The sequence below is a fragment of the Mauremys mutica genome, chromosome 12 (assembly GCF_020497125.1).
Source record: "Mauremys mutica isolate MM-2020 ecotype Southern chromosome 12, ASM2049712v1, whole genome shotgun sequence".
Lineage (NCBI taxonomy): Eukaryota > Metazoa > Chordata > Testudines > Geoemydidae > Mauremys > Mauremys mutica.
Genome location: NC_059083.1, coordinates 50,688,114 through 50,831,826, shown reverse-complemented (window position 1 = coordinate 50,831,826; position 143,713 = coordinate 50,688,114). Strand labels below are relative to the sequence as shown.

Genomic DNA, 143,713 nt, shown 5'->3' with positions numbered 1-143,713 from the left:
CTCGACGGCTCTTGCATGGCCGGAGCCGACGGTGCCGATATTGTCGGTGCTGCGGCAGGTATCGGGGCCGGGCGGTCCGACTTAGCATAGCACTTGGGCTGCGGAGCAGGCGGCTCGGACGCAGCAGGAGTCTTGTGCCACTTCATCCTCGGGGAGGGGGATCCGTGCCGAGCGGACGTCGGTGCCGGCAACGGCCGGTGCCGAGAGGCCTTGGCGGTACTGGCGATCCGGTGCCGAAGGAGCGCTTCTTGAAGACTGACCAGCACTCGGTGCCGAGGGCGGAGGAGTAACAGCTGCCTCTCTCAGGAGCTGCTTGAGATGAAAGTCTCGCTCCCCTTTTGTTCTTGGCTTAAAGGCCTTACAAATGCGGCACTTATCTATTAGGTGAGATTCCCCGAGGCACTTAGGAGAGGATCTCTTGCCAGCATCGGCTTGTGGCCGGCTGAGCACTTGTAACACGGTGAACCAGGCATAGTACCCGGCACTGGGTGCAGGGAAGGCGATAATCCCCGAACCCCTGTGAACTATACACTAACTATATTACAAACAAATAAAGTTAACTACAACTATATAAATATGAACTATATACAAAAGAATTAACGAGAGAAACTACGAGTAGCTAGGGAAGTGGAGGTCAGCTAAGCCGCGCTCCACTGTTCCAATGACTGACACGGGTGGTAAGAAGGAACTGAGGGGCGGATGGGTCGGCAGGGGTATATATCCGGCGCCATAGCGGCGCCACTCCAGGGGGCGCCCAGCCGACCCACCGAGTGTTGCTAGGGTAAAAATCTTCCGACGAACGTGCACGCCGCGCGCACACACCTAATTGGAATCGATCTGAGCAAGCACTCAAAGAAGAACCGTGGGTTCGCCCTAGCTAAAGATCCAGCTGATGAGGAGGCCTTCTGTCTCTAGGTGGATTACAGCGAACTTCTGGTGTTGTTGCACCCGAAAGTACCATGGGCTCAGGATCCTCAGCACGAACAGGTGAGGAGGTGGTATCAGCTCGTGCTGCGAAAAGGGGTATCTCAGCTGCCGGCAGTAATGGAGGAGAACAGACAGGAACAGGTGATTCGTGATTCGGTGTCTCACCAGAAGAGGTGAAGTCAGACCACTCAACTGCAGATGTGTCCTGAGGACTGGCATGACCTGGCAACAGCTGATCTACATGTCGCCACCAGGTAAGATTCTCTGCAGAATCTGTGTAGGAAATAGGTCTTGTTTAGGTGATGATTGTGGCAGGGACCCATTTAGCTCTGGAAGTATAATTCCGAGCCAAATCTGGCTGTCCCGGGCTAAAGATTTGGTCTTTTGCTCTGGGTACCCGTCTGATGACTTGATATTGCTGCTGATGTTGCACAATTTGTCGGGGTTCAGAAGGTTTCAGCAGATCAAAGCAAGTGCGCAGCTGTCGTCCCATCATTAGAAAGGCCGGGGATGCCTGGGTCATAGCATGAGGTGTGTTTCTGTAGGAAAGTAAGAAGGTATCCAGATGCTTTTGAAGGGAGTGTTGTCCCCTTGCTGATTTCAAAGCGTGTTTCATTGTCTGCACAAATCTTTCAGCTAATCCGTTGGTGGATGGATGATATGGTGCTGACGTGATGTGGTGTATCCCATTTGCCTTCATAACATTTTGAAACTCCTGAGAGACGAACTGCGGTCCGTTGTCGCTCACAAGCTGTTCTGGCAGACCAAAACGACTAAAGAGTCCTCGTAGTTTTTGGATAGTACTCTCTGTAGTAGTGGACTGCATTATAGAAACTTCTGGCCATTTAGAATGGGCATCTACTGCCACCAAGAACATGCTTCCCTCAAGGGGGCCAGCGAAGTCAATGTGAATACGTTGCCACGGGTTTTCAGGCCAGTCCCATGGGTGTAGGGGTGCCCACTGGGATGCATTCCTCACACCCTAACATGACATACAAGCTTTTGCCTTCTCTTCAATAGCACTGTCCAATCCAGGCCACCAAAAATAGCTTCATGCAATTTCCTTCATGCGCACTATTCCACAGTGACCGGAATGTAGCTATTCTAACATCTGTGATCTCAGTGGTGGTGGAATAATGACACCACCATAACAAACAACCAAATTGGGCCGATAACTCCGTCCTCCTGGACATGTAGGTAACAAGGTAGGGTGAGACTGGAGAGGTTTGTCGAGATTTTCCATGCATCACCAGGTCCATAACTTGGGACAATACTGGGTCAACGCGAGTTGCCTTCTTTATCTGAGTAGCAGTGATGTGTGTATTCTCTACCTGTTCAAAGTAGAAGATTTCCTTTTGGGCACTATCTTGATGTTTGACCGGCAAAGGCAACTTTGAGAGGCCATCTGCATTGCCGTGCAGAGTGGATTTCCGATATTTGATTTCATATGTGTGTGCTGAAAGTAACAATGCCCAACGTTGCATACGACTAGCAGCTAATGGGGGAATGCCTGTGTAGGGTCCAAAAATTGACGTCAGAGATCAATGGTCTGTGAGAAGAGTAAACTTCCGCCCAAACAGGTACTGATGAAACTTCCGAATTCCAAAAACAATTCCTAATGCCTCACGTTCGATTTGGGCGTAGTTAGTTTCTGTTTTGCTTAGAGTGCGTGAAGCAAAAGCAATAGGTCTCTCTTTTCCCGAAGGCATAATATGTGACACGACTGCTCCCACTCCATAAGGGGAGGCATCGCAGGCTAATTGTAGGGGTAAGGATGGATCAAAGTGCGTTAGAACTTCAGAATTTAGCAATGCATCCTTAGCTTTGTTAAATGCAACATCACAGGCTTCAGTCCACTTCCAGGACTTGTTCTGCCCAAGGAGCTCATGAAGTGGTTTTAGCAATGTGACTAACTGTGAGATGATCTTTCCATAATAGTTCAGTAGTCCTAGAAACGAGCGCAGCTGGCTTATATTTTGAGGTGGGGGAGCCTCCACAATGGCTTTAACTTTTGCAGGGGCCTTATGAAGACCTGCAGAATCAATGATGTGTCCCAAATATTCAACAGAGGGCTTGAAGAATTCACACTTGTCTTTGCGAACTCGTAGGCCATACTCTTCCAGTCTTTGTAGGGTAGCCTCTAAATTCTTTAAGTGATCCTCTTCATTTCTTCCAGTGACCAGGATATCATCCAGAAAGCACTGAACTCCTGACAAGCCACACAAGATCTGGTCCATAGCCCTCTGGAACAGGGTGGGAGCAGACGTTATTCCGAAGGGTAGGCGACAGTATCGATAAAGCCCCTTATGAGTCACAATAGTCAACAGCTCTTGGGACTTTTCATCGACGTGCATCTGTAAATATGCTTGACTCAGATCAATCTTACTGAACTTTTGTCCCCCAGCCTGGCCTGTGAAGAGGTCATCGATGCGGGGAATCGGGTATTGCTCTGCACACAACACTGGGTTGACAGTGACTTTAAAATCACCGCAAATCCAGAGAGAGACATCTTTCTTCACTATTGGAACTATAGGAGTGGCCCATGGGCTATGGGTAACTGGTATTAGGACTCCATTGGTGACCAGGCGCTCCAGGTCTGCTTCAACTTTTGGCCTGATGGCATATGGCAAAGTTCGGGCTTTCAGATATTTTGGTGGACTGTCAGGTTTAATGTTCAATGTCACAGTGATTCCCTTCATACTTCCCAAATCATCTCCAAAAACAGCAGCCTGTCCATTGAGCTCCACCTTAACATCAATAGTGCCCAACATGGGCACAGCTTCTCCCGTATACGTCTTCAGAACAGTTTTTGTTGCCTTAAGCGGAAGATGCTGTAGCTTTTCTTTATACACAGTCTCGGAGACCAGCGAGACGGCTGCACCAGTGTCCAGTTCCATGCGTATAGGTTTGCCATCCAACAACGGGGTTACCCAGTATTCATGTGAGCCCACTGCCAAAGACAAAACATGCAGTGGTACTTCCTCTTGCGATGAGGTGTCACCTTGATCATTCTGGGTCTGCTCTAGGGTATGCAGGGTTCCTCTTTTTGTCGGCCAGACCACAGGCCTCTTTTTCTTTTGTTTACAGGCACACTCAATGTGTCTCTTTTTGCCATAGTGTCGTCACACCAGGTCCTTACACCAGCATTCTGATGCCTGGTGATCCGGCTTACCACAGCGGTAACATCCTTGACTCTGCATAGTTTTGTGGGTCGGTTCTTGTGACACTTTTTGCACCCTAGGGGATGCACCGATATATTGTGCCTCCCTTGTAGCCAGTTCCATGGAGACAGCAATATCAACAGCCTTGTGTAATGTAAGCTGAGCCTCTGTCAGTAGGCGCTTCCATATAACTTCACTGTAGAGGCCACACACTAACCTGTCACGCAGGGCATCATTTAACATCTCTTTAAATTCACAGTGTTCTGCTAGCTTTTTAAAAATTGCTACAAATTGTATAACTGTTTCATCTTCCTTTTGTTCTCTTTTGTGGAACCTATATCTTTCAGCAATTACCAGTGGTTTTGGGGAAAAATGGGACCCCAGGATTTCCACAATGTCACTGTAAGATTTAGTCTCAGGCTTAACAGGGTGTAGTAATCTGCGTAGCAGGGAGTAGGTTTTAGCCCCTACAACACTTAAGAATATTGGCACCTTCTTCGCTTCTGTAATGTCATTTGCAATAACAAAAAGCTCAAAACGCTCAGTATACACATGCCACTGCTCTATATTCTCATCAAAAGGTTCCAGTGGCCTGGTCAGAGTAGCCATGATTTTTAGTTTCACTTTCACAGTCAGTCAAACAAGTAGTTTTTTTGTTTGTTTGTTCTTTACCTTGACTTCTACTTCCTTCTGTTACTGGAGCAGCACCGGAATCCCATCCATCGTCGCCACTTGTTATATCCTTGGGGCCGTCGGTTTAGGAAGAAATCACTTGAGGCCAGACAGCAGACAGCTAACAAAACTACCATTTTATTTACAGACACAGAGCTCACCCAACCGGCTGAAGCTGGCTGGGCTATCCCCTAATAATCTAACTCAGTTGCCATAGGAACAAAAACAATGACAACCAAATACACAACATTGGGGGCAAGTAATTCAGACCTTGGGTCTTTGTTGGAGCAGATAGGAGTGTCTGGCTCAGCAAGAGAGGGTGCTGGAGTCCTGAGCTGGCAGGGAAAACAGGAGCAGAGGTAGTCTTGGCACATCAGTTGGCAGCTCCCGGGGGGGATTCTCTGATCCAAACCATCTCACTCTCTTTCACACAAACACACACACAAACACAGATTCTCCTCCATTTACTGCCATTGGGTAAAAGTATCACCCCCATCAAGTTATTTAGGTACCTAAGTCTTATTTTCAAAAGTGACTTTGGCACTCATAAATATAATAGGGCCAGATTCTTAAAGGCATTAAGGTACCTATGGAGGATTACCAAAAGAAACTAGAGTCTAACAAATTTCTTTGGGCATAAGCTTGTGTGGGCTAAAACCCACTTCATCAAACGCATGGAGTGGAAAATACAGTATGAAGACATATATACATACAGAGAACAGGAAGACATGGGGCTTGCCATACCCACTCTAATGAGACAAATCAATTAATGTGGGATAACATCAGCAGGAGAAAAAATACTTTTGTAGTGATTATCAGGATGGTTCATTTCAAACAGATGACAAGAAGGTGTGAGTAACAGTAGGGAGAAATTAGCATGGGGAAATAGTTTTCAGTTTGTGTGATGACCCATCCACTCCAAGTCTTTATTCACTTTGATGGTGTCCAGTTTGCAAATTAATCTCAGTTCTGCAGTTTCTCATTGGAGTCTGTTTTTGAAGGTTTTTTTGTTGAAGAATTGCCACTTTTAGGTCTGTAATTGAGTGTCCAGGGAGGTTGAAGTGTTCTCCAACTGGTTTTTGAATGCTATATTTCTTGACATCTGATTTGTGTCCATTTATTCTTTTGCATAGAGACTGTCCAGTTTGGCCAATGTACATGGCAGAGGGGTATTGCTGGCACATGGTGGCATATATCACATTGGTAGATGTACAGGTGGATGAGCCCCTGATGGCGTGGCTGATGTGATTAGGTCCTATGATGGTGTCCTTTGAATAGATATGTGAACACAGTTCGCAACAAGGTTTGTTGCAAGGATAGGTTCCTGGGTTAGTGTTTTTGTTGTGTGGTGTGTGGTTGCTGGTGAGTATTTGCTTCAGGTTTGGGGGCTGTCTGTAAGTGAGGACTGGCCTGTCTCCCAAGGTCTGCGAAAATGAGGGATCATCCTTCAGGATAGGTTGTGGATCCTTGATGATGCGCTAGAGAGGTTTAAGTTGGGGGCTGAAAGTAACGGCTAGTGGCATTCTGTGACTTTCTTTGTTGGGCCTGTCCTGTAGTAGGTGACTTCTCTGCAGGACCTCCAGGAAGGAGAGGTTGGCGATGAAAGGACATACTGGACTGGGGAGCTTGGAGAAGAAGACCCAGAGATTCTGGCTTTGAGATAAACTGTTATTTCTTGTTAATAATCCAGAACCCAAAAAAGAAGAATAATTCCAAAGCTCCAATTGCAGGGCTTTATTTGACTGGGAAAAGAGAGTAATTTGTATAGTGTCAGGGTCTGACACCACTTTGGTGTTAGCCTTAAGCCCTATCCATAACCCTAACCCATAACCAACAGGAATTTAAGTATAAGTTTTTATTTAAACTTTCCATGAGGCCATTCATGTTTAGAGTTTAGAGTGTGCTGAAGTTGGCTGCAGAATCAGGGCCTTTGTACAGAATATTCAAAGTGAATTTTAATTTAATAATCATAAGTTTTTGGACCAGATCCTCGGCTGGTGTAAATTCTCACCCATGTGTGATACTTCCATTTATTCAGTGAAACAAAACACAGCATGTTTAAAATATATCCAGTCAAAACATCTTAAAGTCCAAACACAGAGTACTTTTGATGAGCTGTTTGTAAATGAGCGATGGAGTAAGATACAGTCATAAAAATCTTTGCTAAATAAGGCTTAATAAGAAGGACTTATAAGAAAATTATAATGTGGACAAAGACAATCCTTAACAGGAAAAGAAACACAATAATTTTTATAGATTATTTGTTATCTAGCTAGCTAGCTAACACAATTCACAATCAAAGAGAAATCTATCATTCTAACTAAATTCAGTTACGTGTTAGGAGAAGAAATGGTCCTATCTGTCTGTCTCTCTCTGTCTAATCCCATGATCTGTTTTTGTCTGTCATATATGTAGTGTACAGAGCTATGCACAAAGATGGTATTCTAATACTAATAACTTCTGAGCTCCTTTCTCAGCTTGGAAGTGAGTAGATCTACATCAGATAGTGTATGGAACACCAGATCAGTGCATGTGATGGCACTTTTCCACTTACAGCAAGGCTAGAAGAAAATGACTCCAAACAAGTAACTTACACCAGTGTTTATGTCACTACTGTGTGGAGCCCAGAGACTCTGGGCCAGAACCTCATCAGTATTAAATTGGTGATGTCAACGGGTCTAGTCTACACTGGTGCTGGTCTAGATGAGTTGGGATATCAGACCCTTACATTTCTGTCACAGTCACTTTCGCCAGAGGTCTGACAGCCAGTTCTGGATCCTTGTGTATACAGGCTATTGGCCAAATCCTAATTTCTTTGAAGTGAGGGGCTAAACCTCAGTGACTTCAATGAGATCCAAATTTGGTCTCATTATCCCGAGTTAGATTTTATTTAGAAAACTCTAGAAAAAGTTTATCTTCAAAACAGTCTTTGCACCATAGCAAGACTGACATAATACTTACATAGAGAAGATGGGTGAGGTAATATCTTTTATTGGACAATCTTCTGTTGGTGAGAGAGACAAGTCTTCTTGAGGTTAAAATAATAAAAGACAGCTTCCTGAGGCTCCTAACATGTCATTAATAATATAATAATTTCCCAACAGTATATACTTAATCATTTCAGGAGGAACTTAGCCATACAGAACCTTCTTTTGCACCCTTTTATGATTGTGGGGAGCAAAACTTCAGCTCACTCAGAAAACCCCATCAAAGAGATGACATAGGAGCACTCTCAAGAGAAGGCAAACATTGAAAATCCTGTCTAACCAAACCCTCAATATCTCTCCAGGCCTTCCCACCTGCAAACCCATCTGGAACAAAGAAACAAATAAAAACAACAAACAACTAAACAAAAATAAACTAAAAATCTGACAAACAAAAAAAAGCAAAGAACAAATGCATTGATACCTCAGTATGAGTTGTTATTCTGAAAAATAAGAAGAGCCAGAGAACCCACTAGGGACTTTGCTATGGCTACTGATTTTATGTGCAAGGTTATCACATAGAATGGTGATGGCTAGCAGTACATAGATAGATAGATAGATAGATTCCAATCTTAATTACATTGATATAAACCTATAGTAACTACTTTTTTTTTTAGTTGTTTGTCTGGATTTTTATTATTGTAAATACCCAATTCTGCATTAACAGATTGCAAAGTATATTCTCATGAAGCCAATAATGTCATCAGCCGATTATATTTATAAAAAACATAGAATGAAACAGTGATCAGTGGAGAAATATAGATATTTTATTCTTGCTGAATAACCTCCAACCTATCAGTTTACTCAGTGCGCCTTTCATTTCCTTGTTTCTCATGCTGTAGATGATGGGATTCATCATTGGGGGCATTATGGAATAGAGAACAGCCACCAAGAGATTCAGATATGAGGATGAGTTGGAGGTGGGTTTCAGGAAGGAAAAGAGGCCGTTGAAAAGGAATAAGGAGACGACAATAAGATGAGGGAGGCAGGTGGAGAAGGCTTTATGCCGGCCCTCCTGATGAGGAATTTTCAGCACTGTTTTGAAGATCTGAACATATGACACAATTATAAAAGCAAAGCAGATTAAAGATAAAAGCACACAAAGAGAAATAAGAACAACTTCACCGAGATATGAGTCAGAGCAGGCAAGATGGAGGAGCTGGGGAATTTCACAGAAGAACTGATCCACCATGTTGCCTCCACAGAAAGATATCGCAAACGTGTTCCCAGTGTGCAATGCTGAGTAGAGAATACCACTGATCCAGGCACTGGCTGCCATTTGGACACAAGCTCTCCTGTTCATCACCATCTCATAGTGCAGTGGTTGGCAGATGGCGATGTATCGGTCATATGCCATTATGGTCAGTAAGGCAAAACTTGCTGAAGCAAAGAATAAGAAAAAGAAAAATTGGGCAACACATCCATAATAAGAAATCAAGCTGGTGTTCATGAGGGAATTGACCATGGATTTGGGGATGGTGACAGAGATGGAGCCAAAGTCTAGGATGTACAGATTAATCAAGAAGAAGTACATGGGGTTGTGAAGGTGGCGGTCGAGGGCTATGGCTGTGATGATGAGAAGGTTCCCCAGCAGAGATATCAGGTAAAGCACTAGAAATACAATAAAGTGTAAAATCTGCAGTTCCCTGATGTTAGAGAATCCCAGGAGAAGGAATCCAGTCACGGTGGTTTGGTTGGACATTTTCTTCCTCAGTACACTGTGTGAGGCCTGTGCAGGGAATGAGAAGGACAATGGTCAGGATCGGAGTGACAGAGAGAATGGCCTGCTTCCCCTTTTCCTAATATCTCATTATAAGAATGTCAAAGGTGCACAGAAATCATCACTTACAATGACTAGGTGTTGTTAGTGCTCTTCACCTCTGACAATCAGTCAGTCACATTATCACACTAGTGTAACCTCCTTTAAACTCAACAGAGCTTCACTACTTTACTCAACCTAAGGGTTTGGCCCAAGGTGTAGCTTGATAAAATGCACTATGAAGGATGGAACAAAGCACACTCCAAATCTAACAAGTCTTGCAAAGAAGGCCCCTCCATTGCGACCATCACCAAGCTCACAACTTGGGCATGAAACTAATAGACTAAAATGCCAACACATCCTGATTCCCACTTTATAGGGCAATATAACGTAGACTTCTCCAGCGTCGTAAGTAGCAGCCCATCTGTGATGTTTCTACCCCAAACTCTATGCCTAGACAGCCTGCTGCGTGCTCCCAGCTGTACTTCAACCTGCATATAACAGCAGCATCCCTCCGTCACCGCTATGTTGTATCGTTTACTCTGGCTGTCAGGACTCTTGGGCTCTACTCTTGTCTCTGCTGGTGTCCTGCTATGTGACCTTAGGTCCGTCATTTCTCCTAGGTGCTTCTGAAAATCCCACTAGGCACCTAAACACCTTTGAAAACATGGCTCCGTGTCTTACTCTGTGTAAGTTCTGTGAACCTATTTACATCCTTTATACTCAGCCGGCAGAAGTGTGGAGCTACACCAGGAGATCAGGATTCTACTCCCAGTGAGCTCCCGTATGTCCTTGAATGGTGGCAGGATCGACAGGCTTTGGCTGCCTGGTTCAGCTCTAAACTGGGGTTTTAAGAGACTTGTCTGTATAAAACATTCTGTGTGCTGCCAACTTAACTGGTTATTCAATTGTTACCTCCTTGCAACTATCCCTTTGAAAGAGAAATCACACAGCTGCAATAGAATAAATGGGTTTGAAATCAAGCTCTTATCAGGCAATATTAATGTTCCCCAATTTATTTAAAATTTACAGCTGGTTGGAAATTTTCAGCTCTTTTATTTCTAATGGAGATGTTTTTTTCATCTAAACAACACCACCACCAACAAAATCATAGAATCTGTCTGCCTCCCTCAAACATTTTGGGATTCTTTTGTAAAGAAACTGAAATAGTAAAACTCAAACTTTTTGGTTTTGTGACTAAAAAAATCCAGTTTTCAGCAGAAAGTTTTCAATTGCCAAAAACTGTGGTGGTGGTGGTGGTGGGGGAATTATTTGGGGTTTGCTGTGAAAAGTCAAAATTTTCCCAATGGGTGGAAAAATTCCAATCAGCAGCAGGTATTTGATTAAACTGAGAGTAAATGTCTTAATGAGTTCATAATGTAAGTCTTATTCGGCATCTTAAGTTTCCCTGTATGTTGATCCCCCAACATATTTAATTGAAATAGCAAACTTACTGTACTGATCTTTGTGGATTTTTTCCCCAACATATGATGCATTCAGTCATCCATCACCAGGATTCTTTGGTCAATATCTATCTATATACCAGAATCTAGAAGCTAAAGGCACAGGTATCCGAGAATCCTTTCCCCACCTCCTCATTCTGAGACTGAACTAGACTCAAACCTAGTGCTTTTTGCAAATGAGCTGTGTGTAGCTGGCGTTCAGCATAACTAGAATTAAAGGACCAAAGCTGTGGGAAGGTGATTTATTCATGTCTATTTCCTAAGGCCTATTGGGACTCACTCCCTGGAGCCCTGCACAGCTCAGCAGCAGAGTCCCAGAGGCAAGTGCATAGATGCGTAGCCAGTAAATAATTAACAAGGATTTGAAGAGATCTTAATGAATGTTAGTTAGCAAGAGTCAGGCCATACTGTAACCTTAATGACGTAAGACTTGTAGGAGCAAAGATAGTGCGAGGCGACAGGACAGGAAGTGTGTACAAAGTTATTACGACCTTGCAATCACTAACCAAAATGCAGGCTTGCTTTTCTTAGGATTGAGACAAATAAGATAAGCCTTTTTGCTATGTATAAACAAAATGTAGTTGTTGCTTTTTACTGTCTGTATTATTGTTAGAAATTGTCTGTAAAAGGTATAAAGGCTTGCTGTGATTGTTTACCAGTTGAGAGACCTGTCCAGGACTGGGGTGACCCTGTGTCCTACGGCACTCTCTCCCTCCATGGTAATTACTGGAGAAATAATAAAGAATTTGATTTTGCTGCACCCAAACAAAAAGCGAGAACTGAGTTTTTCTTCGACAAAGCCAAGAGAGCTATTCTGTCCCTCAAGTCTGACCCCCACATAGCACAGGCCTATGATCTCCCCCGGCGTTCCCTGATTCCAGCCCAACTTCTGTGTTATCTGTGGGCCAGGTTTACAAAGATGGAGACAGGCACCTACTGGGATTGATCAATGCTCCTAAAGGAGCTAGGTGGTTAAGTCCCATGGTCATTCACTGGGAGTAAGGAGTTTAACCTGCTTAGATGCTATTGTCAATTCCAGTAGGCACCTATCTCCTTCTTTAGGTGCCTTTATAATCCTGCTCCTGTGTCTATCTTGTTCATTTCCAAGGCCCTGGCTTTTCCTGAACTTCACATAATGTAGGCTGGGATTCACAAAGGAGCGTATGGGAGTAAGGTTTGTACATCTTGAGAATCCCAGCCTGAAATGGTAACTAGTAAAGCCAGGGATCTAGAGAGGGGAGGTCACAAGATGCCAAGAATTCTTGTAATTTAAGCCCAGCTATGCAGCTATGTTAATTCAGCTCTCTGTGCCTCACTTTACCAAAATCTGGGGCATAATAATTGAGACTGGATGAGAAAATTGATAATGAAACTTTGATTTAGAGATGATCCATGATTCAGTTTTGTTGGAGCTTTTCATGAATTTTCATAGATCTCGGTGAAATATTTGTCTTTTTTTTCCCCAGCAGAATTTGCCTGTGTTCCACAGGAATATAGGAACCAGTCTGTGTTTAGTCAACAGAGGAAAAACCCCTGCTGGGATGGAAACACTTGCCAGATTGCTTTCCAGGGAAGACAGCTATGGGAATGGATCCAGGGAATGGTTCTGTATCTTGGCGCTGTTTGGACACTTTCAGGGAACATTCCAGCTGCAAGACAGAGATCCCCAAAGTTATCTTGGGTGTCCCTGAGAGACGTATGGAAAACTAGCAGATTACCACATCTCTGCTGCCATTTTGGACTGACACACTTGGACTGTCCAAACCCGTTAATGTCTTTTACCTGCTTTAACCTCTCAATAACTTTCATTTATTTTCTTAGCTAATAAACCTTTAGTTAGTTTACTAGAGAAATTGGCTGCCAGCGTTGCCTTTGATGTGAGATCTAGAGTATCCACTGACCTGGGATAAGTGACTGACCCTTTGGGGTTGGGAGGAACCTACTATAATGTGATTTTTGTTTTAATAACCTTCTATCCCAAAGTCCAGTTTATCTGGGTGGTAATATTGGCTGAAGAGCCTAGGCCACTGTCTGTGACTCCATGGTAATACTAATATAGTGAGCCAGGAGTTCACGTTTATTACTGTCTTGGTGACATCTAATTATAGATTATACCACCAGGTTGGGGTGTCTGCCCTGTGTTCTGACAGTCTGACCTGAGATTGGCACTCACGGTTGTGAGCCATTCCAGACAGCGTGACAGCAGTGACTGGGGAATAATGGTCCAGTGGTTTAGACGCTAACCTGGAACCTGAGGCCTGGTCTACACTAGGACTTTAATTCGAATTTAGCAGCGTTAATTCGAACTAACCGCTCAACCGTCCACACCTGGAAGCCATTTAATTCGAACTAGAGGGCTCTTTAGTTCGAATTTGGTACTCCACCCCGGGAGGTGGAGTAACGCTAAATTCGACATGGCTAGCTCGAATTAGGCTAGGTGTGGATGCAAATCGAACTTAGTAGCCCGTGAGCTATCCCACAGTGCACCACTCTGTTGACGCTCCGGACAGCAGTCCGAGCTTGGATTCTCTGACCAGCCACACAGGAAATTACCCGGGAAAATTTGAATTCATTTTCCTGTCTGGGCACTTTGAATCTGACATCCTGGCTGGACATCGGGGCGAGCTCCGCAGCACCTGCAACGATGCAGAGCTCTCCAGCATAGGAGTTCATGTTATCTGTGAATAGAAAGAGGGACCCAGCATAGACTGACTGGGAACTCTTCAATCTGATCGGTGTGTGGGGCGAGGAGTCTGTGCTTTCGGAGCTGCGCTCCAAAACAGGGAATGCGAAGACCTACGAGAAGGTCTCCAAAGCCATGAGAGACAGAGGATACAGGCGGGATGCAACGCAGCGCCGCGTGAAAATCAAGGACCCCAGACAAGGCTACCAAAAAATCAAAGCGGCAAACGGACGCTACGGAGCCTGCCACCACTGCCCCACCAGTGACCGTGGACTCTGATGATGGGGCAGTGTCGACGGACAGTTCCTCCACGATGTTCATGGACGGGGAAGATGAGGAAGGGTTTGTGGAGGATGAGGCAGGCGACAGCGCTTACAACGCTGGTTTCCCGGAGAGCCAGGATCTCTTCATCACCGTCACGGAGATCCCCTACCAACCCTCCCCGGCCATGAAGCCGGATCCTGAATCAGGGGAAGGAGCAGTCGGTAAGTGCTTTAACCATATTAACTTTTATTATTAATGTAACAGGAATCTTAAGTGTGTGAAAAGGAGGTCTCTCCATATATGGGGATAGAACAGAAATCCTCCAGGGAGATCTCCACGAAGCTCTCCTGGGGTTACTCGAAAAGCATCAGCAGGAGGTTCCTGGGGAGAGCTGCCTTATTGGGTGCTCCGTGGTAGCACACTTTTCCGCGCGAGGCTTTCATTAATTACTCATGGAGCACTGCCTCCCCGAGCACGGCTGCATCGGGCCCTGGTTCGTGGTAGCTTTCACGCAGCATGCGCTCTCTATCTCCTTCAGTGACCGTCCTCAGGGTGATCTCGCTCTGCGACTCCTGCATCTATTTAGGGTAATTGCTGTAATTTTACGCCTGGTCCAAAGTATGTTTAAAAAATCTCCAGACAGACGGCATAGCAGAGACTCAGCACGCAGCTGCATGACGAGCGTAACGGAAAGCCAAAGAATATCATGGACGCTCATGGAGGGAGGGGGGAATGAGGACGCAAGGTATCCCACAGTTCCTGCTGTCTCCGCTAAGCATTTGCATTGTTGGCTGAGCTCCAAATGCTTTTAGGGTCTAACACAGTGTCCGCGGTGACTCAGGGCATAGCTCGGCAATTTACGCCCCCCCACACACACCCAGAAGTGAAAGGGGAAACGGTCCTGTGTTGACCCTGTTAGATGTCACCGTATCCGTAATGAATGCTGCAGATACATGCGATGCTGCAGCACTGAACAACGACATCCTCACTCCCCCACCTGCCATGGGTGGCTGACGGTGCAGTATGACTGATATCCATCGTCATCATCAGCCCATTGGCATATGGGGCAGTGCAAAAGGACTGGTAACCATGCGTACTAGCATCGGTCAGGTCGATCAAGGGCGCCTGGCCCTAATTTTTCCTGGTAGATGGTGCAGTATGGCTGGTAACCGTCCTCATCATAGCAACAGGGGGCTGAGCTTCATCAGCCCCCACCCTTCATGTGTAAAGAAAAGATTCAATTGCCCCTGCACTAGCAGCAGGATGATGGTCTCCTTCATCCACAGTAATTAATGTCCTGCCTGGACTATCATTGCAGCTGGAGGCTTCCTTCCACTCATTTCTCACAAACAAGTCCCTGTGTCTTATTCCTGCACTCTTTATGACTTAATCACAGAAGTGGTGGGACAATGGTATGGTAGCCCAGGAAGGCTGCGGGAAGGCCGGAATGAGCAGGTGGGGTTGTTTCAGGATCACCCACTGTGAATAGCATTCAGCTCAAAATTTATGTATTATCGGACACAGAGCAGCTGTGCTCTCTGGTTCTATGATACAGAGGTTCTCTAGTACACTTGCCCATATTCTAGGCAGGACTGATTCTATTTTTAGATACCAAAAAGGAGGGATTGACTCAGGGAATCATTCCCAATTTTGGCTTTTGTGCCCCTGGCTGATCGGCCAGGGGCACTTATGACAGCACCACATGGTGCAGTGCAAAAGGACAGGTAACCATGAGCATCTTATTACCATCTTCTTACCAATTCATGGTATGGTAGACGGTGCAGTATGCCTGGTAACCATTCCTGCTGTCATGCAAAAGCAAAAGCATGCTGCTGTGTAGCGCTGCTGGCCCGCCTCTGTCAGCGGCATCTAGTACACATACGGTGACATACACAAAAGGCAAAACAGGGTCCATGGTTGCCACGCTATGGCGTGTGCAAGGGCAATTCCGGGAAAAGGGGCTCGATAACATTGTCTGCCGTTGCTTTTCCGGAGGAAGGATTGAATCGCGACATTTACCCAGAATTCATCGCGAAAATGATTTGTGCCCCACCAGGCACAGGGGTCTCAATACAGAATTCACAGAGACAGCCTAGACTCAGTTATTTGTTTGCAAAAATGTATCTTTGCAAGGAATTCACTCGCTGTTTCCCATCTCACAGCTTCCACTGTCTCCAGACCTGCCACAGCATCCACCTCGCAGAGGCTGGCAAAGATTAGGTGGAGAAAGAAAAAGACAAGGGACAAGATAGTCGATGAACGTATGGGCTGCTACCTAGCCAAGGCGGACCAGCAGAGCCAGTGGAGGGAGACCGTCTCTCAGTACCAGTGATCACACAGCGAACGGGAGGAGAGGTGGCATGAGGAACACAAGCAGGTGACTCAAACACTGCTTGGACTAGTGAGGGAGCAAACGGACACGCTCCGGCGCCTTGTGGATGTTCTGCAGGACCGCAGGAGGACAGAGCCCCCCTGCAGTGTATCTTCAACCGCCCTCCCCCGCCACAAAGTCACATACCCCCCTCACCCAAAAGAGCCAGGAGGAGGGGCGCCCGGGGCCGTCAATACTGTCAGTGCACCCCAGCAGAGTGCTCAAGTACCCAAAAGCTCTCATACCCTACATTTTCAGAAGTCCTTCCCTTCCTGACTCACACAAGTCCCAATCCCAATCCCATCACCTAACTGTCTACTTAAGTAATAAAAATACTTTGCTGTTAATTAATGTTTCTGATTTTTTTTTCACAGAAGACTGTTTCAATGGGGGGCGGGGGAAAGGGGGTTGTTAATTGCATAGGACAGGCACCTTTCACACGGTACAGACACGGGGGAAGGATCAGCAGCGGGTCACACACACAGTGCAGTCAGTAGGCACCATGGTCGGTATGGGAGGTGGTTTCCAGGTTCTGAGTGGGCGGTGGGGATGTGACTTTGTAGCGGGGGAGGGCGGTTACAGATCTTAGACAGTGGTCCTTGTCCTGGACCGCAGAGTCACGCAGCAGAGGAATCTGTATCCGTCCTCCTCCGCCACAAGGTCACATATCCCCCCGCACACAGAATTCGAAAAAGAGGGATGGCAGGCTCCGTTGAAAGAAGCATTCCGGCACTGCGGACCGCTGTAGGAGTAGGAGCCTGTCATTTCTTGAGTTTACAGGCGGTCTTTACATCAGCGCACACCCTACCCAACACAGTCTGCGTCCCAGTGTCAAGCCTTTAACGAAAAGTCATGAATAAAGAAACCTCTCGTAAGTAACAGTGTGACATGTATTTTATTTTGACACGTGTGTTGGAAATGGGGGAAATGGGGTGAACGGGGTATGTAACCGAAGAGGAGAGTCAACAGTAACTGGGTAAAGAAACAGGGGCACGTTCAGCTTCTCTGTAAAAAAACTGACCAGCCACAGGTCACGCTGCTCGCTGATCGCTGGGATTAGAAGAGTTCCTTGTCGCTGTCCCAGGCGCCTGTATAGGGCTTCATGAGCAAGTGCATTAGCGGGCAGGCTGGGTCACCTAGGATGACTATAGGCGTCTGCACATCCCCAACAGTTATTTCGTGGTCCGGGAAGAAACTATCTTCCTGCAGGCGTATGCGCAGCCCACAGTTCCTGAGAACACACGCATGACGAACCTTGCCCGGCCACCCGACATTCATGTTGGTAAAACGTCCCCTATGGTCCCCCAGTGCTTGCAGCACCATTGAAAAGTAGCCCAATTGCTCAGCAGCTGACTGTGGAAGAGGTGGACGATAAAGTGCGAGGAGGAGAAAACGGCGAGGATCGCAGCGGGCTCCATGCTTGCAGTGATGTGTCGTCCGCGCTATCACTGACCAGAACAGTGCACGAAGAGATTGCCCGCAGGCGCTTTAAGGGAGGGAGGGAGGGATGGCGTGATTGACGGTTCAATGACGACAGTTACCCAAAACCACCCTCGACACATTTCTCCCCCCAGCAGGCATTGGGGGCTCTACCCAGCATTCCAATGGGCAGCGGGGACTGCGGGAACTGTGGGATAGCTTCCCACAGTGCACCGCTTCCAAAGTCGACGCCGGCCCCGTTAATGTGGACTCAGATATTCGAATTACTGTATTTAGTGTGGATACACAAATTCGACTTCATAAGGTCGAATCCACAAATTCGACTTAAGTAGATTCGAAATAGTCTTGTAGTGTAGACAAGGCCTGAGGGACCCAGCTCAGCTCCCTGTTTTGCCATGGATTTCCTGTGTGATCTTGGGCACGTCATTCTGTCAGGACAACAATTCCCATCTATAACATGGATATAATAGTACTCCCCTGCCTTATAGGGTTGGAGTGAGGATAAATATATTAAAGAGTTAGTGGCTAAAACAGAGGTGGTTGGAAACTTTGTTTCCTCATGAAAATTTTGGGTTTTTTGTCAAAGAAAACCCCCAACATTTCTCAACACTGAACTTTTTTGTCTGACAATTGTCAAAAAACATTAAATGAAATTGAAAAATACAATTTTCAGACAAAAATATTTGCTTTTCCAGTTTTCATTTCTTTAAATGAAAAAAGAAAAATTTCAAGGAAACTGAAGGCTTTCTGTGAAAATTTTGTTTGGTGAACCATGCAATTTTTCCATTAGGAAAACATTGTGATACAATGTTTTTGAGCGCTTCTGATCAGATACTGCAGTCATGGCAGCCATATAGACACTTTAGATAGTCAGAGCAGTGAATAATGGGACTTCTTTTCCTGATCATCTATAGAGTTGAGTTAGGACAGTTCCTTCTATAAGAGGCTATCATGAGGCTGATGTCATTATCAGATTAAATTAATCCATGGGCACCATTTAATTTGGTGCCTGAATGGGAACTGAGTTCTTCTGAGCTGGCCTCTGGGCATAAGGATCAAGTTACATTCCATATCCAGAACTGGATGAGTTGATTTTTCACCTGCTGTGAAGCAACAAGTATTGGCTATTGCTCAGACCCACCAAGTATGTCAGTGGCAAAACCAAAAACCAAGTCCCATGGGAGCTAAGTGCATAATAACTTGGAGGACCTGGGCCTGGAACATGTTCTGAATTCCTATCTACTGCATGAACTTCCTTACACTCTCTTGAAAATTAAAACCCAAATATGTAATTTTTTGCACAATTCTGGAGTTCTTTCAGGATGCAGAATAAAAGTGACATTTGAAAATCATTATTACAAATTTTGTTTTAAAATTAACAAGACAACAAATACAAATGTTGAAGGACCCCTGAAATTAGCTGGACTTGGCATGTGAGGAAATGATGCATTGTAGGCATCACGTTTGAACGAACTAAAATCTCACCTTCTTAGGAGCTGCAGGAAGACAGCAGCTTTTGATTTTTTTTTACCAGGCTCATTGGTAAGTCATTATTAATGTTCACTTCCAAACATACACATGCACAAAATAATATTTGCCCATAAATACACACCCATGTACATGTAGAAATACTCACAATAATCCACAGTCACAACACACATGTAGTCACACAATATTTTTCACTAATAAATACACAATATTGTGTATTCACAAACAGAAAAAGAATGCACACTTGCACTCCAGAAGAAGCACTGACAACACACAGAAAAGTTTCACAATATTTTTCAGTAATAAACACATGATATTGTTCATTCACATCATGTATGTTCTCAAGGACACAAACAGGAATAGAAATCTCACATGCACATTGATTTCAACTCAGGTATACACTCACAATAATGTACACTGACAACAACACATGTGAGCAGTGTACTTGACTAGCAAACACACACTGAAAGCAAAGTCTCAGTATATTGTACTCATAATATAATCTCACAAAAAGAAACACATAAACCAGATCTACACTAGAAACTTTCACTGTCATAGCAATGTCAGCTTGGAAGTGTGATTTTTTTGCAGCATTTAAATACCAGTAAAATTCCTAGTGTAAATATGGTTAAACCAGCTTAAAAACGCTTCTGCGATGTGGCTTGTTTCTCTCAGAGAACCAGTGTAAGCAACTTAACATACAAAAGAGCTTGGAAGACTCCAATCCACATAAGAAGTCTATCTGAGGACATTCAAGGTAGCATGTGGGTAATGGCTGCTACTTGCAAGTCCTGAGTCATGCATGGGCATGTGACTTGCCCATGTGATTCCGAATCTCCATTTTGTGACTGGATTCTACACAGGGGGAGGGAGGGGTGTGTACCCAGAAAAGAAAATCTATTTAAACCCTTGGGAGACCCCTCCATGTTGTCCTCAGCTGGCTAAAGAGAGAGCCTCTCCACCCCCACTTGTCCCCCCAGTATACTGAAAGAAACTGGAACAAAGGACAGTAACTACTGGGGGTGTGAGTGATTGCTGGACCCAGGCTAAAAGGAGATTAGTCTGTAAACAGGAGCATTCTGGAACTGGTGAGATTATCTGTATTCAGTTTAATAAGACATAGATTTGCGCATTTTGTTTTATTTTGCTTGGTGACTTACTTTGTTCTGTCTGTTACTACTTGGAACCACTTAAATCCTATTGTCTGTATTTAATAAAATCACTGTTTACTTATTAATTAACTCAGAGTATGTATTAATACCTCGGGGAACAAACAACTGTGCTTATCTGTCTATCAGTGTTATAGAGGGCAAAGAATTTATGAGTTTACCCTGCATAAGCTTTATACAGGGTAAAACGGATTTGTTTGGGTTTAGACCCCATTGGGAGTTGGGCATCTGAGTGCTAAAGACAAACACACTTCTGTGAGCTGTTTTCAGGTAAACCTGCAGCTTTGGGGCAAGTAATTCAGACCCTGGGCCTTTGTTGGAGCAGACGGGAGTGTCTGGCTCAGCAAGACAGGGTGCTGGAGTCGTGAGCTGGCAGGGAAAACAGGAGCAGAGGTAGTCTTGGTATATCAGTTGGCAGCTCCCAGGGGAGGTTCTGTGATCCAACCCGTCACACACACACACACACACACACACACACACACACACACACACACACACACACACACATTCTCCTCCATTTACTGCCATTGGGTTAAAGTATCACCCCCATCAAGTTATTTAGGTACCTAAGTCTTATTTTCAAAAGTGACTTTGGCACTCATAAATATAATAGGGCAAGATTTTTAAAGGCATTTAGGTGCCTATGGAGGATTACCTAAAAAACCTAGAATCTAACAAATTTCTTTGGGTATAAGCTTGTGTGGGCTAAAACCCACTTCATCAAATGCATGGAGTGGAAAATACAGTAGGAAGATATACATACATACAGAGAACATGAAGAGATGGGGGTTGCCATACCCACTCTAATGAGACAAATCAATTAATGTGGGATAACATCAGCAGGAGAAAAAAAAACTTTTGTAGTGATTATCAGGATGGCCAATTTCAAACAGTTGACAAGAAGGTGTGAGTAACAGTAGGGGGAAATTAGCATGGGGAAATAGTTTTAGTTTGTGTAATGACCCATCCACTCCCAGTATTTATTCAATTTGATAGTGTCCAGTTTGCAAATTAATCCCAGATCTGCAGTTTCTCATTGGAGTCTGTTTTTGAAGTTTTTTTGTTGAAGAATTGCCACTTTTAGGTCTGTAATTGAGTGTCCAGGGAGGTTGAAGTGTTCTCCAACTGGTTTTTGAATGTTATAATTCTTGACGTCTGATTTGTGTCCATTTATTCTTTTGCATAGCGACTGTCCAGTTTGGCCAATGTACATGGCAGAGGGGCATTGCTGGCTCATGATGGTATATATCACATTGGTAGATGTGCAGGTGAACGAGCCCCTGATGGTGTGGCTGATGTGATTAGGTCCTATGATGGTGTCCTTTGAATAGATATGTGGACATAGTTCGCAACAGGATTTGTTGCAAGGATACGTTCCTGGGTTAGTGTTTTTGTTGTGTGGTGTGTGGTTGCTGGTGAGTATTTGCTTCAGATTTGGGGGCTGTCTGTAAGTGAGGATTGGCCTGTCTCCCAAGGTCCGTGAGAGTGAGGGATCATCCTTCAGGATAGGTTGTAGATCCTTGATAATGCGCTAGAGAGGCTTAAGTTAGGGGCTGAAAGTAACGGCTAGTGGCATTCTGTTACTTTCTTTGTTGACCCTGTCCTGTAGTAGATGACCTCTGATCAGGACATCCAGGAAGAAGAGGTTGGTGATGAAGGGACATAATGGACTGGTGAGTTTGGAGAAGAAGACCCAGAGATTCTGGCTTTGAGATAAACTGTTATTTCTTGTTAATAATCCAGAACCCAGAAAAGGAGAATAATTCCAAAGCTCCAATTCTTGGGCTTTATTTGACTGGGAAAGGAAAGTAACTTGTACAGTGTCAGGGTCTGACACCAGTTTGCTGTTAGCCTTAAGCCCTATCCATAATCCTAACCCATAACCAACAGGAATTTAAGTTTTTCTTTAAACCTTCAATGGGGCCATTTGTGTTTAAAAGTTTAGAAAGTGCTGAAGTGGCTGCAGAATCAGGGCCTTTGTACAGAATATTCAAAGTGAGTTTTAATTTCGTAATCATGAGGTTTTGGACCAGATCCTCAGCTGGTGTAAATTCTCAGAGATCTATTGACTTCAACAGAACTATGACAATTTAAACCAGCTGAGAATTAGCCCCTTGATTTTTGAGGAACCTATGTGTGATACTTCCATTTATTCAGTGAAACAAAACACAGCATGTTTAAAATGTATCCAGTCAAAACAGCTCGAAGTCCAAACACCGAGTACTTTTGATGAGCTGTTTGTAAATAAGTGATGGAGTAAGATATAGTCATAAAAAATCTTTGCTAAATAAGGCTTTATAAGAAGAACTTATAAGAAAATCATGATGTGGACAAAGACAATCATTAACAGGAAAAGAAGCACAATAATTTTCATAGATTATTTATTAGCTAGCTAGCTAGCTAACATAATTCACAATCAAATAGAAATCTATCATTCTGACTAAATTTGGTTATGTGGTAGGAGAAGAAATGGTCCTATCTGTCTGTCTCTCTCTGTCTAATCCTATGATCTGTTTTTGTCTGTCATATATGTAGTGTACAGAGCCATGCACAAAGATGGTATTCTAATACTAATAACTTCTGAGATTCTTTCTCAGCTTGGAAGTGAGTAGATCTACATGGGATAGCATATGGAATACCAGATCAGTGCATGTGATGGCAATTTCCACTTACACCAGGGCTAGAAGGAAATAACTCCAAACAAGTAACTTACACCAGTGTTTATGTCTCTACTGTGTGGAGCCCAGAGACTCTGGGCCAGAACTCATTATTATTAAATTGGTGATGTCAACGCGTCTAGTCTACATTGGTGCTGGTCTAGATGAGTTGGGATATCAGACCCTTACATTTCTATCACCCTCACTTTCTCCAGGGGTCTGTTGCCAATTCTGGATCCTTGTGTATATAGGCTATTGGCCAAATCCTAATTTCTTCAATGGAATCAAAATTTGGCCTCATTATCCCGAGTTAGATTTTCTTTAGAAAACACTGGAAAAAGTTTCTCTTCAAAACAGTATGCACCATAGCAAGACTGACATAGTACTTACATAAAGAAGATGGGTGAGGTAATATCTTTTATTGGACCAATTTCTGTTGGTAAGAGGGACAAGCTTTCGAGCTACATGGAGCTCTTCTTCAGGTTAAAATAATAAAAGACAGCTTCCTGAGGCGCCTAACATGTCATTAATAAAACAATAATATCCTGACAGTATATACATAATCATTTCAGGAGGAACTTAGCCATTCAGAACCTTCTTTTGCACCCTTTTATGATTGTGGAGGGCAAACCTTCAGTTCACTCAGAAAACCTCATCAAAGAGATGACATATGAGCACTCTCAAGAGAAGGCAAACATTGAAAATCCTGTCTAACCAAACACTCAATATCTCTCCAGGCCTTCCCACCCGCAAACCCACCTGGAACAAAGAAACAAATAAAAACAACAAACAACTAAACAAAAATAAACTAAAAATCCGACAAACAAAAAAACCCAAAGAACAAATGCATTGATACCTCAATCTGAGTTAAAAAAACAGGAGTACTTGTGGCACCTTAAAGACTAACAAATTTATTTAAGCATGAGCTTTCGTGAGCTACAGCTCACTTCTTCGGATGCATTCTGAGTTACAACAATCTGAGTTGTTATCCTGAAAAATAAGAAGAGCCAGAGAACCCACTATGGACTTTGCTATGGCTACTGATTTTATGTGCAAGGTTATCACATAGAATGGTGATGGCTAGCAGTGCATAGATAGATAAATAGAAAGATTCAGGTCTTCATTGCATTGATGTAAACGTCTAGTAACTATTTTTTTTCTTGATTTAAGTTTATCTCAATTTTTATTACTGGAAATACCTAATTCTGCATAAACAGATTGCACAGTATTGTTTCATGAAGGCAATAATATCATCAGCTGATTATATTTATAAAGAAATACAGAATGAAACTGTGATCAGTGGAGAAATATAGACATTTTATTCTTGCTGAATAACTTCCAGCCTATCAGTTTACTCAGTGCACCTTTCATTTCCTTGTTTCTCATGCTGTAGATGATGGGATTCATCATTGGGGGCATTATGGAATAGAGAACAGCCACCAAGGGATTCAGATCTGAGGCTGAGTTGGAGGTGGGTTTCAGGAAGGCAAAGGTGCCAGTGAATAGGAATAAGGAGACCACAATGAGATGAGGGAGGCAGGTGGAAAAGGCTTTATGCCGGCCCTCCTGAGAAGGGATTCTCAGCACTGTTTTGAAGATCTGAACATACGACACAATTATAAAAGCAAAGCAGATTAAAGATAAAAGCATAAAAAGAGAGATAACAACAACTTCACCGAGATATGAGTCAGAGCAGGCAAGATGGAGGAGCTGGGGAATTTCACAGAAAAACTGATCCACCATGTTGCCTCCACAGAAGGATATCGCAAATGTGTTCCCAGTGTGCAATGCAGAGCACAGAATACCACTGATCCAGGCACTGGCTGCCATTTGGACACAAGCTCTCCTGTTCATCACCATCTCATAGTGCAGGGGTTGGCAGATGGCAATGTATCGGTCGTACGCCATGATGGTCAGTAACGCAAAATTTGCTGAAGCAAAGAATATATAAAAAAAGACTTGGGCAACACATCCATAATAAGAAATCAAGCTGGTATTCATGAGGGAATTGACCATGGATTTTGGGATGGTGACAGAGATGTAGCCAAAGTCTAGGATGGACAGATTAATCAAGAAGAAGTACATGGGGTTGTGAAGGTGACGGTTGAGGGCTATGGCTATGATGATGAGAAGGTTCCCCAGCAGAGATATCAGGTAAAGCACTAGAAACACAATAAAATATAAAATCTGCAGTTCCCAAATGTCAGAGAATCCCAGGATAAGGAATTCAGTCACGGTGGTTTGGTTGGACATTTTCTTCCTCAGTACACTGTGTGATGCCTGTGCAGGGAATGAGAAGGACAATGGTCAGGATCAGAGTGACAGAGAGAATGGCCTGCTTCCCCTTTTCCTAATATCTCATTATAAGAATGTCAAAGGTGCACAAAAATCATCACTTACAATGACTATGTGTTGTTAGTGAGTAGGTATTGTAAGTGCTCCTTTCCTCTGACAATTAATCAGTCACATTATTACATTATCACACTACTGTAACCTTCTTTAAACTCAACAGAGCTTCATCACTTTACCAACCTGAGGATTTGGCCCAAGGTGTAGTTTGATAAAATGCAGTATGAAGGATGAAACAAAGCACACTACAAATCCAACGATTCTTGCAAAGAAGGTCCTCCATTGCGACCATGACCAAGCTCACAACTTGGGCATTAAACTAATAGACTAAAATGCCTACACATCCTGATTCCCACTTTGAAGGGCAATATAACATAGACTTCTCCAGCATCGCAAGTAGCAGCTCATCTGTGATGTTTCTACCTGAAGCTCTATGCCTAGACAGCCTGCTGCCTGCTTCCAAGTTGATTTATGGCAACAATTCCAAGCTGCATTTCTGCCTGCGTGCAACAATGGGCTAGCAGCATCCCTCCATCATTCCTATGTTTTATCATTTACTCTGTGCTGTGCAGTGCAGGGGTTGTCACGACACCTGGGCTTTATTCTTGTCTCTGCCAGTGACATGCTGTGTGACCGTAGCCCAGTCATTTCCCCTCTTTCTGCCTCTGTTTCCCTTCCCTCCCTTTCTCTGCCATCTCTACTAGGTCTGTAAGGGCGTTCGGAGAGGGACTGTGGGGCAGATTGTTAAAGGTATTGAGGGACCTAGTGGGATTTTCAAAAGCATCTAGGCCCCCAAAACCCCTTGAAATCTATGAGTTATAAGCTCCTAGGTGCTTCTGAAAGTCCCACTAGGCACCTAAATACCTTTGAAAACATGGCCCCATGTCTTACTCTGTGTAAGTTCTGCAAACCCATTTACATCCTTTACACTCAGCCAGCGGCAGTGTGGAGCTAGACCAGGAGATCAGGATTCTACTCCCAGTGGGCTCCTCTATGTCCTTGAATGGTGGCAGGATTGACAGGCTTTGGCTGCCTGGTTCAACTCTAAACTGGGGTTTTAAGAGACTCGTCTGTATAAAACATTCTGTGCCCGGCCAACTTTACTGTTTACAAAATTGTTACCTCTACGCAACAATCCCTTTGAAAGAGAAATCATACAGCTGCAATAGAATAAATGGGTTTGAAATCAAGCTCTTATCAGGCAATATTAATGTTCTGAAATTTATGTAAAATTTACGGCTGGTTGGAAATTTTCAGCTGTGTTATTTCTAATGGAAATTGTTTTTCATCTAAACAACACCACCACCAACAAAATCCTAGAATCTGTCTGCTTCCCTCTAACATTTTGGGATTCTTTTGTAAAGAATCTGAAAACTCAAAACTCAAACTTTTTTGGTTTTGTGATTAAAAAAATCCAGTTTTCAGCAGAAAGTTTTCAATTGCCAAAAACTGGGGGGCGGGGGGATGATTTGGGGTTTGCTGTGAAAAGTCAAAATTTTCCCAAAGGGTGGAAAAATTCCAGTCAGCAGCAGGTATTCGATTAAACTGAGAGTAAAAGTCTTAATGAGTTCATAATGTAAGTCTTATTTAGCATCTTAAGTTTCCCTGTATGTTGATCACCCAACATATTTAATTGAAATAGCAAACTTACTGTGCTGATCTTTGTGGATTTTTTTCCAAACATATGAGGCATTCAGTCATCCAGCACCAGGATTCTTTGGTCAATATCTATTTATATACCAGAATCTAGAAGCTAAAGGCACAGGTATCCGAGAATCCTTTCCCCACCTCCTCATTCTGAGACTGAACTGACAGAACTAGACTCAAACGTGTTGCTCTCTGCAGATGAGCTGTGGGTAGCTGGCACTGAGCATCACTGGGATTAAAGGACTGATGCTGCAGGAAGGTGATTTATTCATGTCTATTTCCTAAGGCCTTTTGGGACTCACTCCCTGGAGCCCTGCACAGCTCAGCAGCAGAGGCACACAGGCAAGTGCATAGATGTGTAGGTGATAAAGGCAAAAGAGCCACTCTGTCCCACAAGTCTGACCCCCTCATAGCACAGGCCTATGATCTCCCCCAGCATTCCCTGATTCCAGCCCAGCTTCGGTGTTATCTTTGGGCCAGATTTACAAAATGGAGACAGGCACCTACAGTGATTGATCAATGCTCCTAAATGAGTTAGGTGGATAAGTCCCATGGTCATTCAGTTGGAGTGAGGAGCTTAACCTGCTTAGATGCTACTGTCAATTCCAATAGGCACCAGTCTCCTTCTTTAGGTGCCTTTGTAATCCTGCTCCTGTGTCTATCTTGTTCACATCAAAAGCCCAGGCTTCTCCTGAATTTCAGATAATGAACTCTGGGATTCGCAAAAGAACCTATGGGACTAAGGCATGTACCTATTGGGCTCCTAACTCCCTTAGACTACCTTGAGAATCCCAGCCTGAAATGATAACTAGTACTGCCAGGCATCTAGAGAGTGGAGGTCACAAGATGCCAAGAACTCCTGCTATGCAGCTCTGTTACTTCAACTCTCTGTGGCTCACTTTACCAAAATCTGGGGCATAATAATTGAGACTGCATGAGAAAATTCATAATGAAACTTTGATTTAGAGATGAACCATGGTTCAGTTTTGTTTGAGCTCTTAATGAATTTTCATAGATCTGGGTGCAATATTTGTCTTTTTTTTCCCCAAATAGAATTTGCCTGTGTTCCACAGGAATATAGGAATCTCCAGAGTCCAGTGCCCTGGCTCTGACAGCGGCCAGCAACAGATACTGCATCACCCGCAGGCTGGAACAATAAGGATGGGATGGGATGAGGAGATCTGCCCCCACTGCAGCATCATGTGCCTGAGTCTGAAGATGGCCTGAGACAAGGGCTATGGGAGAAGGGAACTGTCCCAGGCATCTCCATGGGGTATGAACTCGCAGCCCCACAGCTCTGGAGGACTCCACCAACCCTGCCTTAGCAGGGGGCTCGGTGTGCAGGAGGAGGGGAAGAGCACAGCAGTCCTGACACCCTCATCCAAGCAGATACACCCTGGCTAGGGAGGTAAGGACTCAGAGTACCACGACTGCCCCCTGCCTGTCTGTGGGCACCATGCTGATCCCAAAGGGTTGGTGGACAGTCACCTGGGACAGAGCAGGGGTCCAATGCCACTGTCCCAGCCTCTCTTTGAGAGCCTCCTGCCAGTGACAGTCCATGTGGGACACCGGATCAAGGGGACAGAGTCCCTTGCATGGCCCTGGAGTGTCTGAATCCAACCCTGAGAATCAGCAGAGCTTGATGGGACTAAATATGCCTCTTTCCCCAGGCTCCTGGGAACAGCTCGGCTCAGATTTCCCCATATCCACAGAGCCAATTATCTCATCATAGAAGGCAAACAGGTTGGTCAGGCATGACTTGCCCTTGGTGAATTCATGTTGACTGTTCCCGATCACCTTCCTCTGCTCCAAGTGCTTCAAAATGGATTCCATGAAGATCTGCTCCACGATTTTGCCGGGGACTGAAGTGAGACTGACTGGTCTGTAGTTCCCCGGGTTCTCTTTATTCCCTTTTTAAAATATGGGCACTATATTTGACTTTTTCCAATCGTCCAGGACCTCCCCCGATCACCTAGTCATCTGTCCAAATTTCCACTTCTTGTAAGCTTCCTTTTTGAGTTTAAGCTCACTGAAGATTTCACTGTTAAGCCAAGCTGGTTGCCTGCCATATTTGCTATTCTTACAGCACATTGGGATGGTTTGTTCCTGCACCCTCAATAAGGAATCTTTAAAATACAGCCAGCTCTCCTGGACTCCTTTCCCCCTCATGTTATTCTCCCAGGGGATCCTGCCCATCAGTTCCCTAAGAGAGTCTAAGTCTGCTTTTCTGAAGTCCAGGGTCCGTATTTAGCTACACTCCTTTCTTCCTTTTGTCAGGATGCTGAACTCAACCATCTCATGGTCACTGCTTCCTAGGGTGCCACCCACTTCTACTTCCCCTACCAATTCTTCCCTCTTTGTAAGCAGCAGGTCAAGAGGAACACAGCCCCTAGTTGGTTCCTCCAGCACTTGTACCAGGAAGTTGTCCCCAACACTCTCCAAAAACTTCCTGGATTGTCTGTGCATTGCTCTATTGCTCTCCCAGCAGATGTCAGGGTGATTGAAGTCCACAAGGGCCTGTGATCTGGAAACTTCAGTTAGTTGTCCAACCAAAGTCTCGTCTACCTCATCCTTCTGATTCTGTGGTCTATAGCACACGCCCACCATGACATCACCCTTGTTGCTCTCACCTCTAAACTTAACCCAAAGACTCTCACCAGGCTTTTCTCTAGTTTCATACCCGAGTTCTGAGCAGTCATACCGCTTTCTTTCATACAATGCAACTCTTCCACCTTTCCTCCCGTACCTATCCTTCCTGAACAGTTTATACCCATCCATGACAGTGCTCCAGTCATGTGAACTGCACCACCAAGTTTCTGTTATTCCAATCACATCATAGATCCTTGATTGTGCCAGGACTTCATGTCATTATCAGATTAAATTCATCCATGGGCACCATTTAATTTGGTGCTTGAATGGAAAATGAGTTCTTCTGAGCTGGCCTCTGGGCATAAAGAATAAGTTACATTCCATGTGCAGCACTGGATGAGTTGATTTTTTACCTGCTCTGAACCACCAAGTATTGGCTATTGCCCAGAGCCACCAGCTATGTCAGTGGCCAAACCGAAAACCAAGTCCCATGAGAGCTAGATGCATAATATCTTGGAGGACCTGGGCCTGGAACAAGTTCTGAATTCCTATCTAGTGCACGAACTTGCTTAGACTCCATTGAAAATAAAAGCTCAACTATGTAATTTTTGCACAATTCTGGAGTCCTATCAAGATGCAGAATAAAAGCGACATTTGAAAATGTGACTCAAAATAATTATTGCAAATTTTGTTTTAAAATTAATGAAACAGCAAATACAAATGTTGAAGAACCCCTAAAATGAGCTGGACTTGGAATGTGAAGAAATGATGCATTGTAGTTATCGCCTTTCCACGGACTAAAATCTCACCATCTCAAGAGCTACAGGAAGTAATGGAGTAAGAGATAGTCATAAAAAATCTTTGCTAAATAATGGTTAATAAAGAGTACTTATAAAAAAATCATGATGTGGACAAAGATAATCATTAACATGAAAAGAAGCACAATAATTTTCATAGATTATTTATTATCTAGCTAGCTAACGTAATTCACAATCAAATGGAAATCTGTCATTATGACTAAATGAGGTTGTGTGTTAGGAGAAGAAATGGTCCTATCTGTCTCTCTATCTACTCACATGATCTGTTTTGTACAGAACCATGCACAAAGATGGTATACTAATACTAATAACTTCTGAGCTCCTTTCTCAGCTTGGAAGTGAGTAGATCTATATGGAATAGCGTATGGAACACCAGATCACTGCATGCAGCTCACTGCATGCAGCCCTGTCTGGGATGATTTAGTTGATGTTGGTCCTCCTTTGAGCAGAGGATTGGATTAGATGCCCTCCTGAGGTCTCTTCCAACCCTAATAGTCTATGATTCTATGATTCTGTGTGATGGCACATTTCCACTTACACTAAGGCTACAATGAAATGACCCCCAACAAGTAACTTACACCAGTGTTTATGTCACTACTGAGTGGAGTCCAGAGACTTTGGGCCAGAACCTCATCAGTTTTAAATTGGTGATGTTAATGGGTCTAGTCTACATTGGTGCTGGTTTAGATGAGTTGGGATATCAGACCCTTACATATACACCTCTACCCCAATATAACGCAACCCAATATAGCACGAATTCGGATATAACGCAGTAAAGCAGCTCTCCAGGGGGGCGGGGGTGCACGCTCTGGCGGATCAAAGCAAGTTCAATATAACGCGGTTTCACGTATAACGTGGTAAAAAATTTTGGCTCCCGAGGACAGCGTTATATCGGGGGAGAGGTGTATGTCACACTCACTTTCTCCAGGCATCTGTCAGCAAATTCTAGATCCTTGTGTATACAGGCTATTGGCCAAATCCTAATTTCTTTGAATAGAGGGGCTAAACCTCAGTGAATTCAATGGGATCCAAATTTGGCCTTATTATCCCGAGGTAGATTTTCTTTAGAAAACACTGGAAAAAGTTTCTCTTCAAAACAGGCTTTGTACCATAGCAAGAATGACACAGTTCTTACATAGAGAAGATGGTGAGGTAATATCGTTTATTGGATCATCTTCTGTTCATGAGAGGGACAAGGTTTTGAGCTACACAGAGATCTTCTTCAGGTTAAAATAATAAAAGACAGTTTCCCGAGGCTTTTTGTCACCTAACACATCATTAATAATACAATAATATCCCAACAGTATATACATAATTATTTCCGGAGGAACCTAGCCATGCAGAAACTTCTTTTGCATCCTTTTATGATTGTGGGAGCAAACCATCAGCTCACTCAGAAAACTCCATCAAAGAGATGACGTATGAGCACTCTCAAGAGAAGGCAAACACTGAAAACCCTGTCTAAGAAAATGCTCACCATCTCTCCAGGCCTTCCCACCTGCAAATCCACCTGGAACAAAGAAACAAATAAAAACAACAAACAACCTAACAAAAATAAACTAAAAAATTGACAAAAAAAAAAACAGAAAAAAAACCCAAAGAACAAATGAATTGATACCTCAGTCAGAGTTATTATCCTGAAAAATAAAAACAGCCAGAGAACCCAGTAGGGACTTTCCTGTGGCTACTGATTTTATGTGCAAGATTATCACATAGAATGGTGATGGCTAGCAGTAGATAGATAGATAGATAGATAGATAGATAGATATGTAACCCTTCTGCTTCTCTGAGTTGGCAGCAACAAGATAGATAGATCGATAGATCGATAGATAGATTGATAGATAGATTCTGATCTTAATTACATCGATAGAAACCTCTAGTAACTACTTTTTTTCTTGACTTAAGTTTGTCTGGACTTTTATGAGTGGAAATACCCAATTTTGCATAAGCAGATTGCACAGTATGTTCTCATGAAGCCGATAATGTCATCAGCTGATTATATTTATAAAAAACACAGAATGAAACTGTGATCAGTGGAGAAATATAGACATTTTATTCTTGCTAAATAACCTCCAACCTATCAGTTTATTCAGTGCACCTTTCATTTCCTTGTTTCTCATGCTGTAGATGATGGGATTCATCATTGGGGGCATTATAGAATAGAGAACAGCCACCAAGAGATTCAGATCTGAGGTTGAGTTGGAGGTGGGTTTCAGAAAGGCAAAAGTGCCAGTGAAAAGGAATAAGGAGACGACAATGAGGTGAGGGAGGCAGGTGGAGAAGGCTTTATGCCGACCTTGCTCAGAAGGGATTCTCAGCACAGCTTTGTAGATCTGAACATACGACACAATTATAAAAGCAAAGCAGATTAAAACTAAAAGCATACTAAAAGAAATAACAACAACTTCACCAATGTATGAGTTAGAGCAGGCGAGGTGGAGGAGCTGGGGTATTTCACAGAAGAACTGATCCACTATGTTGCCTCCACAAAAGGATATCGCAAACGTGTTCCTGGTGTGGAGTGCAGAGTAGAGAATACCACTGATCCAGGCACTGGCTGCCATTTGGACAAAAGCTCTCCTGGTCATCACCATCTCATAGTGCAGTGGTTGGCAGATGGCAATGTATCGGTCATACGCCATTATGGTCAGTAAGGCAAAATTTGCTGAAGCAAAGAATATATAAAAAAAGACTTGGGCAACACATCCATAATAAGAAATCAATCTGGTGTTCATGAGGGAATTGGCCATGGATTTGGGGAGGGTGACAGAGATGGAGCCGAAGTCTAGGATGGACAGATTCATCAGGAAGAAGTACATGGGGTTGTGAAGGTGGCGGTCAAAGGCTATGGCTATGATGATGAGAAGGTTCCCCAGTAGGGATGCCAGGTAAAGCAGTAGAAACACCATAAAGTGTAAAATCTGCAGTTCCCGAACGTCAGAGAATTCCAGGAGAAGAAATTCGGTCACAGAGGTTTGGTTGGACATTTTCTTCCTCAGTACACTGTGTGATGGCTGTGCACGGAATAAGAAGGACAATGGTCAAGATTGGAGTGACAGAAACAATTGCCCTGATTCCCCTTTCTCTAATATCTCATTATATGAATGTCAAAGGTGCACAGAACTCATCACTTACAAAGACTAGGAGATTTTTGTACTCCTCAGCTCTGACAATCCATCGGTCATATTATCATACTAGTACAACATCCATTAAACTCAACAGAGTTTCATCACTTTACACGATCTGAGGATTTGTCCCAAGGTGTGGCTTGATAAATGCACTATGAAGGATGGAACAAAGCACACTCCAAATCCAACAAGTCTTGCAAAGAAGGTCCTTCTATTGTGACCATCACCAAGCTCACAACTTGGGCATGAAACTAATAGACTAAAATGCCAACACAGCCTGAGTACCACTTGGAAGAGCAATATGACAGACTCCTCCAGCATTGTAAGTAGCAGCTCATCTGCAAGCTCTGTGCCTAGACGGCCTGATGCCTGCTTACAAATTGATTTATGGGACATACTCCCAGCTGCACTTCAGTCTGCATTTAAGCAATGGACTAGCAGCATCCCTCCCTCACCGCTATGTTGTATTGTTTACCCTGCGCTATCCAGTTCAGCGGTTCTCAGGACACCTAGGCTCTACTCTTGTATCTGCCAGTGACATGCTGTGTGACCTTAGGCCAGTCATTTCCCGTCTTTCTGCCTCTGTTCCCCCTCCCGCTCCCTTTTTCTGCCATGTCTACAAGGACAGTAAGGGCTTTCGGAGAGGGGTGGTGGAGCTGATTGTTAGAGGCACCTAGTGAGATTTTCAAAAGCATCTAGGCCCCCCAAACCCCTTGAAATCAATGAGTTGTGAGCTCCTAGGTGCTTCTGAAAATCTCACTAGACACCTAAATACCTTTGAAAACATGGCCCCATGTCTTACTCTGTGTAAGTTCTGCACACCCATTTACAGTGTTTATACTCAGCTGGCAGAAGTGTGGAGCTAGACCAAGAGATCAGGGTTCTACTCCAAGTGAGCTCCCGTATGTCCTTGAGTGGGGTCAGGAGAGACAGGGTTTGGCTGCCTGGTTCAACTCTAAACCAGGGTTTAAAGAGACTAGTCTGCATAAAACATTCTGTGCACTGCCAACTTTACTGGTTATTTAATTGTTACCTCTACACAACTATCCCTTTGAAAGAGAAATCACACAGATGCAATAGAATAAATGGTTTGAAATCAAGCTCTTATCAGGCAATATTAATGTTCTCCAATTTATTTAAAATTTACGGCTGGTTGGAAATTTTCAGCTGTGTTATTTTTAAGGGAGATTGGTTGTTTATCTAAACCACACCACCACCACCAAAATCTTAGAATCTCAAACATTTTGAGTTTCTTTTGTAAAGAAACTGAAAACTCAAAATCCAAACTTTTTTGGTATTGTGATAAAAAAAATCCAGTTTTCAGCAGAAAGTTTCATTTGCCAAAATCTGGGGAAAAAACTGATTTGGGGTTTCCTGTGGAAAGTCAATTTTTTCCCAAAGGGTGGAAAAATTCCAATCAGCAACAGGTATTTGATTAAACTGAATGTAAAAGTCTTAATGAGTTCATAATATAAGTCTTATCTAGCATCTTAAGTTTCCCCTGTATGTTTACCCTCCAACATATTTAATTGAAATAGCAAACTTACTGTACTGATCTTTGTGGATTTTTTCCCAACATATGACACATTCAGTCATCCAGCACCAGCATTCTTTGGTCAATATCTATCTATATACCAGAATCTAGACGCTAAAGGCACAGGGATCCGAGAATCCTTTCCCCACCTCCTCTGAACTGACAGAACTAGACTCAAACCTGTTGCTCTCTGCAGATGAGCTGTGGGTAGCTGGCATTGAGCATCACTGGCATTAAAGGACTGATGCTGTGGGAAGGTGATTTATTCATGTCTATTTCCTAAGGGCTACTGGGACTCACTCCCTGGAGCCCTGCACAGCTCAGCAGCAGAGGCCCACGGGCAAGTGCATAGATGAGTAGGTGATAAAGCCAAAAGAGCCATTCTGTGGCTTGTGAGCACGGGGCCCATGATCTCCCCCAGCGTTCTCTGATTCCAGCCCAGCTTCGGTGTTATCTGTGGGCCAGGATCACAAAGATGGAGACAGGCAGCTACAGGGATTGAGCAATTCTCCTAAATGAGTTAGGTGGCTAAGCCCCATGGCCATTCAGTGGGAGTTAGGAGTTTAACCTGCTTAGATGCTATTGTCAATTCCAATAGGCACCTGTCTCCTTCTTTAGGTGCCTTTGTCTGCTGCTGTGTCTATCTTGTTCACTTCCAAGGCCCAGGCTTCTCCTGAATTTCAGATAATGAACTCTGGGATTCGCAAAAGAACCTATGGGACTAAGGCATGTACCTCTTGGGCTCCTAACTCCCTTAGACTACCTTGAGAATCCCAGCCTGAAATGATAACTAGTACTGCCAGGCATCTAGAGAGTGGAGGTCACAAGATGCCAAGAACTCCTGCTATGCAGCTCTGTTACTTCAACTCTCTGTGGCTCACTTTACCAAAATCTGGGGCATAATAATTGAGACTGCATGAGAAAATTCATAATGAAACTTTGATTTAGAGATGATCCATGATTCAGTTTTGTTTGAGCTCTTAATGAATTTTCATAGATCTGGGTGCAATATTTGTCTTTTTTTTTCCCAAATAGAATTTGCCTGTGTTCCACAGGAATATAGGAATCTCCAGAGTCTAGTGCCCTGGCTCTGACAGCAGCCAGCAACAGATACTGCATCACCCGCAGCCTGGAACAATAAGGATGGGATGGGATGGGGAGATCTGCCCCCACTGCAGCATCATGTGCCTGAGTCTGAAGAGGGCCTGAGACAAGGGCTATGGGAGAAGGGAACTGCCCCAGGCATCTTCATGGGGTATGAACTCGCAGCCCCACAGCTCTGGAGGACTCCACCAACCCTGCCTTAGCAGGGGGCTCGGTGTGCAGGAGGAGGGGAAGAGCACAGCAGTCCTGACACCCTCATCCAAGCAGATACACCCTGGCTAGGGAGGTAAGGACTCAGAGTACCACGACTGCCCCCTGCCTGTCTGTGGGCACCATGCTGATCCCAAAGGGTTGGTGGACAGTCACCTGGGACAGAGCAGGGGTCCAATGCCACTGTCCCAGCCTCTCTTTGAGGGCCTCCTGCCAGTGACAGTCCATGTGGGACACTGGGTCAAGGGGACAGAGTCCCTTGCATGGCCCTGGAGTGTCTGAATCCAACCCTGAGAATCAGCAGAGCTTGATGGGACTAAATGTGCCTCTTTCCCCAGGCTCCTGGGAACAGCTCGGCTCATATTTCCCCATATCCACAGAGCCAATTATATCATCATAGAAGGCAAACAGGTTGGTCAGGCATGACTTGCCCTTGGTGAATCCATGTTGACTGTTCCCGATCACCTTTCTCTGCTCCAAGTGCTTCAAAATGGATTCCTTGAAGATCTGCTCCACGATTTTGCTGGGGACTGAAGTGAGACTGACTGGTCTGTAGTTCCCCGGGTTCTCTTTATTCCCTTTTTTAAATATGGGCACTATATTTGACTTTTTCCAATCGTCCAGGACCTCCCCCGATCACCTAGTCATCTGTCCAAATTTCCACTTCTTGTAAGCTTCCTTTTTGAGTTTAAGCTCACTGAAGATTTCACTGTTAAGCCAAGCTGGTCGCCTGCCATATTTGCTATTCTTACTGCACATTGGGATGGTTTGTTCCTGCACCCTCAATAGGGAATCTTTAAAATACAGCCAGCTCTCCTGGACTCCTTTCCCCCTCATGTTATTCTCCCAGGGGATCCTGCCCATCAGTTCCCTAAGAGAGTCTAACTTTTCTGAAGTCCAGGGTCCGTATTTAGCTACTCTCCTTTCTTCCTTTTGTCAGGATGCTGAACTCAACCATCTCATGGTCACTGCTTCCTAGGGTGCCACCCACTTCTACTTCCCCTACCAATTCTTCCCTCTTTGTAAGCAGCAGGTCAAGAGGAACACAGCCCCTAGTTGGTTCCTCCAGCACTTTCACCAGGAAGTTGTCCCCAACACTCTCCAAAAACTTCCTGGATTGTCTGTGCATTGCTCTATTGCTCTCCCAGCAGATGTCAGGGTGATTGAAGTCCACAAGGGCCTGTGATCTGGAAACTTCAGTTAGTTGTCCAACGAAAGTCTCGTCTACCTCATCTTTCTGATTCTGTGGTCTTTAGCACACGCCCACCATGACATCACCCTTGTTGCTCTCTCCTCTAAACTTAACCCAAAGACTCTCACCAGGCTTTTCTCTAGTTTCATACCCGAGTTCTGAGCAGTCATACCGCTCTCTTACATACAATGCAGCTCTTCCACCTTTCCTCCCGTACCTATCCTTCCTGAACAGTTTATACCCATCCATGACAGTGCTCCAGTCATGTGAACTGCACCACCAAGTTTCTGTTATTCCAATCACATCATAGATCCTTGATTGTGCCAGAACTTCATGTCATTATCAGATTAAATTCATCCATGGGCACCATTTAATTTGGTGCCTGAATGGAAAATGAGTTCTTCTGAGCTGGCCTCTGGGCATAAAGAATAAGTTGCATTCCATGAGCAGCACTGGATGAGTTGCCCAGAGCCACCAAGTATGTCAGTGGCCAAACCGAAAACCAAGTCCCATGAGAGCTAGATGCATAATACCTTGGAGGACCTGGGCCTGGAACAAGTTCTGAATTCCTATTTAGTGCACGAACTTGCTTAGACTCCATTGAAAATAAAAGCTCAACTATGTAATTTTTGCACAATTCTGGAGTCCTTTCAAGATGCAGAATAAAAGCGACATTTGAAAATGTGACTCAAAATAATTATTGCAAATTTTGTTTTAAAATTAATGAAACAGCAAATACAAATGTTGAAGAACCCCTAAAATGAGCTGGACTTGGCATGTGAAGAAATGATGCATTGTAGGTATCACCTTTCCACGGACTAAAATCTCACCATTTTAGGAGCTATAGGAAGTAATGGAGTAAGAGATAGTCATAAAAAATCTTTGCTAAATAATGGTTAATAAAGAGTACTTATAAAAAAATCATGATGTGGACAAAGATAATCATTAACATGAAAAGAAGCACAATAATTTTCATAGATTATTTATTATCTAGCTAGCTAACGTAATTCACAATCAAATGGAAATCTATCATTATGACTAAATGAGGTTGTGTGTTAGGAGAAGAAATGGTCCTATCTGTCTCTCTATCTACTCACATGATCTGTTTTGTACAGAACCATGCACAAAGTTGGTATACTAATACTAGTAACTTCTGAACTCCTTTCTTAGCTTGGAAGTGAGTAGATCTATATGGAATAGCGTATGGAACACCAGTTCACTGCATGCAGATCAATGCATGCAGCCCTGTCTGGGATGATTTAGTTGGTGTTGGTCCTCCTTTGAGCAGAGGATTGGATTAGATGCCCTCCTGAGGTCTCTTCCATCCCTAATATTCTATGATTCTATGATTCTGTGTGATGGCACATTTCCACTTACACTAAGGCTAGAATGAAATGACCCCCAACAAGTAACTTACACCAGTGTTTATGTCACTACTGAGTGGAGTCCAGAGACTTTGGGCCAGAACCTCATCAGTTTTAAATTGGTGATGTCAATGGGTCTAGTCTACAATGGTGCCGGTTTAGATGAGTTGGGATATCAGACCCTTACATATACACCTCTACCCCAACATAACGCAACCCAATATAGCATGAATTCGGATATAACGCGGTAAAGCAGCTCTCCAGGGGGGCGGGGCTGCACGCTCTGGCGGATCAAAGCAAGTTCAATATAACGCGGTTTCACGTATAACGCGGTAAAAAATTTTAGCTCCCGAGGACAGCGTTATATCGGGGTAGAGGTGTATGTCACACTCACTTTCTCCAGGTGTCTGTCAGCCCATTCTAGATCCTTGTGTATATAGGCTATTTGCCAAATCCTAATTTCTAAGCATCAGTGAATGCAATGGGATCCAAATTTGGCCTTATTATCCCGAGTTAGATTTTCTTTAGAAAACACTGGAGAAAGTTTCTCTTCAAAACAGGCTTTGTACCATAGCAAGAATGACACTGTTCTTACATAGAGAAGATGGTGAGGTAATATCTTTTATTGGATCATCTTCTGTTCATGAGAGGGACAAGGTTTTGAGCTACACAGAGATCTTCTTCAGGTTAAAATAATAAAAGACAGCTTCCCAAGGTTATTTGTCACCGAACACATCATTAATAATACAATAATATCCCAACAGTATATACATAAATATTTCAGGAGGAACTTAGCCATGCAGAAACTTCTTTTGCAGCCTTTTATGATTGTGGGAGCAAACCTTCAGCTCACTCAGAAAACTCCATCAAAGAGATGACATCTGAGCACTCTCAAGAGAAGGCAAACACTGAAAATCCTGTCTAAGAAAATGCTCACCATCTCTCCAGGCCTTCCCACCTGCAAATCCACTTGGAACAAAGAAAAAATAAAAACAACAAACAACCTAACAAAAATAAACTAAAAAATTTGACAAAAAAACACACAGAAAAAAAACAAATAACAAATGAATTGATACCTCAGTCGGAGCTATTATCCTGAAAAATAAGAACAGCCAGAGAACCCAGTAGGGACTTTGCCGTGGCTACTGATTTTATGTGCAAGATTATCACATAGAATGGTGATGGCTAGCAGTGCATAGATAGATAAATAGATAGATAGATAGATTCTGATCTTAATTACATCGATAAAAACCTCTAGTAACTACTTTTTTTCTTGACTTAAGTTTGACTGGATTTTTATTAGTGGAAATACCCAATTCTGCATAAACAGATTGCACAGTATGTTCTCATGAAGCCGATAATGTCATCAGCCGATTATATTTATAAAAAACACAGAATGAAACTGTGATCAGTGGAGAAATATAGACATTTTATTCTTGCTGAATAATCTCCAACCTATCAGTTTATTCAGTGCACCTTTCATTTCCTTGTTTCTCATGCTGTAGATGATCGGATTCATCATTGGGGGCATTATGGAATAGAGAACAGCCACCAAGAGATTCAGACCTGAGGTTGAATTGGAGGTGGGTTTCAGAAAGGCAAAGGTGCCAGTGAAAAGGAATAAGGAGACGACAATGAGGTGAGGGAGGCAGGTGGAGAAGGCTTTATGCTGACCTTGCTCAGAAGGGATTCTCAGCACTGCTTTGTAGATTTGAACATACGACACAATTATAAAAACAAAACAGGTTAAAAATAAAAGCACACTAAAAGAAATAACAACAACTTCACCAACGTATGAGTTAGAGCAGGCGAGGTGGAGGAGCTGGGGGATTTCACAGAAGAACTGATCCACAATGTTGCCTCCACAGAAGGATATTGCAAACGTGTTACCGGTGTGCAGTGCAGAGTTGAGAATACCACTGATCCAGGCACTGGCTGCCATTTGGACAAAAGCTCTCCTGGTCATCACCATCTCATAGTGCAGTGGTTGGCAGATGGCAATGTATCGGTCATACGCCATTATGGTCAGTAAGGCAAAATTTGCTGAAGCAAAGAATACATAAAAAAAGACTTGGGCAACACATCCATAATAAGAAATCAATCTGTTGTTCATGAGGGAATTGGCCATGGATTTGGGGAGGGTGACAGAGATGGAGCCGAAGTCTAGGATGGACAGATTCATCAGGAAGAAGTACATGGGTTTGTGAAGGTAGCGGTCAAAGGCTATGGCTATGATGATGAGAAGGTTCCCCAGTAGGGATGCCAGGTAAAGCAGTAGAAACACCACAAAGTGTAAAATCTGCAGTTCCCGAACGTCAAAGAATTCCAGGAGAAGAAATTCGGTCACAGAAGTTTGGTTGGACATTTTCTTCCTCAGTCCACTGTGTGATGGCTGTGCACGGAATAAGAAGGACAATGGTCAGGATTGGAGTGACAGAAACAATTGCCCTGTTTCCCCTTTCTCTAATATCTCATTATATGAATGTCAAAGGTGCACAGAACTCATCACTTACAAAGACTAAGTGTTTTTGTACTCCTCAGCTCTGACAATCCATCGGTCATATTATCATACTAGTAGAACCTCCTTTAAACTCAACAGAGTTTCATCACTTTACACGATCTGAGGATTTGTCCCAAGGTGTGGCTTGATAAATGCACTATGAAGGATGGAACAAAGCACACTCCAAATCCAACAAGTCTTGCAGAGAAGGTCCCTCTATTGTGACCATCACCAAGCTCACAACTTGGGCATGAAACTAATAGACTAAAATGCCAACACAGCCTGAGTACCACTTGGAAGAGCAATATGACAGACTCCTCCAGCATTGTAAGTAGCAGCTCATCTGCAAGCTCTGTGCCTAGACGGCCTGATGCCTGCTTACAAATTGATTTATGGGACATACTCCCAGCTGCACTTCAGTCTGCATGTAAGCAATGGACTAGCATCACCCCTCCCTCACTGCTATGTTGTATTGTTTACCCTGCGCTGTCCAGTTCAGCGGTTGTCAGGACACCTAGGCTCTACTCTTGTATCTGCCAGTGACATGCTGTGTGACCTTAGGCCAGTCATTTCCCCTCTTTCTGCCTCTGTTCCCCCTCCCCCTCCCTTTCTCTGCCATGTCTACAAGGACAGTAAGGGCTTTCGGAGAGGGGCGGTGGAGCTGATTGTTGGAGGCACCTATTGAGATTTTCAAAAGCATCTAGGCCCCCAAAACCCCTTGAAATCAATGAGTTGTGAGCTCCTAGGTGCTTCTGAAAATCTCACTAGACACCTAAATACCTTTGAAAACATATCCCCATGTCTTACTCTGTGTAAGTTCTGCACACCCATTTACAGTGTTTATACTCAGCTGGCAGAAGTGTGGAGCTAGACCAAGAGATCAGGGTTCTATTCCAAGTGAGCTCCCGTATGTCCTTGAGTGGGGTCAGGAGAGACAGGGTTTGGCTGCCTGGTTCAACTCTAAACCAGGATTTAAAGAGACTAGTCTGCATAAAACATTCTGTGCACTGCCAACTTTACTGGTTATTTAATTGTTACCTCTACACAACTATCCCTTTGAAAGAGAAATCACACAGATGCAATAGAATAAATGGTTTGAAATCAAGCTCTTATCAGGCATTATTAATATTCTCCAATTTATTTAAAATTTATGGCTGGTTGGAAATTTTCAGCTGTGTTATTTTTAAGGGAGATTGGTTTTTTATCTAAACCACACCACCACCAACAAAATCTTAGAATCTCAAAGATTTTGAGATTCTTTTGTAAAGAAACTGAAAACTCAAAATCCAAACTTTTTTGATATTGTGATAAAAAAAATCCAGTTTTCAGCAGAAAGTTTCATTTACCAAAATCTGGGGAAAAAACTGATTTGGGGTTTCCTGTGAAAAGTCAATTTTTTCCCAAAGGGTGGAAAAATTCCAATCAGCAACAGGTATTTGATTAAACTGAATGTAAAAGTCTTAATGAGTTCATAATATAAGTCTTATTTAGCATCTTAAGTTTCCCCTGTATGTTTACCCTCCAACATATTTAATTGAAATAGCAAACTTACTGTACTGATCTTTGTGGATTTTTTCCCAACATATGACACATTCAGTCATCCAGCACCAGCATTCTTTGGTCAATATCTATCTATATACCAGAATCTAGATGCTAAAGGCACAGGGATCCGAGAATCCTTTCCCCACCTCCTCTGAACTGACAGAACTAGACTCAAACCTGTTGCTCTCTGCAGATGAGCTGTGGGTAGCTGGCATTGAGCATCACTGGCATTAAAGGACTGATGCTGTGGGAAGGTGATTTATTCATGTCTATTTCCTAAGAGCTACTGGGACTCACTCCCTGGAGCCCTGCACAGCTCAGCAGCAGAGGCCCACAGGCAAGTGCATAGATGAGTAGGTGATAAAGCCAAAAGAGCCATTCTGTCCCTCAAGTCTGACCCCCACATAGCACGGGGCCCACTGGGCCCCCAGCGTTCTCTGATTCCAGCCCAGCTTTGGTGTTATCTGTGGGCCAGGATAACAAAGATGGAGACAGGCAGCTACAGGGATTGATCAATTCTCCTAAATGAGTTAGGTAGCTAAGTCCCATGGCCATTCAGTGGGAATTAGGAGTTTAACCTGCTTAGATGCTATTGTCAATTCCAATAGGCACCTGTCTCCTTCTTTAGGTGCCTTTGTCTGCTGCTGTGTCTATCTTGTTCACTTCCAAGGCCCAGGCTTCTCCTGAATTTCAGATAATGAACTCTGGGATTCGCAAATGAGCCAATGGGAGTAAGGCACGTACCTCTTGGGCTCCTAACTCCCTTAGACTACCTTGAGAACCCCAGCCTGAAATAACTAGTACAGCCAGGGATCTAGAGAAACGAGGTCATAAGATGCCAAAAACTATGCAGCTATGTTACTTCAACTGTCTGTGGCTCACTTTACCAAAATCTGGGGCATAATAATGGAGACTGCATGAGAAAATTCATAATGAAACTTTGATTTAGAGATGATCCATGATTCAGTTTTGTTTGAGCTCTTAATGAATTTTCATAGATCTGGGTGAAATATTTGTCTTTTTATTTCCCAAACAGAATTTGCCTGTGTTCCACAGGAATATAGGAATCACCAGAGTCCAGTGCCCTGTCTCTGACAGCAGCCAGCAACAGATACTGCATCACCCGCAGCCTGGAACAATAAGGATGGGATGGGATGGGGAGATCTACCCCCACTGCAGCATCATGTGCCTGAGTCTGAAGAGGGCCTGAGACAAGGGCTATGGGAGAAGGGAACTGTCCCAGGCATCTCCATGGGGTGTCAACTGCTCTGGAGGACTCCACCAACCCTACCTCAGCAGGGGACTTGTTGTGCAGGAGAAGGGAAGAGCACAGCAATCCTGACCCCCTCACCCATGCAGAAACACCCTGGCTGGGAAAGTAAGGACTCAGAGTACCACGACTGCCCCTTGCCTGTCTGTGGGCACCTTGCTGATCCCGAGGGGTTGGGGGACAGTCACGTGCTCCTCTTCTGGGATATAGCAGGGGTCCAGTGCACTGTCCCAGCCTCTCTTTGAGGGGTTCCTGTCAGTGACAGTCCATGTGGGACACTGGATCAAGGGGACAGAATCCCTTTCATGGCCCTGGAGTGTTTGAATCCAACCCTGAGAATCAGCAGAGCTTGATGAGACTAAATGTGCCTCTTTCCCCAGGCTCCTGGGAACAGCTTGGCTCAGATTTCCCCATATCCACAGAGCCAATTATCTCATCATAGAAGGCAAACAGGTTGGTCAGGCATGACTTGCCCTTGGTGAATCCATGTTGACTGTTCCCGATCACCTTTCTCTGCTCCAAGTGCTTCAAAATGGATTCCATGAAGATCTGCTCCACGATTTTGCCGGGGACTGAAGTGAGACTGACTAGTCTGTAGTTCCCCGGGTTCTCTTTCTTCCCTTTTTTAAATGTGGGCACTATATTTGCCTTTTTCCAATCATCCAGGACCTCAGCCGATCATCATGAATTTTCAAAGATAATGGCTCTGCAATCACATCAGCCAACTCCCTCAGCACCCTTGGATGCATTATATCTGGACCCACGGACTTGTGTATGTCCAGCTTTTCTAAATAGTCCTTAACCTGTTCTTTCACTACTGAGGGCTGCTCACCTCCTCCCCACACTGTATTGCCCTGTGCAGCAGTCTGGGAAATGACCATGTCTGAAGAAGGAGGCAAAAAAAGAATTGAGTACTTCAGCTTTTTCCACATCATGTCACTAGGTTGCCTCCCCCATTCAGTAAGGGTCCCACACTTTCCCTGACCTTCTTCTTGTTGCTAACATACCTGTAGAAACCCTTCTTTGTTAGTCTTCACATCCCTTGCTAGCTGCTACTCTGATTGTGCCTTGGCCTTCCTGATTACACCCCTGCATGCTCTAGCAATATTTTTATACTCCTTCCTAGTCATCTGTCCAAATTTCCAGTTCTTCTAAGCTTCCTTTTTGAGTTTAAGCTCACTGAAGATTTCACTGTTAAGCCAAGCTGGTCGCCTGCCATATTTGCTATTCTTACTGCACATTGGGATGGTTTGTTCCTGCACCCTCAATAGGAATCTTTAAAATACAGCCAGCTCTCCTGGACTCCTTTTCCCGTCATGTTATTCTCCCAGGGGATCCTGCCCATCAGTTCCCTAAGAGAGTCTAAGTCTGCTTTTCTGAAGTCCAGGGTCCGTATTTATCTACACTCCTTTCTTCCTTTTGTCAGGATGCTGAACTCAACCATCTCATGGTCACTGCTTCCTAGGGTGCCACCCACATCTACTTCCCCTACCAATTCTTCCCTCTTTGTAAGCAGCAGGTCAAGAGGAACACAGCCCCTAGTTGGTTCCTCCAGCACTTGTACCAGGAAGTTGTCCCCAACACTCTCCAAAAACTTCCTGGATTGTCTGTGCATTGCTCTATTGCTCTCCCAGCAGATGTCAGGGTGATTGAAGTCCACAAGGGCCTGTGATCTGGAAACTTCAGTTAGTTGTCCAACGAAAGTCTCGTCTACCTCATCCTTCTGATTCTGTGGTCTATAGCACACGCCCACCATGACATCACCCTTGTTGCTCTCTCCTCTAAACTTAACCCAAAGACTCTCACCAGGCTTTACTCTAGTTTCATACCCGAGTTCTGAGCAGTCATACCGCTCTCTTACATACAATGCAACTCTTCCACCTTTCCTCCCGTACCTATCCTTCCTGAACAGTTTATACCCATCCATGACAGTGCTCCAGTCATGTGAACTGCACCACCAAGTTTCTGTTATTCCAATCACATCATAGTTCCTTGATTGTGCCAGGACTTCATGTCATTATCAGATTAAATTCATCCATCGGCACCATTTAATTTGGTGCCTGAATGGAAAATGAGTTCTTCTGAGCTGGTCTCTGGGCATAAAGAATAACTTATATTCCATGTGCAGCACTGGATGAGTTGATTTTTTACCTGCTGTGAAGCACCAAATATTGGCTATTGCCCAGAGCCACCAAGTATGTCAGTGGCAAACCGAAAACCAAGTCCCACGAGAGCTAGATGCATAATACCTTGGAGGATCTGGGCCTGGAACAAGTTCTGAATTCCTATCTAGTGCATGAACTTGCTTAGACTCCATTGAAAATAAAAGCTCAAATATGTAATTTTTGCACAATTCTGCAGTTCTTTCAGGATGCAGAATAAAAGCGACATTTGAAAATGTGACTCAAAATAATTATTGCAAATTTTGTTTTAAAATTAATGAAACAGCAAATACAAATGTTGAAGAACCCCTAAAATGAGCTGGACTTGGCATGTGAAGAAATGATGCATTGTAGGTATCACCTTTCCATGGACTAAAATCTCAACATCTTAAGAGCTACAGGAAGTAATGGAGTAAGAGATAGTCATAAAAAATCTTTGCTAAATAATGGTTAATAAGGAGAACTTATAAAAAAATCATGATGTGGACAAAGATAATCATTAACATGAAAAGAAGCACAATAATTTTCATAGATTATTTATTATCTAGCTAGCTAAAGTAATTCACAATCAAATAGAAATCTATCATTATGACTAAATGAGGTTGTGTGTTAGGAGAAGAAATGGTCCTATCTGTCTGTCTCTCTATCTAATCACATGATCTGTTTTGTACAGAACCATGCACAAAGATGGTATACTAATACTAATAACTTCTGAACTCCTTTCTTAGCTTGGAAGTGAGTAGATCTATATGGAATAGCGTATGGAACCCCAGTTCACTGCATGCAGATCAATGCATGCAGCCCTGTCTGGGATGATTTAGTTGGTGTTGGTCCTCCTTTGAGCAGAGGATTGGATTAGACGCCCTCCTGAGGTCTCTTCCAACCCTAATATTCTATGATTCTATGATTCTGTGTGATGGCACATTTCCACTTACTCTAAGGCTAGAATGAAATGACCCCCAACAAGTAACTTACACCAGTGGTTATGTCACTACTGAGTGGAGCCCAGAGACTTTGGGCCAGAACCTCATCAGTTTTAAATTGGTGATGTCAATGGGTCTAGTCTACACTGGTGCTGGTTTAGATGAGTTGGGATATCAGACACTTACATATACACCTCTACCCCAATAGAACGCAACCCAATATAGCACGAATTCGGATATAGCAGCGGTAAAGCAGCTCTCCAGGGGGGTGGGGCTGCACGCTCTGGCGGATCAAAGCAAGTTCAATATAATGCGGTTTCACCTATAACACGGTAAGATTTTTTGGCTCCCGAGGACAGCGTTATATCGGGGTAGAGGTGTATGTCACACTCACTTTCTCCAGGTGTCTGTCAGCCCATTCTAGATCCTTGTGTATATAGGCTATTGGCCAAATCCTAATTTCTTTGAAGAGAGGGGATAAACCTCAGTGAATTGAATGGGATCCAAATTTGGCCTTATTATCCCGAGGTAGATTTTCTTTAGAAAACGTTTCTCTTCAAAACAAGCTTTGTACCATAGCAAGAATGACACTGTTCTTACATAGAGAAGATGGTGAGGTAATATCTTTTATTGGATCATCTTCTGTTCATGAGAGGGACAAGTTTTCGAGCTACACAGAGATCTTCTTCTGGTTAAAATAATAAAAGACAGTTTCCGGAGGCTGTCACCTAAAACGTCATTAATAATACAATAATATCCCAACAGTATATACATAATTATTTCAGGAGGAACTTAGCCATGCAGAAACTTCTTTTGCACCCTTTTATGATTGTGGGAGCAAACCTTCAGCTCACTCAGAAAACTCCATCAAAGAGATGACATATGAACACTCTAGAGAGAAGGCAAACATTGAAAATCCTGTCTAAGAAAATGCTCACCATCTCTCCAGGCCTTCCCACCTGCAAATCTACCTGGAACAAAGAAACAAATAAAAACAACAAACAACCTAACAAAAATAAACTAAAAATTTGACAAAAAACCAAACAGAAAAAAAAACAAAGAACAAATGAATTGATACCTCAGTCAGAGTTATTATCCTGAAAAATAAGAACAGCCAGAGAATCCAGTAGGGACTTTGCTGTGGTTACTGATTTTATGTGCAAGATTGACACATAGAATGGTGATGGCTAGCAGGGCATAGATAGATAAATAGATAGATAGATTCTGATCTTCATTACATCTGATCTTCATTACATAAAAAACTCTAGTAACTACTTTTTTTCTTGACTTAAGTTTGTCTGGATTTTTATTAGTGGAAATACACAATTCTGCATAAACAGATTGCACAGTATGTTCTCATGAAACTGATAATATCATCAGCCAATTATATTTATAAAAACAACGAATGAAACTGTGATCAGTGGAGAAATATAGACATTTTATTCTTGCTAAATAACATCCAACCTATCAATGTATTCAGTGCACCTTTCATTTCCTTGTTTCTCATGCTGTAGATGATCGGATTCATCATTGGGGGCATAATGGAATAGAGAACAGCCACCAAGAGATTCAGACCTGAGGTTGAATTGGAGGTGGGTTTCAGAAAGGCAAAGGTGCCCGTGAAAAGGAATAAGGAGACCACAATGAGGTGCGGGAGGCAGGTGGAGAAGGCTTTATGCCGGCCTTGCTCAGAAGGGATTCTCAGCACTGCTTTGTAGATCTGAACATACGACACAATTATAAAAGCAAAGCAGATTGAAAATAAAAGCACACTAAAAGAAATAACAACAACTTCACCAATGTATGAGTTAGAGCAGGCGAGGTGGAGGAGCTGGGGGATTTCACAGAAGAACTGATCCACTATGTTGCCTCCACAGAAGGATATCGCAAACGTGTTCCCGGTGTGCAGTGCAGAGTAGAGAATACCACTGATCCAGGCACTGGCTGCCATTTGGACAAAAGCTCTCCTGGTCATCACCATCTCATAGTGCAGTGGTTGGCAGATGGCAATGTATCGGTCATACGCCATTATGGTCAGTAAGGCAAAATTTGCTGAAGCAAAGAATATGTAAAAAAAGACTTGGGCAACACATCCAGAATAAGGAATCAATCTGTTGTTCATGAGGGAGTTGGCCATGGATTTGGGGATGGTAACAGAGATGGAGCCAAAGTCTAGGATGGACAGATTCATCAGGAAGAAGTACATGGGGTTGTGAAGGTGGCGGTCAAAGGCTATGGCTATGATGATGAGAAGGTTCCCCAGAAGGGATGCCAGGTAAAGCAGTAGAAACACCACAAAGTGTAAAATCTGCAGTTCCCGAACGTCAGAGAATCCCAGGAGAAGAAATTCGGTCACAGTGGTTTGGTTGGACATTTTCTTCTTCAGTCCACTGTGTGATGGCTGTGCACGGAATAAGAAGGACAATGGTCAGGATCGGAGTGACAGAGAGTGGCCTGCTTCCCCTTTTCCTAATATCTCATTATAAGAATGTCAAAGGTGCACAGAACTCATCACTTACAAAGAGTAGGTGTTGTTAGTGCTCCTCACCTCTGACAATCCATCGGTCGTATTATCATACTAGTAGAACCTCCTTTAAACTCAACAGAGTTTCATCACTTTACACGATCTGAGGATTTGTCCCAAGGTGTGGCTTGATAAATGCACTATGAAGGATGGAACAAAGCACACCCCAAATCCAACAAGTCTTGCAAAGAAGGTCCTTCTATTGTGACCATCACCAAGCTCACAACTCGGGCATGAAACTAATAGACTAAAATGCCAACACAGCCTGAGTACCACTTGGAAGAGCAATATGACAGACTCATCCAGCATCATAAGTAGCAGCTCATCTGCAAGCTCTGTGCCTAGACGGCCTGATGCCTGCTTACAAATTGATTTATGGGACATACTCCCAGCTGCACTTCAGTCTGCATGTAAACAATGGACTAGCAGCATCCCTCCCTCACCGCTATGTTGTATTGTTTACCCTGCGCTATCCGGTTCAGCGGTTGTCAGGACACCTAGGCTCTACTCTTGTATCTGCCAGTGACATGCTGTGTGACCTTAGGCCAGTCATTTCCCCTCTTTCTGCCTCTGTTCCCCCCTCCGTTTCTCTGCCATGTCTACAAGGACAGTAAGGGCTTTCGGAGAGGGGCGATGGAGCTGATTGTTGGAGGCACCTAGTGAGATTTTCAAAAGCATCTAGGCCACCAAAACCTCTTGAAATCAATGAGTTGTGAGCTCCTAGGTGCTTCTGAAAATCCCACTAGACACCTAAATACCTTAGAAAACATGGCCCCATGTCTAACTCTGTGTAAGTTCTGCACACCCATTTACAGTGTTTATACTCAGCTGGCAGAAGTGTGGAGCTAGACCAAGAGATCAGGCTTCTACTCCAAGTGAGCTCCAGTATGTCCTTGAATGGGGTCAGGAGAGACAGGGTTTGGCTGCCTGGTTCAGCTCTAAACCAGGGTTTAAAGAGAGTAGTCTGTATAAAACATTCTCTGCGCTGCCAACTTTACTGGTTATTTAATTGTTACTTCTACACAACTATCCCTTTGAAAGGGAAATCACACAGATGCAATAGAATAAATGGTTTGAAATCAAGCTCTAATCAGGCAATATTAATGTTCTCCAATTTATTTAAAATATACGGCTGGCTGGAAATTTTCAGCTGTGTTATTTTTAAGGGACATTGGTTTTTTATCTAAACCACACCACCAACAACAAAATCCTAGAATCTCAAATATTTTGGGATTCTTTTGTAAAGAAACTGAAAATTCAAAAAACTAACTTTTTTTTGGCATTGTGATACAAAAAAATCCAGTTTTCAGCAGAAAGTTTCATTTGCCAAAATCTGGGGGAAAAACTGATTTGGGGTTTCCTGTGAAAAGTCAAATTTTTCCCAAAGGGGGGAAAAATTCCAATCAGCAGCAGGTATTTGATTAAACTGAATGTAAAAGTCTTAATGAGTTCATAATATGTCTTATTTAGCATTTTAAGTTTCCTCTGTATGTTTACCCCCCAACATATTTAATTGAAATAGCAAACTTACTGTACTGATCTTTGTGGATTTTTTCCCAAGATATGACACATTCAGTCATCCAGCACCAGCATTCTTTGGCCAATATCTATTTATATACCAGAATCTAAACACTAAAGGCACAGGTATCCAAGAAGCCTTTCCCCACCTCCTCTGAACTGGCAGAACTAGACTCAAACCTGTTGCTCTCTGCAGATGAGCTGTGTGTAGCTGGCATTGAGCATCACTGGCATTAAAGGACTGATGCTGTGGGAAGGTGATTTATTCATGTCTATTTCCTAAGGGCTAGTGGGACTCACTCCCTGGAGCCCTGCACACCTCAGCAGCAGAGGCCCACAGGCAAGTGCATAAATGAGCAGGTGTTAAAGCCAAAAGAGCCATTCTGTCCCTCAAGTCTGACCCCCACATAGCACAGGGCCCACAATCTCCCCCAGCGTTCTCTGATTCCAGCCCAGCTTCGGTGTTATCTGTGGGCCAGGATCACAAAGGTGGAGACAGGCAGCTACAGGGATTGATCAATTCTCCTAAATGAGTTACGTGGCTAAGTCCCATGGCCATTCAGTGGGAGTTAGGAGTTTAACCTGTCTCCTTCTTTAGGTGCCTTTGTCTGCTCCTGTGTCTATATTGTTCACTTCCAAGGCCCAAGCTTCTCCTGAATTTCAGATAATGAACTCTGGGATTTGCAAATGAGCCAATGGGAGTAAGGCATGCACCTCTTGGGTTCCTAACTCCCTTAGACACCCTTGAGTATCCCAGCCTGAAATGATAACTAGTACAGCCAGAGATCTAGAGAGAGGAGGTCATAAGATGCCAAAAACTATGCAGCTATGTTACTTCAACTCCACCAGAGAGGTCCTTTGGGGCCATCTGCCTGTCCCAAGTCAGGGTAAAGGAGGAGGGTTGGGCGTGGGGCTAGCAACTCCACCCTGTAAAAATCAGCTTGCTACAGAAACGCCAACAATAGAGTTAACAGAGACTTTTAGCCTAGAAAAAGAAGGGTCTTCAACTCGAAGATGCATGACGCTGGGTGGTGAAAGCCGCGAGGAAGCCACTAAGCCGATCACCCTTCTTGCAGCCAGGAGGATTACCATCGGCACATGGAACGTGAGGACCATGTACGAGTCAGGAAAGACGGCGCAGGTTGCAGCAAGCAGCCAACCAACATCACCAGACAGGCACTGCAGTGGAACCCCCAAGGCAAGCGGAAAAGAGGCCGCCCAAGAAATACCTGGCGACGCGACCTTCAGGTTGATAGCAAAAAAATGGGCTATACCTGGAACCAGCTAGAGCGAATGGCCCAGGATAGAAGACTATGGCGATCTGTTGTTGGCGGCCCATACCCCGGTTGGGGTGACGGGCATGAATGAATGAATGATATGTTACTTCAACTCTCTGTGGCTCACTTTACCATAATTTGGGGCATAATAATTGAGACTGCATGAGAAAATTCATAATGAAACTTCGATTTAGAGATGATCCATGATTCAGTTTTGTTTGAGCTCTGAATGAATTTTCATAGATCTGGGTGAAATATTTGTCTTTTTATTTCCCAAACAGAATTTGCCTGTGTTCCACAGGAATATAGGAATCACCAGAGTCCAGTGCCCTGGCTCTGACAGCAGCCAGCAACAGATACTGCATCACCCACAGCCTGGAACAATAAGGATGGGATGGGATGAGGAGATCTGCCCCCACTGCAGCATTATGTGCCTGAGTTTGAAGAGGGCCTGAGACAAAGGCTGTGGGAGAATGGAACTGTCCCAGGCATCTCCATGGGGTGTGAACTGCTCTGGAGGACTCCACCAACCCCACCTCAGCAGGGGACTCGGTATGCAGGGGGAGGGGAAGAGCACAGCAATCCTGACCCCCTCACCCATGCAGAAACACCCTGGCTGGGAAAGTAAGGACTCAGAGTACCACGACTGCCCCCTGCCTGTCTGTGGGCACCTTGCTCATCCCGAGGGATTGGGGGACAGTCACCTGCTCCTCTTCTGGGACATAGCAGGGGTCCAATGCACTGTACCAGCCTCTCTTTGAGGGGTTTCTGCCACTGACACGCCACGTGGGACACCAGATGAAGGGGAGAGAGTCCCTTGCATAGCCCTCGAGTGTCTGAATCCAGCCCTGAGAGTAAGCAGACCTTTATGGGAATAAATTTGCTCCTTTCCCCAGGGTCCTGGGAACAGCTCTGCTGAGAGCAGTGACTCCTGAAGGGAACAGCGCCACCTACTGTAGAGGGAGGGGCAGGGATCCTGTCCCCCCCCCCTCCCCACATCCACCCCCAATGGACAATTCTGCACTAACCTCCACGTCAGGGTGATTCCCTGTGAGTGAGTGGCTGGCTGGAGACCTGCACCATAGTGGTTTAATTCATTTTCTGATCGAATGTAACTGTGAAGGCTTTCATGATCCCTGTCAGTGTCTCACCCTTCTGGTCATTTTGTCTCAGGGATATCTTGTGGCAGTGAGTTCCCCAGGTTAGCTGTGTACTGGGTGAGGCTGGGCAGAGGCCAGCCTGAAAATACTGTTCAGAAAAGGGACTGGGCCAGGCAGAGGAAGAATGAGAGTTGGGATGGAAGGAAATGGTGGCCAGGTCTTGTCAATGTGGAGAAGGACGAGAGAATGGGCAGGTATTTGAAGCTGAGGTGGGGCATGCTCCCTAGGGCTGGGGCCATTTTAGGGGAGTGGGGCTGAGCACAGGAGGGGACTGGTGGACAGAGGGGTTAAGCAGGGATCTGTGAGAAAGCTCAGTCAGGAACTCAGGGTGGGGGAATTGGCCCTGGGCCATGGAAAGGGGAACCTCAAAGAACAGGGGCTGAGAGGGTCTGTGGGGTGGAGGGTTGCAAGAGGGAGGGAGAGGATTAGGGGCTGTGGGTGTTTGTTTGGGGGTCTGGGCTGTGTGAGGCAGAGGGAGGGAAACACTCAGGGAGTAGGATAAGGGGGTTCAGGGGGTGGAGGATGCAGCAGGGCCTGGAGTCAAAGGGCCTGACTCTCCTCTTCCTTAGACCAGACCTACTCCATTGTAACACCATGGACTTACCCTGCGGAGAGTGAGAGGGGAATCAGGCTCCTTGACTGCAATGGAATTACTCCTGATTTACACCAAGGTGAGCAAGAGGAAATCAGCCCCATTGACTCCAAAGGAGTTACTTCTAACTTTTCTTAACGTTGGTGTGTTTTGGTGCTGATTTTTTGTGCCCAGATAGAGGTCAAACCAGGGCTCAGATCCTCACAGTAGGAAGCATTTCCAGTGCTCAAGGCCACCCCAGCAGCCCTTTGGTGGAAATAAAGGTACAGTGTTATTAGTCAGAGAGTTTAGCTCTCAGTTGTGTCCTTCAGCCTGAGAAGTGCTTGGAGTCATGCCAAATGGATTAAACTGGCCATGTGCATGGAGAGAGCATGAGCTGGTTGAAAGCTACCTACAAGGTGGAATGTTTTGGCTGGCAAAACTGCAGGCCAGCTGGGCACTTTGAGTTGAGATCTAACCCCATGCAGAAATCTGGAACTAAGAACAGGAGGCACCTGACTCTCTCTGAGTGGTTTGAATTGTGGGGAAATGTCACCTGAGTACAGCAGGATATTTAAGAGGTGCTGAAACTATTTTTGAAACACACTTACCTTCTGTGAGGGGAGGATGATGAAGATGGGAATTAGGGGAGAAGGTTTTTTGGGGCAAGAAGGACAGGGGTGATTATGGGACAGAGGATGGAAAGGGTGGGTGGATAGGAGGTGGGTTGGGGGTCAGGAGATGAGGAGAGGTGGAACACTGGGAATGGGGTATATGAGGGTGAGTGACAGGGGGACTGGGACAACAGAGGGGTGTGATGTTCTCTTTCAATGTTCAGGGGGCTCTATGCTCTCCGCTCCCCCTGCCCCCAGTGGAAAGCCTCACTTTCCTTTTTTAGTTTCAGGTTTTAACGGCGAACACAGCACCCTGCTGTCTTTTCATCAGCACTGTCTGTGCATGTGTGTCTATCTCAGGGATCAGCAACCTTTCAGAAGTGGTGTGCCAAGTCGTCATTTATTCAGTCTGATTTAAGGTTTCGCGTGCCAGTCATACATGTTAACATTTTTAGAAGGTCTCTTTCTTTAAGTCTATCATATATAACTAAACTATTGTTGTATGTAAAGTAAATAAGGTTTTAAAAATGTTTAAGAAGCTTCACATAAAATTAAATTAAAATGCAGAGCCCCCCGGACCGGTGGCCAGGACCTGGGCAGTGTGAGTGCCACTGAAAATCAGCTTGTGTGGCGCCTTCGGCACGTGTGCCATAGGTTGCCTACCCCTGGTCTATCTCCTTCTCTGCTGGATCCAGAACTAGAATAAGGGGCAGGGCATCCAACAGCCCCACAATTCCCTCCCTTGTGTGTGCCAATATCGGGAGGGGGGCTCTCTATGCATCTTTGGGAGTCGGACCCCCCTTCCTCTCCCCCTTTTGTGATCTTGGGGGCTTTGATTTTGCCCTTTGGCAAGGCGGAGGGAGGGATGAGGCTGTCTCCTTAACACCCTCCCCCCCCCCAATGTATGCCAGGGTCTGGGGAAGCGCTGCCCCTCAGAGTGTCAAGCTGTCAAGAGGCAAACAGGAACATGCACCCACAACACACAGAACAGCCTGCTGGCACTTGGGTGATTGATATGAGTGGAGCAGTTCACACCTCTCTGAGTGATTGTTTCAGGCTGTACCGTCTCCTGGAGGTGTTTCTCACTCTGCTGAGAATAGCTTATTGAGATGAACAGCCCACTTCACACATCTCTGAGCCTGCATTACTGCAGATGGCTGTGTCCAGCTTTGTGCTGCGCTTACCGAGAGGTGGGGGATGGATGCGAGGGGACCCCAGATTGGTAAAGCAGTGCACAGATTACAGCTCCTTTCCAGAAAAATGTGATGGTTCTTAAAAAAGCCTTTTGCTTCACTCATCGTTCATATCCACGGCCACCTACAGCTGCCGCAATGACCAAGAATTCCGACCAACAAGCTTTCTTTCTCTTAAAAAAATAGGAAATAAAATGGCTGAAAATTTCATTAACACAGAGTTAAGGTTTCCCAGTGACAGCTCATGCTTGTCCAGAAGGTTGAGTTCAGCTAACCTCACGCTTCTAACAAGGAAATGCAGAAGTGAATTAAATGCCCTCATAAACATAACTCCCCTGTCCCTGTGCGATGCCCCATGACACCCATAACACACATGATGTCCTGTCCCTTTCAATGTTTGAGTACTCTCCCCTCCCCAGTGCAAGCCTCACTTTCATGTTACTTTCCATTGTGCAGCTAAAAAAAGAGCATAGCACTCAGCTGTGTTCCTGTCAGCTTCCTTGGTGTCATGTCTATCTTAGAATCATAGAATATCAGGGTTGGAAGGGACCTCAGGAGTTCATCTAGTCCAACCCCCTGCTCAAAGCAGGACCAATTCCCAACTAAATCATCCCAGCCAGGACTTTGTCAAGCCTGACCTTAAAAACCTCTAAGGAAGGAGATTCCACCACCTCCCTAGGTAACCCATTCCAGTGCTTCACCACTCTCTGAGTGAAAAAGTTTTTCCTAATGTCCAACCTAAACCTCTCCCACTGCAACTTGAGACCATTATTCCTTGTTCTGTCATCGGGTACCACTGAGAACAGTCTAGATCCATCCTCTTTGGAACCCCCTTTCAGGTATCTTCTTCTCTGCAGGGTGCAAACATAACAGCACACGCTGTTAACAGCACACGCAGGGCCGGCTCTAGACCCCAGCGCGCCAAGCACGCGCGTGGGGCGGCATTTTGCCGGCAGGGCGGCAGGCGGCTCCGGAGGACCTTCCGCAGTCATGCCTGCGGGAGGTCCACCAGAGCCGCGGGACAGCGGACCTCCCACAGGCATGACTACGGAGGGTCTGCTGGTCCTGCAGCTCGGGTGGACCTCCTGCAGGCATGCCTGCGGATGCTCCACCGGAGCCGCGGGACCAGCGACCCCTCCGCAGGCACGTCTGCAAGAGGACACCAGGAGCCGCGGGATTGGTGCCCGGCAGCACGCCCCCTGTGGCGTGCCGCCCTGCTTGGGGCGGCCAAATTCTTAGAACCTCCCCTGAGCACACGCTTCCACTCTGCCTTGTCACTGGAGCTACCTTCACCTCCCCCGCCCTCAAACACAGCCTGCTCCCCTGACAGAACACCACACCTGTGAAATTTAACAGCCACTTCATGCCCTTTTACAGCCCCTTCACATAGGAGATCACCTAAATTTATACTTCCCTACTCATCATTAAATCCACAGCCTGCTCTCATATTCCACTTCATTACTGGCTATACTGTGGCAAGAAGACACCAGTGCTACTGACACAACTTATGCAGTTCTGTACTGAATTGATGCAGATGGGTCCCTTGAGGGACAAGTGCACCTCTCTCCTTTGATCACATACATGGGGGGGACTCAGACCCAGAACTTGTTATATCACAGTCACGGCTCTGTGATGTTCCTCAGCTAATCCCAAAACCTCCTCATATCACAATCACATCTCCACCAACTTGGCCCACCTACGGCCTCCATTATTCAATACAGCTACAGCTAGCACAGTAAATGCAGATGGGGGCAGAATTAAGGTTATGTGAGCATGTACCTTAACTCTATATTTCTTGGGTTTCCAAAGTTTAAGTATTGCTGAACTTAATGTTCTGGTACAGCAAGAGCTATCACTAGGCAACCACAACTCTTTGTTAACAATTTTTTTATAGATAGATAGATAGATAGATAGATAGATAGATAGATAGATAGATAGATAGATAGATAGATAGATTCTTAACTAATTTACACTGGTGTAAACCTACAGTATCTCCACTGACTTCAGTGAACTTAGTCTGGATTATTACTACTGTGAACATAGAGTTTTTGCATAAAAAGACTGCACATCACATTCCCATGGAGACAATAATGTCATCAGTTGATTATATCTGTAAAGAAGCACAGTATGCAAACATGGCCATTGGAGAAATCTGGAAATTTTATTCTTCTTGAATACCTTCCCCTCAGTCAGTTTTCTCAGGGCACCTTTTATCTCCTTGTTCCGCATACTTTAGATGACTGGATTCATCACTGGAGGCACCACAGAATAGAGAACAGTCACCATGACATCCAGACCTGATGCTGAGCTGGAGGTGGGATTCAGGTAGGCAAAGGTACCAGTGCAAAGTAACAAGGAGATCACAATGAGGTGAGGAGGACAAGTGGAGAAGGCTTTATGCCAACCCTGCTCAGAGGGGTTTCTCAGCACTGTTTTGAAGATCTGAACATATGACACAATTATAAAAGCAAAGCAGTTTAAGCCTAAGAACAAGAGAAAAGAAGTAACAATAACTTCACCAAGGTATGAGTCAGAGCAGGAGAACCTGAGCAGCTGGGCGATTTCACAGAAGAACTGATCCACCATGTTGCCTCAACAAAAGGTTAGTGCAAATATTTTCCCAGTCTGCATAGTAGAAACCTGAATTCCACTAATTCAGGCACTAGCTGCCATTTGGACACAAGCTCCCCTGTTCATTATAGTCTCACAGTGCAGTGGTTGGCAGATGGCGACGTACCGGTCGTAAACCATGATGGTGAGAAAAGCAAAGTCAGCCACAGTGACGAAAATGAAGAGAAAAACTTGGACAACGAATCCAGCATAAGAAAACAACCTGGTGTCAATAGAGAATTGAGCATGGACTTGGGGACAAGACAGAGATGGATCTGAGGTCTAGTATGGACAACTTCATCAGGAAGAAGTACATGGGGGTGTGAAGGTGGTGGTCAAGCACTAAAAGGATGATAACAAGGAGATTTCTCACCAGGGCTGCCAGGTAAATCCCTAGAAACACCACAGAATGTAAAATCTGCAGCTCCTGAACCTTAGACAATCCCAGGAGAAGGAACTCGGTCACAGTGGTTCGGTTGGATATTTTCTTTCTCAGTACATCATGGGCTGCCTATGGAAGGAAGGGCAATGGCAATGGTTAGGCTAGAGCGCTCCTGCCTCCTCACCTCTGACAATCACACTACTAGTGAGGAGTATTGTCACACCAGTGTAAATTGCCACAGATCCCTGTAACAGGGTGGTCACCCACTGCTGCCCTGAGGGGTTTAAAGACAGCCCTGGGAGAGGGCTGTGGCAGGGGAAAAGCTACTAGGCTGATTGGGGATGCAGCCGCAGCTGAGCCACACCCTGATCATACCTCAGCTGGCCCTATATAAGAAGCTGGGAGGCAGGAGCTCAGCAGTCTCTCTCTAGCTGTAGAGGGGGATGGGCCTGGCTGCAGGGAGCAAGAGACGGGGTACCTGAGTGGAGCAGGGGAGAGGCAGAGGATCCAGGGAGCTCCAGCCTGGAAAGCCTCAGGCTGTGGTCTAGCATAAAGCAAATAGGTACTGGGGGTTGCAGAGGGCAGCCCAGGGGTAGGCAAAGGCAAGAGATCCAAACCCAACCTTGCCAGTGATGAGTGGCTGATACTGCAGTCTGCCCCAGGGCACAGGGGCTAGATGGTGACTGGCGGTAGCCTTATACTGAGGTGAGGTGGGGATAGTGGGTGGGGGTTCCCTCGGGAGGGGAGACCATGAAAGAAAGGGGTTACTGCCAAGGGGCAGCACCCCAGATAACAGGGCACTGGGTCTGAGAGGAACACGGGGGCCAAGCAGCAGCAGGACACCGGCCTGCAGAGGGTGCTCTGGAGGCTGGATGAGATAATTCCCAGAGACAACCAGCAGAAGGTGCCGCAGGGGTGAGTCTGCACTTGATACAAGTGTGAAGAATGTGGGCACAGACGGTTTGCCCCGATACACGGGGAAGGCAAGGACTGGGACTATTGCCTGGAGAAACTGAGGAAGGGGACAATGGAACCTGTGTATACTGGGGCTTACTTTGCAGAGGACCCAGGTGTTAACCCTGGTTGGGGACAGGCGTCAGTGCCCTAGCAGAAGGGGGCTGATGACCCACAGAGACTATGGGAGGTGCAGTGGGCCCTCCATGGACAGTTGGGCCAGCTGGCGGAAGAGCAGGAGGCCCTGGTAAAACTCCTCCAACAGGAGTTTTGGAGGAAACAGGGAGAGTGGCGTGGGAGGCCAAGCACCAGGGCGTCTGTGGCAGAGCATAGGGCTTGCTATGCCTGAGGTTGGCAAGTGTTATATCCTTGGGGCAGCCGGTGTAGGAAGCAATCACTTGAGGCCAGAGAGCAGGCAGCTAACCAAAACCTCCATTTTATTTACAGATATACAGAGAGCTCACACAGCCGGTTGAAACCGGCTGAGCTAACCCATAATAATCTAACTCAGTTGCCATAGCAACAAAAACCATGACAACCAAATACACAACATATTCCTCCCCCCCTAATAAGAACATCCCCTAAATAAAACACACACTAGACTAGAGAAGGAGGGTAGACTGCCTCCATTCCCGGCTAAACCCTGGGGATTATTTTGACCCATAACCGTGGGTTCGCCCTAACTAAAGATCCAGCCGATGAGGAGGCCTTCTGTCTCTAGGTGGATTACGGCGAACTTCTGGTGTTATTGCACCCGAAAGCACTAGGGGCTCAGGGTCCGCAGCACGAACAGGTGAGGAGGTGGTATCAGCTCGTGCTGGGCAAAGGGATATCTCAGCCGCCGGCAGTAATGGAGGAGAACAGTCAGAAACAGGTGACTCGTGATTCGGTCCCTCACCAGAAGAGGTGAAGTCAGCCCCCTCAACTGCAGATGGGTCCTGAGGACTGGCATGACCTGGCAACAGCTGATCTACATGTCGCCGCCAGGTAAGATTCTCTGCAGTCCGGACTGTGTAGGAAACAGGTCCTGTTTGAGTGATGACTGTGGCCGGAACCCATTTAGCTCTGGAAGTATAATTCCGAGCCAAAACTGGCTGTCCCGGGCTAAAGGTTCGGTCTTTTGCTCTGGGTGCCCATCTGATGACTTGATATTGCTGCTGATGTTGCACAATTTGTCGGGGTTCAGAAGGTTTCAGCAGATCAAAGCAAGTGCGCAGCTGTCATCCCATCATTAGAAAGGCCGGAGATGCGTGGGTCGTAGCATGAGGTGTGTTTCTGTAGGAAAGTAAAAAGGTATCCAGACGCTTTTGAATGGAGTGTTGTCCCCTTGCTGATTTCAAAGCGTTTTTCATTGTCTGCACAAATCTTTCAGCTAATCCGTTGGTGGACGGATGATATGGTGCTGAGGTGATGTGGTGTATCCCATTTGCCTTCATAAAATTTTGAAACTCCTGAGAAACGAACTGCGGTCCGTTGTCGCTCACAAGTTGTTCTGACAGACCAAAACGACTAAAGAGTCCTCGTAGTTTTTGGATAGTACTCTCTGCAGAAGTGGACTGCATTATAGAGACTTCTGGCCATTTAGAATGGGCATCTATTGCCACCAAGAACATGCTTCCTTCAAGGGGGCCAGCAAAGTCAACGTGAATACGTTGCCACGGGTTTTCAGGCCAGTCCCATGGGTGTAGGGGTGCCCACTGGGGTGCATTCCTCACACCCTGACATGACATACAAGCTTTTGCCTTCTCTTCAATAGCGCTGTCCAGTCCAGGCCACCAAAAATAGCTTCGTGCAATTTCCTTCATGCGCACTATTCCACAGTGACCGGAATGTAGCTGTTCCAACATCTGTGATCTCAGTGGTGGTGGAATAATGACACGTCTCCCCCACAACAAACAACCAGATTGGACTGATAACTCCGTCCGCTTGGACATGTAGGGAACAAGGTCGGATGAGACCGGAGAGGTTTGTCGAGATTTTCCATGCATCACCAGGTCCATAATGTGGGACAATACTAGGTCAACGCGAGTTGCCTTCTTTATCTGAGTAGCAGTGATGGGTGTATTCTCTACCTATTCAAAGTAGAAGATTTCCTTTTGGGCACTATCTTGGTGTTTGACCGGCAAAGGCAACCTTGAGAGGCCATCTGCATTGCCGTGCAGAGTGGATTTCCGATATTTGATTTCATATGTGTGTGCTGAAAGTAACAATGCCCAACGTTGCATACGACTAGCAGCTAATGGGGGAATGCCTGTGTAGGGTCCAAAAATTGATGTCAGAGGTCGATGGTCTGTGAGAAGAGTAAATTTTCGCCCAAACAGGTACTGATGAAACTTCCGAATTCCAAAAACTATTCCTAATGCCTCACGTTCGATTTGGGCGTAGTTAGTTTCTGCTTTGCTTAGAGTACGTGAAGCAAAAGCAATAGGTCTCTCTTCTCCTGAAGGCATAATATGTGACACAACTGCTCCCACTCCATAAGGGGAGGCATCGCAGGCCAATTGCAGTGGTAAGGATGGATCAAAGTGCGTTAGAACTTCAGAATTTAGCAATGCATCCTTAGCTTTGTTAAACGCAACATCACAGGCTTCAGTCCACTTCCAGGCCTTGTTCTGCCCAAGGAGCTCATGAAGTGGTTTTAGCAGTGTGGCTAACTGTGAGATGAACTTTCCATAATAGTTCAGGAGTCCTAGAAACGAGCGCAGCTGGCTTACATTTCGAGGTGGGGGAGCCTCCACAATAGCTTTAACTTTTGCAGGGGCCTTATGAAGACCTGCAGAATCAATGATGTGTCCCAAATATTCAACAGAGGGCTTGAATAATTCACACTTGTCTTTGCGAACTCGTAGGCCATACTCTTCCAGTCTTTGTAGGGTAGCCTCTAAATTCTTTAAGTGATCCTCTTCATTTCTTCCAGTGACCAGGATATCATCCAGATAGCACTGAACTCCTGACAAGCCACACAAGATCTGGTCCATAGCCCTCTGGAACAGGGCGGGAGCAGATGTTGTGTGGCTTGTCAGGAGTTCAGTGCTATCGTCGCCAGTGTTATATCCTTGGGGCAGCCGGTGTAGGAAGCAATCACTTGAGGCCAAAGAGCAGGCAGCTAACCAAAACCTCCATTTTATTTACAGATATACAGAGAGCTCACACAGCCGGTTGAAACCGGCTGAGCTAACCCATAATAATCTAACTCAGTTGCCATAGCAACAAAAACCATGACAACCAAATACACAACAGCAAGGACATTTGAGGGTGGACTGTCCCTACTGGGATGGGGGCCAAGAGCCTCACCCAGAACAGGGGAAGGGACAAGTCCCTACAAGAGTCCGCCAGGTGAGGGAACCCAGGCAACTGAGGACATGTTGGGCCTGTGGCTGACAAGGGCACATGCAGTGGGCATGCCCAGGCCTGAGGCGGAGGGTCCAGGTCAGCCCCAGTGGGGGGGGGGGGAACCCCAGAAGGACCCCAAAGAGTCCAAGGCAACCAAGAGGTGAGGAGCCTGCTGGGACTGCCACACACTGGGCCACATTAGGAGGCACTGCTCCCGCAAGGGAACTGAGGGGCAGCTGAAGGAGGTGCCTGGGGGCCCGGAAGGGGCGAAATTGGACCAGATGGAGGTGGCGAGACAGAAGGATGACCGGCCTTTGGGCCACCTGCGAGAGGTGGCGGAGACAGCAGCCGAGACGCAAGGAACCCAGAGAGAGGTCAGGACCAGACCGTCGCCAGGCAGGTCTCACACCAAGGGATAGAGACCAAGTGGGCTCAGAAAGAGATTGAGACCCAAGTGGTCCACAATCAGGCCATCAAATGGACCCAGACCCTGAGGGTGGAGGGTCAGGGGGAGGCTGACCTGAGGGTGTGGTTGGAAGCTGCAGAGCAGGTCCGCCAGAAGGCGGAGGCCAACACCTGGGAAATGGCCTGAAACTGGGAGGCATCCGAAAGGAAGCGGGAGGCCCTGGAAGGACAGCCCTGGAGGGCTAATTTCGGGGAGCCCAGGCCATGAGTCCCCCCTATCCACAGGGTTGGGGATTTTGAGGAGGGGTGTGTGTGTAGTGGGGTGGTCACCTGCTCTGGCCTGGAAAGGGTTAAAGCCAGCCCTGGGAGAGGGCTGGGGCTGTGAGAAGCAGCTAGTCTGATGGGGAAGGCAGCCACAGCTGGGGCCACACCCCAATCAGGTTGCAACTGGCCCTGTAAAAGGTCAGTGAGCCCAGAGCTTAGGAGACTCCCTCTCCAGCTTTTGAGAGGGAAGGACCTAGCTGCCTGGGAGCTGAGCAGGGACCTGAGGTAAGACAATGCTGGGGGAAAGGCAAAAGGGGCTGGGGAGCTCCAGCCTGACAACCCCCCAGGCTGCAAGGCCTTGTGTGGGGCCTAAACCAGGTACTGGGGTTGCACAGGGGCAGCCCAGGGCTAGACAGTGGCAGCAGGTCCTACCCACCCCTTGCCAATGATGAGTGGCCATTACAGTCTGCAGTCTGCCCTAGGGAGCGGGGGCTAAATGATGACTAGCAGTAGGCACTGAAGCAAGGTGGGATTAGGGGATCTCTGGGGAGGGGAGACCCAGAGACTGAGGGGATACTGCTGGGGCAAAATCCCCAGATAAAGGGGCACCAGGGTCTGGGAGGGACACAGGGGGCCAGCCAGCGGTGATGACACCTGCCTGAAGAAGGCACTCTGGAGCTGGAAAGCAAGCCAATTCCCAGACAGCCAGCAGAAGGCGCCACAGGGGTGAGTCCTGAATTGCTACACTCCCTTACTGTAAATAGATGGTGTCTCTTTCCATGATCTGAGGATCTGGTCCAAGATGAGGCTTGATAAAATGCAGTGTAAATATGGAAAAAGTTACCACCCAAACCCGACGGTCCTAGGAATGATGGTCATCCTCAGGGCCGGCTCCAGGCACCAGCTTATCAAGCAGGTGCTTGGGGCAGCAACTCCGGAGTGGGGCGGCACTTTCATGTATTCGGCGACAGTTTGGCCGAGGGTCCCTCACTCCCGCTCGGAGCGAAGGACCTCCCGCTGAATTGCCGCAGATCGCGATCATTTTTTTTTTTTGGGGGCTGCTTGGGGCGGCAAAACCCCTGGAGCCAGCCCTGGTCATCCCATTGCTACAATGGAGAGCTATTTGAGGAAAGAAGAATAAGGCTACATCTACACTACAAAATAGGGGGAGTGATTCCCAGATTGCATACATTACTTGCAATAGCTCGACGACAGCTAGCACAAGTGAAAAGTAGTATAGTCATGGTAGCATGGGAAACTGTGCTGAATACAGTGCATAGCCCCAGGGTTCAGGTGGGTTTGTACTCAGCATGGCTAAACTATACTGCCAACCATGCTACCGCAGCTACACTGCTCTTTATACTGCTCGAGCTAGAGTGAGTACATGTATGCAAGCGGTGAATCACAGCCCTAGCTTGCTGAGTATATGTAGACTAAAAGAGTTTGGCTAATTTAACCTAGCAAACGCCAACTGAGCGGGATAATGATCACTCTTTATAAATACATCAAGGGAGTAAATACAAGGGAGGGAGAAGAGCTATTGATGCTAAAGGGCAATGTCGGCACAAGAAGGAAGGGGATATAAATTGGCCAGGAGTAAATTCAGCTTGGAAATGAGAAGGTTTGTCCCCATCAAAGGAAGGAAGATCTGCCATAGTGTCCGAATAGGAGCAGTTGAGGACAAACAACCTAACTGGTGTTAACATGGGGCTGGATCAGTTTTTGATGGGGATTAAATGACTGGGTTGCCAGTGAGAGCAGGGGATTGGACTCGATGATCCAAGTCCCTTCCATCAGTTCTTCTTAGGACAAACAGCAAGGTAACAACTTGAACAGGAAACTTCTAAACCACCAGCACTGCCTGACTCCTTCTTCCCAGGGAAACACGACCAGGGGCGGCTCCAGGCACCAGCGCAGCAAGTGTGTGCCTGGGCGGCCTGCTGGTTGCTGTGAGGGCAGCAGTCAGGCAGCCTTTGGCGGTGTTTCTGTGGGAGGTCCGCCGGTCCTGCGGTTTCGGCGGCAATTTGGCCGCGGGTACGCCGAAGGCGCAGGACCAGCAGATCACCCGCAGAACCGCTGCCGAATCCACATGACCAGCAGACCTCCTGCAGAAACGCCACTGAAGGCTGCCTGACTGCCATGCTTGGGGCAGCAAAAAACATAGAGCTGCCCCTGAACACGACACAGACCAGGGCCGGCTCCAGGCACCAGCCGACCAAGCACGTACTTGGGGCGGCACCTTGGGGTGGGGCGGCGCTCAGGTTTTTTTTTTTTTTTGGTTCAGCGGGGCAGCGCTGGAGGGGTTTTTTTTGTTTGTTTTTTGTTTCCGCTGGGTGGCGCTTGGAGGGGGGACAGGGGCTTTGGGTGATGCTCGAGGGGGCGGGGGGTTGGGCGGCACGGCTCACGGGGGGCAGGGGCTTTGGGTGGCGCGGCATTTGGGGCGGGGGCTTTGGGCAGCGCGGCGCTCAGGGGGGCGGGGGCTTCGGGCAGCGCGATGCTCAGGGGGGGCTTCGGTGGTGTGGTGCTCAGGGGGTCGGGGGCTTGCATGGCGCTCAGGGGGGCGGGGCTTCAGGCAGCGTGGCACTCAAGGGGGCGGGGGGTTGGGTGGCATGGTGCTCAGGGGGGCGGGGCTTCGGGCAGCACGGCGCTCGCGGGGGGGTGTTACAGCGGGGCGGAACTCTTTTTTTTTTTTGCTTGGGGCGGTGAAAAAGTTAGAGCCGGCCCTGACACAGACACACACAGCACTCTGAGCGCCAACTCATCTGTGATTCCACACTGAGTTCTGAGGCAGCCTGCTACCTGCTTACAGATTGATTCATGGCTGTGAATACCAGCAGCACTTGTGTCTCTGTGTGATGATGGGCTAGATGAGTCCCTCTGTTACTGCTCTGTTTTATCGTTTCCCTCTCTACCATCATGTCGGTGCCCTGCGGGTCAGTGGCAATGAAGAGACTCGGGTTCTGTTCTTGACTCTGTCACTGACCTGCTGGGTGACCGTGGGCAGTCACTTCCCCTCCCTGTGCCTCTGTTTCCTCTCCCCCCCCCCACTTTTCTCTGTCTTGTCTACTATGACTGTGATCTCAGTTATAGAAGGGCTGTGTTTTACTATGTGTATGTTCTGTGCACCTGTTTACAGCATTGGTGTTCAGCTGGCAGCAGTGTGGGACAGAGGATATGAGGCACGAGCAGGAGATCTTCCTTCTGTCCTCCTTGACCTCCTCTGTGTCCTTGAGCAGGACTGAGCTGGAGAGGCATCAGGTGGCTGAGGTGCATCTCTGAATCTGAGTTTACAAGTGCTAGTGTGTATAAAACACAATCTGCGGGCTTTGCTGCTTGCTTGTATTTTACCGTCCCATAAGTATTCCTTTGAAACAGAAATAAACATGGTTGCAATAGAACGAACAGGTTTGAAATTGCTGTATTAAAAATAAGTGTTCCCCACCTTTGTATAAAGCTCAATTTCCAATTTGGCGTGGTCAGAAATTTTCCGTCCCTTTTTCCCCCCCAAAAAATGGGATTTTGAACTAAACAAATATGTCCAGGAAAAGATTCTTCTCTACTTAGCAACAAGAAAGTTTGGAAGAAAAGACTTTGAACTGGGAAGATAATACACAGGCTAAATTCTCTGCTCAGCCTGGGACCAAAGAACTGTGAACAACTTACAACGCCTAGTGGGATGAGAAAAACTACTTGATTCAAATCTTGCTTAGTTTACTAAAGTTTAGGATTTAGACTGTGATTTTACCTTTTATTTCTTATGTAACCAACTTTGACCTCTATGCCTAATAGTTATAATCACTTAAAATCTATCTTTATGTAGTTAATACATTTATTTTAATGTTTTATCTTTACCCATGAGTTTGTCTAAAGTGCTTGGGGAATCTGCTCAGATTACAAAGACTGGCACATGTCCACTATCCTTTGATGAAGTGGCAAACTAATTAATGAGCTTGCACTGATGAAGAAGGTCTTGAGCAGTGTAAGACAGTACATTTCAGGGGTGCAAGGCAGGGGCTAGGGCGAATTGCTGGTGTCTCCCTTTGTATAGTTCATGAGAAGCTGTGAGAGCCTGTATGTAACTCTGGGTGTGCCTTCACATGCTAATGGTTGTGTGAGAGCAAAGCCTGAAGGGGCTGCTGGTCAGGGGCGGCTCTAGGATTTGCGCTGCCCCAAGCACAGCGGCACGCCGCGGGGGGCGCTCTGGCGGTCGCTGGTCCCGCGGCTCCGGTGGACCTCCTGCAGACGTGCCTGCGGAGGGTCCGCTGGTCCCGCGGCTCCGGTGGACCTCCTGCAGACACGCCTGCGGATGCTCCACCGGAGCCGCGGGACCAGCAGACCCTCCGCAGGCATGCCGGCGGGAGGTCCACCGGAGCCGCCTGCCGCCCTCCTGCGGGACGCCGCCCCAAGCACGCGCTTGGCGTGCTGGGGTCTGGAGCCGGCCCTGCTGCTGGTCACTAGTCAGGCACTGTGAGAGGTACTCTGAACCAGAGAGTAAAAGGGGACACAGCAGTCTCACAATCTAGGTTGTACCATGGGGGTCTGTCACACCCCCTGCACACTTTCCTGTGCAGACTGTGAACTATGGACAATAGAGGGGTGGTAGGAAGTGGCCCATGGAGGGCAGCCTTAAGGCGCTCCTAGGTTTCAGATCTTTTTGTCACCCTCATAGGGCTCTGGGCCAGGGATCGGTTGAGTGGGAGGGGCTGGGCTTCCCTACCAAAACCCCCTCTGCAGGTCAAAGGGCCCAAACCCTAGGAACCAGTAGGCAACACTCCACACGAACGATGGCCATCACAACTTGGTGGAGAATGTGGGTGTCATAAACAGATAGTTACGGGTTAATGCCTCTTTTACCTGTAAAGGGTTAAGAAGTTCACCTAGCCTAGCTGACACCTGACCAGAGGAACCAATGGGGGAACAAGATGTTTAAAAAGGAATGAGGAAAGTTTTCCTTTGTTAGAGTCTCAGTTTCAGCCAGAGTGAAAAAGATCAAGGAACCAGCCTCTTATCAGAGTAGTAAGTTTTAGAAAGGAATAAATAGGTTTATGTTTATTTTCTTTGTAACTTGTCTTGGTACCATTAAGGGAATTATCAAAATTTGGGTATTCTTGTGTGTATTAAGTTTTTGCCCAGGGGAACATCCTCTGTTTTGAATCTGTTGTCTGTGAGAGTAGCTGATATGCTAATCTCTCCCAGGGGGTTTTCTTTTACCTTTCTTTTCTTTAATTAAAAGCCTTTTTTCTTAATATCTGATTGATTTTTTCCTTGTTTTTAGATCCAAGGGGGTTGGATCTGGATCCACCAGGAGTTGGTGGGAGAAAGGAGCGGGGATGGTTAATTTCTCCTTGTTTTAAGATCCAAGGGGTTTGGATCTGTGTTCACCAGGGAATTGGTGAAGAGTTTCTCAAGGCTATCCAGGGAAGGGAATTAGCGCTTGGGAGTGGTGGCAGCGATACCAGATCTAAGCTGGTAATTAAGCTTAGAAGTGTCCACGCAGGTCCCCACATCTGTACCCTAAAGTTCAGAGTGGGGAAGGAACCTTGACAACGGGCATCTTTCCCACCCCTGGAGAAAGGGGAGGACTGACAGACTCAGACAGTCAGACAACCCCAGACTAGGAGACATGGTCAGACAATATGGACCTAAAGTGTCTGCTTAAGTGGATGACAGAGAACCAGCAGCAGCAACAGGTACCCAGCAGCAGCAACAACTCCTGCAGCAAATGGCTGCCCAGAAGCAACAGCTGGTCAGGGACTTAAGGGCACAACAACAGGAACAGCAGGAATGAGTGGTCCAACAGGTTGTGGCCTTAATGCAGGGCTTTAGGCCTGTGATGCTGGCAGATCAGATGTCAGCTCTTGCCAAGGATTAGGCCCTGGGGCTTCCCCTCCAGGGGTATAAGCCCAAACCTGGGGGTCCCACCCATACCACTGAAACTCACAAAGATGGGCCCCAAGGATGACCCAGATGCCTTCTTGGTAACATTTGAATGGGTGGCAAAGGCAGCCCAATGAGCCACCCTGTTGGCACTGTACTTGATGGGACCAGCCCAGAGCTGCATATTGGGGGCTGATGAAGTGTCTGCCCAGGACTATGTCCAGGTGAAAGCAGCCATATTGGACTACCTCAACATCACGAAGGAGACCTTCCAACAGAGGTTCCAGGAGGAGAAATATCCCTGGGGAGTCCAGCTCTGTGTGGTTGCCCAGAAACTAAGGGACCTGTGCTGATGGTGGTTGAAGCTAAACACGCGGAATGGAGTCGAGGTGGCTGAGCTCATTCTGGTGGAGCAGTTTGTTCACATACTCCCGACCGGGGGTAGGGAGTGGGTGCTTAAACAACAGCCAGAGTCCCTAGCCACCATGGTCCAACTAATGGAGAACTATTTAGCTGCAGATACTGCCTTAACTGCCTCGCCAGAGCAGCTGCCGGAGGCCAAGGGGGCCCCACGACTCAAGGGAGAGCCCAACCAGGTGAACCAGCAAGCAGACAGGGTGGTCCCTGAAGTGCGAACCTTGAAGGAGCCCAACCAGCTGTGACATTGGCAGCCCAGATGCCAGCTCTTGCCAAGGCTTTATGCGTCAGCTGAGCACTGAAAAATTTATAGCTGGAAACCAGACCAGCTCACCTGTATGTTAGTATTGTTCCAGATAGGTATTAGACTTATAAGAATGTGTTTAGTGCAGGGGTCCCCAATGCATTGCCCGTGGGTGCCATGGCACCCGCGGGGGCATCTTAATGCGCCCGCGTCCTGGCCCCCGGGACAGCACCCGCCGAAATGCCGCAGCGGCATTTCGGTGGGGACGCCTCTCGATGACAACGCTTGTCGCCAAAATTCGGCGGCATTTCGGCAGGTGCTCCACCGCCGCAGTGGTCCTTCGAATGGCGCCCGCCAGCCAAAAAGGTTGGGGACCACTGGTTTAGTGTTTAGAGTCTATGAAATGCTTGTATTTTGCTGCATGCATTAATTTCACTTGTAATGTCTTTATCCCATGCTATAAAGTGATATGTACGTTTTGTTTTATAACTGTAAAAATGCTTGCTGTGAACCTGTGAACCCACTCAGGAGGAATGGTCCACTGCCCATCAAGGACTATCAAAACGAAATGGGCCATTGGGGAACATCATGATACAAAGACTAGGTTAATGGACATCTGTGACGAAGTGGCAATCTTCTTAATATTTTGTATGACTACTCTGTGTGTGCCTCAGTTTCCCCTATGTGTTGCAAAAGTATCTAGGTGGTGGGACAAGTGTGTGTGATTGTTGCAGAGACCTCTAGAGGGCAGGTATGAGTCCCTCTTGTAGTGTGACAACCCCTCAGGGCACACTCACTAGGGCAAGCCTCCTTGGCTTCACCACCTCTTGGGTCTGACCTCGGAGTGTTCAGCACCCCTATTTCACGCCATGAGCTCCCCACAGTGAGTCCACCTGAATAAGACACCTGGGGAAGCCGTACATGCCCCCCTAAAGGGGCCACGCACCCCACCTTCACAGTCAGCAGTGACTCTCAGCCAGCGTTGTAAAACAGAAGGGCTTATTAGTCATCTGGAACACAGCGTGTAGGAAAGAGGGGTTTGGGTTTGTTAAGAACTGGGGAACCTTTTGGGAAAGGAGGAGCCTATGTGGGAGGGATGGGCTCCACCTGGACCAACGCAGAACTAGATTGCTGGCATGTAAAGTTGAAAAGGTTGTAGAGATTTTGGGCCTAAAGGTTGGGGGAAATCTGATGGGTATGGAGGAGCACACAGTTTGGACAGAGGCATCCCTTACGGGAGGCTCTATTAACGGGGATTCTCTATATCCTAGTAAGGAGGTGAGGATGGAAGTTGATAAAGTAGAGGTAGGAACTAAAGAGAAACATTCAAATGAAAGAGTCCCGTTCAATTACATCCCATAATGGCAGACAGCTAAAAAGTGACAACTATTTATAAGTGCTTGTATACAAATGCTAGAAGTCTAAATACTAAGATCGGTGAACCTGAGTGCCTGGTATTACATGAGGTTATTGATATAATAGGCATCACAGAAACTTGGTGAAATGATAATAAATGGAAAACAGTAATACCAGGATACAAAATATGTTGGAATGACAGAGTAGGTCATGCAGGTGGGGGAGTGGCATTATATGTGAAAGAAAGCAGAGTCAAATATAGTAAAAAAATCTTAAATGAATCAAACTGTACCACAGAATATCTATAGATAGAAATTCCATGCTTGAATAATAAAAATATGGCAGTAGGAATATACTACCAATCACCTGACTGTGATGGTGATTGTGAAATGCTGAGAGAGATTAGAGAGGCTATAAAATTATAAAATTCAATAATAATGGGGGATTCAACTATCCCCATATTGACTGGGTACATGTCACCTCAGGACAAGATGCTGAGATACAGTTTCTAGACACCGTGAATAATTGCTTCTTGGAGCAGCTAGTCCTGGAATCCACAAGAGGAGAGGCAATTCTTGATTTAGTCCAAAGTGAAGCACAAGATCTGGTCCAGGAGGTGAGTATAGCTGAACCACTCGGTAATAGTGACCATAATATAATTAAATGTAACATCCTTGGGGTGAGGGGGACAACACCAAAGAAACCCACCACAGTAGTATTTAACTTCAGAAAGGGAAACTACACAAAAATGAGGAAGCTAGTCACAAAAATTGGATGTCTGCAAGCTGCATGGGAACTTTTTAAAAACATCATGATAGATGCTCAAATTAAATGTATATCCCACATTTAAAAAACACAGTAAGGGGACCAACAAAGTGCCACCATGACTAAAAAAATAAAATAAAAGAAGTTAGAGGCATAAAGGCATCTTTTAAAAACTGGAAGTTAAATCCTACTGAGGAAATTAGAAAGGAGCATAAACTCTGGCAGGTCAGGTGTAAAAGTTTAATTAGGCAGTCCAAAAAAGAATTTGAAGAGTAACTAGCCAAAGACTCAAAAACTAACAGCAAAACAAATTTTTAAGTAAATGCAAAGCAGGAAGCCTGCCAAACAATCAGTGGGGCCACTGAACAATCGAGGTGTTAAATGAGCACTCAAGGAAGATAAGGCCATTGTGGAGAAGCTAAATCAATTCTTTGCCTCTGGCTTCACTGCAAAAGGGGGGTTGAAAGTCCAGACTCCAAGGTTTTATTCCCAGTTTTGGGAGGAGAATCTAATTTAGTGGTCAGAAAAGGAGGACATGGAAGTCAGGACCCCTGGGTTATATACTCGGCTCCAGGAGGTAGGTGAGTGGGTGGTTATAAAGGGGACAGGAATCAGGACACCTGGGTTCTATTCTCATCTCGGCCAGTGACTCAGACAAGTCACTTGGGCCCAGGATCTGGGCCTTCACCTCTTTCTGTGCCTGTTTCTCCACCCATAAAATGGCAACAATGATACCTACCTTTGTACTACAGACAGAAAGGAAAATTCTGTTGTGAAATACACCAGTTTAAACCTGGAGCAACTCCACTGCAGATAATGGGGTTACATCAGTGTAATCGAAAGAGCAGTCTGGTAGGAAACATTGTACACAAGGGATTTTATTATTTTCCTTTGCAGATTTTGCCAAGATTTCCCACGTTTATATTACCCGCAAATGTCATTGATGTCCTGCATTGCAGATCCCTCCCACAGTTTTTGTTGACTCTGAATCTGGATATATATTAGGGTTGCCAAAGGCATTTAAGCAAATTAGGTGCCTAACCCTATGGGAGTTAGGTGCCTACCTACTTTTGAAATTTGGCTCTCTATTGCCAGTATCCTTCTGTATTGTCCAGTCCTGGGACTTTAGAATGAGGAAAATCCCAAATGCTATATAAATGTGAATTTTTTTATTGATATTACACTATTTGTAAAGGTTTGGGGATCCAAATGACCCCAAAATTCCAGGGCTAAATTTTTCAAAACCAGGAGCTTAAATTTTTATTGCTACACCCTGATTTAGCTTCCTAAATAAGTGACTTTCAGAAATAAGTGATATTCAGCACTTTTGAATATCAGCTCCATTTAGACCCTACAATCAGGATTTCTGGACACTTCCTCTAAGAATTCCAGCCTAGCTTTTAAAATTTTGGCCCAAGATTGCATTCTCTAATACTGACTGAAAAATCTTTTTGAGAGATTTCACAGAAAACCACCGATTTCTGTCACACATTTTTCCTAAAACCACCTCTGTAAAGGTCTGTAGCCACATGGTTTGAAGCCTCAAGGGATTAATGTTTCAGCGTCCTGCCTTTTTGATTCAAGGAAATGAGAGACTGACAGGTTTATGCTCTCAGCCAATTGCAAGGCTGCTCTCTTCTCTGTCCCACCTACCACTTCCTCTCATCTTTCTCTTTCATCATCTCTATGCTTCCTGCACGTACCCTGTTCCTCTACTCCCAGACCAGCGTGCTCGGTAAGTTGCAAGATCTTTAGCTCGGTTTGAATCCTTCGCCATCCACCCATGTTTTAGGATTGGAATAAATGTAATTAAACTGTATGTGGTGGAGAAAAGTTTTCCCGTGGATTGAATTTGGCCTTAGGGCTGTTGAATTCAGAATCCATAAGCCACCCCTTTACGTAGGGCCTAAGGCAGGGGATTAGTGGGAAAGTGATTTGTTAAAACTGGTGCTGTGTGATCTTCAGCGACACCCCTGAAATCCCCATTGACTTTGCAGTCCCTGGGTGAAACAGACGGCATGATTTGTCCCTGTGTTTTAATAAGTTACTATGTGTCTGCAGTGTTCCTCTTTAGGTCTGCAGGAAGTCACACATGCTGTAGAACGAGTTTATCTCTCTCATACTCCTCTCTTCTCCCTGCCCCTGTATGATTTGGTGACTTGTTTCAGGGCACCCAGGGAGTGTGCTGCAGAGCTCGGAAGCTAAGGCAGGAGTTCTGACGCTTAATTCTGCCCTTTACTCCAGTAGATTCCCTCCCAGAGCTGTGAGTAGAGAGCAAAGCCCTGAGATCCATTCCTCCTGCCATAGGCAAACCATCATAAACAGCAGCAGATGTTTTATGTACAGATCTGTTTTTAAGAGGAAAAACCACGTGGTGGGTGAGCTGGTGAAGGTTGAACAAAGAATGTCCCTGCTGCGGAGGGAGGCTGGGTTAGCAAGGTGCCTTCTGCTGCATGTTCTAGCAATCTCTTCAGGGGTGTGGAGTGAGCTGGAAGTGGGTTCGACTTGGTGTTCAAAAATGCTGCTGCTGGTAATGGTGAAATTGCCCACACTGTGTGTGGCCCATGTGCTGGGGGAGAGCGTGGGAGTTGAAGGTGACTCCAGGCCTCAGTTTTGGTCTGGCTATTCTCCCCGCTTTATAATTTGCGGATGAAACTGCATGCTGCACCACTGAAGTAAATAAATGGAAGCTTAATTACAAGAGAAGAAAGTTGAGCAAGCTCTGCTGGCTTTGAAACACCGGGTGGAATTCAGAGGCTGTCCTGAGCCCAATCTGACTCCAGTGGTAAAAGTTCCATCTGCTTTGCTGAATCCCACGTGCCATCCAGACCCCCTTTTAAAAAAGCAGTTTCATGATGGGGGTGGGTAAGCTGGGAGTCAAGAATCCTGGGTTCTACCCCCGCCCTGGGAGGGTGGTGGGGTCTAATGGTGGGTGGGCTGGGAGTCAGGACTCCTGAGTATTGGCTCTGACGCTGTCCCCGGGGTGACCTTGAGCAAGCCACTTTGCCCTTGCCCCTCTGTACCTCAGTTTCCTCACCTGTACAATGTGAATAATACTTCATAGGAAGCATGTGACGCTTGATTCATTCATGATTATAAAACACTCAAATCTTTAGTATCAGAGGGGTAGCCGTGTTAGTCTGGTTCTGTAGAAGCAGCAAAGAATCCTGTGGCACCTTATAGACTAACAGACGTTTTGCAGCATGAGCTTTCGTGGGTGAATACCCACTTCTTCAGATGCCAAGAAGTGGGTATTCACCCACGAAAGCTCATGCTGCAAAACGTCTGTTAGTCTATAAGGTGCCACAGGATTCTTTGCTGCTTCAAATCTTTAGATGGGAGTTCCTAGAAAAAGAGCAAATTATCAAATATTGTTGATTTTTGATCCCTTATTAGCTACTAGTGGTTGGGTACTTCATAACCTGTGAGTGATCCCAGACTGCAACTTTTACCTGATATGTAGCACCTACCATGATAAAGAGAGCCAACAGCTTTTATGCAGGTTAGAAAGATACCCAGGAGCCCAGTATCTATGAAGCCTCAAAGGATTTCAGATACAGAATGCAAACGCCATAGGCTGCAAGCAGCCGGGCTTTAACAGAAAGCTTCTCTGCCCTGCTCTGGGGGTTGGATCTGGAAGTGAGGCAGTGGGATAAAGTCTGGAGGCTGATTCAGGGCAGTAATGGGTTCAGTTAAGGACTATTCTAACACAGAAGGTTAGAGCTAGGTAGAATGTGTGGCCTAGCAGGCCTGTCGTCTTGGGGTTAGTGCAGGATTGTTCCCTACAATCTGCTTTCTATCACTTTGTTCAGTCTAATTTTAAAAATCCCAGAGTAAACCAGGAAGAGCTGAGACTGGAAGTGTAAAGCCTTTTGGCTGAGGAAGGATGCACCAGCAATTAGGGTGCTAGCCTGGGATTTGAGAGACATGGGCTTAATTTCCTGCTCTACCACAAACTTCTTGTGTGACCTCATGCAAGTTTTAGTCTCTCTGGGCCAGATTTGTATAGGTACTTGAGCACCTAAAGATGCAGATCATAGAAAGGGACCTCAGGAGATCATCTAGTCCAACCCCCTGCTCAAAGAAGGACCAATCCCTAAATGGCCCCCTCAAGGATTGAATTTACAACCCTGGGTTTAGCAGGCCAATGCTCAAACCACTGAGCTATCTCTCCCGCCCCTGCATAGTGAAATGTTCAGAAGTGCCTAGGTGCCTAACCCCTACTGATTTCAATCTGCCTCTTTAGGTGCCCACAGACATTTAAAAAACTGGCCCTCTGCCTCAATTCCCCATCTGTAAAATGTGGATAATAGCAATGCCCTACATCACCAGGAAGAAATTGTGAGGTGCTCAGATAGTTGATAATGGGAGCTCTGTTTCTGGTGCTGGGAGGAGGTGGGGCTTACTTATTAGAGAAGGGTGAATTGAGATTGACCTTCATTTGGTTCTATTCATGGCTCTGCCTCTCGCTGTGTGACCTTAGGCAAGTGATTTGCCACTCTGTGCCTTAGTTTCCCCAGCTATACAGTGGGGATGATATTGACTTCCCAGGGTGGATGAGACTTAATATTTGTAAAGCACTTGGCCTGGGATTGTCAGAGGAGCCTAAGGGGAGATAAGTAAGGTGCCTAATTCCCTTAGACTCCTCTGAAAGCCTTTGTTGGAGATTTTTGGAAGAAAAGAGCTAGAGAAGGACAAATCCTTATTACTGTATTCATTTTAGTGGGTGTAGCTTCTGCATTATTGATGACTTGCTGCTGCTTACTCCTAAAGGTGGGAACATCCTGCTGTGGAGGATTTTAAAATCCCGTCTCTACTGTAACTTTTAAAAATCAATTTTCTAACATAGCTATGGCAGGGTTGGATGTGGTCTGGTTGCCATGTTTTGGTCTGTGTATCCTAAAACACTGTTGGTATCTCTTCTTTTTAGGCTGAAAATGGAATTGATGAGCTGGGAGGAAACAGCTGCTTTGGAGAAATGCCACGTTCCAGATATGGGGCTCAGTGAGCTGGTATGAAATTGGCTTCTTACAGAGGAATGGAGAATCCCTGCCCAGTTTCATAACAGCAAAACTGTCAAAATCTAGGGGCAACTATAATGGGTTAGAACAGGGAGGCTAGGAGTTAGGACTCCTGGATTCTATTCCCAACTCTGGGTGAGTGTGGACTATTGGTTAGAGCAAGGGGAATCAAGTCTAGTTATAGAGAAGGGGGACTGGGAGTCAGGACTCCTGGGTTCTATTTAGCTACCTCTCTAAGTGCTTTAGCAAGACCTAAAATTTCCAAACTGGAGAGAGGAGTGTAGTAAGAGTGACTTGTGGTTTCACATGTCTTGAGGCCTTCAGATTTTAAGACCTCAATGTCCAGGACTGGTTCATCTCTTCCTCCTGCCACTGCAGATAAATTAATGCTTTCTGTCTGAAGCTGTTCGGTCTTTTGCTTGAGGCCTTAACAAAATTTGAGATCCTGCCTGCTCACTGTGGATGTTAAAAGGGCCGTGTGATCTTTTGTAAGCATCAGGAGGGAGCTTACCCAGTTGTCCGCTAAAATATTCCCCTCCCTTCTCCTGTTGCACTTTGCTCTCGCTGCCTCCCTCCACCCCAGAAGTGACTTCCTTTTACTCCTGCTGTTTTCCCCTCCATGCATAGTGCTATCTCTTTCTGCCTAGATATGCTCCCGTAGAACTGGGATGTGGTGTGCTAGGAATTAGGTTTAGATGCCTCCAGTGGCAACTCTGATCTCTGGTGTAGCTACAACAGTAGGGGAGAGGAAGAGGCTGTGTTGGTCACACTCTTATGAATGTTTCTTTGCCTGTTTCAGATTGTGTAGAGGCTGAGGATGAAGACTGACTCCCCACCCCCATGAAATGATCGGGGCTGAAGTGGAAAAATGAAGTACTGTAACTGAATCTTGAAAATGGTCTGTAATGAAACATCCTGGACCTGAGCCCCAAGGACAGTAGGGTAAGGGCCTGAGTAGGGCCTTAAAGAAAAGGGACTGAGTGGTTTTATGGCCTACCTGAGCTGAGATAAAAATAATCAGCTCCTGTGCTTTCAGGGCTTGCTCTGGTCTCTTAGGAAGTAACGAGGGATGTGTTGCTAGAGGCCGGATGCTTGATTTGATGGGCCCATCCACTGTTTTATTAGTTGTATTACACTGTAGCCTAGAGGCCCTAGTGTGCTAGGGTTTGTACAGACGCTTTATTAGAGACCATCCCTGTCCCAAAGATTTTCATTGGCTTTGTCTACTTAGGTTATAAAGAATGGAAAAGAGGAAGTATCAGCATTGCGGATGGGAAACTGAGGTACAGAGAGCTGGAGACTGAAATTTTCAAAGGAGCCCAGTGGAGTTGGGTACCCAAATCCTGAGGTTTAAAAGGATTTGTTTGAGGTCACCCAGGGAGTCTGTGGCAGAGCTGAGAACTGAGCCCAGATGTCCCAGTCCAGAACCGTCACCACACAACTGTCCCTGTGCTTGAGGCACTTTTTAATCCTTCACTTTCCATGGCGAGACCTATGTTCCTATGTCTCAGAGTCCAGAAATATTGGGGATAAGGTCCTCGTTCTTGTGGCACAGTGAGTGCCCCTTGGACAGACACTTAGTATTGGGGGAAGTGCGCTACTGTATGAGACAGCCCATAATTGGATGCATGGGGGCTATCTTGAGGGTGGGTGTGGAGGGGAGACCCAGCCTACAAGAAGTTTCTTCTCAGACCCATGAGACCCCTCTTTTTGCCATTGGTGATGTTGCAGCTGGATTTGAGGGCGTGGGTGGGGTCTGCCACGATGAACTGTATGTTCAGTCGATCTTTCACCTGATCCACCCTGATGCCACATGTGCCCTCAGCAGACCCCACTACACCAAGGAAGGAGAGAAGCATTAACTCCCTGTGTGGCTTCCATTTTGGGCCTGCAGTAAAATCTGGGCATTTCCCATAGTAGATGGGGTCAAGGTTTAAGGCCAGGAGGTTTAAGACCATTATAGCCATCTAGTCTGACTTCCTGCATTGTACGGGGCATAGAACATCACCTAGTAACCCCCACTATGACTCCCTGACTCCTTCCCCTTTCTAAAACTCAGCCGTTCTCCCTGCATGGTCCTTTAAAATAGTTCCCTGCACTAGCTCTCGCCTCACAGCATCCCCAGGTAACTTCACTGTACCATTCTCTTGTCTGTAACTGCTGTGCCCTTAGCAGCTGCTCGTATGGCCATATTGAAAAGTCAGATCTTCGTACGCCAGTAGGAACCGTTAGATTGCCTAGTCTGATCTCCAGTTTAATACTGGCCAGAGAATTCAGTCTGGATTGGAAGACAGCAAGGAATGGAGCATCCACCGTCCCTTGGGTGTTTGTTCAGTCACCCTCACTGTTAGAAACGTGTGCGTTATTTCTAATTTGAATGTGCCTGGCTTTAACTTCCAGCCATTGGTTCTTGTTCTGCCTTTCTCCACTAGATTAAAGAGACCTATAGGACCCTGTATTTTCTCCCCATGAAGGTACTTGTACGCTGTAATCAGGTCACCTCTCTCAAGCTGCCTTTTCTTGATTTAAACTAAACAGATTGAACTTCTTAAGTCTCACTATCAGGCATTTTCTCCAGCCCTTGAATCACTTTTATGGTTCATTTCTGAACCCTCTCCAGTTTTTCAATGACCTTTTTAAAATCTGGACACCAGAACTGGATGTGGTATTCGAGTATCAGACTCACCAGTGCCATATACAGGTGTAAAATCACCTCCCTGCTTCTAGTAGCTACTCCCCTGTTTATGCATGCAGGGATTTTATCTGTCTTTCAGGTGAAGTTGGGAAGCCAGGAAGTCCATGTTGCAACATGAGGAAGTTGGGTAAGGAAGCAGCTAAAATTCTCAAACACTTGAGGTCTCAGACTCGTGGTGGTTTGTGTGTGGGAGGGGCAACCACATTGCCACTTTTAGGACTAGGAGGGGTCTGCTGTGATGAACTGCATGTTCAGTCCGTGTTTCACCTGATTTACCTTGATTACACACATGCCCTGAGCAGACTAATGAAACAAACACCTGTAGCTGAAGTCTGATTTGGGAGGGGAAACTGATGTTCTAATGGTTTCCAATGCAACCATATGTAAAGTCCCAGACAGTGAGGAGAATAAGTAGCAGATCCAGGGGACCTCTTCAGAAACATGGATCTGGTTTCTGTGCAAATGAAGAAGGAACAGAGATACAAGGAAATGAGTTTTCCCTTTAGCTGGTAGCATGCTTTTTTAATAAATAAGGTCATGACCTGGAAATATTCCTCTTTGCTTCTGTAGGGGCAAGAACTCTGAAGACAAGATTGGCTGGTTTCGCTTCTCCCTCCTCACCCTGGATCCCTTATAGGAATCACAGATGTAAGTGCTGCAGGAAGTTCGTATCCATCCAGTTTCTTAGTGTGGTCCCAAATTGGTACCCCCAGCCAATGTCACCATCGAGGAAGGTGTCGGACAAAAAAGGGGTACTAGTGTAGACATAGTTTTCCATCAGTTAACAAATGTCTGGCATAGGGTGCATCATGCATTCCTCATTCAGAACTCATTCAGTGACAGTCTCTGAACTGATCTTCCAAACATTGCCAGGCTGCCTTTCAGTGCCTGAAGCGGCAGGTGCTTTCAGAAAGCCATATCTTTCTGCACATATGAACGGGAACTCCCTGCTGCAGAACTTTACTGAGGTAACTGCTTAGTAAAGGTTTGCTATTTGGGGAAATTCACGGGTGTTCTTTCTAGGGAGTCCTCTTGCTCTCAGAGCGGTTCATTTAAGGGAGAGTGGCAACGATGACCGTTCCTCTTGCTGCCACGAGCCATGGGCAGTGGGATTTTGTGTCATCGCAGATTAAACTTGGCCTTTCTTCACTCAGGGTGCTCTTGGATGGGTTTGGCTGTCCGTTAGCACCTTCTGAATTTTGCGGGGTCAGACACTCGAAGAGGCAGAAGGGAACTGGACTCTGGGGACAGAAATAGAGTTTAAAAACAACCTGCTCTGTACATATTGCTCTGTAAACTTTAGGCAGTGGGCTATGGTAACCAGATAGTAATTTTTCAATGTGAGCTGAAAGATTGCCTGCACTGAGGCACTAGGAGCTATTCTGGCCTCAGCTGGGAGGAGTTAGCTTCAGTGCACCAACTGGGTTTCCAAGACACAACTGTGTGCTGCATTCTGCATCTGTGAACCTTTATCTTTACAGGGATGATTTGAGATGAGCCTTAAAGGAAAGGAAAATGTATCTTTCTCTCCACCAGCATCAACTGTAAGAGAGAATTTGGGGCCTGAAGATTAAAAGATTTGTCCCATCTCCAATCTGCATTACAAAGACTCTTTGAAGTTATGTCCAGGGAAGGGTATACTAAAAACAGGATAAATAATAAAACTAGATTGAATGGATGTGTAAAAGTTGGGTGTTTTTTGTACAAAAGGGCAGTGGTAGAACTGGGGGAAATAGAGCTTTCTCAACTCTAATCCACTGGTCTGAATTCAGCCCAGGTCAGTAGTGGCTATAGTTGGGATTTTCACAGGAGATTTAAGGGAGTTAGATGCCATGCTGCTTTAGGCTCCTTTGAAAATCCCATCTTTAATGCATTGCAATTTTCAGTTGCCCTTTCTGTGAAATAAGGTAGGGCTTGATCTCATATCTGAGATACAATATCTGTCCAGGTATTTTTAAAACTCCTAGTCACTAGTATCTATGCACTTGTACAAAACTGAGGATCAGGATGTTAACCAACATTGATCTATTTACTGCTGTGTCCAGAATTACTTTCCATTCTTCCATGAATTGACTCCACCATGTCCACTGTCTGTTTTCTACTACCAACACCATTTAGGTTAGACTGAAATTTTCAGATGCACTTAGGATTTGGACACCCGGTTCCCATTTAAAAAAAAATAATAGGAATTTAACAGGCAAATCCCATAGATTTGAAAATCTTAACCTAAATGCATTTAAACCATGTCTCCCCCACCCTACAGGTGCACACTCGCTCCTCTGACACCAGCTCAGACCTTTATTTTGTGCTTCGAATGTTGGCGTCCTCTATCATCCTGTTTTCTCTTCACCCCAAATAAACAGACATAGATCCTTTTCCATTGACCTGGGGGCCACCACTGCAGTCCTGCTACATCTTGCAGCTGTTGTGTTGAACAGCTGGGAGGCAGTGAGAGAGATGGAGCTGAGAGGCAATGCTATGTGAACCAAATTCAGCAACATGTGGTTTTGAGTTTAGGTAACCAGGGGAGTTCTATTGAAGTCAGGACAAATTTTCAGTGTCACGAGCAGAGATGCCAAGCTGGACCCTCAAAACCAGGGCCATCCCAGAAAACATGAGCCATTTGGTCATCAAGAGTTTGAACTAGCTTTTGGGGGGTTCAGCTGAACATAAGAAACAAGCATTTCCCCAAAATCCTGTATTTAACATTAAACCAGCATGAATCCTAAAAATTGGTAATTCACCAATTTTTATTTTTATTTGTATTCCATATTATGGGAGAAGTTGCAATTTTATTCTTTTAACGTGATTGCTTTTTAACTGGGTGAAGGTCTCTGATTACATATGTACAGACAAATACACAAATGCTATGTGATAACTTTTGAACACTGCGTGCAATCATTTCCAACTTTTATGGGAATGTTTGAGGTGGTGAGGGCCAGCAACCTGTTCATTTTTGGGGGAGATGGGAGGAGGGACAGATTGACACATGGAGCCTTTGCCAGCTGTTTAGCACAGCTGCTGCTTCAAGCAACTCTGCAATTGTCTATAGACTAAAGAACTGGTTGATGGAAGCCATTAACCCCTTCCACCATAACAATACCCCTAGCTCATTTGTGTCCTACCACCAGAATTTAACATTAGACACCCTAAATAGCTTCTCATAGACCAATAATAGGGGAAGTGGGGGCATGCACACAACCCCTGGTATGCGGGGGGAGGGGGGGAGGAAGGGGAAGTGGGGGTGTACAGAACCTAGTGGGGCAAATCCAGTTTGGGGGAAGGGGGCACACAACTCCTGGCATAGAGGGGTATCAGGTGCAGGGAGAGCCCCTGCAATTGCAGGGGGAGATTGGGGGACCCTGCTATAGAGAGATGGGAGCATGCAGACCCCCATGCCAAGGTCCCCAAAGTTACCATGTGGCAGGGGTTAAGTGGGAATGGGGATGTACCCATTGCTGTTGGCAGGGGGAAAATGGAGGGATGCAGGGAGTCCCTGATGTGTGCAATAAGATCAGCCTACAAAAGCTATGAAATGTAGACGCCACCAAGTTAAATCCAAATTAACAAAATAATCCAAATATAACAGTATTGAACCCTCAAACCAGCTGGTAAGATTTGCAGTTAGCAGTGGGAGTAGTTGAATCCATGGGGAGTTATTTTATGGCATGGTTATTAGGGTGGGGGGCAGGGTGAAACCAGTACAAACAGGGATGTCTTTTAGCACCCTGGGAAATGGAGTCTAAAATCACCAGCTGTCACAAGTTCAAAGCTGGCCCCTTCCAGCAGCAGCAGCATCTCCCATCAGTGTAGGAGGCAGGGTAGAGTCAGTAAAAAGATGGGTTGCTCATGTATTGCCCCTAACATGCAGATGAGCACCATTTTGACATGGCGGCTGTTGGGATCCTAGAGGTGCTGTTTTGATGTGGGTTGAGAGGGCAATGTGGGTGTCATTTTGATGTGGTTTCTATGGGGTGCCATTTTGATAGGGGTTGAGAGGTGGGATGTTGGGTGTCTTTTTGACAATTTTTATTGGAATCTCATTGGTATCATTTTGAGATGGGGTGGAGGTGGCATGTGGGTGGTGGTTTGACTTGACTTTTTTTGTGGGGGAAGCCTTGGGTACCACTTTGAAAAATGTTGCAGTGCGTACCATTTTTGACATGGCTTTATGGGGAAACTGGATGCCATTTCGATGCAGGTCAGGGAGTGGATGTGTCAGTGCCGTTTTCACCTGGATCAGGAATGGGTGCGTGGCTGCCCTGTTGAAATGGGTTGGGCAGCGGGTGGGTGGGTGCCCTGCTGACATGGCTCGGGCAGGCGGGTGCCCTGATGATGTGGGTCAGGCAGAGGGCGCGTGGGTGCACTGGTGATATGGGTTAGGCAGGGGGTGCATCATGGGTGACCCATTGACGTGGGGCTGGCAGCAGCCGGGGGGGAAGTGCCCTGGTGACGTAGGGGCTGGGCGCTAGGTAAGCAGCAGCACGCGCTTCTGCCTGGGCCTGTCGGCAGGGAAGGCGGCGCTGTGGCCGCTCACTCCTCCACGTCACGGCGCCCTCCCCCCACAGTGGCTGTGCAGAGAAGCCGGGGAGGGACTTTCGGACCAAACCATTTCCGCAGAAGGGGGCTGCTTGGTGTAAACAAGCTGAGACCCTTTTTGGCGCATTTTGGGATACCAGCCTCTAGTCAACATATTTTGTAGCGAATTTTGTCTTTATGCCTCAAGAGCTAGATGGATTTTGCGCCACCTCACCGACTAGCCCTTTCCCCCTTTCTCTACAATGGTACGTCCCACGCTCCTTCCTCACCCTCCCATCAAAAAGTGCTTTGGGCAGGGCGGGCGAGCGGCGCGAGACGCTTTGGGACGCTGAAGGGTGAAGCTGTCGCGCGCCGCTGTTGTAGGCGGGTGCGAGCGGGAGGGAGTGGGGGCGGTGCCGGAACGCTCCTCGGCGAAGGGAGGGGGAAGCGGACGGAAGCAGCGGCGCATGCGTAGAGACGGATTTACTCGCCGGAGGCGGTTATTTTCCCGCCCTTTCATTGCCCGAACGGATTTTTTTTAACCGCTGCGTGGTTTCCGGCTCAATGAGCGAGTAGCCCCCACATTACTTTGGGGGATACTAGCTCCTCCCCACACCCCGTGTCAGTCTTTCCCGCCAAATATAAACGTGTGTCAAATTCACCTCGCAGGGCAGGAAGGTACAGCCGCCATTTTATAAAATGGGGCCGTTTGTGATTCAGTGGCTCTGTCAAAGCCTATGGGGCAACCCCCCCCCTCCACACACACCCTGTACACACACTCCTAAAAACGCCAATGGGGTGCCCACTAATCCCACATGGGCTTATATCAAAGCCGTGAGGCACCAGTTTTGGCACATTTCATGCTTATGCTATGGCGATGTTGGCGATATTGGCTCATGCCAAGCCAGTGTGGGTGGATCCCCTAACAAGGCCACTTTAATGACCAAAAAACACACTGGTGTCAGGCAGGCTCACATGAACAGACAGAAAGTCCCAATATTGCCATGGGATAAAATGCTGTTGGCGTGTGCCAATTTGGACCTATAAAAATCCACGATATGGACTCATGGCAGTACTCTGTCGGCAAACACCAAATGCTCAACGGCAGGAAAACATTGCATAGTTGCATTGTCAAAAGGTGCATCATCCAAAGCAGGGAATCCTGTGTAGATGTGTGACCAGACACCATTGGTATTCACTAAACCCGTATTGGTGGGACAACAGAAATCCGTGTTGGCCCATGTCATAGCCTATAATGTCAGATGGAAATAATCCCTCTACCAGCACCTGTGAAACTGCCATTGGTGCACCCCAAACCTGCACTGAAAGCCTTGCAAAACACTACAAATACACTTTGGAAGTAGTTGCCCTAATAGCCGTATAGTTCCCACTCAAAACTTGCACACACAATTGACTAGCCCAAGATCACAAAATGAAGCTATAGAGAGTTAGCGTGTGTGAAGTGATAGCGTTTACTGGATCAACTTCTTTTGATGTAAGAGACAAGCTTTTGAGATACAGAGAGCTCTTCTTCTGGACCAGACCTGGACCAAGCTCAAAAACTTATTTTTTATTGAACCAGCTTCTGTTGGTGAAAGAGACATCACCTCACCCACCTTGTCCCGCTAATATCCTGGGACCAACATAGCTACAACAACACTGCAAAGTGAAACTACGGCAGAGTTGTGAAGCAACTGCAGGAGCCTTAATTTCAGTCCCACCTGTTCTAACCACTAGAAAACAGGCTTCTCCCAGAATTGGGAATAGAATCCAGTAGTCCTGCCTCCCAGCCCCCTAGACTCTACTGCCTGCACAGAAGAGGGGATAGAAACTAGGAGTCCTGACTCCTAACCACTAGACTCCACTTCTCTCCCACAACTGGAACAGAACCCAGGAGTCCTAACTCCCAGCCCCACCCTGCTCTAACACAGGCCAAACTTGCATTGGCACACTGTAGACCCCATGTGCATTGGCAGAAGTAAAAAGATGGATTAGCTCATACCCAAAAGCTGGGCATCTCTGGCAACCGTGCTACTCTATCCCCATTGACATGCACAGGACTCTCCCAATGTGGCTTTTGGACACTATTAAAAGAATTAAAGTTGCCCCTTCAAAATATTAACTAGACTGGAAGAAATGTCATTTCCCAAAAGGACATGGCCAATTTCACACATGGGTTGTCCAGAACTCCAAAATGAGGATTGACAGAGTTTCCCCAAATAGCCCTTTAAAGTATCCAGTGTCCATTTTAGTGGCCAAATGTGGGATTTTGGTTGCCACCACTTTTGAAAACTGGGCCATTTTTTTCTTCACAGAGGCAAGAGGTTTCTGAAGAAAAATATCCAACTGGTTATTTTGATGCTGCATAAAAGTGTCAGTGTTTCCACTTCAGCTTTTAGGGTGGAATTTATAAAGCAGCATAAGGAAGTTAGATGCCTGAATTCCATAATTCAATTGGAATTGGACACCTAACTCGCTTAGGCCCCTTTAAGAATCCCAGTTTGTATGTTTGTTTTGCTCTATAGGTTTGGTGTGGTGAGTGGCAGATTCCTTTCCACCGGGGGTATTTGTTTTGGAGTCAACACCCTTGCTATTGGCTCCGTTGAAATGTCCGTGTGTGAGGACATGTTGCTGTGCAATTACCGCAAGTGCCGTGTCAAGCTCTCAGGCTATGCCTGGGTCACGGCTTGCTCACACATATTCTGTGACCAGCACGGTAGTGGGGAATTCAGCCGTTCACCAGCAGTCTGTCCTGCCTGCAACAGTGCCCTCTCTGGCAAGCTAGATATTGTCCGCACTGAGCTAAGTCCCTCTGAAGAACACAAGGCCATGGTGTTAGCTGGACTTCGGCCAGAGACTGTGCTGGACATCAGCTCCCGTGCACTCGCCTTCTGGACATACCAGGTAAATCCACCTCAGGTGGGGCATCAGCATGATGTCCTAGGATAGGTAGACAACTTCAAAAGTGTCTCTGAAAATATAATTGGGAAGAGATTTTGTTTGTTAAAGGAATGAAAGATCCAAAATTCAGTCCTTATGGCTACCTATATCTCGTACATGGAGGGCAGAACTGACACCTAGGTGACTCCAAAGGGAGGGCCACCATGCTATATTTTTTGGCCTGAAAACTGTGGAAAGGAGCCAAAGGGAATGGAATAGGATTAAGAAATCCCATTGTTTGGTTTTGTTGGGACCACAGAGAAGGTTCACTCTCTGGTTCAAAATCACCGGAGTGTGGTATTTGCACTTCTCCCTCCCTCCTTCTCTGTCCAACTGTCAGTGTAAAACATTATCACTCTATTAGCCATTCCTCTCTTTCTCATCTGTCACCATGGAAGGTTCTCTCCATCTTTGCTATACATTCTTTCTTTCCTTACATCACAACAATATCAAAGCACCTTACAAACATTCATGAATTATCCTCAAGGAGAAGTATGTCTCTATTACTATCTCCATTTTACATGTAGGGAACTGAAGTACGGACATTAAAGCAACATTTTTAAGTGTCCACTAATTTTAGGAGCCTCGCATTAGAGTGCTCAACGTGAGACCCATATGACCTGATTTACAGAGATGCTGTGTGTGACAGGTTGAGTCACAGAAACCCTCTTGGGACTGCCACCTAATGTGCTGAGACTACTTCTGAGCCCATTTTCCCTGCCAGCTTGGGACTTCAGTAGCCTGTCTTGTTGAGACAGACAAGCTAGCCTGCTACAAACACAGACCCAGGTCTGAACCACATCCCCCACAAGCTGAAGACTTAACTGAAACAGCTTATAAAGTGCTCCTGTCTCTAGCACCCAGATACCCAGTTCCCAATACCATAACCGTTTTGGATAAACTGATTTATCCAAAGCCCAAATAAATCCGTTTTAGTCTGTATAAAGCTTATACAGGGTAAACTCATAAATTATTCACCCACTGATAGAGAGATATGCACAGTTTTTTGCTTTGCCAGGAATTAATTACTTGCTCTGGGTCAATTAATAAGCAAAAAGTGATTTTATTAAGTATAATAAGTAGGATTTAAGTGTTTTCAAGTAATAACAGACAGAACAAGTAGATTACCAAGCAAAATAAAAGAAAAACATGCAAGTATAAGGTTAATACAGTAGGAAACTAAATGCAGGTAAATCTCACCCTCAGAGATGTTCCAATATGCTTCTTTTACAGACTAGACTCCTTCCTAGTCTGGGTCCAGCAATTACTCACCCCCGTAGTTACTGTCCTTTGTTATAGTTTCTTTCAAGCATGACTTTGGGATGGAGAGGCTATCTTTTGAGCCAGCTGAAGACAAAATGGAGGAGTTTTCAGGGCCTTATATAGTCTTTCTCCTGTGGGTGGAAACCCCTTTGTTCTCCTGCGTAAAATTCCCTCAACAAGATGGAGTTTGCAGTCACCTGGGCAAGTCACGTGTCTATGAATGATGCAGCTTTTTGCAGGCCGACACCATTCTTTACATGTTAGTGTGAATGTTCCCAGGAAAGCTCAGATGTGGATTGGCACCTCACAAAATACATTGTTAGTTAAGTGTTTCTTGATTGGGCACTTACTGAGAATAGTCCTTTCCGAAGAAGCTGACCAAATGCTTCACTGAGGCTACTTAGAACCAAACAAGTACATAGTCAGTATTCATAACTTTGAATACAAAAAAAGATACACACATACAGACAGCATAATCATAACCAGCAGACTACAACCTTTCCATAGACACCCCACTTGGCCTCCTTGTACAAGACCTGGTGCAACCATAGGGCCCTGGTTGCAACAAGGATTTATACAGTCACAGTTTATGTCAATAACATCACACTGTGCACCCCACAGCTCTTATCAGCTTCAGCTGGAGTGTGGAGTGCTCAGCACATCTGAAAATCAGTCCGTAGATGTCTCATGTTGGCAACCCTAAATTTGTGGTCCCTCTTGAGAATATTGACCTAAGTGACTTACCCAAAGTCACTGTGGCAGCAGTGGGAACTGAATCCAGATCTCATAAGTCCCAGTCCAATGCCTTAACTCCAGACCATCCTTCCTTTGGTACACTGTAGTGATGCTACGATATCTCAGATGCAGTGACTTCACTTTCCTTTGACAATCAGTGGTCAAAGAAGCCTGTCACACCTGTCATAATCTCCACATGGCAGGTTCACCAGGAGCGCCTGTACCAGGAATACACCTACAGCAAGGCTGAGGGACACCTGAAGCAGATGGAGAAGGTGTACACCCAGCAGCTGCAGAGCAAGGACATGGAACTGACCTCCATGAAGAGCGAGGTCTCCTCCCTGAAGAAGGTGCTGGAGGAGTACAAGAAGAAGTTCAGCGAGCTCTCTGAGAAGCTCATGGAGCGCAACCGCCAGTACCAGAAGCTCCAGGGCCTCTATGACAGCCTCCGCCTGCGCAACATTGCCATAGCTAATCAGGAGGCTGCCCACGAGCCTCCCATAATGCCTCAGCCTGCTGTCTTTGGCTTCCCATTGGGTAAGATCTGTGGAGAGTTCTCATTTCACTACTCACAGAGGTTGCAAAAACTGGCATAAGGAGTCACTACACTGACACTGTTAGTGGAGGGGACACGGGTTTAGTGGGCTATAGAGACTGAACTTTCCCTCCATGCCATAGGACAGGAGGAGGCACATATGTGTGTGCGTTTGAAGGAGAAGGGCTTCACACAGAGCAGTCACTCTCCAAGTGCTGTGAAATATTTGATTAGACCCTCCTGTGTGAGACAAGTTGATGGGTTCTCAGCTTGGACAGTTGTCCATCTATCAAACCCCACTCACACTAATAGCCCCCCTCCTTGGCAGCCTAAGAGGAGAGACCATGGACTGAATGGGCCATGGAGATTAAGCTCTTTTCTCCCCCCTCAGAGGGGATTTCTCCAGAACATGGGTTAATTAATGCCCTGAATCCGAAAGCTTTGAACATCCCTTGCAATTTCTCCAACCTTAGCTAGCCATGTGGTTTCACCAACGCACAAACTTTACTGTGAGTCTCTGGGCATTTGGTGTGTTTAAAAAAAGGGTAAATTTCTAGCCCCCATGGTTGCAGAGAAAAGAGGGAAACTGACCAATAAATTCTACAGAACCAGAAGGAAATTTTTTATATAATATAATTTTAAGAACATCATGATTTTGTAAGCAAATCTCATGAATTTTAGGGGCTGGATTCTTGAGCGTTGCATTTGTCTCTTTCGTGGCTGGTACCTCCTCATCAAAAGGTTTACGAATCCAGGCTAATGGATTTAGGTCTAAATCAAGTCTTCAAATTCCACCATGTCCTGTGACAAACCCAACCTTAGCTCCTGTATTTAAATCAAGCCATGGTCACTCATGGTCTTAGATTTGGAGATTCTATGTTCAATCCCCGAATTGTCACACTACTGTAGTCACTTATGTCTATCCTGATAGAGAGTCCAGCATCCAACTGACCCTGTATCATCTCCTTCCTAGGTAATGCTGCCAGGTTCCCTGGGGATGCCACGCCGGTCCGGGGCAGGTGTGGGGAGGGAGACTTCCACTTCAAACCCTTCTTTGCCACATCCCCACCTGCAGGTGAATCCAGCAACAGCTTCTTCACCTTCTCCTCTCCCAGCAATGAGCTGGAGCCACATCCTGGAGCCAGCAGGGCCTACAAGATGAAGAGGATATAGCCGGTAATGTGCCTTCCACACCTGCCTCTTGGAAATTCAGCCCATCTGTCAGTGGGGGAAAGAACGAAAATGCATATTGTCTGGATTTGGAATTCTCCTCAGTATTGGGATATTTCTTTTAGGTATTGTAATGTAATCAACCTCTGATTGGCACCGGCAGATTGTCTTGACCTCTCATCCTAGACTGTAATGCCCTGTCACCTCTGAGTGTCAATTTCATTGTCACAATCTGTCACCAACAGACTGTCCCTCAGACTGTAAACCTCTCTTACCCTTGGATTGTCCCTCTCAGATTGTAAAATTGACACCCTCTGACCAGGGGTGGCTCTAGCGATTTCGCCGCCCCAAGCACGGCGGCACGCCGCGGGGGGCGCTCTGCTGGTCGCCGGTCCCGCTGCTCCGGTGGACCTCCCGCAGATGTGCCTGCGGAGGGTCTGCTGGTCCCACGGCTCCGGTGGACCTCCCGCAGGCGTGCCTGCGGATGCTCCACCGAAGTCGCGGGACCAGCAGACCCTCCGCAGGCACGCCTGCGGGAGGTCCACCAGAGCCGCCTGCCGCCCTCCCGGAGACCGGCAGAGCGCCCCCCGCGGCGTGCCGCCCCAAGCACGCACTTGGCGTGCTGGGGTCTGGAGCCGCCCCTGCCTCTGACTGTAGTATCCCATCGCATTTGGACCAAGAACCTCAAGGCACGTTAATACCTTTGAGGATCTGGGCCTGGTTCTGATGTACTCTGCTTAATAGGTTACAAATTCATTGTTGTTGTCTGTGTGTGAGAGATAATGTATTTGTGTGTGTGTCTATGTGTGCATGCAAATCTATGCGTGTATCATGGTGTGTTTGCCTCTGTGTGTGTATGTGGGTCAATCTATGTGTGAGTGTGTTTGTCTGTACACATGGGTGTATAAATCTAGATAGCTGTGTATTGTCTCTGTGTGTAAGTCAATATGTGTGCTTAAATCTGTGTGTGTATTTTGGTGTGTCTTTCTTGTGTATGCGTACAGATATACATGTGGGTGGGTGCCTCTTTCTGTGTGTGCGTTTATCTCTGAATGGGGGAGGGTGCGTAGCTCCATGGGTGTATACATGCATAGTTCTGTGTAAGTGTGTTTTTGCTTCTATATTTATGCTTGTGTTCATATGTGTGTGTATATTTCTCAGTGTTATCCAGTGTGTTCCCCTAAGTATGCTCCACCTCATCCTTCCCTTTGCAGTTATCCCCCCCACTTAAAGTTCAGCCATGTTCATTTCACACTCATTAATTTAGCCCTCACTTTCATGAGGATTTATAATCTTTGGGCCCCACAATGGGAGAAGCAGGGTTGATTTTGGCATCTCACAACCGATGGCTTTGTGCACTGTATAAAGTGACCTTTGTAAATAGGTTGTTCACCCTCTCAGAAATAAGGATTAGCAAAAAAAGATCTTTTGTATCTTGGTTTCTAGTTCTTGTTGGATCAAGGATGTCTGCAGTGGGGGAGGCGGGCAGCGTGGGGAAGGCAGGTTGGGTGTGGGGGTATGAGATCAGGGAAGGATCCCAGGAGTGAGGGAGGTAGGTAGGTGGCGTGGGGAGCACAGGCCAGGTGGGAGGGGAGTGGTAAACTGGGGAAGGGATCCCAGCAATAGAGGAGACAGCAGCGTGGGACATGCAGGCAAATTGGGGAGAGATCCCAGCAGCAGGGAGGAGGGTGGTATGGGGAGTGCAGGCCAGGCTGCAGGGGCATGGTAAATTGCGGGAGGTGGGCAGTGTGGAGAGTGCAGGCTGGGGGTGCTGCAGGGGGAGGATTGGTGAGGGAACCTGGTAGCTGGCCAGGGGGGTGGAATCAGAAAGGGATCCCAGCAGAGATGGAGGTGGGCAGTGTGGGGAGCACAAGCCAGGTTGCAAGGGAGTGGATGTAAATCAGGGGAGGTGGGTGGCAGGGTGTGCTCAACCTGGGGAGGGGTTGGGCAGCACAGGCTGGGGTAGGGTCATACCTCCCAATATTTCAAGTGGCTACAGTGGGATGGGTGCTGCCCCCAGGGGAAAAGAGGCCCGTGGATGCAGGGGCTAGGTGCTACCTGGGGGTGGAAGGCCCCTGGAGGGACAGGTGCTGCCCCCAGGGTAGGTGGGGGGTGGATTGCAGAGTGAGCCTGTCTCATACTCATCCTATAGTGGCAGCTCCTGTCCTGCAGGGCTGGCTGGGCTCAGCTCCCTGCTCTGGGCGTTACGCCCTGGTTCCTGGTGTGTGGAGTCACAGCAACGTTTGTGTTTGGCCTGGCCATGCCCTCGCTCCCCCCTCAGCAGGGCTGGGCCAAATATGAATGTTGCTTCAACCCCATGTGCCAGGGATCAGGGCAGAATGCCTAGAGCGGGGAGTCGAGCTCAGCCATCCCCACAGGATATGAGCCGCTTCAACAGTGACGGGGGGTTGGGGTCAAAGCGGGACAGTCCCACAAAACCCAGGACCGTTGGAAGATCTGTAGGGTAGCCACCTGTTAGATACAGCTGGGATGGTCCTGAGCCCATCGCACTGGACAGCTGATAGCACGAACCGAGCACCCAGACAGACTTCCCAGGACAGCTATCTCAACAAAGTGAAAAGGATTTTCCTGGGAAAACCTGGACAGGCGGCAACACTAGCAGAGCATGGAATTAAAAAGGGATCCCAGGAGTGGGAGAGGTGGGCAGTGTAGGGAGCACAGGCCAGGTTGTAGAGGGCTGGTAAATGGGGGGAGGTGGGAGGTGTCTGGACCAATGCAAGTGTTGTGTGGGTGGGTGGTGCAATGCAGGGGCTGGCGGGGAGGAGGAATTCAGGGGTTGCGATGCAGGGAGTGTGTGGGAGGTTGCAATGCAGAAGCGGGGGGGAGTAGCGATCAGGGCTGTGTGTGTGAAGAGCAATGCAAGGGTTGTGGAAGGGGGGCTGCAGTGCAAGAGCAGTGTGTGTGTGGGGGTGCAGTGAAGGGGCTGTGTGTGTGTAGAGCATAGCATTCCCCCTCCAGCCCAATAGATGTCCCTGCCCTGTCCAAGCTCCGCTCTCCTCTGGTGAAGGTCAGAGGTGGAGGAAGGGGAAGAGCTGGGCAATCATGGTTGAGGAGGGAGAAGGAAACCACCACCTTGCAAGCCCGGCAAGAAGTCCCCTCCCCGACCCTTCCCACACACTGGTGCCTTCACACACAGCAATGCTCGCATACACACATTGATTCCTGCATACACACACAGAGATCCCTGCACACACACACACAGAGCAATACACATGCACTGTTCCCTGCACAAACAACACATACTCTGATCTCTGTGCGCACACACTGATCCCTGCATACACACACACAATGACACACACACTCTGATCTTGCACACAAACACACACTGATCCCTGCACACAGCAGTACACACACATACACACACTGGTCTCTGCACAAACACGCACACTAATCCCTGCACACCGATCCTGCACGCATAGCAATGCACACATACACACTGATCACTGCGCACACACATAGCATACACAGACATATACAAAGCGATGAGAACACACAGTGGTCCCTGTGCACACACATAGTGACACACACACTCTGATCCCTGAACACAAACACACAGACACACACACAAACGACACATACAGACACTGCTCCCTACACACACACACACACACACACACACACACACACACACACACACACACACACACAGAGTGATGAACACACCCACTGATCCCTGTGCACACACACAGCAATGGACACACACAGTGATCCCTGTGCACACACATAGTGACACACACTGATCACTGTGCACACACACACTGATCCCTGAAGACACACACACGACATGCACAGATGCTGCTCCACACACACACACACACACACACACACACACAGAGTGATCTCTGCACACACACATAGCGATACACACACACTGATTCCTGCACACACACATACTGATCCCAGCACACACACAGCGATGCACACACAGACACTCCCCCCCACACACACAGCCTTGCTGTATAGCCCCCCTTAGACTGCCTTCTGCTTTTGCAATCCCTGTATGTGATTTAGCCTCTCCATTTTTCCATGTGCTTTTCTCTGTGCCCTCTCTCTGAGCATCTGGGCGGCTTTAGCTATTTTCCTTTTGCTTTTTAAAGCCTCCAGCCCAAGATCGGTGCAAATAGCAGGCCTGCAACAGGAAACAGGGTCCTTGTATGCATCAGGCGAGGTATTTCCAGTAGAGACAGGGAAGTGTTAGTACCATTGTACAAGGCACTGATGAGACCTAATCTGGAATAATGTGTGCAGTTCTGGTCTCTCATGTTTAAGAAAGATGAATTCAAGCTGGAACAGGTGCAGAGAAGGGCTACTGGGGTTATCAGAGGAATGGAAAACTTACCTTATGAGTGAAGATTCAAAGAGCTTGCCTTGTTTAGCCTAACCAAAAGAAAGCTGAGGGTAGATAGGATTGTTCTCTAGAAATACATCAGAGGGATAAATAGGGAGGGAGAGGAGTTCTTTAAGTTAAGCGCCAAAAACAAATGGATATAAACAGGCGGGCCCTCAACAAGTTTAGGCTCAAAATTAGGTGAACACTTGTAACCAGCAGAAGACTGAAGTTCTGGAACAGCCTTCCAGGGGAGCAGTGGGGGCAAAAAACCTAACTGGCTTCAAGACTGAGCTTGATAAATTTATGGCAGGATGATGGGACTGCCTACGATGGCATGTGGCCCATTGGTGACTGCCGGTAGCAAAAATCTCCAATGGCTGGTGATGGGACACTGGATGGGTAGGGCTCTGAGTTACTACAGAGAACTCTTTCCCAGGTATTGTCTGGTGGGTCTTGCCCACACACTCAGGGTCTAACTCAGGGATGGCCAACCCTGTGGCTCCAGAGCCACATGTGGCTCTTCGGAAGTTAATATGCGTCTCCTTGTATAGGCACCGACTCCAGGGCTGGCACTACAGGCGCCAACTTTCCAATGTGCCAGGGGTGCTCACTGCTCAACCCCTGGCTCTGCCACAGGCCCTGCCCCCACTCCACCCTTTCTCACCTCCTCCCCTGAGCAGCCGTGCCCTCACTCCTTCCCCCATCCCCCTAGAACCTCCTGCATGCCACAAAACAGCTGATAGAGAGGTGCAGGGAGGGAGGGGGAGGCGCTGATCCATGAGGCTGACAGTGGGTGGGAGGCGCTGAGAGAGGGGGGAGCTGATGGGGAGCTGCTGACATATTACTGTGGCTCTTTAGCAATGTACATTGGTAAATTCTGGCTCCTTCTTAGGCTCAGGTTGGCCACCCCCATTCTAACTGATCGCCATATTTGGGGTTGGGAAGGAATTTCCCCCCAGGTCAGATTGGCAGAGACCCTGCGGGATTTTTGCCTTCCTCTACAGCATGGGGCATGAGTCACTTGCAGGTTTAAACTAGTGGAAATGGTGGATTCTCTGTAACTTGAAGTCTTTAAACCAGAGGTTTTCAAACTGTGGGCATGCTCCCTAAGGAACATTCAGAGGGGTTCGGGCCAGCACCGCGTGGGGGTGGAGGAAGGTTGGAGAGGGAGCGCCACCTCCACCCCTGACTCACCTCAGCAGGCCATCCAGCCTGTGGGGCAGTGTAAACACCTGCACACCCAGTTCTGGCTCCGTCTCTCGCTCTGCCTCCAGAGACCATAGCACCACCTTCCCCCACCCTGAAAACCCCATGGGAGAATGGCAGGTATTGGGGGCGGGGTACAACCCAAAATTGTAACTTAAAGGGGGGGCTCAGCTCAAAAAGTTTGAAAACCGCTGCTTTAAACTATGATTTGAGGACTTTAGTTACTCAGCTGTAGTAAGATGAGGCCCTGAGGGAGCTGAGGAGGCGAGCGAGGAGTCAGTGGCTGACCTGTTCTACTGATCTGGTCTGGCTCCCATCCCCTCTCCAAGGGTTGCAGCTGACTGGAGGTGCTGCCTTCCACGCCTTCCTCATTCACACCTCGTTCATTCAACAGGGCAATTGATTACAACGTTGAGGGAAGATCTTATTCTACTTCAACCAAAAAACCATTTTTCTTTTACCTTAATTATACTACCTTAGGGTCTCACTATAACATATTACCAAGGTTCAATACTGCTGTTTTGGTAGGGCAGCACTGGGGAAGGAGGGTTTGTTTCCGCGGGGGGGCATGCTGTGGGGGGGGAGTATTTCAGGGTGGCTGGGCAGCACTGGGCGGGGAGTATTTCAGGGGGGCTGGGCGGTGCTGGGCGGGGGTGTTGTGTTTCGGGGAGGGGCTTGGCGTTGCTCAGGGGTTGGGTTGGCGGGGCCGGGTGGGTTCGGCCCTCAGCTGTTTTCTTTGGAGTAATATGGCCCTTGCCGCTTTACAAGTTGTGCAGGTCTGCCTTATATCATAAGCCCGGTATATGGCCTAAGGCCTGAGCTAAAGTAATGGTTAAGACTTTGCTAACATAAAGCAAAGCAAAGCTGTAAGCTAAAGGCAGGCCCTGCTTACAGAAGCTGGCAAGAAGAAGACTGATGTTTCAAAAACACACTTACCTAAAAGGTACTGGACACTAGAAATATAAACATATGCCAGGATGGTACCAGAATGCTCTGATACTAACACATTTCACATAGAACATGCTGACCCATCCTAAAGACAGGGTGTCATGAATAGTTAGTAAAGGGTTAAAGCATAGTACCTGGTGGGCATCTGACCTGAGGACCAATCAGGGAAGAGAATTTGAAACTCCTAGGAGGGAACTTTTCCCTCTGTTTGGGGGGGTCTGTGTCTTTAGCCGTCTGGAGTTACAAGGGTCCAGATGTTTTAATCAAGTCTACAAGTTTCCACCTTTCTGAACTAATTTCTTCTAGTCAAGATAGTGAGTATTAGAAAGATACGTTGTGTCCTCACCTAATAATCCTATGCTTGCAATTCTGTGTGTTTGTTATTGATTATTCTTATTCTGCTGTTTTGTGTACTGAGAAAGAGAGAGGATTCTCTCCAAAACTTAGCAAGGTTATACCCTATGAGTGTCCAGCTTGGGCTCATAGAGATTCTGTATTTTCTTGTTTTCCTTTTAATAAATTCTTTCTATAAAGACTTGATTAAATCCCTTCTACTGTGGATAGGGGGAGGGGCGAAGACACTCTCTCGGTGGTGAGACAGGCTTATCTCCGGGCAGAGAAGGGAGGGGGGAGATAGTTCCTCCTGGGTTTGATTCAAACAGTTGAATCAGGTATCTCTTTCCAGTGGCTAGGAGAGAGAGAGGGGGGGGAGGTTTCCCTCCGATGAGTGGATCTGTATTTCCCCAGGGAACGTCTCTGGAAAGGGGAGTGGGAGGGGGAATATAGGGGTGTCTCGGCCCACGTAATCGACCGAGTGGTGGCAGCCTGAAGGAGACCTACCCTAGGATTTTGGGGTGGGGGGAAGACATGCGGGTCCTCACTTTGAAACCGCCCAGTTTCAAGTGAGGGTAGACTCCTGACATGGTGGCAGTGGTGTTTTGGACCCAGAGAGAGAGGCAAGGCTTTTCTACCAGAGGCACTCTGAAGCAGTTTCAGGGTTAGAAGATTTTCAGTTTCTTCCAGGGCTTTCTGTTACAAAGCCCCCTGTGGAGCGGTGTTTTCGTCCATTGTGAGACGAGATATCACTCAGGATTCCTGAGGTGGGGGGAAGTGCTCAACAAAGTACATTCCCATCCAACAGGAAAAACAGGTTTGGTGGGGGAGAGAGAAACCCTCCAGCCAGGTTTTTTTTCTCCCTGTGTCTTTTGAAAGGATCAGAAGACAGGAGAACACAAATCCCTAAGGAATAGACCAGATTTTTCTCAGGGGTATTGTTAGCAGCAGCCTTTCAGCTGGGCTGCTGAGTACAGAAACTCAGAGCAGAGGGAGACAGAGGAATTTTTTTTTACTCTTTCCCTCTTTCTCAGTACAAAACAGTCACATTACACAAACCACAGTTTGCTATACAGAGGATTGCTTTATCTTTCTGTACTCAAGTTATCATAGCCAGGGTTAGGGACTGTCAAACACCACAAACAGTTCACGGACTGCAGAGGGGTGTGGCCAGCGCCAGGACACAGACACAATGAGTGCCAAGGCCGCATCTAAACTGGAAACAAGACACAAAGAACTGCAATTACAAGACATGGAATTACAATTAAAACTCAAGGAGATTGAAATGAAAGAAAAAGCCAAAGAGGCTGATCACAAGAGAGAAATGGAGATAATACAAGCCAAAGAGGCTGAGCACAAGAGAGAAATGGAGAAAATACAAGCCAAAGAGGCTGAGCACAAAAGACAACTGGAGTTGAAAGACAAAGAACTGGAAATCCAGAGACAGGCTCTGGAATTAGAAAAAACTAAACAGCAAACTCCACCCAATCCAACCCCTCTTCAACCTAATGATCAACCTTCTCGGAGAAAATTTCCCGCCTACAGGGCAGGTGAAGATGTTGAGGCCTTCTTAGAAAACTTTGAAAGGGCCTGTCTGGGATACCGTCTTCCTGAAGCAGAATACATGGTAGAGCTGAGGCCACAGCTCTGCGGACAATTAGCCCTGGTGGCAGCTGAAATGCCTAAGGGCCAAATGAACGACTTTCAACTATTTCTAACCAAGGCCAAACTCAGAATGGGCATCACCCCTGATCACGCCCGTCAGCGTTTCAGAAACCAGAAATGGACACCAGAGGAGTCATTTCCAAAACACGCCTCCTACATTGAAAAGCATTTTTCTTCCTGGTTAGCAGGAGCCAATGTTCAAACCATGGACGAGCTAACCCTCCTGATGATGATGGAGCAGTTCTTGGATGGTGTTCCGGAGAACATTAGACGCTACATCCAAGATGGTAAACCAAAAACTCTCACTGAGGCAGGAGAGATTGGAGCCAGATGGATGGCATCAGTAGACAACACGAAAGCTACTGCCAAGGGGAGCGAATCCAACAGGGTACACACCGACACTAAACCCTACCGTCGCGGACCAATCAAACCCACACCTACAACCCACGGACAGTCACACTCTACCTCTTCTTCTACCTCACCAGTCTCCAGTAGACCAACACAAACCGGTGACCCATCAACTGGGCGATGTTTTCAATGCAATGAATTGGGGCATATCAAAGCCAAATGCCCAAAGAACCTAAACCGAGTGCAACTCCTTGCACCTTCACACCAAGGAAAGCCGGACATAGATGTATCTCAAATACCCTTAGAACATAGGGAAACTTTGAGAGTGGACGAAAAGGAGATCATCGCATGGAGAGACACTGCAGCACATGTGTCAGCTATCCACCGAACCTTCGTGGACCCCAAATTCATCAACCAGAAAACCAAAGTGACAATTCGACCCTTCATGTCAAAACCTGTAACATTACCTACTGTACGTTTACCTGTCCAGTACAAGGGCTGGTCAGGGAAGTGGACTTTTGCTGTCTATGACAACCATCCGATTCCCATGCTACTGGGGAACGACTTGGCCCGACACATTGAACGGCAAAAAACAGAGGGAGTGGTTACACGCAGCCAAGCCAGACGAGCTGCCGGACCCATCCCTGTTCCTGAGCCATCCACCGAGACCCCGTCTGTGTTACCAGAGACCCAGACAGAGGTGGTGGAACCGGATCCCAGGCCAACACCTACAGCAGCCATAGTATATCCAGTCCCAGAACCGGAACTGGAAGAGCAACCAGCGCCAGCACCGGCGCCAGCGCTTGCAACTCCACCGCCAGAGGGCGCCAACGGGCCTGAACTGGCAGAAGCAGCAAACAACCCTACCCAAGAGGCTCAGCCGGAGCCTGAAATGACACTTTGTGCACCAGCGGGGAGCGGTCCACAGTCAACGGAAACAACCTCATCACCTACATCGCTTCCAGAGGAACTGGTGTCTCCCGCCTCAAGGGAACAGTTCCAGAAAGAGCAGGAAGCTGATGACAGCCTCAAGAAAGCATGGGCGGCGGCACACAGCAACCCACCGCCTCTCAGCTCTACTACCCGATCCCGGTTCGTTGTGGAGAACGGACTGTTATACAAGGAATTTCTTTCTGGTGGACACCAGGAGGGCTGGCATCCTCAAAAACGGTTGCTCGTTCCGACCAAGTACCGGGAAAAGCTCTTAAGCTTAGCCCATGATCACCCTAGTGGCCATTCTGGGGTGAAACGAAGCAAAGACAGGTTGGGAAGGTCCTTTGACTGGGAGGGGATGGGCAAGGCGGTAACCACTTACGTCCGGTCTTGTAAGGTATGCCAAACGGTAGGAAAACCCCAAGACCAGATCAAGGCCCCTCTCCAACCACTTCCCATAATGGAGGTCCCATTTCAGCGAGTAGCTGTGGATATTATGGGTCCTTTCCCAAAGAAGACCCCAGAGGAAAGCAGTACATACTGACTTTTGTGGACTTTGCTACCAGATGGCCGGAAGCAGTAGCTCTAGGCAACACCAGGGCTAACACTGTGTGCCAGGCCTTAACTGACATTTTTACCAGGGTGGGTTGGCCCTCTGAAATTCTTACAGATTCGGGAACAAACTTCCTATCAGGGACCATGAAAGACCTGTGGGAAACTCATGGGGTGCATCACTTGGTTGCCACCCCGTACCATCACCAAACTAATGGCCTAGTGGAAAGGTTCAATGGAACTTTGGGGGCCATGATCCGCAAATTCGTCAATGAACACTCCAATAATTGGGATCTAGTGTTACAACAGTTGCTGTTTGCCTACAGGGCTGTTCCACATCCCAGTTTAGGATTCCCACCATTCGAGCTGGTGTATGGCCATGAGGTTAAGGGGCCATTACAGCTGGTAAAGCAGCAATGGGAGGGGTTTACACCTCCTCCAGGGACTAACATTCTGGACTTTGTAAGCAACCTTCAAAACACCCTCCGAGACTCTTGGGCCCTTGCTCGAGAGAGCTTAAAGGATGCTCAAGCGGAGCAAAAGGTCTGGTATGATCGACATGCCAAGGAGCGGTCCTTCAAGGTAGGAGACCAGGTCATGGTCTTGAAGGCGCAACAAGCCCATAAGATGGAAGCGTCCTGGGAAGGACCATACATGGTCCAGGAGCGCCTAGGAGCTGTTAACTACCTCATAACATTCCCTGATTCCTCTTTAAAGCCTAAAGTGTTTCATGTTAACTCTCTAAAGCCCTTTTATCCCAGAGAATTACAGGTCTGTCACTTTACAGTTCAGGAAGGAGATGACACCGAGTGGCCTGAAGGTGTCTACTACGAAGGTAAACGAAATGGTGGTGTGGAAGAGGTGACCCTCTCCACAACCCTACAACGTCTACAGCGGCAACAGATCAAGGGACTGTGCACTGACTTCGACCCCTTGTTCTCAGCCATCCCAGGACGGACTGAGCAAACCTACCACTCCATTGACACAGGTAATGCTCACCCGATTAGAACACCACCCTACCGGGTGTCACCTCATGCCAAAGTTGCTATTAAACAGGAGATTGACAACATGTTGGAGATGGGTATCATCCGCCCTTCTACCAGTGCATGGGCATCTCCAGTGGTTCTGGTTCCCAAACCAGATGGGGAAATACGCTTTTGTGTGGACTACCGTAAGCTAAATGCTGTAACTCGTCCAGACAACTATCCAATGCCACGCACTGATGAGCTATTGGAAAAGTTGGGATGTGCCCAGTTCATCTCTACCATTGATTTAACCAAGGGATACTGGCAGGTACCACTAGATGAACCCGCCAGGGAAAAATCTGCCTTCATCACCCATGCAGGAGTGTATGAGTTTACTGTGCTTCCGTTCGGACTGCGGAATGCACCTGCCACCTTCCAAAGGCTGGTGGATGGTCTACTAGCAGGATTGGAAGACTGTGCAGTTGCATACCTCGATGATGTGGCCATTTTTTCTGATTCATGGCCCGAACACCTAGAACATTTGAAAATGGTTTTAGAGCGCATCAGGCAGGCAGGACTAACTGTTAAGGCCAAAAAGTGTCAAATAGGCCACAACAGAGTGACTTACCTAGGACACCAGGTGGGTCAAGGAACCATCAACCCCCTACAGGCCAAGGTGGAGGCTATCCAACAGTGGCCTGTCCCAAGGTCAAAGAAACAGGTCCAATCCTTCTTAGGTTTGGCCGGATATTACAGGCGATTTGTACCACACTACAGCCAAATCGCTGCCCCACTAACTGATCTGACCAGGAAAACCCAGCCAAATGCAGTTAAGTGGACTGATGAGTGTCAGAAAGCCTTTACCCAGCTTAAGGCGATGCTCATGTCGGACCCTGTATTAAGGGCCCCAGACTTTGACAAACCCTTCCTAGTTACCACCGATGCATCTGAACGTGGGGTAGGAGCGGTACTAATGCAGGAAGGACCAGATCACAACTTCCATCCTGTCGTATTTCTCAGCAAGAAACTGTCTGAGAGGGAAAGCCACTGGTCCATCAGTGAAAAAGAATGTTACGCCATTGTGTATGCCTTGGAAAAGCTACGCCCATACGTTTGGGGCCGGCACTTCCAGCTACAAACTGACCATGCTGCGCTAAAGTGGCTTCACACCAACAAGGGAAACAACAAGAAACTTCTCCGCTGGAGCTTAGCTCTCCAAGACTTTGACTTTGACATTCAACACATTTCAGGAGCTTCCAACAAAGTTGCTGATGCACTCTCTCGTGAAAGTTTCCCAGAATCAAGTGGCTAAAAACTGTTCTTAATATGTTTTCATGCTTAGTAGTCGATGTAATAGTGCATGTGTTTTATTACTCTGGTTGTTTTACAGTTCTAGGAGGAAATCGCCGCCAGTGGATCCCACTGTGACGATTTGGGGGGCGTGTCATGAATAGTTAGTAAAGGGTTAAAGCATAGTACCTGGTGGGCATCTGACCTGAGGACCAATCAGGGAAGAGAATTTGAAACTCCTAGGAGGGAACTTTTCCCTCTGTTTGGGGGGGTCTGTGTCTTTAGCCGTCTGGAGTTACAAGGGTCCAGATGTTTTAATCAAGTCTACAAGTTTCCACCTTTCTGAACTAATTTCTTCTAGTCAAGATAGTGAGTATTAGAAAGATACGTTGTGTCCTCACCTAATAATCCTATGCTTGCAATTCTGTGTGTTTGTTATTGATTATTCTTATTCTGCTGTTTTGTGTACTGAGAAAGAGAGAGGATTCTCTCCAAAACTTAGCAAGGTTATACCCTATGAGTGTCCAGCTTGGGCTCATAGAGATTCTGTATTTTCTTGTTTTCCTTTTAATAAATTCTTTCTATAAAGACTTGATTAAATCCCTTCTACTGTGGATAGGGGGAGGGGCGAAGACACTCTCTCGGTGGTGAGACAGGCTTATCTCCGGGCAGAGAAGGGAGGGGGGAGATAGTTCCTCCTGGGTTTGATTCAAACCGTTGAATCAGGTATCTCTTTCCAGTGGCTAGGAGAGAGAGAGGGGGGGAGGTTTCCCTCCGATGAGTGGATCTGTATTTCCCCAGGGAACGTCTCTGGAAAGGGGAGTGGGAGGGGGAATATAGGGGTGTCTCGGCCCACGTAATCGACCGAGTGGTGGCAGCCTGAAGGAGACCTACCCTAGGATTTTGGGGTGGGGGGAAGACATGCGGGTCCTCACTTTGAAACCGCCCAGTTTCAAGTGAGGGTAGACTCCTGACACAGGGTCAAAAGGATAATATGATGGATAGAATTGTTTTGCTTGAACCAACATGTACAAGGTGATAGGTGGCACCATACTGTGTAGAGGGGTTGTACCTCAATACGTCAGAAGTGATGTGTAACTTGTTTATACTTGTGTATAAGACTGCACCCCTGTGTAGTTGTCTTGGTCTGGCCTAGGAGGCAGTGGTAATTCCCGCCACTGACTGAGCCGGTCCATGTCAGGGAGCACATATGTACTAGCAGAACTGTAGACATCTGATCCAGGGAGCTGGAGACTGTTTTGTCTGGCAATAAACCTGGCCGGGTGCCTTTGTACCTTATCAGAGTCTGTGGTCCTTGAGGTTTCTCTGGGGATCTGCTGTGCCAGCTATCTGCAGAGCCGGGGCAGTACGCAGAGGGAACACACACACACACAGCTGACTATTATGATCATTGAACAGCACGCTCTGCAACTTCCTGCCCTTCACCTAGCTCTAGGGAGAGGAGAATATACCCCAGTGATATCCCTCCATTCAGCCCTCCATTCTCAGCTATGCAGCTATGTCGCATCATCCCTCCATCTTCAGCTATATCCATTCTCAGCTATGTCCCACCATCCCTCCATCCTCAGATATATCCATTCTCAGCTATGCCCCACCATCCTTCCATCCTCAGATATATCCATCCATCCATCCATTCAACCCTCCATCCTTGATCATAGAATCATAGAATATCAGGGTTGGAAGGGACCTCAGGAGGTCATCTAGTCCAACTCCCTGCTCAAAGCAGGACCAATTCCCAACTAAATCATCCCAGCCAGGGCTTTGTCAAGCCTGACCTTAAAAACCACTAAGTAAGGAGATTCCACCACCTCCCTAGGTAACCCATTCCAGTGCTTTACCACCCTCCTAGTGAAAAAGTTTTTCCTAATATCCAACCTAAACCTCCCCCACTGCAACTTGAGATCATTACTCCTTGTTCTGTCATTAGGTACCACTGAGAACAGTCTAGATCCAGCTATGTCCCACCATCCCTCCATCCTCAGTTATAGCCATCCCTCCCTCCATCTATTCATCCTCAGCTGTATCCATCCATCCCACCATCCATCCTCAGCTATATGCCTCTGTCCATCCATTCATCCATCCATCCTCAGCTATATCCGTCCATCCATCCTTCCATCCATCCTCAGCTATATCCCATCCATCTTCAGCTGTGTCCATCCATCTCCCTCAGCTATATGCTTCTGTCCATCCATCCTCAGCTATAGCCATCCCTCCACCCATCATTATCTGTAGCCATCCATTCAATCCTCCATCCTCAGCTATACCCCTCCAGCCAGCCAGCCATTCATCTTTGATGCCCTTTGTCCATCTGTTCTCAATACTAACCTCTTTGTCTTTCTGCAACAGATATCCTAGGAAATGCCTACCTCTCGCTGTTCTTCAACACAGGCCAGAACCCCAATATCTCCCAGCAGGCCCTAAGTGCCTATGCTTAGGCAGTAGGTACTGCTCTGTCTTCTGTTGGCTGCAAGGGAGCCCTGTTCTGCAGGGAGCGGAACAGAAGGCTCAGTAAAGGGCACTCTTCTTTAGGAGCCAATGCTGGTGCCAGTGCTCCAGCATCACACTGGAGGTGCTGTGCTGCAGAGAGCAGGCGGGAGGCTCTGTAGGGCGTGCTCTGCCATTGATTTCCTCTCCACACTAGGAAAAGGTGGATCCTACAGCATCCTGTAAGCCAGACCTGCACCTCAACAGAGCTACAGTGAGAAGGTGGGAGGGAGGAGAGCGGAAAGTGTGATTGAAAGGCATGGGGGCTCAGTAGGGGTGCTCTCTTCTGGATGTCAGTCCTGGCATCAGTGCCCCAATGTGGTTTTAAAGTTGCACTGAGCTGCAGGAAGCAGGGCCAGGACTCAGTTGGGGTGCTTTCTCTTTGGCTGTCTAGTTAGAAAGAGCTGTGGTGTACTCTGGGTGTGTGTCTGTGTCTGTCTGTGTGCCTGCTGCCCCCTGCTGGAAGGAATGAGCTCTGCTCAGGGTGTCTGTATGTCACTGCTACTTTCTGGTCTAACCACTAGACCCCTCTTCCCTACCAGAGCCAGGAACTGAACCCAGGAATCCTGCTTCCCCGCACACGCTTCTCTAACCCAGTGGATCCCACCTCCACCTTGAGCCAGGAATAGAAACCAGGACTCTTGGCTCCCAGCCCCCTCACTCTAACCCACTAGACCCCCTCAGGCCTGGAACAGAACCCAGGAGTCCTGGCTCCAAGCCTTGCTTCTGTAGCAATAGCATTGTGCTGTGTTTCTCTTGGGTCAGCTGCATAAATATGAGGAGAATTACACGGCAGCCCTGGAGGGTTTTTTCCATGAAGCATCCCTTGAGCCAGCCTGGCCCAAACCCTGGCAGCCCCAGCAGCAGCTCTTGGATTTCCTGGAGTGTCTCACCAGACTCCTGAAGAACATGGTAGAGCATCCGCCCTGCTCCCTGCCCTTCCCTGCCTGGACTACCTGGAGACATGTCTCAGTCAGTGACCTTGCCATCCTTCCTCCCCATGCAGGGCAAAGTGAAGGGTAACAAACTGTAGAGCACACTGTGAAGCGTGCACCCATCCCAGCTGGGCCCCTGTGGGGATGGGTGGTACCAGGGGTCCTTGGGCCAGAAGGTGGCACTGGAGCATCGGCTCCTGAGCACCCTGCGGCTGTGTGTGAACACTGGGGCCATAGTGCTGGGCAGGGTGGTCTTCAGCCTTACCACAGATGAGAAAGTGCCCTTGTGAGTACCGGCCTGTCCGTCCATCCATCTTTAGTGCTTTTTATTGATGTCACCTATCCATCTTCCGCATCATCCATCTGTCCATCCTGTTGTCTGTCTGTCTTGAATTCTGTCCATTCGTCCATCCTGCTACCCATCTGTCAGTCCAGAGCCCTGTCCATCCATTCATCCTGCTATCCGTCAGTCCTGAGCTCTGTCCAGCCTGCTATCCATCTGTCAGTCCAGAGCCCTGTCCATCCTGCTATCCCTCTGTCAGTCTTGATCTCCAGTCCATCCATCCATCCTGCTATCCATCTGTCACTCCTGAGCTCCATCCATCTGTCCATCCTGCTACCCATCTGTCACTCCCGAGCTCCATTCAGCCATCCATGCTTCCTCAGTTCCATCCACCCATCCATTCATCCTCATGACCATCAGTGTGGCCTTCCATCCATCCATCTATATATCCTCAGCACCATCCATCCGTCACCTCAACTCCTGTCCCAGCACCTTGCTCATGCTCTTGCCTGGTTTCCTGGCAGCACGTTCAGCCTGCCTGACTCCGAGGGCCCCTGTTTTGCTGTCACTGTCTATAACATGGTGCAGAGCTGGGGTGTGGTCATCGGTGACTCAGTGGCCATCCCTGAGCCGCACATCCAGCACCACCACATCCAGCACCAGTTCAGGCTGGTCCTTAGTGCTGGAGGGATTCGTAGGCCTGGCCCTGTGGGGGAGGAGGGATATGGGAAGTCACCAGAGATAGCAGGTTGAAACAAGACTGTAGCCCTTTGTCAGTTAAAGGGTTAATCCCCACCCTTTCCTCACGCCCCTCCCTCAATCTGTTGTTTCCTCCCACCCCCACTGCAGTGGTGGGAGGCATGAATGAACTCGAGACTTCCTGTCTGCTATGTGCATCACTTCCTGTGTGGAACGTTAGACCTCAGTTACAGGGCCACGGACCCCGGAATGTTGGGGCCACAGACCCTGGAATTGGGGCCTATGTCACCATAACAACATAAGAACGGCCATACTGGGTCAGACTAATGGTCTATCTAGCCAAGTATCCTGTCTTCCAACAGTGGCCACTGCCAGGTGCTTCAGAGGGAATGAGCAGAACAGGCAATCGTCAAGTGATCCATCCCCTGTCCTCCACTCCCAGCTTCTGGCAAACAGAGGCTAGGGACACTCAGAGCATGGAGTTGCATCCCTGCCCATCCTGGCTAATAGCCAATGATGATGGCTAATAGCCAATGGGCTATTAGCCCATCCTGGCTAATAGCCATCCTCCATGAATGTATCTAGTTCTTTTTTTAACTCTGTTATAGTTTTGGCTTTCACAACATCCCCTGGCAAAGAGTTCCACAGGTTGATTGTGTGTTGTGTGAAGAAGTACTTCCTTTTGTTTGTTTTAAACCTTCTGCCTGTTAATTTAATTGGGTGACCCCTAGTTCTTGTGTTATGTGAAGGAGTAAATAACACTTCCTTATTCGCTTTCTCCACACCAATCAAGATTTTATAGATCTCTATCATATCCCCCCTTACTCGTCTCTTTACCAACCTGAAAAGTCCCAGTCTTATTAATCTCTCCTCATATGGAAGCTGTTCCATACCCCTGATCATTTTTGTTGCCCTTCTCTGTACCTTTTCCAGTTCCAATATATCTTTTTTGAGATGAGGCGACCAGATCTGCATGAGTATTCAAGGTGTAGGCATATCATAGCTTTATACAAAGGCATTATGATATTTTCTTATCAGCCCTTTCCTAATGGTTCCTAACATTCTGTTAGTTTTTTTGACTGCCACTGCACAGTGGGGGCAATGTGTGTTTCCCAACCCTCTTGTTATGGAGTAGAGGTGGAAGTGCCTTTAAATTGAGGGAGGGGGATCGCAATTCCCTACCCTGGTGTTATCCATCCCCACATCCAGGGAAGCAGAAGCCCACTAGTTTCACAGGAGGGCACAGCAGGGGAAAAATAATTTTGACACTTGCTGGGAGACTGGGCACCTCCTCCCTCACTAGAGCACATCTCAGTCTTCTGTAGGAAGGCAGGGGGATGACACTCTGGCTTTTCAGGTTTTTTACAGCTGCCTAGGGGATTTGGGCTCCCAACCCCTGTTAAATTTGGGGACCCAGATCCCTTAGGCAGGTTTAAAAACCTCAGCACATGAAATGGAAATCACCATCAGTAGGATCTAGAGCTAATGGTAGAATTTGCCCTGCCTCTTAAATGGGTTGGGAAATTTCAACCCATTATGTGCAAACAGTCATCAGTAGGATTCAGAGTTAACGACCCTTCTGACTGACTTTCTGTCTCCACAGTACCCCCAGAGCGTCTCCTTCCCTGAGATCCTCATGGAGACCCCACTCGTGCTGGTGGTGAGCAGCAAGACACAGGAACCCTGTACCCATCAGCTACTGTGGCCTACCACACACAGAGCAAGTGAGGCCGTTGGGGAGAGAATGTGCAAAAGTAGCGCCTTGCCGTCTGCGGCTGCTGCTGTGGGGGTCGGACTTATCCTGCTGTCTGCTGCCCCCCCCAGTGGATCCCAGAGGCATAATAGCTTGGAGAGTCTTGTGGGGCCAGCAGGATACAGGGGATTTACAACTGGGTATTGGGGCAAAGGATGGGGCTTGAGAACAGGGCGATCCTCTCTACAGAGAGGGACTGAGATAGCTGGGGTGTGGGGCATAGATGGGCGAGCTCTGAATGGGGCGATTCCCTGTACAGCGAGGGACTGGTGCAGCCGGGTTGGAGGGTATAGATAGGAGCTCAGAATGGGATGCTTCCCCCTACAGAAGGGACAGTGATCCCTCTTTTCTCATTCTCTCTCCACTCAGCATGGTCCCATCTCACATGGCAATGAGCTGTACCCAGGCTCTGCCCCCTGACAACCCAATAAACCACCCCAATGGGCTGATCCCAGGTGTGAAGAAATCTCACTGGGACTAGGAGACCCCGAACCAAGCCCATCAATGCCCCCCTCCATCCACACCTCTTCCCTGCCCTTTCTCCTTCTCCTCTCCCTTTCCACACTCCTCGTTTCTGTTTCCTTCCCCCTTGGCTGGAATCACTGGCCCCAACCTCCGTGGTTTCACTGGTTTATGACTTGCGGATGTTTAAAGGCATCTAATGGGCGTTGTAGCAACCAAATCTCGGAGAGCTTTGGGGATCGGACTTCCTTAGTTGCCTTTCAGAACAGGTCTGGCCCGGTGCCTGGCTCTCCATATATACAGAGCGCAGCATATTTATTTTGGAAGATTTGATTTGTTTTATAATTGTATATGTTTAAAGGTTTTTCTTTTCTTCTCTAATGAATAAAATCTGTTATCGATGTGGTTCATGGTCAGTGAGTTGTGTCTGTCTGTCCATTCCCCTACGCAACCATCTGCGTGTCTGTCTCCTTAACTACTGCTCCATGTCCATAATGTGTCATTTATTTCTCTCAGGAAGGTAAATTGAGATGGTCACTGGTCAGCTCTGACTCTGACCACCTGCTCAGCCGCCCTTGGCTACAACAGCCCAGTGTGTGGCTGAGCCATTCGGCCTGCCTGCCCCACCAATGCAAGAAAAATTGCCGAGATGGAAAAGGAGGCTCAGGCAGATCCACAGTGAGGTTTAGGTGCCTAAGTCCAGCATTTAGATCCTCCAACCTCCCCACTCAGCTGCCGCCTCACCTGGTAGGTCCCTAGGTTCAGGCCAGTGGGCATGTGCCAGATGCCTCAGTCCTGGCTCAGTCTAAGCTCTGACAGGATTCACAAAGGAGGCATTCCCCGCCTAGCTCACCTGCAGGCTCCAACCCGGTGGGCGTGCTCAGAGCATACCCTGGAGCGCACCTCCCAGCTCGGGTGCCTCACAAACACAGTCAGTGGAAGAGGAGGGGGTGCTCCTGTGTTCTCTAGAGCTCAGTGGCTGGAGCGCTCACCCAGGATGGGGGAGACCCAAGTTCAGATCCTTGCTCTGCCTGATGTGGAGCAGGGACCTGGCTCCAGCTCACCCATGCTAGGGCCCTGCTTGCTGGGCGACGGGGGCGGGGCGGGTCTGATCTGGGTCTTTCTCAGCCTCCTGTGGAAGCTGTTCCACTGGGGGTCAAATAATCAAACAGCAGCAAGCTGGTGGGACTGACTTTATGGGCCAGTGGTCAGGGCACCCAGCCGGGTGGGGGAAAGTCAAGCTAAAGTCCCTGAGTCAACGACTGCTTCATACAAAGTGGAACAGGAGAGACTGAGAGCCAGCCCCTGTGCACAGCCCAATGACCGTGGTCAGGGCACTCCCCTGCGCCATAGGAGACCTGCGGACAAGTCTCTACCCACATCATGCAGAGGGGAGCTTGAACCGGGGGAGGCGCTCTGACCCAGGGTTGGCTCTAGGCACCAGCCAAACAAGCAGGTGCTTGGGGCAGCAATTTCCAGGGGGTAGCATTTTGGCCATCCTTTTTTCCTTTTAACTCACTTCCTCCCCTCTCACAACCCTGCAGAAGCAGAGCCACGGAGCAGCTGGGGATCCAGCATGGGATCTGAGAACGCACGGGACCCTGGGAGCTGTATTTCGTTGCCTAGCTCCCTGCCTATAGAGCTGGCCCTGGAGCAGGGAAAGAACTACATTTCCCAGGATTCCTTGGCTGCTATCAACAGGAAAGGGAAGGGTAGAGAGTGAGGTAGCTGAACCATGCTGCGAGTCCAACGGGATGGCACTGTGAATGGGGAACAAGTGTGCCCAAGGAGGAGAAGGCTTTGCCCCAGATATCCCCCTCAGAAGACTTCCCCAGACTGCATTAGGGATACTGGTGTGACCTTACCTTGCAGCTCACAAAGAAGGAATTGGGTGGACTAAATGGACAGTGTACCTCTCTATTTGAAGCCTAGCAAGGGAGATACTTGGATCCCACTAGAATTTAAAATGAAAAGTAAGGGAGAGGAGGCTTTGCTAGGGGACTTGGGCAGCTTTAGATACAGTACCAGGCATGTAGGAGGATTTCCACTTCTGAGCCATGGAAGCAGAAATTGACTTTTCCTTTCCAGATTTAGCTAATATTCAGAAAGGGAATCTAGCAGCTGCCTTCCAGATTTGAACACCCAGAAAATTCAGGAGTGCTCAAGCTCAATTTGGGCAGCTGTTACTTCATTTCTCCCAAATCAAATATACTGATCTACTGTAACTTTCTGTAGAAAAAGGAGGATAAGAAATGAAGAAGCAAGAAATGCTTCCCCGTGTTTTTTAGGACTGGAATTGCTATTTTCAACAGCTATTGCCTTTTTTTTTTAAAGTTTTATTTGTTTAAAAGGAAGACAGTGATATTGCATTGGAAAATTCCCCAAAGAAACAAAGAGTGGAACAAAAGAATAATAAAGGCACCTCAAAGTTTCCTCATTTATGTAGGGCAGTCTTATAATATGCATCCAGATATCCTTCAATCACACAAGCTGAAAATTGTTCCCCTTTACTGCAGCTCTGTAACCATATGGGAACCAATCCTGTCTGTGTTCTGTCCACATCCAAAATTCCTGCTGAATGACCCGCCCTGGGAGCAAGTTACCAGTGACCCAGGGCTGGGACAGCAGGAAGGTGCAGGTTGCGGGGGAGAGCCCAAGGCTGGGGCGGCAGAGGAGTGCGGGTGGGGGTGGGGGGGAAGCCCAGGACTGGAGCAGTAGGGGAGTGCGGGGGGGAGCCCAGGGCTGGGGTGGGGGGCAGCCAACATTTTTTTTGCTTGGGGCAGCAAAAAACCTAGAGCCAGCCCTGCTTTTACCCCTGGGCTAATGGTTACTGGGGGGGCGGGGTCTGCTGACTCATTTTCTGTGAGAAGGGCTGATCTGGCTGAGGCGCTGTCACGGAGTTGCCTATGCCCAATCTCCTGGGAGTTTCCCGTTACTGGGCTGGCCCCAAGGATCCACACAGCTCCATGGGGCCAGGCTTCCATGGCTCTCAACCTGGGCCTTGGGGCACCAGTGATCCCTGTCTCTCTCCGGTCTCCCTTCAGTGAGTCCAGCTGAGCCAGACTCCTGGGGGAGGCTTGATCCACCCCTGTGGGGCGCAGTGTCCTCAGGCCATATCTGCAGCAACACCAGGCAGCCTTTTCAAACCAAGGGGACCCTTCATCAGTCCTCTGGCTATAGACTGGCAGTCTTCAGGTTAACAGAGATAACAAAGCTGAATGGACCCGGAAGACTCAGCTCCCCGCTCTGCCCAAGCCCCCCAGTCGTGATGCATAGCCCACACCCCTCTCCTAGCACTGAGATCTGAACTCCGCTCTCTCAGGAGATGGGATAACTTTTACTTTTAATTGCCTGGCTGCAACTTTTCAAGCAGGAACTGGCAGCAAACTCAGCTCAGTTCTTCAATTGGCTTCCCCAGCGGCCCAAGTCATCAATACCCAGAGCAAGCTAATTCCACCAAGGAATTTGCACTCTGGTCTGTATGATTTATTAAATGGCTCTAACTCCCGTGAAAGATACTGGATGGAAACCCCTCAGTGATGGACAGCCTCTGTTCATTAATTGACACAGCACAGGCAGTGGGTGCACGGTCTACTGGTCAGAGAGTTGGACTGGGAGCCATGACTCCTGGATTCTTTTCCAGCTCGGGGAGGGGGGGCAGTTGGGTCTAGTGGTTTAGAGAGGGTGGGGAAAGGGTAGTCAGCACTCCTGGTTTCTATCCCTAGTGCTGGGAGAGGAGTGGGAAAGTAGGATTGAGTGGGTTACAGCAGGGGGCTGGGAATCTGGAGTCCTGGGTTAGGGTTTAAGATCAGAGAGGGCCAGCAGATCTCTAGTCTGACCTTCTTTTGATCAGAGGCCACCAACACCACCCAGCAACTGAAATTAGAGCAAAGTAGGACAGCCCTCAGGAGGCTAAACTATGATATGCCACAGGCAGAGAACAGGACGGACTGAGGGGCACCAGTCCCCGAGGCCCCAGCAATTGCAGGGAAATGATTACGTGAGATACACCCAGCTAATCCTGGCAAGTGACCCGCACCCACATGCTGCAGGGGAAGGCAAAACCCTCCCAAGGTCACTGCCAATCTGAACTGGGAAGGGAGCTCAAGAGGTCATCTAGTCCAGTCCCCTGCACTCATGGCAAGACTAAGTATTCTCTAAACCATCCCTGACAGGTGTTTGTCCAACCTGCTCTTAAAAATCTCCAATGATGGGGATTCCAAAACATCCCTAGGCAATTTATTCCAGTGTTTAACCACACTGACAGTTAGGAAATTTTTCCTAATGTCCAACCTAATCTGCCCTTGCTGCAATTTAAGCTTCTTGTCCTATCCTCAGAGGTTAAGAAGAACAATTTTTCTCCCTCCTCCTTGTAACAATCTTTTATGTACTTAAAAACTGTTATCATGTCCTCTCTCAGTCTTCTCTTCTCCTGACTAAAAAAAACCATTTTTTTTTAAATCTTCCCTCATAGGTCATGTTTTCTAGACCTTTAATAATTTGTCTTGCTCTTTTCTGGACTTTCTCCAATTTGTCCACATCTTTCCTGAAATGTGGTGCCCAGAACTGGACACAATACTCCAGCTGAGGCCTAATCAGTGCGGAGTAGAGTGGAAGAATTACTTCTTGTGTCTTGCTTACAACACTCCTGCTAATACATCCCAGAATGATGTTTGCTCTTTTTGCAACAGTGTTACACTGTTGACTCATATTTAGCTTTTGCTCCACTATGACCCCCAAATCCCTTTCCGCAGGTTTTCCAACAAGTTATGCACCCTCTTTATAGTATCTCCCTCTAGGTTATGTTTCCCTGGTTTGTTTATGAGAAGGTCATGCGAGACAGTATCAAAAGCCTTACTAAAGTCAAGATATACCACATCTACCACTTCCCCCCATCAACAAGGCTTGTTACTCTGTCAAAGAAAACTATCAGGTTGGTTTGACTCGATTTGTTCTTGACAAATCCATACTGACTGTTACTTATCACCTCATTATCTTCTAGGTGTTTGCAAATTTATTCCTTAATTATTTGCTCCATTATCTTTCTGGGTACAGAAGTTAAGCTGACTGGTCTGTAATTCCCCAGGTTGTCCTTATTTCCCTTTTTATAGATGGCCACTATATTTGCCCTTTTCCAGTCTTCTGGAATATCTCCCGTCTTCTATGACTTTTCAGAGATATTTGCTAATGGCTCAGATATCTCCTCAGCCAGCTCCTTGAGTATTCTAGGCTGTATTTTCAGATTGTGGTGCTCGGACTCCTGGGTTCTGTCCCTGGCTGTGGAAGGGGAGTGTGGTCTGTAACATAAAAATATAATATCACCATGATTTTGGTCCCAGCTGCACAAGTGTCAATCTCTTGACATCACTGGGGTTGCTCCTGATTGCCAGCAAAGAAAAGAAGAGCAGAACTTTACTCTCTGGATCTAAATGTGATACCACATTTATGCAGGTAACAATCTTGAAATACAGCTACACAAAAAGGGCAGAGATGCGAGCCAGCCTCCCTGCACACATCCGGTTTGCTCTCCTGTCCTCTGCATACACACACATTGAGCAGGGCTCATTTCCGCCAGCCAGGACACCCACCCACACACTCCTCCTCCAGCTTCCGTTTGTGTTCTGGTTGTATCATTAAACAGGCATTTTTATACTACGAGTGACTCCTAGAGGTCATGCAAAATGCTGTCTGTGTTCCTCCTGCGGGATTGGAGTCAGCAACCCCAGAGGAGAAAGGCTCCATACCCCTTTGCCTACCCCCATGACTGACCAGTCCCTGCAGACTGGGCCAGAGCAAAACCCCCTACTGCTCCCTCAGCAGTGTCCTCTTCAGAGACTCCTTCATCTCCTTGTTTCTCAGACTGTAGATCAGTGGGTTGAGCAGTGGGGTCCCCACCGCATAGAAGAGCGTAACTACCTTCCCAATGTCCCCCGAGGCTGCTGGCTTGACATAGGTGACCATGACAGAGCCGTAAAAGAGGCCCACGACAGCCAGGTGTGAGGTGCAGGTGGAGAAGGCCTTGTGCCGCTTGGCCCCTGAGGGCAGCCTCAGCACTGCCCTGATGACTAGCCCATAGGAGGCCAGGATAAAGAAGACAGTGGTGAAGATGATGAGGGAGCTCAGGGCGTAGCAGACCTGTTCAGTCCGGGGAGCTGGGGTGCAGGAGGCAGCCAGCAATGGGGCCGGGTCACAGACAAAATGATCCAGGGTGTTGGAGCCACAGAAGGAGAGCTGGGAGATGAGGGCAACAGGCACTATGAACCACAGGAAGCCAGAGACCCAGCAGGAGGCCACCAGGGCCCAGCAAAGTTTGGGGCACATGAGGATGGGGTAGTGCAGGGGGTGGCAGATGGCCAGGTACCTATCGAAGGCCATAGCCGTGAGGAAAAAGCATTCAGTGGCTCCCATGGAGAAGGTGAAGTAGAACTGCACGAAGCAGGCCTGGAAGGAGATGGGGATGCCAGGGGACACCAGATCTGAGAGCATCCGTGGCACCGTGGCTGTGACATAGCAGATCTCCAGCCAGGAGAAGTTTCCCAGCAGGATGTACATAGGCAGGCGTTGGAGGTGAGGGTCCTGCAGCACGGCCCACAAAATGCACAGGTTGCCTGCCAGTGTCCCGGTGTAGGCGACGGAGAGAAGGGCACAGAGGAGATTGTGGCTCAGCTGGCCCAGGGAGGAGAAACCCAGCAGGATGAACTTGGACATCGGGATGGTGCCATTGGTAGGATTTATCAGGGGTCCCTGGAGCTGAAAGGAAACAATCAACAGGACACCAAGGTTCTACCCAGGGCTCTGTGAGGGGAGAGGGGTCTAGTGGTTACAGTAGTATGGAATAGTATGTGCACGCACACCCCCCCACACATACATGTAAGGCGGGTCTCCTTCCTTCCAGTAGCGGGCAGTAACCTTTGTCTGTCTCTTTCTCATGCACACATAGAACAGGGCTCATTCTCTCGAACGCGGGGCAGCAGTGACACACACATTCAGAGTCCTGCTCTCTTTCTCATACATATCACATTTCAAACTCCTTCTGGAATCTGACACACAAGCTGGGTTTATTCTGTGTTTGCAACCCTCAGGACTGGATGAAGATCCTGCATTGAGGCACTCGTCCAGCTGTCTTGTTTGGACAACAAACTCTTGCTCATCCTTCCATAGTTGGAGACGCTTCTATGGACCAGTCTAGGATCACAGCAAGTGATGCTCAGAGAAGCAGGGTGAGATGATTTAATGCTGCACTTCAAGGCTAAAGTGAAATTGACTGGGCTAGGGCTGCATCTTTAGGCACCTAAATACCTTTGAAAGTCTGGCCCTAAATCCCTTTTGGAAATGGGATTAGACTCCTAAACAATTTAAGTACCTTGGAAAATTTTACCCTCTATCTTTCCCCTGCTCTAACTAATGATGACACAGAATTGAATCAAGAGGACTTTTTAAAATTCCTTACCTTGTGTCTGGACAGATCCAAAGACGACATCAATCATGGATTGGCCCTAACAGCTCTGCAGAAGGAAAATCTAGATCTGATATTAAAAAAACCCAACTCTATTAATATCAATATGATTAAATTTTGCAATCAATCGTTACATGTGAAATATTGAGAGTCAATTGATAAATATACTATTTATTGATTATTGTATATTGTATTAGTTATTATTGTGGTAGCACCTAGGAACCCCAGTCACGGACCAGGATCTCATTGTGCCAGGTGCTGCACAAACACCGTGGAAAAAGACAGTCCCTGCCCTAAACAGTTTACACATTATATTTTCCAGATTAGATTAAAATAATGGATTATGAGCAATAGATTATATTAACTACAAGATTCAGAATGTATAATAAATAATCACATGATATATTAATTTTTAAATTTGATTAAAATGTAAAATTAATAATTATATATCAATTCCTATTTTTGATTAAAAGAAAAACTAACTATATCAATTCCTATTTTTACTTAAAATAATAAATTAAGAACTATATATCTTATCAATTTCTACTTTAAATTTAAATAAATGAATAATTATATATTATGTTAAATTCAATTTTGATTAAAATTATAAATTAAGAATTATATATCACATTCATTCCTATATTCAATTAAAATATTAACTCATTAAGTCCATAATATGTTGATTTCTAGATTCACTTCACATATTAAATTAATATTTATATATCATGTTAATTTCTAGATTTATTTAAATATTAAATTAATAAGTACATAGTGATGTATTCCAGATTTCTGAAACATGCTACTGTAATATTTATATACAATATGAATGCCTATTTTGACTAAAATAAATGAATAATGATATATTCTTATTTTTCATTAAAATAGTAAATTAAGAATTATATATTACTTTTGTCTACATTTTATTACAATATTAAATTAGTAAGTACATTTTGGACTAATTTCCTGATTTTATTAAAATATTAACTTAATAGTGATATATTTCCTAGAAGTGCTTAAAATATTAAGCTAAAGTATATAAATTTATAGATTTTATTAAAATGTTAAATTAAAAAATAAATATATTTTTAGATTTAATTAAAATATTATATTTGTAGTTTTATTTTTAACCTCTAGAGCTGACTAAAATATTGAGTTATTATTTCTATATAGGATATATTTCTAGAATCAGTTGAAATATTGGGTTAAGAATGATATATTACACTAATTTCCAGGTTAAATTCAAATCTTCTAGTAGTAAGTGTATATGATATTAATGTATAGATCAGATTGGTACAATTCAAATAGAGAGATTGGAAATGTTAAATCAAATACATATATTTTCCATGTATTTTCAGATTTGATTAAAATAGTCCTACATAAATGTCAGGTTCCAGTCAAATCCAAGTATCTGCTCTGATCATCTGAGTGCAGAGAATATATAACAGATCAGAATCTCATCTACAAAGGAACTGTAAAATATTTTTTCTTTTCTTGCTTCTTTATGAAAGAGAAAAAGAGCCCACTCTAAAATGTTTTAAAGCATTTTTTTTCTATTTGTTTTTAACCAAGCCATAGATCTATCTATCTATCTATCTATTCTTACACTTACTTTTCTATTTATCTGTCTGCCTGTCTGTTTAAAATGTAAATCTGCTCTTTAGTGGAGAATTACTGGGCAATGTAAGGAAGTTTAATGGGCACGCTTAACAATTTAGGCCTTAGCAACTGGTATAACTTAATGCAACCTTAGTTGATTTCAGGTTAGCATACACTTATTCCTAATCAATTTAAACTAAACCAGAGTAATCTGGTTTAAACTGAATTAAGAACATCCACACAGCCCTTTGCACTTATTTAACTATATTGGTTTAAATTCACAGCTTCAGTTATACTGGGGCAATGAGATGGTTTTACTGGATAATTACTGGGAGAACTGGGGGATGTTTATTGCGAGCACTAACACCTGAATCGAAGAGATGGCAGGGGTTGAATTTTAAAACAGAGTGCCTTTTCCCACCATGTTAGTTAGTCATTGGAATTGAATGGATGTTAGAATTATTATTATTTATGCACAATAATATCACAACACTAATTTAACCATAAATTCCTTTATTACATCCAAAGGCCAAATGGTATTTATACAGTGCTAAAAAACATGCCTAAAAAGCCTAAAAATAAGCAATTTACTACATCCAAACAGTACCAAAGCATTTATAAACATTTGATCAAGATATTTACAAATGGGCTAAACCCGGGGTGCTTAGGTCCATATTGGTCGGCTCCAATGTGGTCAGCAGGTATTAGGAATTGAGCTTTTAAGAATTTATTTTATACCCTTCAACAAACAAGTGATGTCATTGCCAATTACTGACTTCAGCTAAAAACCCTTCCCACCCCAGGTACCAGTATTATCTCAAAAAGCAGGGCCTATGTGAGCCCAGGTGCAAAGGAAAAACTGTTGGTCAGCAAGAAAGAGAGGAAGAGTTAGGGAGGAAAGGCCTTGGGGAGAAAGGAGGTTGGAAATCTTATCTGGATTAAGACTGGAAATAAGGGTGAACTGTTTCAAACTGGTTTTTAGCTGAACTCAGTAATTGGCAATGACATCTCTTGTGGGCTGTTGCAGAACCTCTCCCCTCTGATGGTAAGACACAGAGCCAAAAAAGGGAAGCCCCATCATGCAATCACACTTGTACATTTCTCTATCTCTCCCTGAAACCTAATGAAGTTGCTCCACCAACAACTCCTATTGTGAGGCTGTTGCAGAACCTCCCCCCTCTGCTGGTTAGACACCAATTTCCAGCCTGAGTTTGTGCATGGCCAGGTTAGTGGTTGGAGCAGGTTGGGGCGGACAGCAGAACAGTGCAGCAGACACGGAAGAAGCAAAGCAAGAATAAAGCTGGGTGTGAAAACCCACCTGGCTGTGAGATCTCAGTCTTCTCCTCCTGCCTCTGCTATGAAGAGGATAGGGTGAGAGGGGGCTGATATCTGCTCTCTGAGCCACTGGGTGCCTGGGATGTGGTCTCTGGAGTGGGTGGGAGCAGCCAGATCTGGATTTGATCCCTGAATGATCTGTGGACACCCAGGGGAGTACCAGGGGGAGCCCCCCTCCAACCTTTCACACAGCCCCAACACACACACCCCACATATTTCCCCACACACATACACATAGCCTTCCACAGAGTCGTCCCCACCCCGCAGCCCTTCCACAGCACACACACACACACACAGACCTCCCTACCACACACACAGCCCCCCAACCCCAACAAACAGGACTTGAGGGTGTTAAGAAGAGGCCACACTAAAAGTCCCTGCGCCAGCCCGGGGACACATGGCAAATCCCAGGCAGGGGCTGGCAGCACTAAGACAGTGCTCTGTGTCCTAGCAGGTGCTGGGTTCTCACGCAATATCCAACCACTGAGAGGGGTTCATTCCCTCCAGCAGATGGCAGCAGGGACACACACAGGTCCTCAGCGTGGGGCGAGCCTTCCCTGAGCACTGTCGCTGTGCATCTGTCACCCAGCAGCCCCACCCCAGAGCTGGCCGCATCTCAGCACCAGGCGAGCTTTCCCCATGCAGTACCACTGTGCGGTTGTTCCCAACCTTCTCCACCCAAGAAGTGGCTGCATCTCACCTATGCTGCATAGGGCAAAGATGCTTTATAAACATGGGCCAAGTGTAGACCTCGCGCTGTGGGGGGATGATGTATTTCTTCTTTTCCAAGCCAAGGGAAGAGCAAAACCCTTTTATGTGTGGAGTCCCCATTGTGTGGGCCCTGTACTCACCCAGCACCTCATTAATCATTATTATTAATCAACTAGAAGGTCGCACTATTCTCTGCTTCTCTAGTCCAAGCTGTTCACCCAGCTAGGCCCTGCCTCCACTATGGCTGGCCCCTGGCACCCGCTCTGGTCGGAACCCAATGGACGAGGGTGTGGTGCTGACAGCTGGCCAGCTCGGGCAGGACCTCGAAGAGGTTAATTTACTGTGTGGAAGTAACAAAGGAATGTTGAATGGGGATAACAGACATAGGCCCATTCATATGTGTTGATAAAAATCAAGAATAGATGCTAATTGTATTTGTCTTCTATATCAAAGGTGTTTGATAGACCAGTGTAACCAAATTAGCTTGTAGTTGCTAAATCTTTTTCATGCCTCTTTATATTATGCATGTATCCTGTGCTCAATCAACCTTAAGATCAAAGATGTGCATACTGCATGAAACTAATGATATTAACTATATTGTCTTCAATTATTTATCCCTGTTATAATGAATGTCCGGCAATTACCTCATGCAAATGAAGGTAACTGGATTATTTGTGTATGCATGGGGATAGAAGGTTAACTTCAAAACAAGGGTCCTTGGTTTTACAATTGAGGTTCACAAACTATTTGCATTGCCTCAGAGGAAAGCCCCTGCTGGGACAGCTTCTGTGAAGAGGCCTATCAGCTTGCCAGAGAACTGGACCTTGGGCACAATCCTGCCATCACTGATCTGCTGAAACTCTAAACAGGAAGAGTGTTAGCCATAGGACTGAGATTCTCAAGAAACTGCCATGAGATGCCCTGAAAGATTCATGAAAGGACTGTAAAAGACTGATAGAGGATCAGCAGACATTATACCTCTACTAGCAACTCGACTCATGTATTCTGATTCATCAGTAATGTATCTTATCTGCTTTAACATTTAATAACCCTCATTTCTTTTTCTTAATTAATAAATCTTTGGTTAGTTTACTAAAGTTTGGCTCTCAGCGTTGTTTTTTGGCGAGAGCCTGAGCATCCTATGACCTGTGGGTAAGTGGCCGATCCTTTGGGATTGGAAGAACCTAGTGTACGTGCTTTTTGGTTTTAATAACCTTTTATCACAAAGTCCGGTTTGCCTCAGTGATAAACAGGGGCTAGAGACCCTAGGGGGACTACTTGTGACTCTATGGTAAATCTAATGTAGTGAACCAAGAATACACTTTTATTGCTGACTTGGTGAAATCAAATAGAATATACCACCAGTCTAGGGTACATGCCCTGTATTCTGGCCTGAGGTTGGCTTTCTTAGCTGCATCCCACACCAGGCAGCGTGACAGGGGGTCAAAATGGGAAAACTGGAAAAACTCGCCACTAAAATCAGGCTTTTCCAGTTTTTGCCAAAATCAACAGCGTTTTGACTTGAATGGGGCTGAGGGACCTGGCTTTGGGGGGGCCTGGATGGAGGTAGGGTGAGGGGCCTGGCTGGGAGATGAGAGGCCCGGCTGGGAGGGCTGGATGAAGTTGGAGTGAGGGACCTAGTTGGTGGGTGAGGGCCTGGCTGGGGGCTGGATGGAGTGGGGGTAAGGGCTGAGCTGGGGGGCTGGATGGAGTGGGAGTGAGAGGCCTGGCTGGTTGGAGGGGAGAAGTGAGGGGGCTGGCTGGAGGGACTAGACAGAGTGGGATGAAGACCCACTAACTTGAAGTCCAACCCTTACCCTAACCCTAATCCTGAACTCACTGCCTCACCCCCATAACCACAGCAACCAAATGGTGATTTTCCAGATTTCCCATTTTCACCTAAATCAGATGCTGTGACCCTGTGTACCTAAGGGATACAGGGTGAATCGCTACAGACTGCTTACAGCGCCAGGGAGCCTTGTCTGTGCCCAGTCGGGGAAATTCACCCCAGCCTACCAGCTGCTGGCAATACAAGCACCCCGCTCTGGGAACCCTGCGCTTCCCCTTTGCAGGCTGGCAATTTGCACCCCTAGTCCTTCGGCTCCCTAAGTGAGTCCTTGGGGCAGGGCAGAGAGAACCTGGGCCTATATCTCTGCCCCGGGGCACAGGTTCATCCAACCTGTTTGCACACCCCAGTGCGCTATACTCGAGTGCCCAGTCCCTTGACCTCTGCACATCCGCAGTCCACACAGATTCGCTGCCTCCCTGAAAGCAGTGACCCCCGTTCACTAGCTTCACTTCAATTCAACACTTTCCTTAGCACATGGCTTAGTTGTGTCTATAGTAAAACCAAAGAGATGTTTGTTGGACAAAGCTTAAGATAAAGACTCAAACAGAAGCCAGTATAAGGATTGGAATCATGGTTACAGATAAAACACAAATATAAAACTCCATCTAGGGACCCTACTGACTAATGAGTTCCTCTCCTGTCTAATTTCTCACCCAGTGACCAGTCTGTGCAGCACTTGTCCAGCTGAGAGAGCTGGGATCCACTTGCCATGAGATGCTCACTCTGGCAGAGCGTCGCCTACCTAACAGATCGCGTCTTCTGCCCATCTTTCTCCTGTTATATAGTTCCAGACCTTCTCTCTCTTTTCATCACCAGGGCGCTTCGTTAACTTCAGTTCAGCCCAATGGTCCCCATATTCAAGGTATTTTACTTGGACTCTTTTGTGCTTTGTAAAGGCCTAATCTTTCACCTTGTCTAGACTGTAACCACTTGGCTGGGCTGGGTGGAAAGCTGTCAATTGTTCTCATTCATGGCTGAGTTAGCTCAGAGAATCCCCCCACCCCAGGTGACTGGTTTCACTTCCAGCAGCTTTGGAACACAATGTTCTACATGCTACACAACTCTTAATATATTTTTCATACGTACACCCCACAACAGCCATGACAACCAGTGAGTTCTTAGTTGTCAGCAAAGACCACCCAATGCTCTTTTGGTGAAGATGGCGATCACGGGGAAACATGGAAGGCGAACCCCTTGAGCCACCCCTCTTGGCCACGTGTCCTCAGCAGAGCAGCCACCCCCAGCCTGTAGGAGGACACAGAGAAAAGGAAGGTACCCAGGACCACGGCAAAGATGAGATCGAAGCTCAAGATCTGGGCATGTCCCACCAGAGAGCAGGCCAAGCGAGCAGTAACTCTGGGTCACACAGAAAGTGACTAATTACCTTTGACTCCCAGCAGGATGACCTGGAGTCCAGGGCCACAGGCAGGAGGTACCACAGGAAGCCAGAGACCCAGCAGGAGGCCACTAGGTCTCAGCAGAGTCAGTGGCATCTGAGGATGGGGTAGTGCTGGGAGGTGGAAGATGGCCAGATACCTATCCAAGGCCCAGTGAGAAGAAGAAGTAGAACTGGAGGAAGCAGGCATGGAGGGAGATCTGCTCTAGAAATTATTTTGGGGAAATCCCATGGCCTGTGTTATGCAGGAGGTCCTATGAGATGGTCACGCTGGTCCCTTCTGGCCTTAGAATCTATGAACCTATGAATGGTGCCATGGAGGCACACTAGGTTGGAGAGCATCTGTGACACATGGATGTGATGTGGCAGGTATCTGGCCAGGAGACGTTCCCCAGCAGGGTGTACCTGGGGAGCTGGGCCAGATGGGGTCCTGATGCATGGTGAGGTTCCCAGCCAGGACGAGTGCATAGAGGGCCGTGAAGAAGGCAGAGAGGAGGAGGTGACCACACCGGCTCCCAGGGAAAGCAGCCAGGATGAAGTCCTGTTCCATAGACCAATTCTAAGACTCCATTTGGAATGAGAGGGAGATGGGAAAGGAGACGAGGGATTATGGGTAAAGTCTGCCATGTCATAGGAAAAGATGCAGCTGATCCTGGAGTGGGGCATGGTGGCTGCTTATGCAGGGATCCCTCACCTCATGCTGAGATGCAGCCACCTCTGGGGTGAGGTAACTGCTTATCCAGGGATTGCTCACTGCACACTGAGATATGACCACTTATGGGGTTGGGCGCAGGGACTGTTTATACAGAGGTGTCTTGCCTGGCGCTGAGATACTCCCATTTATGGAACTGGGTGCAGAGGCTGTTTTTATTGAGCTCCTTCACCCAGTGCTGAGATGCAGCCTCTGTGAGGTAGGGCATAGGGGCTGATGGCCCACCTAGGACCTCTGCCCCATCCATCCCTCCCTGTCCTCTGACCGCCCCCAGACCCCCCAGCCCTGACTGTCCCCCGCCGCCCCATCCAACCAGTCCTCTCATTGCTGACTGCCCCCGGACTCCTGCCCCCATTCAACCTCCCTGTTCCCTGCCTTATGACCGTCCCTTCTCCCTGACCGCCCCCAGAACCCCTGCCCTAACTGCCCCCTGCTGCCCTGTCCAACCCCTCCCTCTCCTTCCTGATTGCCCCCTGGGGCCCCTGCCCCCATTCAACACCTCTTTTCCCTGCCCTCTGACCCCCCTGATCCCTATCCACACCCCCATCCCCTGACCACCACCCCGAACTCTCCTGCCCTCTATCCAACCCCCCTGCTACCTGCCCCTGTACCGCGCTGCCTGGAGCACCGGTGGCTGGCGCTGCTACAGCCGCTCCGCCCAGAGCACCAGGACAGGCAGCCATGCTGCCGGCTTGAGCCAGCCACGCCACCATGCAGCACAGAGCACCGGGTCAGGCAGCACAGCTGCAGAGCCCTGGCCTGGCAAGAGCTTGCAGCCCTACCGCCCAGAACAGTGAGCTGAGGCTATGGGGGAGGGGGAACAGCAGGGGAGGGGCCGGGGGCTAGCCTTACATAAGAACATAAAACATAAGAACGGCCGTACTGGGTCAGACCAAAGGTCCATCTAGCCCAGTATCCTGTCTACCGACAGTGGCCAAAGCCAGGTGCCCCAGAGGGAGTGAACCTAACAGGTAATGATCAAGTAATCTTTCTCCTGCCATCCATCTCCACCCTCTGACAAACAGTCTAGGGACACCATTCCTTACCCATCCTGGCTAATAGCCATCAATGGACTTAACCTCCATGAATTTATCCAGTTCTCTTTTAAACGCTGTTATACTCCTAGCCTTCACAACCTCCTCAGGTAAGGAGTTCCACAAGTTAACTGTGCCTTGTGTGAAGAAGAACTTCCTTTTATTTGTTTTAAACCTGCTGCCTATTAATTTCATTTGGTGACTCCTAGTTCTTGTATTATGGGAATAAGTAAATAACTTTTCCTTATCCACTTTCTCCACATCACTCATGATTTTATATACCTCTATCATATCCCCCCTTAGTCTCCTCTTTTCCAAGCTGAAAAGTCCTAGCCTCTTTAATCTCTCCTCATATGGGACCCTCTCCAAAACCCTAATAATTTTAGTTGCCCTTCTCTGAACCTTTTCTAGTGCCAGTTTTTTGAGATGAGGCGACCACATCTGTACGCAGTATTCAAGATGTGGGCGTACCATCAATTTATATAAAGGCAATAATATATTCTCTGTCTTATTCTCTATCCCCTTTTTAATTATTCCTAATATCCTGTTTGCTTTTTTGATCGCCTCTGCACACTGAGTGGACATCTTCAGAGAACTATCCACGATGACTCCAAGATCTTTTTCCTGATTTGTTTTAGCTAAATTAGTCCCCATCGTATTGTATGTATAGTTGGGGTTGTTTTTTCCAATGTGCATTACTTTACATTTATCCACATTATAGTTCATTTGCCATTTTGTTGCCCAATCACTTAGTTTTGTGAGATCTTTTTGAAGTTCGTCACAGTCTGCTTTGGTCTTAACTATCTTGAGCAGTTTAGTATCATCTGCAAACTTTGCCACCTCACTTTTTACCCCTTTCTCCAGATCATTTATGAATAAGTTGAATAGGATTGGTCCTAGGACTGACTCTTGGGGAACACCACTAGTAACCCCTCTCCATTCTGAGAATTTATCATTAATTCCTACCCTTTGTTCCCTGTCTTTTAACCAGTTCTCAATCCATGAAAGGACCTTCCCTTTTATCCCATGACAACTTAATTTACATAAGAGCCTTTGGTGAGGGACGTTGTCAAAGGCTTTCTATAAATCTAAGTACACTATGTCCACTGGATCCCCTTTGTCCACATGTTTGTTGATCCCTTCAAAGAACTCTAATAGATTAGTAAGACACAATTTCCCTTTAGAGAAACCTTGTTGACTTTGACACAACAATTTATGTTCTTCTATGTGTCTGACAATTTTATTCTTTACTATTGTTTCAACTAATTTGCCGGGTACCGACGTTAGACTGACCTATCTGTAATTGCCGGGATCACCTCTAGAGCCCTTTTTAAATATTGGCATTACATTAGCTATCTTCCAGTTGTTGGGTACAGAAGCGGATTTAAAGGACAGGTTACAAACCCTAGTTAATAGTTCTGCAACTTCACATTTGAGTTCTTTCAGAATTCTTGGGTGAATGCCATCTGGTCCCGGTGACTTGTTACTGTTAAGTTTATCAATTAATTCCAAAACCTCCTCTAGTGACACTTCAATCTGCGACAGTTCCTCAGATTTGTCACCTATAAAAACCGGCTCAGGTTTGGGAATCTCCCTAACATCCTCAGCCGTGAAGACTGAAGCAAAGAATTGGTTTAGTTTATCCGCAATGACTTTATTGTCTTTAAGTGCTCCTTTTCTATCCCTATCATCGAGCGGCCCTACTGGTTGTTTAGCAGGCTTCCTCCTTCTGATGTACTTAAAAAAAACATTTTGTTATTACCTTTCGAGTTTTTGGCTAACCATTCTTCAAACTCCTCTTTGGCTTTTCTTATTATACTCTTGCACTTTATTTGGCAGTGTTTATGCTCCTTTCTATTTACCTCACTAGGATTGGACTTCCACTTTTTAAAGGAAGTCTTTTTATCTCTCACTGCTTCTTTTACATGGTGGTTAAGCCAAGGTGACTCTTTTTTAGTTCTTTTCTGTGTTTCTTAATTTGGGGTATACATTGAAGTTGGGCCTCTATTATGGTGTCTTTAAAAAGCGCCCATGCAGCTTGCAGGGATTTCAGTTTAGTCACTGTACCTTTTAATTTCTGTTTAACTAACCCCCTCATTTTTGCATAGTTCCCCTTTTTGAAATTAAATGCCACAGTGTAGGGCTGTTGAGATGTTCTTCCCACCACAGGGATGTTAAATGTTATTATATTATGGTCACTATTTCCAAGTGGTCCTGTTATTATTACCTCTTGGACCAGCTCCTGCACTCCACTCAGGACTAAACCTAGAGTTGCCTCTCCCCTTGTGGGTTCCGGTACCAGCTGTTCCAAGAAACAGTCATTTAAAGTATTGAGAAATTTTGTCTCTGCGTTTCGTCCTGAGGTGACATGTTCCCAGTCAATATGGAGATAATTGAAATCCCCCACTATTATTGAGTTCTTAATTTTGATAGCCTCTCTAATTTCCCTTAGCATTTCATCATCAGTATCACTGTCCTGGTCAGGTGGTCAATAATAGATCCCTAATGTTATATTCTTAGTAGAGCATGAAAGTACTATCCATAGAGATTCTATGGAACATATGGATTCATTTAAGATTTTTACTTCATTTGATTCTACATTTTCTTTCATATATAGTGCCACTCCCCCCACTGCACGACCTGTTCTGTCCTTCCAATATATTTTGTACCCCGGAATGATTGTGTCCCATTGATTGCTCTCAGTCCACCAGGTTTCTGTGATGCCTATTATATCAATATCCTCCTTTATCACGAGGCATTCTAGTTCACCCATCTTATTATTTAGACTTCTAACATTTGTGTACAAGCACTTTAAAAACTTGTCACTGTTTATTTGTCTGCCCTTATCTAATGTGTCAGATACCTTTTTATGTGAACGTTTCTCGTCTGATCTGGCCCTTACATTATCCTCTTCCATCCTCGGTTCTTGACTATAACCTAGAGAATTTCTATCAATAGACTCTCCTCTAAGAGAAGTTTCTGTCCGATCCACATGCTTCTCTGCAGCAGTCGGCTTTCCCTTCCTTCCTTCTGGGCCAGGAGCTCAGGGGCTGGACAGGAGGGTTCCGTGGGCCGGATGTGACCCACGGGCCGTAGTTTGCCCACCTCTGCCTTAGGTATTGCAGCCAGCCCTTGTTGCTCCACCAGGCAGAAGTGTTCCATATCTATCAACTACTTTAACCACAGTGATCTGTGGGTAATGTGGATCAACGCTGAATTAATATAACAGCATTCTTTTGGGGAAAGTCCTACAGTTGTGCCTGTGATTTTGTCTTTGCTTAGAAAGCAGGAGAGGGTGAAAGCACGAGCCCGTTAAATGATTTGTTTCTTCTTTAGCATTCACAGGTTTGAGTTACGTTATTTTCAGAAGCGGGATGGGTTTATAAAGAACACTTCAGTTTATAGAAATACTTGTGGCACCTTAGAGACTAACACATTTATTTGAGCATAAGCTTTCATGGGCTACAGCCCACTTCATCGGATGCATAGAATGGAACATACAGTAAGAAGATATTCATACATACAGAGAACATGAAAAGGTGGAAGTACCCATACCAATTGGCCTCTTCCAGTTGGTATGCGTACTTCCACCTTTTCATGTTCTCTGTATATATAAATATCTTCTTACTGTATGTTCCATTCTATGCATCAGATGAAGTGGGCTGTAGCCCACGAAAGCTTATGCTCAAATAAATGTGTTAGTCTCTATGGTGCCACAAGTACTCCTGTTCTTTTTGCTGATACAGACTAACATGGCTGCTTCTCTGAAACTTCAGTTTATAGCAATTGCCTATAGAAATGAATTACCAGGGGATCACAGTGTTGTGCTAGTTTCATAATGACCAGTTTACAAAAGCAATAACGTACAGGTCCCGTAATTACCACTGTGGGGTTCTGTGGCGTCTACACCGCATAGAAGAAAGCAGGTTTAGCCTCTCTACTAGCTTACTGTTATGTGTATTACCCAAGATCCCCACTGTGCTTGGTGCTGCACATACACATAGTAAGAGAGAGCCTGGTCCAGATCCTCACAGGTATTTAGGTGCCTGACTTCCATTGAGAATCTGGGTCTTCCTGCTTCAAAGAGTCTACAGTCTAAACAGAGAAGACAGACAAAGGGTGGGAGGGGAAACTGAGGCACGGAGCAGGGAGGGCCCAGATCCACAAAGGTATTTAGGCACCTATGTCCCAGTTTTCGGCACCACTGTGATCCACAAATTCCCACCTGGCTGCCACCTCACCCTGTAGGTACCTAAACTCACTCAGTGCCCAAGTTTTCAGAGTAAAAGTTCCCTGGTTTGTTTCAGCCTCTGGTCATGTACACTGCACCTCCCTCCAGGCACCCAGACTCCTGCCTCCTGGTGAGCCCCGGGGTGATGCACAAAGCAGGGATGATAGGCAGAGGAGCATCTGTCTCACCCGTCTGGCCTGATCCGGAAGGGGTGCTCAGAGGCTGACCAAGTCCCTTTGTGGAGCTGAGAGGAAGTGACTTGCTCAGGGTCACACCGCAGGGGAATAGGTGAGCAGGGAATGGACCCCGGAGCTAGCTGGAGTAGGACATATGGTAAAACTAGCACAATTTCTGGCCTCAGTTAAAGCTGCACAAACTCCAGACATGCCACGTGGCTGCTACGAAGGTGCAGCAAGGGGCCTTCCCTGCGTCAGTCTCCTCACGGCTCCATAGGCGTTCGGCTTTCAGATGAATCCTGCATTTCACCAGGGTGAATTGTCAGCCATGTTGTGTCTCAGGACACTACCTTCAAATGGCAGGTAGAGCAGAGTGAACAGATCTCTGGCCAAACACCCCCAGGACAAGCCGATGAGTGTGCAGTGGGACTGCCTGTGGCCAAGGCTGCTGACAGACAGCTGTGGCAGCTGGTCAGTGTGATTGTCCTGGTTTGGGTGACACTGAGTTAGCCAGGTTGTGGGGCATCAGAGGCCCGAGCGCTGTGAGATGCTCAGGAAAACGCGGGGCACTGACTGACAGCTGGGGGAAAGTTTGTGTGAAAAAGGCATTTTCTGTCAGGAAATCAGTCCCAGGGAAAATTTCTCAGCAGCTCCCCTCTCAGTGCTCCTGCGGTCTGGGTGGACAAGGAGGAAGCAGCCTAACCCAAATGCAAAGGAACAAGGAGTAGAGGGGGCGCAGAGGCAGGAACCGAGAGAGGGTTGGGGTCGGAGGCAGGAGTGCACACCGATGGGGAAGAGGAGCAGAGGGAACATGGACGTGAGGGGCGATGGCACGACTGTGTGGTTTATACAGTCTGCACCAGCAGCCGCCATAGACCTTGTGCAATGGTTTTATTGTTCTGGCTTGCGAAAACTGGAGGCCAGATTCTCACACTCTTTGGAAGGAGCCGGTGCTTACGAGTCTTCTGCTGCATTCCTGACCTGTCTCACTGGCTAATGATCCAGTGATTTTGGCCTAAGGAAAAAACTCAGCTAGTGTGTAGAAAGGGGAGACATCGGCCCTGGTCTCTGTTCTGTCTTAAGGCCTGGAGGCCAAGCGTTAACAGAGGACATCAGATTTGGCGTAATGACGCTCTTCTGGCTGCCAAAGGGAAAGCACCAATGTCAGAGAACTAATCGGGGTGACGCAGAGAGGGCTAGGAGAGACCGCTTTGCCTGTGGAAAAGGTAGTTCCCCTGCCTCATTGTGCCACATGGCTGTCCAGAGTGAGGGTTTCACAGACCCCCCGTAGATGGCACACACACAAGGAGCAGGAAGAGGTGCTCAGACACCCCCAGAGGGACAAGCCCCCCCCATCCTGGCTCACATGAGGAGGTACGAGGAGGGGGATCACCTCCCCCAGAGGGTCAGAGGACCCCAGATCCTGGTGCACACATGCAAGGGAAGAATATGGGGCTGACAGGAAATCCTGCCCCTATTTCTTCTCCTTTCCCCCTGCCACTCACTCCCATGTCTGCCTTTCTAGTGTCCCACCCCTCCCCTACCACTCCCCTGTGGAAGCCAGAAAATAATTAACAAGGATTTAAAGGGATCTTAATGAATATTAGTTAGTTAGCATGAGTTAGGCTAGCTGTGACCCTAATGACGTGAGATTTGTAGAAGCAAGATAATGTAAGACAGAGTGAACTGTGTGAAAGTTATTACGACCTTGCAATTCAGATAACCAAATGTGCAGTCTTGCTTTTTTCTAGTAGTGAGACAAATAAGATAGCAGAAAGGCTTATGTATAAACAAATGCAATTGTTTTCTCTTTACTGTCTCCATGATTGCTAGCTATTGTCTGTAACAAAAGTATAAATGCTTGCTATATTTGTTTAATAATTGAGAGAGACCTGTCCGGGACAAGGGGCAACCCTGTTTCCTAGGACACTCCCTCCCTCTATTGTAATTACTAGAGAAAGAATAAAGTATTTGATTTTGCTGCACCCAAACAGAAAGCGAGAACTGAGTTTTTCTCCGACACCCCATAACCCTTCCCCCGCTCCCATACCTGTGCCCCCCAGCTCCTCTCCCCTCCCATCTCCGTGTTTCCCCCTCCCCTCGCTACAGCCCCAAACCCCTCTCCCCTCCTAGCAAACATTCACAGCTTTGAGTTACGTTATTTTCAGAAGCGGGATGGGCACGTTTCCCAGAGTAACTCTGCCCTGCCAACAGAGATGGGTTTTAGCATCACGCCTGGAGTCCGTTTTCAGATCCCGGCCCTCTGCTGGGCCCCAGCTGGTGCTGGCTGGGTGTTGGTCAGGATCAATGGCCAACTAGCTGCTGTGGAGGAAAAAAGGCAGGCGAGACTGCGTCTGGGCTGTCCTGTCCACGCATGCTCAGTATAATCCGTCTGGGTCGTGAGTGTCGGGCACGTGCCTAACGTGAGAGCGTAACTCTCGTGCCAATCTCATTTTCAATTGTCTCCCCCCGGGAGGAGCATTGGGTGCCATGCACTATCTGGGGCACATGTCCAGCTACAGCCCTGTGCCTGGATCAAAGCCATGGCTCGAGCCCCACATCTGGGGGGAAAAGAAAAACGGTAGAAGCCCCCAATTAGGAGAAAGGCAGTTTGGTGGGGGAGGGGGCTGTATCTCAGGAACCCCTTGGTTGAAACGACCCCAATTCTGGATCCCTAGTCCTATCCTGAGCGCGCTGAGGCACGCCAAACGTCAAGACAATCTAACTGTACAGATTTTAAATCACTTACACTACGTCCATGCTACAAGCCAGAGGTGTGATTCCCAGCTAGCACAGACATACTTGCGCTAGCTCTCTGCTGAGTGAGTGTGTTAAAAATGGCGAGTTAGCCGTGCCATGTATGTACCCACGGGGTTCTGGTGGGTTTGTATGTTGGGCGGCCAGCACAATGCTGCCACTGCCCATGCTATCGTATTCCACTGCTATTTTTAGCGTGCTGGCGTGGTGAGAGGTCGTGCAAGTACGTGTGTGTGAACTGGAAATCACACCCTGAGCTCGTAGTGCAGATGTAGCCTTAGAAAAGTTGGTTTTAATTACCGCAGAGGCTGGTGACCTGCTCTAATAATCCCCTTTGCAGCTGCACCTCTGAGCATCACAGCACCCATGGTCCCAGCCCTCCTCCCAAGGCAATTTGCAATCACCAGCTGGGTCTCTCCCTGGCCCAGCTCTGGAGCTGATATATCAGCACTCTGGTCTTTGACAGTAGGAGGTGCATGTATGAGATGCTCTGTGGTGGGGACTGCTCAACCTCACCAGAGTTGACTTCCTCAGTCCCTCTCCAGTAGTGTTGGCTGGTGGTTGAGAAGACCCTGGAACTACTGGGATGTGTGGTGACAAGTCCATCAGTGGAGGAACTCCATAGGCATTGGAGGAGAGGCACCAAGGGCCAGAGGGGACTGACCCATGGGTGGCTGATGTGCAGGTAAATGGGAGTGCAGGAAACTGAGCTGGGAATCTCTGATGTCCATTGGATGATTCAGAGATACTCAGAGGTGGTGCAGCATGGGGAGAGGGTGGGTGGGAAGGGATTACAATAATAGGAGTTTCAAAAGGCAAAGAAGGTAGAGAGCGGGGTATGCATGGAGATAGATCAGTATGTATAGGAATAGAGAAAGAGCAAGAGATAGAAGGGTGTGCATGGTGGTGGATAGATGGATGGATAGGGGGTGGGTATGAGAATAGATAGCAGAGTGTGTATGGGAATAGATAGATTAGATAAATAGGGTGTACATGGGGATGGATAGATAGAGAGAGAGAACAGTGTGTAGGGGATAGATGGATGGAAAGATGGATCAATAGAGGATGTTTATGGGAATGGATGGAGAAAGTAGAGTGGTGTGTGTGTGGGAATAGAATGAAGGATAGTGGGATTGATAGAGAGGTGTTTGTGGTGATAGGTTTATGGATAGATAGATGGAATAGAGGGTGTTTATGGATTTAGATAGATATGTGTGTATGGGGATGGAGAGATGGATAAATAGGTGTGTATGGGGGGAGAAAGCGGTTTGTATGAAGATAGTTAAATAGAAATCAACATATTTGTAAGATATTTGAAACAACCAACATATTTTGCTATAATCATTTGATATTACCACAAATGTGTGAATTTTTATCTGATAAAATCAACTGATTTATACTTATTTGATAAAATCAGTGGATTCATTTAATGTTTGTTTGATAAAATCAATGCATTCCTGAGATATTTATCTGATAAAATCAATACATTCATAATATATACAGATATATATATTATAACATCTTAAAATCAAGACTGGCCCCCTTTCTGGAAGATATTCTTTAGCCAAATGCAAGGTCTACACAGGGCTGGCGCAACCCATTAGGCGACCTAGGTGATCACCTAGGGTGCTAACATTTGGGGGGCAGCAACCGCGGCAGCCGGATCTTCGACTGCCCCAGTCGTTGGTGGTATTTCAGGGGTGTGACCTTCTGCCGCCTCTGTTGGGGGCGCCATTTTGGGAGCGGGACCTTCCGCTGCCTAGGGTGCCAAAAAAGCTGGCGGTGCTCCTGGGTCTACATTAGTCAAACACAAATTATCTGCTTCAGTACTGGGGTAACCGGATGAAATTCTCTGGCCTCTGATATACAGGCGGTCAGACAAGATGATCTAATGAAAATGTATTTACCAGACAATTTTCTTGTTAAATCAATATATTACTGTGAATAATTATTTGATAACAGCAATCTAATCTTGCTGTATTTATTTGATAAAATCATAATATTTAGGAGATATTTGATTAAATTAACTTTTTCATAAGATACTTGATTATTCACGGAGATGTTTCATCTGATAAAATCAGGATATCATTAAGTATTTATGTGACAAAATCAATCTATTCATGGGCTGTTTATTTGATACAAATCAAGAAAAGGAGATTGTAGAAGAATATTTGTCTATATGTATGATGAAGATATAGATTGGCTATATCATAGATATAGATCTCTTACCTATATCTCCTAAATATGATGAAATTGGGTCTTCAGTATAGTGTCAATTGGGTCAGTATTTAGCAGGGCAACTATACTGTCATTGTTTCAAATGTACTTTGTGTTACTATGTGAACATTAACATTTACAAATCCTTGGATCTTCCTTCTATCCGGATGACCATGATAGTTTAACCTCGTGGCTGAGAGTATTTTCTCTATATCGAGGTCCTTATTTACTTCTCATCACAGTAACCTCACAAGCATTAGGAGTTTGCCCTTGTAATACACCTGAGAGGGAGGGCAGGATTTTATTCCCCATTTCACAGATTGGGAAACTGAGGCACAGAGCAATGCAGGGCTAGAGTCACAAAAGGACTTAGGTGCCTAACTGCCACTTTCAGCAACTGCATCCCAGAATCGGGCCCCACTGGGATCCCCAGACCCCTGCTCAGCCGCTGCCAAGATCTGTGGGCGCCTACATTGGTTTGGCACTTATATTTCTCCAGTAAAATTCCTTAGGAACCTGCTTCTGCCTGTGCACATGCACACTGCAGCCCCACACTGGACATCCACACGCCTCAGCCTTAGAGCAATGCCCAAACTGGGGAAGGACAGATGCGCCCAGTTCACCCGTGGGGCCTGGTCCAGTGGGTGGGCTCTGAGCTCATCTATCGGATCAGGCCACTGTAGGTAAGATTACACCAAACGGCCTGGGAGCAGGGGGACACCTCTGAGGCAGGTGCTCTGCCCACCAGGCTCCAGAGTCATTCTCAGGGCTGTGTGATCTCACTCTCTGCCTCTCACCCACTGTGTCTTTCATTCTTTAGGCAGAGTGGCCCAGCTCTGATGGGACAGACTGTGGGAGTGCCCCACCCCTCCATCCCCCCATGAAAGTATCTAACAGCCCAGGGGTTACAGCATGTGCAGATCCACGTTCAAACCCTGTCTCCCCCTCCGGCAAAGGGCGGCTTGAACAGGACGTGTCCCCACTGGTACTAACTGCGGGGCTGAATGCTATGGGGGAGTCCCTCACCCCAGCTCCTTTCACAAATGGCATTGCTGCCTAGCTCCAAGGGAGGGTTTGCAGCTGTGACCTCCAAGAAGAGGGAGGCGCTGAACTGCCTGCGTGGGGCAGGGCTTAGGATACAGCCTTGCCTTGGCATCTCCCATTGGTTAGCTCAGGCGCCTCCCCGCCTAGCGTGCTGCCTTTTGGGAATCCCATTCGAAGGTGCCTCTCTCCCCATTCATTGTGTAGGGAGCCTGGGCGCCGAGCTCAGGCCATTTGAATCCCGGTGATTGCCTGGGAGCCTGGGAGTTAGCTGCGGTGATGCTCAGCCTGGCCACGCCTCAGCTCCTTGGGGAACTGGGCCCGACGTGCCGTGCCCCAGGTCACAAAGCTGGGCTATAGCAAAGCTGAGCCCAAGTCTCCTGAACCTTAACCCCAAGGCTAAGAAGCAGCTCCATAGCTGGGGCTAATTGGCATGACTCCGTTGACTAGAGAACCTCGGGAGGGGCTTGTTCTTTCCACCGGGAGTACCTGAGTAAGAGCTGAGGGCCAGGTTTTAAAGGCACTGAGGCACCTGGGTGTCTGGCCCTCAGTAATCACTGAGTCAGGGTCTCAGCACTTGTTTCTTTATCCCTTCCCATTAATATCCATATTATTATCCCCATGGCCCCAGGGTCTGTGTGTAAGGCACGAGCTGCCTCCATGGAAGAGGGGAACCGCAGCACTGTGACCGAGTTCGTACTCCTGGGACTGACCAAGTCCTCGGAGCTCCAGCTTCTCCTCTTTGTCATCTTCCTGGCTGTGTATGGTGCGACAGTGCTGGGCAACCTCCTCATTGTGGCGCTGGTGGCCTGTGAGCCACAGCTCCACACCCCCATGTATATGCTGCTGGGGAACCTCTCCTTCCTGGATTTCTGCTACTCCTCCATCACTGCCCCCAATTTGCTGGCAGGCTTCTTCCTTCAAGCTCAGACCATCTCCTATGGGGGCTGCGTGGCCCAGATCTTCTTCTTCCACTTCATCGGGGGCATCAAGATCTTCCTGCTCACCATCATGGCCTACGATCGCTACGTGGCTATATTCCATCCACTGCGCTACATAGCCATCATGAACCAGGCTGTTTGTGTGGGGCTGGTGGGGGTGTCCTGGGCCGGCGGCTTCATCCATTCCATCATCCAGGTCTCCATCATCGTCCAGCTGCCCTTCTGCAGCCCCCATGAACTGGACAACTTCTATTGTGACGTGCCCCAGCTAATCAAGCTGGCCTGTGTCGACACCTTTGCTGTTGAGCTGCTGATGGTGTCCAACAGTGGCCTGATGTCTCTCCTGGGCTTTCTGGTGCTGCTCGTATCCTACTCTGTCCTCCTGGCCAAGCTGAGCACACGCTCCAGTGAAGGGCGGGCTAAGGCGCTCTCCACCTGCGCCTCCCACCTCACCGTGGTGACCCTGATCTTTGGGCCTTGCATATACATCTATGCCCGGCCCTTCCGCTCCTTCCCTATGGATAAGGCTGTTTCTGTTCTCTATACAGTTGTCACCCCAGTGCTGAACCCTGTCATCTATACTCTGAGGAACAAGGACGTGCAGCTGGCTGTGAGGAAGCTTAGGAAGTTACATTTGTGACACCCGGGTTGGGACAGCAGGAAAGGAATGGGATTTTCCATCACACCTTCCCCCATCCCCCTGTGTGCATGTGGAAATACACCTGGAATAGGAGCACAAGTGCTGCTCCTACAAGATGGGAACAGAACTTCTCCAACTTGTCCCACAGCAGTTCCAGTGCTGCCCCTAGTAGATGGGACAGGATCTGTCGCCAAGGAAAGTCAAAATTGTAACAAAAGTGCCGGGGGGCAGGGTGGGGTGGGAGACTGGATTTTGGGACTGGAGCTGATCCAGGTTTTCACCCTCCTGAATGGAACTGGGACTTCCTTGTATGCTATTGGCCCTGTACCGTGGAGATGCAGGTGGTGCACCCTATTGGTTGGAATTGAAATTGCATCAGCCTGTGTCATAGACCTTCTAGAGCAGTGGTTCTCAAGCAGGGGTACGCATACCCCTGGGGGGTACACAGAGGTCTTCCAGGGGGTACATCAACTCATCTAGATATTTGCCTAGTTTTACAACGGTCTACATAAAAAGCACTGGTGAAGTCAGTACAAACTAAAATTTCATAGAGAATGACTTGTTTATACTGCTCTATATACTATACACTGAAATGTGAGTACAATATTTATACTCCAATTGATTTATTTTATAAATATATGGTAAAAATGAGAAAGTCAGCAATTTTTCAGTAATAGTGTGTAATAACACTTTTGTATTTTTATGTCTGATTTTGTAAGCAAGTAGTTTTTAAGTGCGGTGAAACTTGGAGTATGCAAGACAGATCAGACTCCTAAAAGGTGTACAGTACTCTGAAAAGGCCGAGACCCACTGCTCTAGAGTGGAGAGTCCCTACTGGTTGGGGTGAGAAGTGCTCCTCCATGTATCATGGGCCCTACGGTGCACAGGTGGAAGTGGCTGAGTCTGGTTATTTTTGCATCCATCTGATTTGGCTACTAGCCCACAGCTTTCTGGTAGGTTCTGGAATGAAGCATGCTCAGCCAGAGTGGCATCCTGCCAGGGGAGAGATTTATTACAGTATTGAGGTCAGCAGCTTGTGGCCTGGGCTAAGGAGCTCTGGGCTCCAGTCCTAGCTCTGCCACAGACTTGCTGTGTGACATTGGGCAAGTCCATTATGCTGGGATTTTGAAAGAAGACTAAGAGAGTTAGGTGTCCAAATCTCATTGGGTTTGGGGTGTCTAACTCCCTTGGGCTCCTTTGAAACTATCAGACTTAATCTCTCTGTGACTCAGATTCCCCATCTGTAAAATAATCTTTCCTTTGTCCTATTAAGACTAAAAACTCTCCAGAGCAGAGACCGCCCCAGATTGTGTGTCTGTGCAGCGCCCAGCACAATGGGGGCCTGATCTCATTTGGGGTCTTTGCAGCTGTATGGGGAGACTTTGGCAAACCCGTAAAGTGCTTGAAACCACTATGACTTATTGTTAAAGGCGGCCTAGTCAGCAAGCTGTAAACTATCTGGACAGAGCTCACGGGGTGAAGCAGGAGGGACTGGGTCACCAGAGGTTCAGTCCAGGAGGCGATGAGTCCAGGTGGCCTCCCCAGAAGGGAGAGTGAGACCCTTTTGGGGTCTGGCCCATCAAAGGGGGTCCTGCAAGGGACTGGTCCAAAGCTGGGGGCACAGCATCGATACTATGTATTTGGGACAGTATGTGTGTGAGGCTGTTCCCCCTGCCGGAGGCTCTGGGATCTGCTGTGCATTTGTGTGTGTGTGTTTTGTTGTTGTCCCCTGCTCAGTGTGTGAGTGCAGGTGCATGCATCCCTGCTGTCCTCTTCTCTCGCTCGGTGTGTGGGTGTGTGTGCATATTTTCCTTCTGCGCCCTCTTGGAAGGAAGGACACCTGTTCTTTGTGAGAGTGTGTGTGTTGGGGGGAGAAGTGCAAGCTGCTTTGTGATGCATGGACACAGCTCAGTTCTGGCCTGGGACTGGCTTGTGTAGTAAGTGCAGGCCCTGATAAAGACCCAGTATGAGGCCTGAGGCCTGAACTAAAGTAATGGTCAAGACTCTGCTAACATAAAAGCAAAGTTAAGCTGTGAGCCAGAAGCCGACTTGGTTCACAGAAGCTGGCACGGAAAGGGCTGATGCTGCAGAAATACATATTTACCTAGCATACCAAAGGATAAACACAGCATTAGAACATATTATACTGAAACATTCCATAGATAATAAAAGGACAGGCCGACCCATGCCAATGACAGGGGCAAAAGGGTAAAATGATGGATAGAGTTGTTTGATCGAACCAACATGTACAAGGTAGAAGGCGGCATCTAAATACGTAGAGGTGTTGTACCTTGCTACGTAGAAAGGTGGCCCCTCAATACGTCAGGTGTGATGTGTAACTTGTTTGTATCTGTGTATAAGAATGCATCCCTGGGGCGGTGTCTTTGTCCGGCCGAGGGGGCAGTGGAAATTCCCGCCACTGACTGAGCCGGGTCCATTGCCAAGAGGCACTTTCTCGTAGTATGCCCTGAGTTAGGCTAAGAAACCTACAGGGAACTGCAATTGTGTCCGAGGTCGCAATAAACCTAGCCGACGTGGCTTTGCATCTTACTGGACTCTGTGGTTATTGGGGGTTCTCGTCGGGTCTGCTGTGTCAGCTATCTGCGCAGAGCTGGGGCAGCACACAGAGGGAACTCACACACGCAGCCGAGTGATATCAACAAGGAGAAAGCAGAGCACCATACCGGTACTACTCTGATAACACTTCTGACAACAGCTTGCCAGGGGCTGCTGCAGCTCAGAACTCAGTAGAAATACCAGAGGCTGAGCTCTGAGGATGCAGGGCCCCGGCCAGGGCCAGGTGATGGGAGCATTGCAGGAGGAGAGCTGCAGCTCACAACAGTGGTGCATTGACAGAGCACTGTATGTGTGTTTGTTGGGGGGAGGCGGACGGTGAACTTGGATTGCAAAGGGTCAGGGTGGAGGGGAATTGTCAGCGCTGTGTGTTTGTGACAGGACCGCAATGATAGCTCATTTCTGTGACATATCGGTCGAGCCGGGTAGCAGCATTAGGACAGGCACAACATGGGTATTGTAAGTCAGGGCTGAGATCTGTCAGCAGAGCTGTAAGGGAGGCAGCGCTGGGACAGCATGGGGCTGCGGGTCAGGACTGAGGGGCACCAGCACAGCTGTGTGTGTGAGCCCAGAGATGGAATGGGGTGGGGGAGAAGGGGGCTGTGGGTTAGGACCGAGGACATCGGCAGAGCTGGGGGTTATGGGCAGGACAGCAATGACCGTCAGTCACTGAGGCCTAGAAATCCGGAATTGCCTTTTGTTCACTGCCCCGGGTCCTGCTGCCTTTGCTAACCTCATGGGAAACTGGGGTTTGTTTACGTGTCTGTTTCACTGCAGCCACACCCCCCAACCCCATCACATTCCCTCACTACCTGGGGGGTCTAATGGAATTTATGAAGGGAGGGATCACCTGTCACAGGTGCTGGGAATGAACAGCTTGACCCCTTTGGCTTTCCCATCAGGGCTATCTGCCATAGGAAAAGACCTGTCCCTTCCTTTGTGTAACTTTAATCAATGCCTCTGACTTTCTGTTCTAATCAGCCCCCACGAGACTGCCATGGAGACCGGCATTTCCCGGCAGCGTTGCCATTCTAATGGCCCTCGGTGGGACCCATTAAAACAAGTAACTTTGTTTCTGCTGCTGGCCTGTAATTCCTCGAGAGGGTTGTCAGCTCTTCAGGCCAGGCCCGGCCCTGTGCTAGGCTGAGCCCTTCTCAGAGCGCTCATTAAGGCATGCGAAGTTGTAATGACCTGTGTGTCCTCTTGTAGGTCTCTAAGCTGCAAGGCTAATTGGAGAGAGTTCTTTTTAGAAGGAGCTTTGCTAACAGGAACGGTTTTAACAAGCACATAATGAAGCAGGCTTTTTTTTTTTTTTTGAATGATTATTTTTGTCCTAAGCAGGGTGTTAGTGAAATAACATGTTTCAAATGAAATCGATCCAGGTTGTGCAGAAGGGCAGTATCGCCTCCTACAACACCCCCTTGCAGCTAAGTGTTGCTCTGCTGTGCGCTGCCTCAGTTTCCCCCCATCAATGAGATCACTTAGACTCATAGACTTGAAGGCCAGAAGGGACCATCATGGTCATCTAGTCTGACCTGCTGCACATTGCAGGCCACAGAACATCACTCACCCACTCCTGTAACAGACCCCTAACCTGTGGCTGAGTTAATGACATCCTCAAATCATGATTTAAAGACTTCAAGTTATAGAGAATTCACCATTTACACTAGTTTAAATCTGCAAGTGACCCATGCCCCATGCTGCAGAGGAAGGTGAAAAAAACCCCAGGGTCTCTGCCAATCTGACCCAGGGAGAAATTCCTTCCCAGCCCCAAATATGGTGATTAGCTAGACCCTGAGCATGTGGGCAAGACCCGTCAGCGAGAAACCTGGAAAAGAATTCTCTATAGTAACTCAGAGCCCTCCCCATCTTGTGCCTCATCTCCAGCTATTGGAGATATTTGCTGCTAGCAGTTGAAGATTGGCTCCATGCCATCGTAGGCAGTCTCATCATACCCTCCCCTCCATAAATGTACCAAGCTCAGTCTTGAAGCCCGTTAGGTTTTTTGCCCCCACTGCTCCTGTTGGAAGGCTGTTCCGGAATTTCACTCCTCTGATGGTTAGAAACCTTTTTCTAATTTCAAACCTATATCCATTTGCCCTGGTGCC

At 46.9% G+C, this 143,713-nt stretch overlaps 5 protein-coding genes, 1 long non-coding RNA gene and 3 other non-coding genes across 13 annotated transcripts; 6 read left to right on the top strand and 3 right to left on the bottom strand.

The window, feature by feature from the left end:
* Nucleotides 1–8,489: 8,489 nt before the first annotated feature.
* Nucleotides 8,490–9,446, bottom strand: LOC123346914 (olfactory receptor 14A16-like). The gene has a single exon (XM_044984358.1). The coding sequence runs from the start codon at nt 9,444–9,446 to the stop codon at nt 8,490–8,492; it is 957 nt and encodes a 318-aa protein (XP_044840293.1).
* Nucleotides 9,447–24,334: 14,888 nt separating this feature from the next.
* LOC123346913 (olfactory receptor 14A16-like) lies at nt 24,335–25,291 on the bottom strand. Its single transcript, XM_044984357.1, has one exon. The coding sequence runs from the start codon at nt 25,289–25,291 to the stop codon at nt 24,335–24,337; it is 957 nt and encodes a 318-aa protein (XP_044840292.1).
* A 49,179-nt stretch (nt 25,292–74,470) lies between these two features.
* LOC123346480 lies at nt 74,471–82,228 on the top strand. Its single transcript, XR_006573002.1, has 6 exons — nt 74,471–74,569; nt 77,765–77,846; nt 78,655–78,797; nt 80,630–80,677; nt 81,121–81,198; nt 82,032–82,228. It is a non-coding gene; the product is annotated as an uncharacterized LOC123346480 (long non-coding RNA).
* LOC123347108 lies at nt 79,609–79,686 on the top strand. The gene has a single exon (XR_006573061.1). It is a non-coding gene; the product is annotated as a small nucleolar RNA SNORD126 (small nucleolar RNA).
* On the top strand, nt 80,778–80,855 carry LOC123347107. The gene has a single exon (XR_006573060.1). It is a non-coding gene; the product is annotated as a small nucleolar RNA SNORD126 (small nucleolar RNA).
* Nucleotides 81,620–81,767, top strand: LOC123347105. The gene has a single exon (XR_006573058.1). It is a non-coding gene; the product is annotated as a small nucleolar RNA SNORA79 (small nucleolar RNA).
* Nucleotides 82,229–85,045: 2,817 nt separating the features above from the next.
* On the top strand, nt 85,046–111,262 carry CCNB1IP1 (cyclin B1 interacting protein 1). 5 transcript variants are annotated; one of them, XM_044981560.1, is made up of 5 exons: nt 85,046–85,334; nt 87,594–87,972; nt 90,210–90,543; nt 91,515–91,717; nt 110,328–111,262. In XM_044981560.1, exons 1-4 carry the CDS (start codon nt 85,267–85,269, stop codon nt 91,712–91,714), a joined length of 981 nt encoding a protein of 326 aa, XP_044837495.1. In that variant the 5' UTR covers nt 85,046–85,266; the 3' UTR covers nt 91,715–91,717; nt 110,328–111,262. The 5 variants fall into 5 exon arrangements, with proteins under 5 accessions (XP_044837495.1, XP_044837498.1, XP_044837496.1 ...); XM_044981563.1 differs by lacking the exon at nt 85,046–85,334 and adding an exon at nt 85,392–85,456; XM_044981561.1 differs by lacking the exon at nt 85,046–85,334 and adding an exon at nt 85,541–85,746.
* A 5,479-nt stretch (nt 111,263–116,741) lies between these two features.
* LOC123346912 (olfactory receptor 11G2-like) lies at nt 116,742–118,419 on the bottom strand. Its single transcript, XM_044984356.1, has 2 exons — nt 118,390–118,419; nt 116,742–117,689 (listed from the first exon to the last, which is right to left on the bottom strand). The coding sequence occupies exons 1-2, from the start codon at nt 118,417–118,419 to the stop codon at nt 116,742–116,744; spliced, it is 978 nt and encodes a 325-aa protein (XP_044840291.1).
* Nucleotides 118,420–136,251: 17,832 nt separating this feature from the next.
* On the top strand, nt 136,252–139,031 carry LOC123346911 (olfactory receptor 4D5-like). Its single transcript, XM_044984355.1, has 2 exons — nt 136,252–136,268; nt 138,134–139,031. The coding sequence occupies exons 1-2, from the start codon at nt 136,252–136,254 to the stop codon at nt 139,029–139,031; spliced, it is 915 nt and encodes a 304-aa protein (XP_044840290.1).
* The last annotated feature ends 4,682 nt before the right edge of the window (nt 139,032–143,713 follow it).

Excerpts from the sequence above, each read along its gene's own strand:
- LOC123346912 (XM_044984356.1), bottom strand. The coding sequence starts at position 118,419 with ATGTCGTCTTTGGATCTGTCCAGACACAAG. Across the intron at positions 117,690-118,389 it reads TGGATCTGTCCAGACACAAG|CTCCAGGGACCCCTGATAAA; the intron begins GTAAGGAATTTT and ends GTTTCCTTTCAG.
- LOC123346913 (XM_044984357.1), bottom strand. The coding sequence starts at position 25,291 with ATGTCCAACCAAACCACCGTGACTGAATTCCTTATCCTGGGATTCTCT.
- LOC123346914 (XM_044984358.1), bottom strand. The coding sequence starts at position 9,446 with ATGTCCAACCAAACCACCGTGACTGGATTCCTTCTCCTGGGATTCTCT.
- CCNB1IP1 (XM_044981559.1), top strand. The coding sequence starts at position 86,127 with ATGGACTCATGGCAGTACTCTGTCGGCAAACACCAAATGCTCAACGGC. Across the intron at positions 86,207-87,593 it reads CATAGTTGCATTGTCAAAAG|GTTTGGTGTGGTGAGTGGCA; the intron begins GTGCATCATCCA and ends TTTGCTCTATAG. Across the intron at positions 90,544-91,514 it reads TGTCTTTGGCTTCCCATTGG|GTAATGCTGCCAGGTTCCCT; the intron begins GTAAGATCTGTG and ends TCTCCTTCCTAG.